The sequence below is a fragment of the Polypterus senegalus genome, chromosome 9 (genome assembly GCF_016835505.1).
Source record: "Polypterus senegalus isolate Bchr_013 chromosome 9, ASM1683550v1, whole genome shotgun sequence".
Lineage (NCBI taxonomy): Eukaryota > Metazoa > Chordata > Cladistia > Polypteriformes > Polypteridae > Polypterus > Polypterus senegalus.
Window position 1 is genome coordinate 143,399,168 of NC_053162.1, and position 144,179 is coordinate 143,543,346.

Below are 144,179 nucleotides of genomic sequence, written 5' to 3' on the forward strand. Positions count from 1 at the left end.
CAATAATTCTTACAATAAGGAAAACAAGATGTCATGATATAAATACTTTTCACTTGCTTAGATTTCATTTTTTGCAGTATTCTTTCTGTGATTTTGGTTTTCAAATGGAATGCTAAATTAAATCAGCTTTTAACAGAAGAAGATAACAATCCAATAATTCTTTAGGTTTTGTTAAGAAATATATTAGAACTTGGAGTTTGTTTTTTCCACTGGCTTTGGTGTTGGGACCACTTGTGAGATGGGAAATAATACATAAAACAACATGTAGCACACCCAAGTACATCTTGTTAGTATTCTTAGAACATAAAGTCTACTACTCTATGTAATGTATGCATGTTATATTCTATGCAATTGTGTGTGTGTGTTTTATTGGCATTGTGCCATTGACACTATTCACATGAGACATACCAGTAAGAATTTTATTGCCCAATCTTTCAGTGTTCCCAAGTATTAATGAGACTTTATTACTACAGTCAGAAGACATGCCTCTCAAGTTAGGTGCAGGTAAAATGTACTAGATCATGTGTATGCCCATGGTGAACAAGAACCACACCTAATGTACATTTCCTTATGGATCCACTGCTGCCAGGAAGGCCTTTGGCACATTCCCAGGAAGGATACTTGTGGGTACTTGGAATCTGTGCATGGAAAGAGCTGAGAATTCCCCAAGTGAAACTGAAGACAGTTGATTGGAATAAGGTTGTCTGGTCAGATATGTACAACCAGTTACCCCCTCATCTCTGAGTAGGACAAACTGACAGAAAATGAGATGAGGGAAAGAGTTCATTTTGTCTGGAGTCAGAAAAATTTAACATGAAAAACAGACATGGTAAAATACATTCAGCTAGTTCACAGTTAAAAGGGTTACATTTCTATTCCAGCCTTCTAACTTTTAACAGGAAATGAAATATCTGTTAGCATCATGGTTTATTGTAGGATCATTATATATTATATATAGAAGCAATTTGTTAACATACAACTGAATCTGTTACTGGCCATTACAGAATATCTGAATTGAAAAAGACAGTATCAGAAAATAGGAAACAGGAAAAAAACAAAATCAATGAAGTCTAAAAAAAAGATGCAAGGCAAAAAAGAGATCATGACAAACACAGGATAAAGAGAACAAAAGAAAGAATTCAGAGACAGAAGGTAAATCCAAGTGTAGTGGGATTCTTTTATTTGTACTATAAGATTGCAAGTACACCAAATGAGAGATGAAATGTCTATAGCAGTCTTGTTGATCAGGAGCATATTGTATTTTTGTGGTAAACAAAAGGTACTCAGCATGATACCAGAAAAAAATTAGAAAAAGTGAACAAAACATTTTATATTAAGCATAAAGAAAAATGGGAAACAGCTAAATAATTAGAAACTAATACTAGATTGTGGGAATGACAATAATCTTTTGTGACTACAGGGAAATATAGCATGTGTCTATCACATACAACCATTAACTATTGTTTTCCTTTTTTAGTCAGCTATTTATATCAAGGCTTGTGTTTGATGGCAGACAAATTAATGAAAAATAACTAAATGTGCACATGTGAGAAACATATATATATATATATATATATATATATATATATATATATATATTTATTTATATATTCAAGTGCAACAGCCATCAAAAGTGCCTCCTAAATATGATTGCATATGTCTACCTGGAGATGAATGACTATGTTGTCCTTCCATCTCAAACTAACTAGGACATATCTCAAACCTATACACCACATCTGTAAAGGAGAGGAGAAGAGAATGATTCAGTTAATGCACCTCCATATGAACACAGCAGATACACTGAATGGAAGCAGGAAACAAACTACATATTTTATTGTAGACTGAATGAGTAGGTAACATATTTCTTCAAAGGCTCTGCTTAAAAATATTGAAGATACTGAATATGAAATCAGAAATAAATTTGTCAATGAATAATTTGGCATTAGTTTTTAGCTCCAGAACAAAAATGTACACAAACAGTTGGTGATAACAAGTCAAAAGTTATTTCCTATTGTTTCCAAGAGTATCATCTTTGCAGTTCAACTGATGTTACCTTAAAGTATTCAGTACATTTAAATTGACATGAAATAAGAAAAGCAAACCATAGTTGCTCATACAGTTATACTTTGAGAAATACACTGTAGTGTTACATAGTTAATGTGGCTTACACTGTCCTGCTGAGAATAACCATTCCCACCATAAAATTAAGATCTTGTCTGTCTACCAGGAAGCACCACGGTGTTCCTGAAACTGCCACATGGTTAATATTTTCCTATTAAAAATCCAATCTTTCCAATCTTTCATTTTATATTATAGAGAAATGTAAACACAATTGCACAGTATGCCATAATTTTTAACAATCTGCTATTATTAATAAAATATTGTGTATAGCTGGAAAATCTCTGATTTCTATACTATTTTTCCCAAATAATATTTTTAATTATCCTTTATAGCTATTCAAGCAGCATGTATGTGTTGTTTATAATTCAATAAATACTGAGAGGCCATATAATGGTGGTATGAAATGACAAACACAGTATAAGAAAATTGCCATATGTCAAGTCAGGACTTAAAATTAACTCAGTTGAAGTTGATATTATGTAGTTAAGAGTATAAATTAAAGTTGATTTCAAGCTAAAATTTCACTAATCTTAATATGCTGTGTGTCACCTGATGGAGTATCACAGCTGAAATCAGTTAACTCTCCTTTATAGTTTTGAAAATCATTTAATTTTTACATTTGCATATATAATATAAGCTGACAACACTTTCTAGAAGTGTTTCAAATTATATTGTGTATGTAGTGTAATATTTTACAGCTATGGGGCTGCTTTAAAAACATAAAACACGTAACATTCTCTAAGAGACCATAAGGCTGAAAGTTCAGATTGTGCCATTAACCTAGAAAATTATTTTAGTAGATCAAGGTAGGCAATAGTCTGTCCTGACATAATTAAACCAATCTATCTATTCTTTGAACAGAAACACTGGTTAATTATTTTTTTTATTTCAGTGGTAAAAAAAAAAATTAAAAAACATGATGTGAAACAAGGACAAAGTAGTTTGATTGGATCAGAATTTGGAGTTAAAACAACTAAATTTGTCTTCAAACTGGAATGGGCAATGCAAAACGCAGAAAACAGAACGGTGAATGAAGAATTTTATGAAACTCTTTAGAATAGAATAAACTCTAGAAATTGACACTACTGATTTAAATAACCTTCCCTTTAACAAATGTCAGACAATATGTGAATGTGGGGCTTGTTCTTAAATATTCAATGTCACACTCAAATGCCTGTAATCACATGGTCAGCAATGGCACCCATATCCCAAATGAAAACCAAAATACACCAGGTGCAATGAAATGTCAAATCTGAACATTAAAAAATTACCGTCTAGATGAATTATGAGAGAAAATAAAAAATAAAAAAACAAGAAGAAATAATGTTAAACATGCACAGAACCAGAGAGGTCCAAGGTGAGAATAGAACATTAACCAGCACAGATCTTTAATACAAATAACGGGACTTTTATGAAATTAATTCAAATCAGGACTCTTTTTTTTTTTTTTTACTTTGTTCTTGATGCCAATACCTTGATACTAAAATTAATAAGATTTCCACACTACATTGGCGGTATAAAAAAAAAAATCACCTCAACACAAGATCACATATGTGAAATGATGTTGATGATGACCCGAACTGATGATTATAATTACCATCATTGACTTTTCCTAGTTGCTTATTCTCAGCAACTTTTTCCAGATTTTCCTGGGTAATTTCCAGACATTTCCAGGCTAATCAAGATACAGAATCCCCCTACTACTGTAGGTCCTGGAGTTTCCCTTGGGTCTTCTCCCTGTGAGTTGTGAATGGCACACATTCCATCTAGAAGATGCCAAGGGTAGCATCCTAACTACATGCCCAAAATATCGCAATTGGCTGTTGATATTATGTTAGGACAGGGTTGTCAGGATACCGTATATACAGTACACATTAACATGAGAAAATGATTTTGTTTTTGGAGTACCAAGATTATCTATTACAAGGTCAAACCTGTGTATTTTTTGTAATCAGTATGTTTACTTGCGGTATTCCTAAATAAGCTTCAATAATCTAACCTTATATTGCACATTATTATGAGCTGGGACATTTTTAGTTAATGACAAACTGTCCATTGCCTCTTTCATAGTTAACCAATGATAACAAAATAAATGTATTCTGTATTTTTAACATGTTGATAGCAAAGATTTCATGTATTGCACCCAGCAATCTGATTCTCACAAGCACCTTCTGACAACAGTTCTGTTGTACTTTTTAGTTGGGGCACAGATAGCATTTGAAATCACCTCCGGCAAACAAACTTTTCCACAGAGTACAAGCTCCTCAATTCAATACCAATGCCTTCATCTTCTGGCGGAATGTTGTTTGGCAATCAATATGGGGAAGGATGCAGTATTTCAATTTGTGCCTCACCATGTTGAGCCGTAGACTACACCACGGTGCCACAATACATCTATCCAATACCAGTTTTCAATGTGAACTAGTCTTATGTTAAAAAAAAAATCTCTAAACATACTTGGGACCTCATAATCCAAGGGGAAAAGTACAAATGTAAGGCAAACTGTGAATCAGTGAATATTGAATAACTGCCTTAAAATATTTTGTTCTTGCATTTGGAGACATTCAAACATCTAACCTGAACCCCCTGGATGAGCAACAGTTGTGGGTTTGGAGCTTGTGAAGTCTTATTTCACAGTCACTGGTGTTACTCCATGGATTGATTCCATTACTGCAGCAAATCGACTGCAAAGATCATGAGATGAATGTGGCCTTATCTTTGGAGGTTCCTTAAGTACAATGATTTCAGCAGAACAGTCCAATAGTCTTGGTAAAAATTCTCCTAATTTTTCTTGTAGAGCAGCTGTAACAAAGAGTAAAATAATACTGTTATTTTAAATAAGATCAAGTAAAAGCTTGTAAAATATTATATTAGAATAAGCTAGCATTTCTGTAATAATAGCAACCTAATAATATAAATAATGCAAAGCCATCTTGTGAACTTAATTCCATCCTCCACAGTTAAAAATAAAGACTCCTTAAATGTTGTTTCTTGTAAGATGGAAAAATAAAGAAAGAAAAGTGGAAGATAAGATGAGGGATAAATTTATGGTAGGTAGATAGATAGATAGATAGATAGATAACAGAGAAGGTCCAGCTTGTACATACTATACCATACACACAGGTAAATACAAACACAGCACTGAACTACAATATTCTGTTCATTTGATTTTTTCTAAAACTGATATTTTTCTGGACATAGTACACGTTGCCCTCTTCAAATTGGATTACAACAAATAGCAGGTGTTCCAGTAGCATATAAAATAAAGCTCCTTTCTGTACCTTAAGAGGTGTGCCATACGGGCTGACCAGCAATGCCACATGCATTAAGAAAACCAGACAATTTTTTAATTACATATCTCCTATACCTCCTTGCAGACTGCTGTTTTGTTCAAATAAACTGAATTCAAAAACAAAAAAATATTAGAGAGGCAAATAAAAGTGGATCTGTGATATTTCTTGACTTTTAATGGTTTTTATAAGTAAACATTGTAAGCATGGGAAGTTGCAAAATCTTTTAATACACTCATCATGTTTTACTATTATATCCTTATACATTAAAATTATTGCTCAGCTTCTGCATTTTGTTTAATATATGCATGTTAATTCTAAAATTACTAAAGTCGACTTAAAAATAACACTTTATAATAACTTTCATTACATCATGCATTTTAGTTAACGTGCTTGTTAAGATTCCCAACGGTTATTTGATTTTTGATTCCTTAACCAGCGTCCAATAATAATGCAATACAAATGACAAATCACCAGGCAGTTCACCATTTAACATGATCCCACTTACACTTACTTCATCATGAAGTACTTATTTTAATAAAATATTTGAAAATAAAAGCAAGAGAAAGAGCCGAAGGACTGAGAATTAGTGATCTGCTCTGGGCCACAAGTCATTTAGTTGCTATGCATAGAAACAAAATATCTACAATCTAAGAATGGCCTGATGTTACAGGTGATGATACAGAATGAAAGCAATAGTTATCCGGGAGGACTGGCTTTTCATTCGGAAACTCAGTTAAAACAAAAATCTGCAGCCAATGTGGCCCTCCTGGACTGAATTTGAGGTGCCCTATATTAAAGTGTAGGGATAGGATGTTTATGTAAACATAATTCCTTTTTGGCTTCTTAATATTTTTTTTAACATAAAACATTATCACTTAAAAAAACAACTCTGAAATTAAACAGCTCCCTCTTTATCCAGATTTCTTTTTTTTTATAATAGCTTGATGTTTTAATATAAATTATTTATCTTCTCTGTTTTTTCAAAGTAAGGCACATTTCATCTAACATGCCACTGAATTTTTTTTAAGTCGCCACAGCATCCGCATGCTCTGAGCTGCCTAGTGCTAGTTCTTTGTATTTGTTTGCTTTGCTACGATGTGCAAAGTGTGTAATCTTGGAAAATTACTCCACATATAGTAGGAAAAAATTAAAGAAATTGAAAATTTAGTGCAATTGTCATTTGAATATATCTCTTTGGTTTTGAAGAGACTTTACTTTGATGGGAGGAATTTAAACTATTTGTATTTAGCTTCCTCTGGTAAAAGGATCAGCAGATTTTACATATTTCACAGACTTTTAAATATTGAAGGTTAAAAAGCAAAAAAGGGAAAATAGCATATCTTCAGTTCTATTCCAGCTTTTTCTTTTCACTGCTACTTAGCACATCTGACAGAAAACTGTATGAATGAGAAACAAATATGCTAATCAGCTGCAGTGAAAATAAACCTAACAAATATCTGAAATGTTACAGATCTCTTCGGCGTTTGAGAGTGTGTTCTTGACACTGAAATACCTTAAAATCTTTCAAATATCCATTGTTTATGAATATGAATAGCTAGATTTTCAAAAGCAATGGCAAATAGCACTAGTGTAGCCCCGTCTGATTCCATGGCGGAACAGCAATATATTCAGAGTTTACAGTATATCACTCACACAAACATATGCTTGTTGTTTACAGTAGAACAGTTCAATCGATGCATGTAAGTCGTGCTCAACCCCAGATTTACGAAATATGGTAAATGTATATTCCTTTTGACTTTATTACAAGCTTTAACTGCTCAAGAGATAACATGACCATGCAGAATGTATTCTATTTAAGATTGATTAAAGCTTTGAAAGTATTTGCCTTTCTTTCACAAAACCTTACTTGATCTTGTAAAATTGTGGATACAATAACTTTTTTCATTATTTTTAATTGCCTTTGCCAAAATCTTAACATCCTTGTTCACTAATGACAGTGGCTGTTAAAATGTACAGGGTTTTTATTTATTTATTTTGAGAAAGTCTCTAATAATGCTCCACATGGATCTACCATTCTACCATCTGGGTATTCTGGGTGTGTGCCCAGGGTTCGATGACAGCAATGTACCTTTTCATCATAGCTCAATGGAACAATCCAAGGCCCCTCCCACCCGATGAAATGATTTAGTCTCTGTGTGTCAAACCGACCAAAGGGGAACTCAATGAAACAGCAGTCTACGCTGGCAGACATCAACAGTGGGAAATACCATGCTGTATTAAATAAGAGAATGTCCACGCGCTGCGTTGTAAAAAGTATTATCAACTCTCTGTTAAAGAGCTAAGTCACCCAGAGGTCTACTGGGGTCTTAATCCAGGCTAGCTAAAAAGATCCACCTTTGGCAGGAATTAATGCATAATTAAAATTTCTCACCATTATCAGTTTACAAAAATTCATATTAGGGACTTAATGATAGAACTTTTACTGTAAATTGTTTGTAATCCCAAGTTGATGCATATATCTTATCCAAAGTCAATTAACTTTCATTTATTCTTCCAGAAAAATAATGTAGAGAAAAGCCAAGCAAAATGACACCTTTTATTGGTTAACTAAAAAGATTACAATATGCAAGCTTTCGAGGCAACTCAGGCCCCTTCTTCAGGCAAGATGTAAGATGTAAGGGCCTGAGTTGCCTCGAAAGCTTGCATATTGTAATCTTTTTAGTTAGCCAATAAAAGGTGTCATTTTGCTTGGCTTTTCTCTACATTCATAATGGCTAACACGGTACAACAACCTAGTACTACAGAAAAATAATGTAAAAATTATCTTAAAAGCTAAAAATGGGGATAATTTTCCAATTCCTCTGGTCATCTTGCCATAGTTGGAGAGGAATATTTTGCAAGCCAGGGATCTTTGAAGCCTATTCTGTTTTTTTATTATTATGTTTAAGTGGATCTCCCTGCAGAAAGGCTATTTTGTACTTCAGTGTGCTTAGATGTAACACCACTTATTTCTTTTAAAAGTCATGATTGAGACTTTTAACATTTCAGCTTAAAAAACTTATCCATGTTTTAAGTCAGTACCTTAAAAGAAAAGAAAAGAAAAAAACAAACAAACAAACAAACAAAAAAAAAAAAAAAAAGAGGGTACTTTTTCAACTTACATAAATGAAATGCCAAACCCTGGAGCCTCTAATGCTTCCTGATATTAAATAAATTGAATGAGACTCTTCTACCCACCACTTCCCAATTTGCCCAATGAGGACAACTTCCATAAGTTCAAAGTAACTGTCTTCTGACATACAACCAAGCAGAGCATGCAATAAACACAAAATGTTTCCCGTGACAATGCTCAATTATTACTAAAATATCAAAGTACAAGTTCAAAATTCAATTTCATTTTCCATTGAGTAAGGAAAGAAGAGTTAGCAGAGGTACCATTAATATTATCACTGCTAATATTTCATAGGAAAGGAAAATAGATGTTTAAACCAAGATTAACTAAGTGTTCATTAAATATTGTATGAGATACATAAACAAGTTTCAATTATTTCTTGTAAATACTAAATTAATACTAATACTAGGTATGGAATTAAAAGAAGAGATTTCATTCAACTAGAATACTAACATTAATAAGACAATTTCAATGGCAGTTGATTTCTGTAAAAAGCATAGTCACTTACCATCTATGTCCTGTCCGAGATAAGAACACCAGCGGTTCCTCAGAGTCTCAATAGCATCTAGATCTTCCTTACAGATGTCATTGGTGATCATCAAATGCATGCAAGGAATCACTATATCATTCATAATTCTCATGCATTCTGCTACATCAGTCTCCTCTCCACTGTCAAAGAGTCTGGCAGCATTCTCATTAAGATCCTGTATAAAGAAAGCCTTTTATATACAAAAACTGACATCTTTAACCTACAGCTCAAACAAAAAACAAGTGCAGTTTTAATATTTGTAAAATGTGCTTCATGCTTGTAATGAATATAGTGCAGAATTGCCTTTGTACTATTTTTAAAGTTTGTTTTTCTCAATATTCTTTTTCACATGTAAATAGAAAAGGTCTAAGAGGTCATGAGGTTTAAGATAATACAATGTATCAATGTTTTAATATTCTTACTGATTTTAATGATGCTTTATTTGCCAAAATTTGCTCAATGTAATTTCTACAGCAGAAATCCCACACACATTTTTCACTATTATTCTTAACAATGCATACACACGTCAAATACAATTTCCTCAGCTATCCTTAAATAAACACAGATGATGTTATATTGTAGACTATAGCGCAATATTCAGATTTAGTTTATCTTATTTAAATTTAAAGTATAAATGAAATTGCAAAAAATTAAATTTTTGACAGACACACACATACATATATATATATATATATATATACATATATATATATATATATATATATATATATATATATATATATATATATATATATATATATATATATATATATACATACATATATATATATATATATATATATACTTAGCTGATTTTAATCCAGAAAATATTCATAAAGAAACTCATCTATGGTCTACCTTCAAACATCTCCTCCTATAAAGTGCAATCAGTTTTTCCTCCACTCCCCTAGTATTTCCATTCATCAGCAATGTTGTGTTGTTCTGGTAAGCATATACTAGGTAAGTGACAGCTTCTGAAATTCTTTAGAGTAAGAATAAAGATATTCAGTACTTGTGTGTATTTGTTCTGACAATATATTGCACTGAAAAATAAAAATCAAATATTCCTAAATTTGGGAACATACTTTCCATTCTGGTATTGCTCAAGTCCTGTTAGAAGATACACAAATACTTTACGAAAAAGACTGTAGTCTTCATGCCATTTCTGAAAAATGAACATAATACGGTAAAATACAGTTCGGAAACAATAAACTGAATACATCAGAATAGTACAACTACATTTAAAAAAATAAATACAGCAAAATGTCACTTCACCCTGTACTCATCCATATCCATGTCTTCTGGTCCAATCAAACGTAGTTTGGCACGAGCCTCTTTCATTATGCTAATAGACCTGTAAGTCAATAAAAAATGATACTTTACATGCAAGTTTAAAAAAACTGCACTGTTTTCATTTCAATTTTTAAAAGCACATTTTTCTATTCATATTTCTATATTTAGAACATAAACCTGTTTTGCACATTAAAACAGTAATGTTATGCACCACTGATATAAAATATAGAATTATTGTGCCAATACAGTATTTTAAAGTTGCAAAGTCAGGGTTATGCTAAAAACATCTTATAAATTAAGTAGTGCCTGACTGTGGAATTAACAATATAAAGCAAAATTCTTTAGAAATTATGTCCCCAGTCAAATCTGGTTTACTAAACTTGCTAAATATTCTGACAAATATTTTTTGTCTTGCTAGATGTTGGAGAAATAAGCAGAACTTTTCTTGTAATGCTTAAAAAGCAGACTTTACAAAAGACACATTTTTTCTTTTAGATGTTTTATTCTTTTCTAAACTGAAATACCGTGTAGTCAATGCTACTTGGCTAGTGAAATTGTACTTTGTCCGCTAATGCTTCGGTGTTGGTGTGAGACTTGCCTGATAATTAGTTCACATAGAAAGTGCAATGAACTTTTCCAAACTGTATTTCTTGGCTATGCATGGTTTTGTCGATAACTGCAACCATAATCCATGTGTGATTTCAAAAGCTTTTACTAAGCTACACAAACATTCTTTGCTGTTGGTTCTCCTTTATGATTTCAGAAACATGAACTAAAGCAGAATATTTTAGAAGTTTTATGAACTTTGGATGATGGCACAAGTAAAAAAAAATATATCTCACATAGCCTTCTGCGCATGAGCTCTGAAAAATTTTTTACAGACAAGATATTTAATTGTTAAAAAAACCCACAAAGATAGGATGACCACACTACACTTATTTTAGCTTTATAAACTCAGTTAAAAAGTTGATCAGAGGGTAGAAAGGAACAGGAAGAAGTCATGCCAAGAATCCTCTGACTTGTTGCTGAGACTTCAAGCAACACAAGGAAGGGCTATCTGGAGAATCTAAATATCTAGCAGTGCCACGTCATATTAATGTTTACTGCCATACTTAATTTTTCTCCTGGGCACTACCTATTTGAATAATATTTAAGGACTAAAATTTATTAAAGCTTGCTTTCCTGTCCACACATTTTGCATTATTATACCATCGAGGGCTGCTAACCAAGTTCCTTTCTCAGCCATGTGTCAATTAGGGTGAGGGAGAAAGCACACTCCCACCAGGAAGGCTTCAGTGACTGTGATAACTGTGTGAAGTCTGAAGGAACTACTGACAGAAGGTTGTGTACCACAGTCCTGGGAGCAAGTGCACTGCAATTGAGAACTACAGCATATATCCCAAAAGGTTGGTAAGTGTATAAATAGGCAAACGAGAGTAGCATCTACTTCTGGATCCAATGCAATATGCATTCAGTGATGTCTTTCTGCTTACTACTGTTGTAAAGAACTGTCACTTGACAGTTTGTAACCAGACTCTCCATTAGTGTAAACAGGTCTAGCCATTATAATTGGATCACTCTCATTAAGGTGCTCTTGCCCACAGAACTGCTACTCACTGGATGTCTCCTGTTTGTCAAAACCATTCTCTAGAAACTTTATAACCTGTAGAACATGATAATCTGAGAAGGTAATATAGCTGAGTGCTATCTTAGAAAGGTGCTTATAATTTTATAAATTAACATTAAACATGCTAGGAGAAATGTGATACATGGAGAAAACCAACAGTGACCCTGGTGCTTCATATTTGCCGTTGCAAACTTTTCTGCTTGTAGAAAATATTATTATTACAATGCATATTTTAAAATTATATTAATCGGTGTGTCTTAAAGCTAAAATGACTGAACCCAGATGAAAGGCTACCAAATTTCACAAAATCTTTATGGATATCACAGTTTACATCTTGGCTTTGTTGTTTTAAACTTACTGTAAATGTGTCTTGTCCCTTGTCTCTTTGTGTTAGTTTACAAAAATCTTAGGACTATTAACAAACAAATGTTTAATAGAATATTGTTATTTTCATTGCAAATAGAGCAACACTAATTTACTGCCCTCTGAAACTAATTTTATTTAGATTACAAATCATTTTTAAAACATAACTTTTAAAATAATTGTGTAAATATTATAAAAGAGAACTTGACTGAGACCCAACTTAGAATCAGCACAAGATACTGTAGGAGAGAGGCAGGATCAAAACAGGGCCTGACAATGTGTTGATGAATATCTAAGACTGCCATGGAAGTACAAGAAAAAAACACCCTAATGAGACATTAAGCCCTGCTTTTTTGCTGACAGCCCTGGAAATGTGTTAGGCAAGGGGTACTGGCAGAAGTGACAAAGTAAATATTAAAAGGTAGAAACACCTCTTAGCCACTACAGGAAAAACAGTCCAAGGAGGGAGCATGGGGGACCATATTGTTTCTAAAAAGAACACACTCAGCAGTGTGAAAAGTGGGTTGTTTTAGGTCGGCTGAGGACTTGGGGCACAGGGTCACTGGACGATTCTTGCTACAGAATCTATGCTATAAAAGTAGAGCTGCTTGGTATAGGTTTAAAGCAACCTTAAAAGGTTCAACAAGCCAACACTTAGGAGCAGAACCTGTGGCAAGGATTTGACTGGTTGAAGGAAGAGAGGCTAGAATTGTTAGAATGGTATTGGAGGTGAGGAGAAAGTGACACAGTATGTGTGGTACTTTAGTGGGAAACTGCCATCTTGTGAGAAAGGCAGGAAACAACAACTCTACAAGAAGGCCACAAGAAGCAGCAGGACTGCTTTTTCTCTCTACTTTGTCAACTTCATGCATTTGTCTTTCCCTGTGTATTTTTTAATAAAGACCTCCTTTTCATATTATTGTGTCATTTTCCCACATCATTCTATGTCTCAGGATGGCTCAAATGTATACCCTTCGTTCATTATCGTTCATAATATATGAATTTCAACGTTTTACAGTGTATGTCATCATACCTTTATTACTTCTTTATTACTTTTTTACTTTATTACTTCTAAGACTCAATGCACATAATCATGAAATATTATGTTTTATCATTACCATGTTTTCGTCAGCATAAAGATTTCACTTGAGGCTTTACACATTGAAATGATATTCAAAACCTCTTATTAATTAAAAACACAGCATGGAACTGACGCTGAAGCTTGGTGACAGTTGATAAAATTGACATAGGAAGATACAAAGATTGTTTGTTACAAAATAGTACAAAATACATTATCCATGTAAAATTGCTACAAGTGAATCTGGCCATTCATACCTTTCATCATAACTAAGATTTCTGTCAGCAAACTGTTCTAACAGCGTTCTCTCTATGATACGCTTGGGTGCATTGTTCTGAAAGAGGTAGACTAAAACATGCTGTAACCGAGGGTCATTCTGTGGTGTGGCTTGTTCCTGAGCCAGAAGATATAGCCGTGAATATTCTTCATGAAAAGCCTGAAGAAAAAAAATGAATAATTTGAAAACAGATTTGCAAATTATCCTACATGCACATGTTTAAAATTAAGCTGTTAATATTAAGGGGTAAATGTTATATCAGAAGTGAAATCCTTGCGTGTTCAACGAAATGAACAAGTATTTTCAGTGAACTTGTCCTGATAAGATTCAAGATCGGTTGAATTACAAGTGAATTTCATTTGCTCCCACCATCAAAGTAGAGTAATGGAACTTAGTGTGTGAAACATGAATCTCACAGTTTTAACATTTATTCTACCTGGTGACAAAAAGGTTAAATAACCCAGTGTAGTGTAATCATTATTACTTTAATGACATAAATCAGCAACTGCATGCTGTTTACTTGAGCATATCTTATAAACACAACCAGATCCTTCCTGAGGCTAAAATTGTCATTTTACAAGAAGTGATGGCACTACTTTTTTCATAAATATATTTCAACATTTCTAAATGTGGCCATATTTTTGTTTTTTATATTTTAAACTATAAGCAGTAGTGACATGAACATGCAACTTCAAGTGTGGCTCTGTGTTTTGTTGTGGAATCATACCATTATCTATTACAGGTTGCACATTTTGTGCAATGTCCAGATTACAAGGGCCATCAGAAGCAGTTCCTTTACAGTGAGAGTAATAAAAGAACTGTCTTGCTTGATCACATTGGGACTGCCTGCGAGGTCTGTAAGTGCAGCACTTCCTAATGATATCAGCTGAGCTCTCTCTCTCTCTTACTTTCCACCTACTGTGCAGCACTACCACTACACTTCACACTTCCACAGTGCAAATCCTGTCAACTACACCAATTTTTTTATTGTGGAATCACACTACTATCCATCTCAAGTAGCACATTTTACACTGTGGCAATTGATGCTGGTCAGCCCACAATCTTTGCATTACAAAGGCCCTCAAAGCATTTGCATTACAGCACTGTCACTGAACTATATTATGCAAAAATGATAATTAAACCAAGTTACTTTTATGTACCCTTTCACTTTTTCTGAATTCAGTTATAATATGTGACGTTAACATGATGAAAAGTAGGCAGTAATAAGTTAATAAGGTGTGCCCCTGTTAATTCTATGCGATTGTAAAATGAGCAATTTTGTTCTGGATCTTATGAATAGTAAAGAGGACAATATGGTAGATTTGTGATGGCAAGAGCTTAACATTTATTTTTTTTATAAAAGAAATAGTCAGATATGAAACTTTCGATTTAATTTCACTGGGAAACTGAGCACTTTGGGAGGAAAATACAAATTATCAAGAATCCAATGAACAGACTGATATAAATCCTGGTGTTATTATTAAGCTTTTAAAGTCTAAAAGGCAAATTTCCATTTAAGGTTTGAAACTATAAGCAAATTACTAGTGAAGGCTGTCTAAGCTTTTGGGGAACAAGTATAAGCTACAAATCCATTTTCTGACTTAATTTTTTAATACAGGGTTGCGGGGAGCCGATTAGAAGCTGGTACACTGCAAAGCACACTTACACACATACTGGGTACATTTTAGAAAAACCAATCAAACTAACATTCACATCTCAGGATTAAAAAACAAAACAAAAAAAACAAAAAACAAAGGGAGAGCATTCGGCCTTCATATAGGTAGACACTAAACATGACTTAGTCTCTGGAGTTATAAGGCAGCATCGCAAATGACTGTTTTAATTTTTCACCCTTTTACCCAGTTCCTGCAGTGAATTTTTTCTTACACAATGTATATAGTAACCACAATTTACTCATAAGATATCAATGTGCAATTTTTACATTACACATACTTTCAAGCAAATGCAATACCAACCCCTCTGAATATAATCACAAAATAAAAATATGTGAAGAACAATTCCTAGTTGCCAAAGCAACACATAATTAGAAGAAATTGTTCATACATTCTTCACATCTTTACTACCTACTGTTAACTGAAAAAAAATAAAATTAAATGTTCATTAAAATCACAAATAGAGTGAAAAGAAAGAAAAAAGTAAAAAATGTAGTGATTAAAGAGAAAAGGAAAAAATAAAGAAATATACCTTTATGAGTGCAGCTTCAGGTCCATCTTTGTCATAGACCTGTCTGGCTTTTGCTATGGCCAAGATGACTCCTTGCATAGCTGGTGTTAGCATCATCTGCCACAAGATGGCAAAAGAGAAAGAAAATTGAAAGGACAGGAAAGAGAAGAAAGACAGGGGCAAGCTAAATACAAACCGTAAAGTAGAGATGGGTTTATCCAACTAAGCTAAATATCATCAGGTTTATTGAGGAGTACTCCAAATACCAAGAGATTTGTAGTATGGAAAACTCTGAAGTAATGAACACATGGTGTTATGTCTACAAATATTTTATTAATCTAGCCCAGATGCCAGCAGGTTTGTCATAATTATGTTGATTATTACAATTTATGCAGCTATTGTCTTCACTACACAATGCATATTGTTACCTTAGTGCAAAGATTTTGTTTTCTGTATTTTTATAGATGGAAAGTAGCACTAATTAGTTAAGTAAAAATGAATGTGACTCAAATTTTTATATATACAATAAGACAAGTGTAGATAAAATGAAGATCCTGAATTCTAATAATGTGAATTTTCTTGTGCATAAAGTAATATACAAAATAACAGCAGTATGTTTTTTTTAATAATAGACTATTGATGTATATAGGTAATTTTACATTTTTTAATTACTAAATACAACACTTGAATGGATGTGACCATTCCATGACCAATACTTAAAGTCAAACTTATCATGATGCTTAAATCTCACTACATGTTATATAAAACATATCTGGAATGGAAAAGCACAAATCAGAGGAGATAATACTGAAGCTATATGTAGCTCTGATTAAAATCCAAACAACCATTATCTGAAGCAACTTAATCTAATATAGGGTTACAGGAAGTTTACAACTACACTGCTCTAGAAGTTTAGGGTAACAACTCTTTAAAAGTTAATTTATATACTATAATATAATATTATATAATATAATATAAAGAATTCCAAATGCTATCACCAAGGGAAAAAACAGATTTGTTAATTTTTCTGAAGTTGCTTATTCCAATACAGGATATTTATCTGGTATAGGATTTAAATGCAAAATTCTGAAGTCAACTTGGCAGTGGATCTCTGTGCTAAAAGCTTATTCAATCTTATTCCCTCTCAGACAACAATGAATTAATCTTAATGTAGTATGTTCCTGTATGTATTGTTCTCAGTTTCCACCACATCCTGATTCACCAGTCTAGTAAGTAAGGAGTAAGAATCAGGATTTATCAGGCTGTTTTTTTTTTCTCCAAATCATGCAATGTTGTTTAAGTGTCTTTCACACTGTAAGATTTTTCCAGCGATTTTCAGTCACGGGCCTTATTTACATAATCTTATTGAGTCTGAGGCATTCAAAGTGTGCTCCCATAAACGCAGCCGTGTAGTCTGACACACCCAGAGACTCAGTTTAACCAGTCTGCTACTCACCCCAACAAGATCAAACCTGTTTAGGGCCAGATCTGTGGGTGTACATGGGAACTGACAACCAATGAACGCACAACTGGAAGTATAATGCACACAAAGCACCTATGGTTAAAAAGGAAAACAGGTCTTTTCGACCTCACAAACAAAATAGAAATGTGTCTCATGTCTTACTTGCCACTTGAGAATGGAAAAAAAGCCTAAGATTGCGGCTGAACTCTCCACACCTGGAAAACATGCACATAACACCAGCTCTGTCAGCAGCACATAACTGATTATTAGAAAAGGGCAACCTTGCAATAATTTGGTGGTGATTACTAGTTGTGCATTCAAACATCCTCAGGTGACAAGATCAGCAACTGTAGTCATCATGTTTAATATCCCCTCAGACTGGAAATTGTGTAATGTGACACTGTCTTTGGTCTATTGCAAAAGGACTTTTGTGTAACTTTGCTGACAAGAGTGTAACACAGTTAGGATATTGGATTTCAAACACCAATATTCATAAGGCACAGCAACATGTGTTTTCTGTACCATGGTAGTATTAAAATGTGCTCCTTTGCTTCCATCAGTTCATTTTAGTATTGGCCTGTTTTTAACCTCTGACCTAATATTGGGGAGGTAGGAGATACTGGGGAGATTTATAGGTGGTGGACTATTGCAACAAACCTGTGACTATGTCACGTGATACATTTCCATATAGTTTACTGTTCTTTATACACATGTGCAAGGGCAACTTAGTGCCGACTACTGTACCTTGTTGTGTCTCTGAATTAAACATGTTTGTATTTCCCTACCTACTTTAAACAAAACATGCTCTCAGTAATTGAGATGTCAGGAGTAAGTTATAACGTGGCACTCATTATTACTGTTTTAAAGGCACTGAAATAGCAAAATTAAACTTCACTACTGCCCTTACCACACTGTAAGTGCCTGTTATGTATAGTATGTCTAAAAAAGGATCTTTATAGCAGCTTCCTGTGACTATGCTTCAAAATGTAAGGCATAGTCCCAAATACTGGTAGAGGAGCTAATTTTTTATTTTTTTTTTTTGTTGGAAATAGCGACTGGGTTGTTACCTCAGCCGGAAGATGTGTTCATGTTTTAATTTTTTTGTATACTAATCAAACTTTTCTTGTACTGACTGTACAAAAGGTGGCAAAAACTGCAATTATGTAACTCATTAATGAATTAGCAATGCGTTTTGTAGCAGATAATGCCACAAATTTATACCTCCTCATTATAACCATCTCCGTCAGAGCGAACTAGAATCTTGCCCACATTTGGAATCTCCACTTCCGAGACCTGGCTTTCAGCCGGTCTTTCATCTGTTTTGCTCGACTGCTCCTGAATCTCTGTGTTCTCGCTTACAGAGACAGATGTCATTCCTGCCTCCCCAGAGCTGTTGTTGGGTTCTGATTCTGACTGCTGGGAGACAATGAGGAAAAAGATGTAAAACATATAAGGGAAACGGCACAATGAAAAGATGAAGCCAAATGGAGTTTCTAAAGGACAGTAGACCAGATGCAGTAATAAAACACAGTTGGAAATCCAAAATATTCTGTCAGCTCTGGAGTAAGCTTTTTACTGAAATAATATTGTAAAACCCTTTAGTAATCTTATCTACATAACTGTACATTGCTAAGAGTACTGCTTTGAATATGAAAATATTAAAAACAAAACTAAAAGTAACAGCTGCTGCTATGTTAGACTGCTTTTTTAGCAAATAACTGGATGCAATCAATAAATAGAGCAAAGTGACCTGATAGTGCAGACCAGAGTCACTATTAAATAAAGGTGTGCAGATTGCTTTAAGCTGTAAAGAAAGAAACAATGTATTATTCTTTAAAAGCAATACTGGATATATTCTACAGGGGGAGCCAAAAAGAAGTACCACATGTCAAATGTTTATTCTACAAAAACAAAAAAAAATAAATTTCATTACAAAAACAAGAGAGGGTATACAAAATAGATTTTTTCACTGTGTTTTAAAAATTATGTATTCAAGGTGGTGGCCATCATTAGCGATACACGCTTCGAGATAATTTCACATGACTCATTTGGCCATTTCAAGGGGAATAGCAGCGATTTCATGGCAAACAACGTCCTTGAGGGCTTCAAAGGTTTTGAGGTCAATGTGTGTATACTTTCAACTTGAGATAGCCTCATACGAAGAAATCACATGGAGCGAGATCAGGCGAACATGAAGGGCACCAGACATTGCCGCACAGTGAGATCAGCTTCCCCGGAAATATCTCCCACAAAACTTGCATGGATCTCCGTGCTTTATGAGCTGTTGCTCCATCCTGTTGAAACCAAGCATCCACCACATCCATTTCTTCCAGTTGGGGCTGCAAAAAAGTTCTCTAGCTTTTCAATGTAACATTCTGAAGTGACGATCACTGCGCAGGGGTCTCTGATGAAGTTCACAAAGGTTTTTTTCAGCCCAAAAGCAATAAGTCTGTTTTTTTTTTGTTCTTTATTTCGCCTTATACAATTTCTCGTATTAGGAATTTGTTAGTTTTCACATACCCCTTGGGGTCAGAGCGCAGGGTCAGCCATTGCACAGTGCCCCTGGAGCAATTGAACATTAAGGGCCTTGCTCAAGGGCCCAGCAGAGAAGGATCTCTTTTGGCAGTGACAGGGATTCGAACTGGCAATCTTCTGGATATCAGTGCAGATCCTTAGCCTCAAAGCCACACAACCATTCAAATGGAAATGTGCCTCATTACTGCACATGACAGTGAGATCTCGATGAACAGTTTGCAGAATGTTTGTGCACAACTCTTTACGTCTCCCCCAGTCTCTCTCAGTGAGTTACTGCATTGCCATCATTTTGTGTGGATGGAAATTAAGGTCCTCATGCAAAATCCTCATCGAAGACATGTTGGAAATGCCTAAGGCAGAAGCATGTTTGCACACTAAATGTCTAGGTGACTGCAAAATTGATGCTCTTACAGCTTAGATGTTTTCAGGTGTTTGTAAAGTCCAAGGATGGCGTGGAGACTTTCTGTTCAATGTTCTGCCTGTCTATCTAAATTTAGCCACCCACTGAGAAATTGTTTTCTGATTTGGGATGTCACCATTAGGAGGAATGCTGAAGTGCGTTTGGAAGGTGTAGTGATGATGGATTCGTTGTTTTTGAAGAACACTACGATAGAGAAAGCATGGTGCGCACCAGACCAAGGCATGATGCCGACTGAAAACTAAAAGGGATTGCTTATCAAAGGACCCCCACCCTAACCGACTCGGCAATGACCTTGAGAAATGTGCTACTGCATTTTGGCTCACCCTGTACTTCATGTTGTGATCTAATTGAAAGTAGTTCAAATAGAGTACAGTGTGCTCTAGAATCATTGGCATTTTGGATGAAAATCAACAAATTAACTACAATGCATACTATATATAATGCAGCATGTAACTACAGACTTGAAAACACTACGTATTTGTATAAGATCTCCAAGATTCCTCCCAATATGCTGCAAAAACATATACATATTTTTGGACATGGCTTGTTTAAATAAATTACTACTCACTGGGTATCCATCATTTATACCTCTGTGTTTTTGAGAAAAAACATTACTAGTTTAAAAAAAAATGTTTTCAAATAATTAAATTACAACAAAGAGTAGTAGTCTACCCATTTATATATAAAACATTGCCATTTATATATAAAACATTGCCATTTTATTAGATTATTATTTTACATGACTTTTGTTGTTTGTCAAAAATGTTCAATAATTATTGAGCTTGCTGGAAAAATAACATCAGCAGGATAGTTATGATAGGATACAAGCACATAATTTTATACATGACTGGATAAGATTATTAATTACAGTATTTATACTATACATCTGAAATTTGAAATCCATGTTTTAAAATAATTTAGTATTATTACAATAATAATAATACATTAGCTTAAATATAAAAATATGTAAAACTAATGGTAATCTCATTATGTTATCATAGCATTCTAGAGTAATGAAAATGTAACATTATTGAAATTAATCCTGTGTACATTTTGAAGTGAATCAGACTTGCAGTTATACGTTTCTGAAAGTGAGTCTTTATGTTGCTTTACTCTATTTTGAACTCATATTCTCCCACCAGGTGTCAAGCTTTACATTTTTATAGGCATAATTTCTACTGTTCAACCACTTAGCTTAAAGCAAAAAGCTCAACAGAGGTTAACGCTAACTTGCAAAGTAATATGTACTAAAAACAGACACAGTATGTATTTAGTTTGGACAGAAAAAGCACAAAAGAAAATTATGGTATTGTTGCACCTTTGTAACAGTTACAGTTAAAACAACAGTTGTGCTTGGATAGGCGCTAACTGTCTAAAAGAGTCATAATATTATACTAAGCAATCACTTCCTAATGGGACTTTTATTTTGAATTAGATTAGATTACATAAACTATATTAAATCGTGGAGAAATTTGGATGTATATACAGCAGCAGAAACATAAAAAAGAATATATACTCACAGGAAATATAATACAGCCAATCCATCAATCAATAAATAAATAAATGAAAATCAATGTGTACTGTGCAGATATTTCAAAATGAACTTAACAAGTACACTGGAAGATAGCACTGAATTGCCTGATAGCAGTGAGCAGAAAAGTGAAATGTAATTATGATGTGAAAATTAATCTGAAGAAGTAAAAACTGGCAGAGTTGATGCAGATGCCAAAAGAAAAAAACAAATTGCCAGTGAAATATCAGTGTTCAAAACAATTACAACAGAACGCTTATTAGCATCAATTAAGAACACAATACTCATTCAATAAAAATCAATCACCCTAAAAAATCTTGAAAATTTTTCATTAACAAATGAAATTATTGCAAAAGTGTAAAGAAAAAAACTTAACTGTATGAATCTATAAAGTGTCTCTAACTATAACTGCTTGTATAATTAAAACATTCTGTATCATTTGTACCAGCACAACACTATAGAGAGGACTGCTATAACATTTTAACTTTTTATTTTGGTATATTTAAGTGTTTTCATATAAGAAGTAAACTACATATTTGTCAAAGGCTTTGCTGGAGCCAATCCCAGCCAACACAGGGCGCAAGGCAGGAAACACTGCAGGGCACACGCACACACAGAGCACACACTAGGGACTATCTAAATATTTAATGAGCTTCTGTAAAATCATATATTTAAATGCCAGACCAATAGCTCATGGTTTATCACAGACCAGACCAGTTAGTCTTATAAATATAATTTTACCAAACCACTCTAAGGGCATTCAATACATATGTATATGAGAACATGTTATATCATTATTATGAGATACCACAGTCATTAAATTTATAATGGGTAAATTTTACAAAATTACTGTCTGTTGACAGTAAGGTCATAATTCAATTGTAGCTTTCTTTTGCAAGTAGGTTAAATGACAAAGCGCTTTATTTTCAAATTATTTTTAATCTTTATGAATGGGGTCACCTAATTAATTTCTCGTGATTAGCGACATTACTTAAAGGTAAACACTTACCATGGGAAAGACCCTGTTGGTCCAGCTCTTTTCAGCATCTACTGTATATGCTAACATATAATCTTATGTTCCACTAATATATTGAGGATAGCATACTCAATGTGAAAATCACTCCCGGATGTGCAGACACACTAATACATTTACTTCCTGCATGAAGAGTCCAGTGCCTTAATATTTGTAAACATCCTTTAGCGCAATCAAAATGAAATTGAATCACTTTTCATGGGAACACCTGGATAACTTCACACCATCCTTCACAATGCAACACGCGACAAGTTAATACTGAATGTAGCGGTGCCACATAGTTAGTGTTTAAATGTCAGTTCTGTGCGTGTCTCGTTTCATTGTCCCATTGACTGTGTGTATGTGTATCAGTTAATGTTGTCCCCGTAAAGGAGGACGGATGATGGGAGGAGTTCACAACCGCTAATCTGGAAAGCACCTGTGTGTCAAATCAATCAATTACTGCCGTCACGGACTATTTAAGGAGAAGAGGAAACTAGCACGGGGGAGAGAGAGAGAAAGAGGAGAACCAATATCGCATTCACGACTACAACTTGCTTGCCGATTCATTTCATTGCGCTTTGATCCAGTTTGTTTTTCATTCATCCGGACTGCCTTTCAACCTGCTTGCTGCTGAAGACCCCGGGGTCGAATCATCATTCGCCACACGCCGAGGAATCACAGTGAGGTTGTTCCAAACGCCGGGAAATACAAACACTACGATTGCCGCTAATCAGTATCCGTATTCAGGACATTTATTCACGTTCGGACTCAAGTTCACGATCATTCTGTTTGCTAGTCATTTGTCGTTTGTGTGGTGTGTGTTATATGTTACGTGGACAAGGGAGGGGATTTGTATGTATATTTTCAGTTTTGCTTTGGGATTGTTGGGGTGGAGGAATATTCGGGTGTGCATTTGTCTTGTGGCGTGTCTTGTCTCATTTAATACATTTATTCCTGTTTAATTTTACATTCTGCCTATTGTGTCTTTGCATTTCAAACCGTCGATTGTGGGAAAAGTTTATCAGTGTAGGAGTACGGCTTGACAGGAAAGGCTTTTCAGTAAATTATCCAGGCCACAGGTCTTGGAGGTGTAGCTGCTGGCTGGGAATAAGGGGTTGGCCGTTACATGATGATTCCTAAAGAAAATGCCACACCAAAGTTCCATTCCAAGATCACAGATGCAAATAATCTCATGTCACATAAGGATTTAACTCCATAAATTATCTTTAAATATGAAAGCAACTATTGTACAGTAACTAGAATGGTATAAGATTAAAAGATGTGTACAAGCTACTCCACATTCAGAACTGAATCCGCACAACTGTAAAAATATAACCACACTTTCCATATATATGTAAAATTACCTGTCTTTACACAAAGTATAATAATCAGACAATACAAAGTAAATCAAACATAAATAAATTAAGTGACTTGTATAGAAAGTTATTTGGAATCAAATATTCTTAAGAAAACTCCTTTTTTCTTCATTAAATGTATTCTAATATACTAAACAAGAAATACAAATTAAAACCAGCTTTCTAAAAGAAAAAAATGTTGAAGTGATTACAGACATTTGAAAAACTAAAACATGCATTATTTATATGAAAAAATAAAAAGAAACAAAACAATAAGTAAATCAGTCACCATGCAAATATGTCCAAATTAATCAAAGAAGCTATATTTAACTCACAAACCCAAAGAATTTTTTCAGTAACAGTCTCATACTTTAAAATATGTCAACTTGACAAAACTTAAAGATTTCATAATGTATTCTACCCTGGTGAAGTAAGTAACAGGATGAAATCAATCCTGCATTTCATTTTTGTAAATAAGTGTTTTTTTCAGACAGGGAATCACATTTGGGGGAATGAAATGCCTAATGGTAGCTATTGCATGTTTAGTTTACATTAACAATTAGACCTTGCTTACAATTTATTGTATAATTTCATTCCTGGTAATAAACCAACGATTACTTGTAGCACATGCAGTGAAGAGGTTTTGAAAATGAGACAACAACAATGAGAGATTATTTTAAACTTTAGTTTTAGGTATATTTATAAATCATATCCTACATTAAATCTGCTAGCTGATTTATCTCTAGAGGCTACACAGGATATTTTTTGTGCCTGGGCTGAAGAAAGCAGAACAAAATCTGGTTGGGAGTGATAGCGTGTCAAAGGTTTCATAAACCCATCTGAAAATAGTTATTGGGTTGGATAAGAAAACATAACATTCCCACTTAATCCAATTCAGAGTCACTAGGGAACACAGGCTGTCCTGGCAGCAGTGGTCTCGATGCAGAAAGTAGCCCTGGATGCCAGACCATTACAGGGTCCACTCACACACAAAATCAGACTATTACTCACACAGGGACAATCTGGAATCATCAATTAACCTAATCTACATATGTTTAGGCATATGGGAGGAAACCTGGAGTACCCTGAGTGAAAACCCAAAACAAGGTAGTGAGAATTTGCAAACTTTACATGACCAATGACCAGTGTGGGATTCAAACCAATGTGCTACAACACCATGCCAACATGAATAAGCCTATTTAATACACATTTTTTAGATTAATTAAATAAACTGAAGCATGTTATTAAATAAAGCACTAGCTAAAAAAGCAATTTCATTAACCAGACAAACAGTAGCATATATATTATAGTTTCTTTTTTCCAAAACAGAAATGGTAGAAAACACTTTAATAATTTAAATCACTTGAAAATGTATCACCAGCATCCTTTCATAATCGCATACAACATTTGCATCTGATTTTTTAAACAATACTATTACAGGTTATATTACACCTGCGTAGTGCACTCTGCACTTTATAAATAACTCTTCAGTGTTAATCATGAAGTCATTAAAAAATTAAGCAAATCATAACCATTTAGTGTACCTCTGTAAGTGCAGCTTCAACACCATTTTTTTCATAGCACTCAGCAGTATTAGCAATGGCCTGGGCAGTCTGCTCCTTTGAAATACCAGCATGTTCTTCTGACAAAGACCGATGGGTTTGTTGAACAGTCAGATCTGAAGGAAACAAAAACAATCTCTTAAATCTGAAAGCAAAACTATTGCAAACAATAACAGGCACTGTGAAAACAACAAGGTGGAATTGACAGATAATAGCAGGTACTAATACTAATGTTTCACAAAAATGTTGTCAAACATTATTCAAACTTGCATATTCTGTCATTGACTTATTATGGCACAAACAGTACATAGTCAGTCCAGGAAGCATCAGGTGCAAGGCAGGAAAAAAACACAGCTTCTACCACTGACTCACAAATATTTTCTCACTCATAACAGGCCTGTAGCTGTAATGGTCATATTTGATGTTTGCCATTTTTGAGAATTCATTCAGGGTTTTAAAGGTCTCTGCTATCACATAAAGAATACACAGGCTCACAAATGTTACTAGCTTGCAAGTATTTTCAAAAGGATAAGGTAATGGCCATCAGTTACATATTTTCATTTAGCCAGTTCAATCACAACTCCAAACTAATTTTACATAGTTGTGGGGCTACAATTAACTGATGCAATACAGATTCTAGGTTTCTAAAAAATGTGTCCGATCATTATTTGTGTGGTGTTTGCAGATTGACCTTGTGTCTCAGGAGTTTTCTGAGAATATGCTGATTTTCCTCTGACACCTCAATTACATGCATGTTAGATTGACTAGCCCATGGGAGTGTGGATGTGCATGTGTGTGAATGGATCCTTTGATGGACTGCCACCCCCATCCTTGTGTGGTTTCTGTCTTTTGTTCAACAGCTATGCTGTTGGGACAGACTCCAACAAACTACAATCCTGATTTGGACTATGTTGGTTTGAGAATATTATGTTATTGAACTTTATAATACTAATAATAAATCTTTACTTTTATATAGTGCTTTTCTCACTACTCAAAGTGCTTTTCATAGTGAATGGTAAGGCAGTTCAACCACCATGAATGTGCAACATCCACAAGGATGATTAGATGGCAGCCATTTTTGCACCAGTTAACTCACCACACAAGCTATTAGGTGGTGTAGTGGTGAAAGAGATAACCAGTTAGAAACAGAGGATAATTAGGGGTTCAGAATGACTAGGCCATGGAGGGCAGTTTAGCCTGGACATGAGGATACAGCCTGCTCTTTACAAAGGATGCCTAGTGATTTAGGACCTTGGTTTTACGTCTCATCTGTAGGATGGCGGCATTTGTACAGTATAGTGTACCTATCACTACACTGGGGCAATGGGATCCACATTCAGACCAGAGGGTAAGCACCCCCTGCTGGTCTCACCAACACCTATCCAGCAGAAACCCAAGCTCTTCCTAGATGGTCTCCCATCCAAGAACTGGCTGGACCAGAACATGCTTAGCTTCCGGTGAATGACCTCTTCTGATGTGATATAAACATATTTTCCTCTAAAATGGAAAATATGTAAATTGGGCTATAAGCTTATAAACATAACTCAAGAGATTGTATCATGCATTGTTCGGAAGCCAGTTACAATAATTGAATTATTTTTTTTGTGGTCACACAAAAGGCAAAAAGTACAGTTACTCCCATCTTCTAGAAGACAGTTTTTTAAACCTAAAGTACATTTGTTAATTTGAGTTTGTCTAATTGCAATGAAGACTTTACCCACAGACTTGATAAAGCAAGTAAAAAGGGAAAGTGGGGCATTTGCTCAGCTAAATCCTGGATCTCCGTTCTATGCAGTCCTTGCTGAAAAACTGAAACAAGTCCATCTTTCAAACAAAAGACAACTCAACCACACAGCAGTTTGGTTTGGGTGCTGAAGAGATAACCATTATTATAGTTAGGTACTTTACAACTAATCATCCATTACCAAAAGAGAAATTCTTCTTTTGAAATATCTTCAATTGCAGGTTTCCAGGTTTAGTTTTATTTGCACTATTGTCACAAACGCAATGTAAATCTTACGTGTTATTTGCAATCATTTAATTACTGAGAAATACATACCTTGACTACTGCTGTATACAATACAGAACAAGAATACCATATATGACGAAGCAGTTAACAACAATGAGATTAAAGTGCACATTCAGAGATGTGATCTTTAACCCAAGAAAAAGCAGCAGCCAACCATTTCCACAGACTAGTAGTTAATGGCACTGTAACAACCGCCCTCATACTCAAAGGAGACAAGTTACACACTTCGGCTGTGCTGGAGTGAAGTCCAGACTCACTCATGTCAAACCATACATACCCCTTCGTTACCTTACCTGCCCTCCACTCAAGCTCCCCAGTTGATAGTAAAAACAAACAAGTTGAGATTCAGTACGTAAAAAAATATATATTTTGGAAAAAAGAATGAACAATAACACAGAGAAATCCACACATTTCCAGAACTTGTTGCAAGTGCAAATGTTGTATGTTCGAGAAAAGGAAAAAAAAAAAAAAACCTGACACGTCCTTGACCTCCCATCTCCTCCCCTTGTCTTAACCAGAAAACATATATAATTTACAAAACAACAAACGAACATTCAAATAATAAAAGAGTCCAATGATAACATGAAAACTGCGGAGATGAGAAGTGGATAATATTGCCAAATAATGAAAATGATAGAAAACCTGAAAAACAAACAAACTGCTATTTCAAAGTATGAATCAACACACTCTCACTGATGACTCCTGTTTAGCAGTCTGACGGCCCTGGGTAATGGATGATGAAAAAGTCTACCTTACTGCCTTGTGTAACCGGATAAGCACTTATGATCTGTGGATGCCTATGATGAAAGAACAGCAGTGCTTGATGTGGTGGATCACAGTCATCTTAAGCTTCCAACAAGGCTCAACTCTTTCTTTTGAGTTCCCCAAGTACATCCACCCTTTAATTATTCTGAGTTTTATGTTTCTAGAACAAGAATGCAAGCAAACTAAAGACAAGAATTCCATGTGTGATTAAAATGCACTTCTTGTTCATCGATCTAACACTGCAGCTGTTCACTCAACATCCGGTATAGGGACACAGGTGGCCAGACCCTCAAAAGTGCTAAGCACGAGGGAAAAATCAATATTTTTCTCACCTGGAACTTTGGGCCTATGTTTCATTTGTACCACTATGTCCTATAACATGCCTTCTCCATGAGGTCTAATAATGAGGTTTATAGTTGATTTTTCATGTTAAGCATTATTATATGTTTCTAACATGTCTTCATAATACGGTAGCCAAGGCTGCTTCAGACCATGCTTACACAGATCTGCAAGAATTCTTTTACAAATGTCTAACAATGTTAAGTAATAATCTGTGCTGGTTTAACCTCCATTTACAATTGTACAGAGAAACTCTCCTCAAAGGAACTTTTGAAATATTAGGCTTTGAAAATTGAATGGGAAGGTAATGTAAGATATTCCAAATTTATATTCCACTCAACCATAATGGCTGCCGTTATATTCTGTTTAATCTATACTAATAAAAGGCAAAACCCTCACTGACTGACTCACTCACTCACTCGCTCATCACTAATTCTCAAACTTCCCGTGTAGGTAGAAGGCTGAAATTTGGCAGGCTCATTCCTTACAGCTTACTTACAAAAGTTAAGCAGGTTTCATTTAGAAATTCTACATGTAACGGTCATAACTGAATCCTACTTACGTACATATATATGGCCATAGCCTGCAGCTCCGTCGCAGTGTGAGGCAGAGCTGCGTCTCCCATCACCTTGCCTCCCATGTAGTTGGCTGCCTGCCAATATTGCATCCCCAATACTGACGCCTCCCACATAATTGAGTGCCTGCACATATAAGGCCGTCCGTCAGCAGCAATCCAATAGACACGTTGCTGCTAAATATTCGCAGGCAAATCAAAAAGGTAATACCGGAAATGCCTGTTAAAGATCTTAGATTCATGAGTAGCAATTTTGGTGGTGAGATGTCTATCGAGGTGATCACTGTAATATTTATATGTCATTAAATGTATTATTATCTGGCATGGTTTAGGCACCTATGTCATCAGGAAGGCACCGGAAAAAGGGACCTCAAGGTTACTATTATGTAAGTTAATTTAGAGCACGGATGCTGTGAATGTAAAAGCTGTAATAAATAAAGTCCCCCTTAAAAAGAAAGTCTCGCCATCATTTCATTTTTCACAATTTGTGAAAACAAGACATGGTGTCAGAATAGAGGACAGTCATGGATTTTGTTGGAGTTCCCTCGCCACAAATTGACTGGGATTCTCTTAACCTGCCGGGAGAATGGAAAAAGTTGCGATAGCAAGTGGAGCTGATGTTTTCTGGCCCGCTAAAAGGCAAAGACGAGAGTGAGAAATGCAGCTACCTGCTCCTGTGGACTGGAGAAAAAGGAGGAGACATTTTTAACACATGGACTCTCACCCAGGAGGAAGCCAAGGTACTGAAAACTTATTATGACCGTTTGGAGGCGTTTGTCATGCCTAAGACGAATACGATATTCGTGAGACACAATTTTAATGAGAAGACGCAGGGTATAAACAAGACTTTTGATCACTTTGTAACGGAGTTAAAATTGCTGGTGAAGGACTGTGTTTATGCAAACGAAGATGAGATGGTCAGGGATAGACTAGTGTTTGGCACAAACTTAGCAAAAGTGCGAGAGAAACTTTTAAGTGCCGGGTCTTAGCTAACATTAAATAAAGCCATGGACATCGCAAGATCGCACGAGATAGCACAAGCACAGCTGAGAACCTTCGATGCATGTGCTCCTAGTGGCTCAAGTGAACTGACTGTGAACACAGTACGCAGACAATAAGCAAGAGCTCCAAAGAGCGCTGAACAAAAAATGCATTACACAATTGAGAAGGCAGCAAAAGAATATGAAGCGAGTGGCGCATACAAGCATATTCATAAGTGCAGCTACTGCGGAAACAAAGCACACGGTGGAAAAAGTCAATGTCCAGCTAAAGGAAGACAGTGTAAAAAATGTGGTAAATTGAACCACTTCGCTAAAGTTTGCAGGACTGGGAAAGGTAAACCCGTGCATGCAGTGTGTGATGTCTCAGATAAAGAGGAAAATGAGCTCTTTATTGATGCAGTAAGAAAGGAACAACCCTCTGAAGCTGAACAAGCCTTTATAGACATATCAATAGGAAAGCAAGGTGTAAAGCTTAAGTTTAAATTAAGTTCATAGACATGCTGCCACTAAATATTCGCAGGGAAATCCACAACTTAATAATGGGAATGCCTGATAAACATCTTAGATTCACGAGTACCGATTTGGGTAGTGAACACTTCGATGAATGAAACCTGTTATCTTTACAACGGTTGACAAACACAGAATGTAACTTGAACACAACACATCCTCCAAATACGAACCTGATTGAAAGAAATAATTATAATCAAATCCTTGATGACAGCAACACTCATAACAGACACAAAACAATTACATTGACAATCATGTTACGTTATTTTTAAAATGTTTCCATTTCTTTTTCATAACTTCTTTAACACACTACTTCTCCGCTGCAAAGCGCGGGTATTTTGCTAGTTATTAATACTTTAATTAAACATACAAAATTGTAGAAGGTAAAAGAGACAAGTTTGGGGATCAAAAATGCATCACAAAGAGAAAGTCAATTTGCCATTAAATATCTTTTAAGCACTGTCATGCACTTCCATTGTATTGGTGTGGATGAAATACTCACATGACAACAGCTTTAAATGCAAAAAGTTTATTCAGCAACTCCAATGCTTTCAGCAAACAGTAAGCTGTAAGGACGTACTGTAGGTAATTCTTCTGTTATAGCCATCAAGGCTATGGCACTTAAGTTCTAAGGATGAAGCATATTTGAATACATCCATACACAAAACGCCAGCAACTAACACTCATGTCATGTGCAGAGCTGTTCATTAACCTGACAAAATTCACATTGCACACTCCTTCCGACAAGTGTGAAACACACCCTGATCATTACTAAACTTAGTAAGTGATGTAGTATAAAAAAAAATATAAAAATTTGATTAAATGTTAATCATACAGGCACTGTATTTTACTACAAACAAAGTTTGATACACAAACTCAGCATACCTTCAGAGGTGTTTACTGACTGAGTAGTTTCCTGGCTTTCAGCGGTCATGCTCACAGGATGTTCTTTTTGTGGAACTTTCCGAAACTGTTCCTCATTCCACTCTTCCACTTCCTGCTGAAACCAACGGTTATCCTCCCACACATAACGCCGAAGAACAGCAGGCAAGGAGTCTAGTCCTTTTAGCACTTGCCCCGTCTCTACATCTGTCTCCTCTATATAAAAAAAAATAATACAAAGTTATGTTATTGACACATTCGCAGTTTCATGATCAATATTTAAATTATTATAGTAAAAACAAAATAATAAGAAACAATTATCGATGACACAATGGATAACATATTTATCATAAAATTAATTAAAAAATACAATGGCACTAAAACATATACAATAATTAATTAATAAATAAATAATAATACAAGAATAATCTCTGTATTTTGTGTATTCATAACTGTAAACCTATTTTTGCCCACCCCTGTAAATATACAGTGGTGTGAAAAACGATTTGCCCCCTTCCTGATTTCTTATTCTTTTGCATGTTTGTCACACAAAATGTTTCTGATCATCAAACACATTTAACCATTAGTCAAGTATAACACAAGTAAACACAAAATGTAGTTTTTAAATGATGGTTTTTATTATTTAGGGAGGAAAAAAATCCAAACCTACATGGCCCTGTGTGAAAAAGTAATTGCCCCCTGAACCTAATAACTGGTTGGGCCACCCTTAGCAGCAATAACTGCAATCAAGCGTTTGCGATAACTTGCAATGATTCTTTTACAGCGCTCTGGAGGAATTTTGGCCTACTCATCTTTGCAGAATTGTTGTAATTCAGCTTTATTTGAGGGTTTTCTAGCATGAACCGCCTTTTTAAGGTCATGCCATAGCATCTCAATTGGATTCAGGTCAGGACTTTGACTAGGCCACTCCAAAGTCTTCATTTTGTTTTTCTTCAGCCATTCAGAGGTGGATTTGCTGGTGTGTTTTGGGTCATTGTCCTGTTGCAGCACCCAAGATCGCTTCAGCTTGAGTTGACGAACAGATGGCCGGACATTCTCCTTCAGGATTTTTTGGTAGACAGTAGAATTCATGGTTCCATCTATCACAGCAAGCCTTCCAGGTCCTGAAGCAGCAAAACAACCCCAGACCATCACACTACCACCACCATATTTTACTGTTGGTATGATGTTCTTTTTCTGAAATGCTGTGTTCCTTTTACGCCAGATGTAACGGGACATTTGCCTTCCAAAAGTTCAACTTTTGTCTCATCAGTCCACAAGGTATTTTCCCAAATGTCTTGGCAATCATTGAGATGTTTCTTAGCAAAATTGAGACGAGTCCTAATGTTCTTTTTGTTTAACAGTGGTTTGTCTGTCTTGGAAATCTGCCATGCAGGCCGTTTTTGCCCAGTCTCTTTCTTATGGTGGAGTCGTGAACACTGACCTTAACTGAGGCAAGTGAGGCCTGCAGTTCTTTAGACGTTGTCCTGGGGTCTTTTGTGACCTCTCGGATGAGTCGCTCTGCGCTCTTGGGGTAATTTTGGTCGGCCGGCCCTCCTGGGAAGGTTCACCACTGTTCCATGTTTTGCCATTTGTGGATAATGGCTCTCACTGTGGTTCGCTGGAGTCCCAAAGCTTTAGAAATGGCTTTATAACCTTTACCAGAATGATAGATCTCAATTACTTCTGTTCTCATTTGTTCCTGAATTTCTTTGGATCTTGGCATGATGTCTAGCTTTTGAGGTGCTTTTGGTCTACTTCTCTGTGTCAGGCAGCTCCTATTTAAGTGATTTCTTGATTGAAACAGGTGTAGCAATAATCAGGCCTGGGGGTGGCTACGGAAATTGAACTCAGGTGTGATACACCACAGTTATGTTATTTTTTAACAAGGGGCAATTACTTTTTCACACAGGGCCATGTAGGTTTGGATTTTTTCTCCCTAAATAATAAAAACCATCATTTAAAAACTGCATTTTGTGTTTACTTGTGTTATATTTGACTAATGGTTAAATGTGTTTGACGATTAGAAACATTTTGTGTGACAAACATGCAAAAGAATAAGAAATCAGGAAGGGGGCAAATAGTTTTTCACACCACTGTATATATAAAAATCTTCCTGAGCAATTATACACTGTAAATGCAAAATATTTAGTGGATTATGTGTTAAGAAAAATCCTTCTTCATAAAGCATAGAGCTTCTCATTAAATTAGACATACAGTATTTCTCAAAGATTAATTATTACATTTAAAAGGTAAAAATGGAAATAGAACTTTAGAAAAGATGGTATAGAATGTATAATTTTTCTTGGTTCATGTTTTCTTCAAGCGACTGACATGCTATAAAATGACATTTTGTAAGAAATCATTTATAGACGTCCCAAATGTGTATCAGGTAGTTTCAGAATAATTGTATTTATAATCTGTAGCACAAAAAAAGTTAATTGCTACTGACCAAAGATTATATATTGGTAAATTACAAAATTACAAAAGTATTTTTTAAATATAATGGACAACCATTTGTGAAAAAAAATGCAATACCTGCTATGGGGTTTGGTAAGTTATCATCTATGTACATAAGGCAATATGCGAGCATTCTTCATTCCACCAAAGGAGTCTCTCTCTAGTTCGTCCCAAGACGACTCAGTAACAGAGATGTCATTATATTTTAGCCAGCGTTTGGCTTCGTGGTCAAAAATATATGCCCAGTAATGTCCTGCTGAAGCTTGACCCTCATGAACAAGGATAGCATGGAGTCTATATGGGACCTGAATACAACATACACAGATTATAAATAAAGGTTTCATTAGAAAGAAAATCAGTAAAATTAATTTTCAGGTAATACACAGTAACAAAATGAAAAAAAAAACACAGGTTGTAAATTTTTCCTACATTGGATATGTTAGATACATTTATTAGATTAAAAGAGGTGAGGCCTAAGAAAACCTAATAAACAGACATTGGAACATGAAAACCATTCCAATAGTGACAACCTGTAAACATACAAATGTTTAAATTCATCCTTATACTTTTAATAAAAAACTGCTTTCATAAGCCAAAAAAATACTCTTTTTTTCCCCTTAAAATGGGCGGCAATTCATCTAATATCAAAACAAAGCTTATAATTGAAAAGGGTTGAAATTTTAGGTGCTATCATTGACAGAGATAAACCTTTATTTATATTTCTACACATTCTAAATCTTGCTTTGTCCATCTTGGAAATTTTTAATTAGTTAGCATCAAGCAGAATTGTCTGCCTGTTATAATAATTTGTTGTCAGCCTTTTCAAATTGTTTCCTCAGTAATCTACAGTAATTTCAAAAGTAGTAGCAAAGATCAAAACTAGACCTAAGTGGTATGACCGTCTAATTCCAAGTCTTAAATTAATACAACAGTCTACAGTTAAACTTGAGGGTTGATTTTAAAATGCTAACACAAATTGTTAAAGACAGATTTAACCAATACCTATAAAATTTGCTGTCTTCTCACCTGGCAAAACTGGTCATCTGAATATATGTTTTCTAATGTATTTTTGATTGTTTCAATATTGTCTTTCAACTCTGTGAAAAGATTAAAATAGTTAACTTTCGATAATGAAAATGCTGCTGTAAGTTAGACTTTAAAAGTGTTACATTTTAAATAAAGAACACGTTTCTGGATGGACAAACAAACATTTTACATTATTTCAGGTATGTGCCAATTGCATGCTATATAATTTAAGAATACAAAGTATTATGAGTAAATTTAACATAATTTTACATCTGGAATGGGGTCCAGTAGACAAGCCACCTGCCCAGACAGATAGGGTCCAAAATCTATATAGTCAGGCCAGGTGTATCAACTAGGACTTTCAGTTTTATTTATCAGTTACTTTGTGTTCTGCAATTGTTATATTTCTCCAAAGGACTTTTTTGTTATTACTAAATATATTATTTTGGTAAAGATCTTGCTTTGTTACTATTGCTCCAGGTCAGGCTGGCACTTATTGCTGCTCCCATGATAGAAGTCTATTTTAAAACTGTAGATAGTAAGTGATGCTTATTGGAGAAATATAGTTGACTGGAGCTGAAAGAAATCCATTTTCTGAATAGTCCACCTGATTTTTATTCTGTGACTGCTTGTTGCAAAACAAATAATCTAACATTATGATCATACAACGATGGGCTTCATTAATCTATTGTGTAGCAAAACATCTTTATTAAGGCATAATATCAAGACTTAATATTCTCTTTTGAAAAACAAGTTATAAATAATCATGAGGACCTTGTATGTTCTGTTCCACCTCTCTTCGCCAGCGCTGCAAACAACTTTTGATGAAGATTAGTTCTTCCTCAGTCACACTATGGGGGGCTGGGTATGGAGGGGCATCCGTGGTTGTGTTGCAATGTGTAAAAGGCTTGAAACCTGGTATTCTCGGGCATGCTGGAGATGCCACCTCATTATCCACTTGTGGCGTCAAGGTCTCAGTTTCTGCAAGGCTAGTAAAACGGAAAATGTGATCAAAAAAAAAAAAAAAAAAAAAGCACATACATAATTTCTCTCTCTCCTAGTTTAGGTGACTATTCCACTTTTATCACTGATTGGCTATTTTTGTTTAATATCTCAGTAATAAAGTAACACACCCTACTGCAGTTTATGCCTGTATCAAGAATGTTATACAAAATCTTTGCTAAAGTGTTAGACCCTTTGTCCTTGTGGAACACAGTGATCTCTGCACTATGAAACGAAAAAAACCTCAAGATATCTTAAAGTAACAGCAAGTTTTACTTAGGGAAGGAGCTCAATCATTGTTTTTTTTGGGACAGTCATATTAAAGTACATCAGTACCAACTAAAGCATTCTAATTCATTTTAAAATGCTTTATATTTTAGGTGTGACTAAGTCCTTCTCACTGCTGTCACTTATGGAAACATTGCACTGTACACATTTGCACTTCTCTCCTTGCAACATTTAACAATATTCTGTATTTATTCATCAGTTGCATCAATTCTAGTTAAACACAAAAGACAGGAAAAGTTGGATTTCCTAAATTGCAAATCTAGTGCCTGTGTCAATGTGCTTTCTATCTGAATTGTTTGTTTTACCATGTATACACTCTGCAAAAGACTGCACCAGGTGAAAAATAAACTCCTCAAACAACAACCTATCTGGCACATACAGCTAAGAATGAACATTGCTACACTCAGCATTTAAAAACTGCATCACATCTGTCAGTAACACTGCTGACTGTTTCTGGTTATTATTCTATTAAGTGGTCTGCTTAAGTTTTTAAGTTGTCATTGTTAGCTTGAAGTGCATAACGCTTGGCTACACTGTACTAATAACATAGCCTATATGAGTTTGTGCAGAGGACCTTTTCATTTTGATGTAATTGTATGGGCATGCAGTGTCAGGATTGGGGAAGGATACAGGTACATTCATTAAGCAGAGAATTTTAAAATATTAAGTTAACAAAAATATCAGTCATTATAATCCATCTACCCAAGGACAGGGGTGGGCAATACAGCCTCAAAATTGTATCACAATACTTCAAGGAAATCTGCGATAATGATATTTATGACGATATAGAAAAAAAAATACTGAACAAAGTATTACTGCTGATTGAAAATGAAGGGCATTTTCCATCTTTCTTTTCCAATGAGCTACTGTCATTAAATTAGGTAGTCTGTCATCAAAGTATGCATCTTTTGGCACAAGGTGCTACCAGCCATAGCATTACAGTGCAACAGTAGGGACACAGCATTGTATACAACATGACATAGCATAAGTAAAATGTAAGCACAAAAGTGGCCTAGGTAGTGTTTTCCCTGGAAATCTTAAGTATAACATAACTGCTTAACACTTTAGTTTAACAATTATAATAACTAAAGTAACTTAACCTTGTAACTCTTCAGAAACCTGTATAATACTGTCACCTAATAAAATTGACCTCAAATTTTAAGAACACATGTAAACAAACAGCACAATCCAAACAAACCTTCAGTCAAAATGTAAACACTCACTGCTTATAAAAATATAACAAAAATACTGTCAAAACAAACAGCAGTTGCCTTTTTTGAATTATCATCAAATGAGGTAGAATATCAGTGGTGGAACTGTTCCAATGCCTCTAATTTCTTGTGTAAATTTAAAATGGATATGCCTTGAAATGAGGCAAGTTAGAATATCAGTGTTGGAACTGTACAAGTAAACACTTAAAAGAGTTAACTAGCCATCCTTATTGTTAATTTCACAATACACTAATTTACAATCTTACAGGCTTTAGTAACTCTCATTAAACCTTATGGGCCCACACATACACAAAGGTGATAAACAAGAAAAGGAGTATCCAATATTTATATTTGTATATTTATATGTGTAATTGCACAAAAATGAAACTGCTCATGTGAACCAAAATGTTTTATGTTCTGTTAATTTGAAGATATGTTAAATTATTTCGCATTAGTAGTTCAAGATTAGTTTATGCATTAAGAATGGGGTAGAGAATGTTTTATTGGGGTACTGGTTTTTTAAGAAGGGGTGCTGCATTTCAGGGGTTATTGAGAACTAGGAAGTCTTAAGTTTCTTTTCAAAAACTGTGGAAATATATACCATAGAAAATAAATGTTGCTTGGAGGAATCCCAGGGCTTTCTCTTTTATGACTCGCAGAGTGTTGTCTTGTTTCTCTCTCTCTCTCTTTTTTTATTTCAGATGGTAATTGACAGCATGCTAAGATCTCTCGCCAACAGTCACAGCTGCTACTCAACCGAGTATGAAACTAACAGTCACGCTGCTGCACTTTATCATTAAACTTCTTCCTGGGATTGGGGAGTAATATGGTGTTTTTCAAGAGTTCCCCATTTGCTCCTTTTGGCCACACCCATTGCATGAAGAGAATACAAACCCTCACTAAACCAATCACAATACAGATACTGTCAAGATGGACTATGCTCAGCATGTTAACCAGGCACTTCTCAAACAGTGATTCAAAAATTATAATTATTATTTTTTTTTCCTTTTTCTTTTTACAGTTTATTAAAATTAAGCTAAATTTTGTCGTGGCATGCTTCATGTATCTCAGGCAACAATGTCTTTGAATAAAAAAAAAGTATTTTCTAACCGGGATGTTGTATCTTGAGTTGAGCTTTATAACCAGTTGCTTAAAACCCTCCTTTTCCAAGTTTAGATTTGCATCATTTCCTTGGCCAAACAATCTGTAATCAGTCATTTACATCCATGCTCCATGTGATGCTTGGTTGAGTCATTTGTTCCCTTTTTGGACACACATCACCAGCTGCTAGTATCTCCTTACATGCCTTCACAGCCTGGTTACACTGGATGGTGTGTTTTTGCTTCAAGTGGTGAAACAAGTTTGTTGTACTGTATTTCCACCTTTAGTGGTAACAGTTTTCTTATATATTTTGCAAAGCACTGTGCTTTATTCAAGGTCTGATGTGTTATAGTCAAATCATTTCCATACTATTGAAGTAGCTGCCTTTTTAGGTACTAAATTGCCATCAGAAGCTCACATGGTGCTCTCGCTCTCAGACAGCTTGTGGCACTGTTGTGCAAGTTATGGAATTTATATCTCCAATATCACAACATGACACTTTTTTATCACATAAAAAATGTATACCAGTGTTATCATGGATGAGATGATATGGCACAGCCCTACCCAAGGACACTCCCCACCTCTCTCATCCCATATTAGTTTTTCAAGAATCTGGTCTCCCTATATTTATAACTGTTTTGAACCATTTAAGTTCATGTGAGAAAAAGGCAAATTACCTGTATACCAATCTAAAATGGGATTTGTTAAATCAGCACACTATTACAACCCCCACTCTAAAAGTATGTTCATGTACACAACTGAGACATTAAAAAAATGTTCTTTTTAATTTAACTCAATACAGTATTTGTTTTGTTTTAAAAAAAAAAAAAAAATAGCCTTAACCATCTTATATAACCTGACATGATTTCTCTTGATGTCAGAATTTACACAAACACTTATACAGTATATGCACAAAATTAAGTATGCCTTTTATTATTAAAGAAAATATGGGAAGCCTTATAACACACTAATGAGACAATGTATTATTATAATAGTTTGTTAACCAAACATTTACTATAATGTTTTAAGCAAAAACAAACGCACAGTATGTGTAAATTTGAATGAATGGATTTTATGCTTCATGTTTTTATTGTATACTGTACAGTAATACCTCGCTATATTGCGCTTCGACTTTCGCGGCTTCACTCTATCACGGATTTTATATGAAAGCATAACTAAATATATAACGCGGATTTTTCGCTGTTTCGCGAGTTCTGCGGACAATTTGTCTTTTTACTTCCAGTACATGCTTCCTCAGTTGGTTTGCCCAGTTGATTTCATACAAGGGACGCTATTGGCGGATGACTGAGAAGCTAACCAATCAGAGCATGCAGTTAAGTTCTTGCGTGCTGAATGCAGTGTTAACCAGGAAGTCTTGTCTCGCTCATTCAGCATCAACGTGTTTCACTGTGTAAAGAGTTGTGCTCTTTTGTGTTTATCTTTGTGCATAGTGAAGCCCTTCATTATGGCTCCAAAACGATCTGCTACTGCTTCAGGGGCCGTGCCCAAGCGCAAACGGAAGATATTAACGATTGCCGAAAAGGTAAACGTTTTGGATTTGTTGAAGGCTACGATTCTTTTTATTTAAAAAGTAGGAAAGGAATATAAAATCTACGGCCGCAGTGTCCTTTTAACCAGGGTGCAAAACGAGTTGTAAGTGGATGTAATAAGGCAGTAGTCTGGATGAAATCTGCTTTAGGGATTTGGATTGAAGACTGCCAGAAGAAGCACAATGGCAGTGCTACACAATCGCCTGAAGTTTGTTGTGCAGTAAAATTAAACTCATTGTTATCGGACAAGTCATCGTGTCATTGTTGGTGAGTAACCATAATTAATTTTCTACTTACAGTACTTAGTACATGTACGTAAGTTTAGTGTCACTGTACACACATTTACTGTATACTATTTTTCTTGCATTGTACGTATTTATTGCTGGTGGCCTGTCTATCGTAATGGCTGTAACATATGCGATATCGGAGACACTCAATATCTTTAAAATATTTAGGTTTTACTGTATATAAACAGTGTGTTTTTATACATAATTTCAATGAATCTTATCTAAAATCTAAGAGAATTCAAAGGGATTATACTGTATAACTCTGCGGGGAATATTTATAAACAGTGTGGGAGAGTTTATTAGGGCTTAAAATATATAAAAATAACCATACAAAAATATGGTTTCTACTTCGCGGATTTTCACCTATCGCGGGGGGGTCTGGAATGCAACCCCCGCGATCGAGGAGGGATTACTGTATTTGTAGTTCTTCATTTTCTAATTAGTGATGAGGAGAAGTATCTTATCCAGTACATTTTCTTCTAAAGTAAAAGTTGTACACCAAAGTAAAAAAATATTAAAGTCAAACGAATGTTTGAGTGTTATCTCAAGAGCGGACTGGTGGCTCTGTGGCTAAGGATCTGCGCTGGTATCTGGAAGGCTGCTGGTTCAAATCCCATTACTGACAGAAAGGATCTTAATCTGTTGAACAAGGCCCTTAACCTAAAAATTGCTGTAGGAGCGCTGTACAATGGTTGACCATGCACTCTGGCCCCCAAAGGAGATGTGAAAAGACAATTTCCTCTCAGGGATTAACAAAGTATATTAAAAAGGTCTTGAAAGCCATGTTATATTTTACCTGGTTAGCTCTAGCGGTGTTTCTGTAGCTAAGGTGATGGTTTCATTCTGTGGCAGGGCAGCAATTCTGATGTTTTGAGTGGGTGAGAAATTAGTGGGCTGTGTGGAAGCAAACTCCAAGACATACTGCAACATGTCAGCCAATGGATACTTTGTTGGTCCTGAGCCATAGCTTAGGTAGCTAAAATAAGAGAGCAAAAACACAGGAAGAATAATTAACAAAGTTAATCATTTCAAAATGTAAATGACTGTGAGAAAATCAAAATATGAACGCACAAAAAACCCTAATTCTATTATATCTTACTATGGCGTATTGGATAAATAGTTCTGTAAAAAATATTATGACTTATTTGAGAATTAATCAGAATACCTTCATTACATATTCTCATATATACACATATCAATCTACTGGGCAGCAATTATCTTATGTCAGGCTAGGGGAAAAACATTCTACAAAGATCTACCATGATCCTGGCTACGGTAAGAAGCATCCCTGTGTTGTGCCTTAATTGTGCTAGTCACACTAGTCAGAGCATATACCAAACCTCACCCTGTAAACATAAAAGTCAAAATCAGTAATAGTTTACAAACCTTTCTAATCTCTGTTGAAGAAAAATCATTTGTTCTTTCAACGTCTTAACTTCCTTTCTCTTGGTATGTGTCAGTTCCATGTTTTTATGAAGATACCTGATCACAAAGAACAACTATTTTACAATATGATACATCAGTGATAACCCTCATATAAAATAGAACAAATATTTAATGAAGAGCAAAAAGTTTTTCTTGAAAACTAATTAACAAAGGGAGTCACATTTATGTAGTTCTTAAAGAAGATAAGTTAGGAATTCTGAAGAACTGATTAAATAAGCAAACATTGTGTGTTCTGCACGTAAACACAATTTTAACATACCTGTCCATATAAATGACCGGCGGAAACTCCAGTTTTTTATGAATCTTTTCTGGTCGCCCAAGCGATTGGTTGAACTCAAACCGTGAAAGTTCAAATGTCAAAACAGGAGGCAATTTTGAAAACCAGCGCTGCAAAATAATTTTTTATATTCAGAAATATAAATACATTTACTCAAATTGTTTACAATCTAATTTAACATAAAATTAGTACTGATTAATTACTAACCTGTTTTTATTCCTCTCACACACATCTGAAAAGCCTTATGATTCATATTTCATAATAAATAAGACAGATTGAGCAGTCAGTTCAATAGATCAGGTCCTACTTCAAACCACATTATTTATCTTGTTTCCCTCTTTATTATTTCTAGCAGACCTAAACATTGTACTACTGACCTCTAAAATGAAGCCAAAATTCTATCCAGTAGATCAATTTCCAACCTCATTACCACTATCAGTTTAATCACAACTGGCCCTGGCCAGGTTTACTCAGGTTAGCTGGTTTTCCCCAAATCTTTTCTTCCACTATAGTCTTAGGCATACTTTGGGGTAACATCCCAATCATGCAATTGATTGCAAAAAATTTGTAGAACAAAACTACTTTAACTACAGGACGCACATTTAACATAATAGGCGGACTTTTCTTTCCCTGATGCTACCAAACTGACAAGATAAAATGCCAATAACAATACGAATATCATTTAAAACTGGAATAATCTAAAGAATTCAACACACTTTTCAACCAATTCAACTTTCAACCAGTTGTTTCTCATTATATAACCTTTCCTTTCACTGCCAAAGGGTCTGAATACTTGTGTCAATGGGATACTGAATTTTTTATTTTTAACAAACATGCAAAAATTGCTAAAACCCTGTTTTCACTTTGACTTTCTGGGGTACCGGGTGTTGGTTGATGAGTGGAAAAAATGAATTTAAATTATTTGATAAATTATAATAATAATATAATTATAATTATAATAAATAAATAAAGCTGCAATATGTGAAATGTGAAAAAGCTTAAGGATTCAGAATACTTTCTGAATGTACGGTATATATATATATTTATATATATCGGGAATCGATTAAAAAAAATTAACTAGTCGCATCATTGTATGTAATTAATCATGATTAACCACATCTAGCATTAAAACACGAAATAATAAAATAAGTACTTAAATCATGAAATAAATACACACTGAATCACAAAAATAATACAGAATCAAAACTACGGAATTAAAAAAGAATTAATGGCATAGCTTAAATAATGACCTTAAAGCTGAACTTTTGACCCTTTTTTGTTTTTAGTGAACAAGTTCTTTCATTCACCTCCTGGTCCATTCCACAATTTTCCTTTTGGCTTGCCACATTTTTATCTTGGCAAAACAAGATCCAGCAGTGACTTACAGAATCCAGTCTTGACTTACAACTACGAAGTGCAAAATATAACAATTCTGAAATGTTGTGAAGAAATACGTTGAGGATCATTGGCATAAAATATGACCTAAACCAAACACATTTGAATTACATGTATGTCTAATGGAAATCCCTCCACCTTTAGTTAACTGCTTTGTACCTGCTTGGTAAGAATAAATGGTCTGAGCTAATAAAATGAAAAAATGAAATGTGCACAAATTACAAGTGTTACTGTGTGTGTTGGCCCAACGCTACTGGGTACCCCAGGAATGAGTCAGTGGACAAGGACAAACACAAATACTGTACATAGCAAGGGGTAGGTGCAAAAAGGTTCCAAAGTGCTTTTATTAAAAATAAAACAACAGTGTCCAAAATTGAGCAGTGCTCCAAAAGTCAATACAGTAATCCCTCCTCGATAGCGGGGGTTGCGTTCCAGAACCCCCCGCGATAGATGAAAATCCGCGAAGTAGAAACCATATGTTTGTGTAGTTATTTTTATATATTTTAAGCCCTTATAAACTCTCCCACACTGTTAACATTATTAGAGCCCTCTAGACATGAAATAACACCCTTTAGTCAAAAGTTTAAACTGTGCTCCATGACAAGACAGAGATGACAGTTCTTTCTCACAATTACAAGAATGCAAATAGATCTTCTCTTCAGGAGCAGAGAATTTCAGAGAGAGAGAGCGCTCGCAAAGAAAAGCAAACAATCAAAAAATCAATACGTGTGCTTTTAAGTTTGCCGCGGCATTTTTTAGAGGAGCGTCAGTATCTTCTACGCAAACAGCCTCTGTGCAAACAGCCCCTTTGCTCACATCTCCTCCGTCAGGCGCAGAGAAAGTCAGAGAGAGTGAGAGAGAGCGAGATTAACGCAAACCATCAAAAATCAATAAGTGTGCTTTTGGAAGCACCGCGATAAAGCGGTGCGTCCGTCCGTATCCACTAGGCAAACAGCTTCTGTGCAAACAGCACCTCTGCTTACAGCCCCTCCGTCAGGCGCAGAGAATGTCAGAGAGGGTGAGATACAGGCAGAGACAAGCAAACAATCAAGCTCCGCGCGGGATGCATATCTTATAGCATTGAGGAGTTTTAGTTAATATGTAATACATGCTCTGATTGGGTAGCTTCTAAGCCATCCGCCAATAGCGTCCCTTGTATGAAATCAACAGGGCAAACAAACTGAGGAAGCGTGTAGCATAAATTAAAAGACCCATTGTCCACAGAAATCCGTGAACCAGCGAAAAATCTGTGATATATATTTAGATATGCTTACATTTAAAATCCACGATAGAGTGAAGCCGCGAAAGTCGAAGCGCGATATAGCGAGGGATTACTGTAAATAAATAATCCATAAAAACAGGGTAAAGATGTAGGTTAAAATCCAATAAATAGCCATTAAAATCAGAGGTTAAAGCCAGAGACAGTCCATGTAAAAAATAAGCCCCAATGCTTCCTTCTGAAAGTCTGCCAACAAGTACAGTCAACCTTCAAATTTTGGCTCAGGTTTCCATTGCCTGGCCTTTGGCAATCCTGGAGCGCCACACTGAGCCGCACATCTCTCCTGCCACCAGTCTCTCAGCATCTGTGGGAACACCGCATTTCAGGCTGCTCCTACTCCCAGTAAACACTCAGTAGGAGCGCCCCTTCCACAGCCTCTGGCTCCTATAGCCCCAAGACTCACACCCGACCACCTGCCTCACTAGTGTTTAGATATGTGCCCAAAAAAAGAAGTCTGACTGCAATCTCATACCATTGCTTGTGTATTGAAGTGTCAGCATAACACTGGCAGATCTAAACACTAGGGTGGAGAGTCATTTCGCATACTGAAGAGTCTATAGCTGCAGGTGGAAGCTGTCTCCACACTTTTCATGGCATTACACATATACTTTGTCAGCAGTACTTCTCTCACTGCTTCTACGCAGAGCATACCATTCTATGGCTGGCAGTGATGATGCAAATACATGAAAAACAAAAGGCATACAGCCTTTACAGCCTCTGGTGGCTGGTTTTGGTAATTTATAGAACATTATTACCCTATTGTCCTCCTGTGGCCCACGGCTTTAAGTATGAATGGTCTCAACTCGGTTGGCTGTAAATCAGCTCACGAATGTATTCTCAAACATGCTTAGTGAAATATAAGGTCTTGGGTTGGAGGCTACCCTAGCAGTACTGGTTAATGGAAGGAATATGCCAAGAACAGGGAATCAGTCCATCATCTTGAAATCACAGAATCTAAATACTTAATCTAATCAGTCCATATACTGTATAAACAAAATGAAGAAGACACAATATATGTTCACTGGAAGCTTGTGAAATGTATATGCTATAAATTGTACACAATTATTTTAGAACATAGACTGAAAAACCCAAAATAATAGAATTAACATGTGCAAATTTCCACAGGCATTATTAACATTAATTTCTAATCATTTATTCCAAAAGATGCACATTTCTTTTGAGTTAAACAAAATAAAATTCAGTAAAATACCAACCTCTTGGCTGGAATGGATGGTCTGATCTGAATGCAAGGCCTCAATCTCTCCTTCAACCATGGCACCTTCCAGGCATTCATGTAAGCTGTCAAAGCCATTTACCTGCAAAGGATACTGTCCGAAACGTTCAATATTGGATAGGGTTTTACCTGAAAGAGAAATCAAGCAAAACGTTTGTCAACAAATTTTCAATTAGAAAATTCTTTCAAACACCAGCTTTATTTCTATGACAGGCTTAGTAAAATGTTAATAAAAACAATTGTTTTTAAACCTTTCTCACAATTTATTTAAAGAAAATTGTTAACACCCATGACTCTGCAATTTAATATTTTAATGCAATTTCCATATTGCTACACTACTGAAATACACCTTAAAGCATTATGCTAAAAGAATATTTTTAAAGACATTCAAACTCGCTTAACAGTATTTATTGCTTATACAGTAATCCCTCCTCGATCGCAGGGGTTGCGTTCCAGACCCCCCCGCGATGGGTGAAAATCCGCGAAGTAGAAACCATATGTTTGTATGGTTATTTTTATATATTTTAAGCCCTTATAAACTCTCCCACCCTGTTAACATTATTAGAGCCCTCTAGACATGAAATAACACCCTTTAGTCAAACGTTTAAACTGTGCTCCATTACAAGGCAGAGATGACAGTTCTTTCTCACAATTAAAAGAATGCAAACATATCTTATCTTCAAAGGAGCGCCATCAGGAACAGAGAATGTCAGAGAGAGCGCTCGCTAAGAAAAGCAAACAATCAAAAAATCAATACGTGCTTTTAAGTATACAGAAGCACCGAGATAAAGCAGCATTTTGTAGAGGAGCGTCCGTGTCCTCTGTGCAAACAGCCGCTCTGCTCACACCCCCTCCGTCAGGCAGAGAGAGTGAGAAAGATAGAGAGAAGCAAACAATCTCAAGCACCGCGCGGGAAGCATATCTTATATCATTGAGCAGTTTTAGTTAATATGTAATTAATGCTCTGATTGGGTAGCTTCTAAGCCATCCGCCAATAGCTTCCCTTGTATGAAATCAACTGGGCAAACAAACTGAGCAAGCATGTACCATAAATTAAAAGACCCATTGTCCGTAGAAAGCGGCGAACCAGCAAAAAATCCGTGATATGGATGGTTTATAAAGCCTTAAATAATCTTGCCCCATCTTATATATCGGAATGTCTGACACCTTATATTCCAAATCGTAACCTCAGATCCTCAAATTAAGGTCTCCTTAGAATTCCAAGAACAAAGCTTAAAAGAAGTGGTGAGGCGGCCTTCTGCTGCTATGCACCTAAAATCTGGAATAGCCTGCCAATAGGAATTCGCCAGGCTAATACAGTAGAGCAGTTTAAAACACTGCTGAAAACATATTACTTTAACATGGCCTTTCTATAACTTCAATTTAATTTAATTTAACTTAATCCTGATACTCTGTATGTTCAATTTCCTTATAATAACTACTCATGGTGGCTCTAAAATCCGTACTGACCCCTACTCTCTTTTCTGCTTCTTTTTCCGGTTTCTTTGTGGTGGTGGCCTGCGCCACCTCCACCTACTCAAAGCTTCATGATGCTTTAACAACGATGGATGGATTTAAAGGCAGAAGTCTACGTGACCATCATCATCATCATCATCATCAAGCCCTTCCGTGAGAACCCTAAATCCATAGAGGACTGTTTCATTTATGTTAGGTAGAATGCCCAGAAGGGACTGGGCGGTCTCATTGTCTGGAATCCCTACAGATTTTATTTTTTCTCCAGCCGTCTGGAGTTTTTTTGTTTTTCTGTCCCCCCTGGCCATTGAACCTTACTCTTATTCGATGTTAATTAATGTTGATTTATTTTGTTTTCTTATTGTGTCTTTTATTTTTCTATTCTTTATTCTGTAAAGCACTTTGAGCTACTGTTTGTATGAAAATGTGCTATATAAATAAATGTTGTTGTTGTTGTATATATATTTAGATGTGCTTACATTTAAAATCCGCGATAGAGTGAAGCCGCGAAAGTCGAAGCGCGATATAGCGAGGGATTACTGTACTCTCTTCCCAGTATAAAAATACCAACTGTAGAGCCAGCTGGTTTGTTTCATTTTTAAACTTTAGATCACAAATTATTATCTACTATAAGTGTTCAAATGGAGTATTTCACAAAGCCATTTGCATATTTTTCATTGTCAGTTTCTTTTCAGTTAACAATTCTACTATTAGACAGTTGCCTCCTGCTGTTATTGATGAGAGTTGGATAGCAGAGCAAATCCTCATTCAGTTACTTTGCATAAGCATGTCATCCATCAATACCATTATGCGGTAATGAAATATTTTACACTTCTATTATTTTATAAAATATAGAACATCCAAGACATAAATAAAAATATGAAATTCACAAAGCACTTGTTTTCATTTTTTGTGATCTTTTGATTTGGGAAAAAATAAGTTTTCCCTAGTTTTTTTTTTTCTTTACTAAGCTCTTTCTTTAAATGTTACTTCTATCTTGAAAGCAATTCTATATAAAAAACAGCAGTACAGTATATAGTTATCCGATCCACTAAACATTTTAGTACCCAGCTGAATACGTTTGGTTAAAAGCAAATTGTAAATTTGTTGTGCTGATTTTCATGCTACTATGGGAGCAGGTTTATTTGTTGAGCTGATTGTTTTTACTTTGTGGGAGTTCATTTTCTTTAAGCTCTTTCATATCTGACTATTTTTCAGAGTTACACTGAAACATACACAGTATGATGCTTTAATTTCCTTATAGGATGCATTTTGGAAAACATTAATTCATTGTATAAGCATGTTTATTTCACCACAGGAATGCAGAGGGTCTGATCTTATTCTGGCAACGAAAAGAATAAGAAAAGAAGCAGACCTGGACAGCATAATAGTCCACTGCAAGCCACACTCTCACTATCATACAGTACAGTAATGATGGCTACCAAATGGTTTTATATTATTATGAAACCATCTCTAATACAATGCAGAATTCACGATGCATTCTGTGATGGTGAGCTGCTTAGCACCAGAGTCAGCAAATCAGCACCAAACCATAACATTTCAACCAACATGCTTTACAGTTGGTAGGTTCTTCTGGTAAAATGCTGTGATTGTTTTTGCCAAACCTGTTTACTGGTACTATGGCCAAATCACTCTCTCTTTGCCTCATTTGTCCAAAGCACTTTGTATTAGAAGTCCTGTTTTCTGCATAGGTGTTCAGTAAATATTTGTTTTGCCTTGATGTTCTTTCTGGACAGCAAAGATTTTCTCCTGACACATGTATATGTAATTTGTGGTCGCTTTCTAATGGCAGACACATGCACTTTGACATTAGCAGTGTCAAAGTGTTCTGGGGTTCTTAAAGACTTCTGCTCTGCCGTCTGTTCTTGGATTGCACTTGCTGATGTGGCCTGGCCTGGACAAGTTGGCAGTTTTTTTTTTTTTTAAATCTTCTTCACTTGTAGTTGATTTTGTGGACAGTGCGATACTTGATTTCCAATTCTTTGGAAATCTTTTTTTAATCTCTTCACAGACTCATAGGCAACCATAATCTTCTTTCTGGAAGTCTCAGACAGCTCCTTCAATCTAGGCATTGTGATAACACACAATTCAACAACAAAGACTGAACCAAACTAAATGTCTGTGGTTTAAATAAGACAGGTTCCTCGAAGATCCTCTCTGATGATTCTCTAATTATTTTCACCTTACATGGTGCATCTAATTCAAATTTTTGGACAGGGGTGTATTTACTTTTTTCACATGTGAAATTTGCATTTATTTTAATTTCAATTGAATGTTTAATTATACTGTTTAAATGAACTAGTTAAATGAACAAAACTTGCCCATATATGTTAAAAAAGGGAAAAAAAAACATCTCATAGGGAGAACTTATTTTCCCACAGTACTGTATCTCTGGTTTGAAAATTCCCTACTGCAATAGAGGGTTTCTGTTTAAACCTCATGTACTTTTTGTAATGTCCACTGGGTATTACAGTGCTCACACAAGGTATTAAGAACACACACACACACACATACCCACAAAGCAAAAAAAACAGATTAAACTTGGATATTTTTTCTTCAGTCTTTTAAATGCAACACGGCAAAATGTTGGTTGTGATTTCATAAAATTATGAACGCATCTAACTCTCGTGTTGTCATCAAAAACAGAACATTAATGGACAAACCCTGTACTTCTAATATGATCCAATAATTACAAGTAATCAAATATAAACCTAAAGACATTAAAAAAGTTTCAAATGGTTCAATGGAATCAGTGAAAACTGTTATTTTAAAACATATGCAAAATTATTCAAAACCTTAGCTAAACAAATCTTGAACATACCATTATGTGTTCGTTCTGCCAAGAAGGTGCCATAAAAAAGTTGGACCATTGGGTTTTCCTGTTTTCCAGCTGGGTTACTATAAAACATTGAACAGAGAACATTTAAGAAAGAAACAACATGGGGCACACCGAATTAAAGCCAAATACTCTTTGGAGCACATACAAAACATTTGAAAAAAATCTTTGGTATTAACAGAAAGTGCTGTAGGAATGTAACTATGCGAATAATCCTATTCCCATGTCAGGGTGGCAGTGAATTAAAGAGTTAAGTGGGCAAGCACAAATCACACCTATTTAGGGTGACCAGATTTAAGTTTGTGAAAAAGAGGACACTTGGAAGAGGGTCGGGGTAGGTGGGTGGGGGGGGGTTTGGGGGAGAAGGGCATGTGGCACAATGGCCATGTAAATGCATACAAATGTGTCTACAGTCATGGCTACTAGGTCATATTATGATAATTAACTTTATTGGCCTTTAACAAGACTAAAATGCAGAAACTAAAACACCAATACCACTTTCAGTGGTGTGGTGCTTTTAATGTACCTCCAGAAGATAACTGTTGGCCAAATGACAATTCTTTCTGTTCAATGTCTGACCCTAAATAAGGCAATAATAATAAAATAAAATAAATTAAATTAAAACATTTAGCATACCTCAAAATATTTCTTAAAAGGCCACAGAATAAAATAAGACAAAATAAAAAGTCAGCCATTTCAGTAGACTTTTAGTCCTCCTGATGTGGTTGAGCATACTTTTCAGCACACTGCATCTTTGCCAATAGTCTGTAATTACTCATCAGGTAGGCATGAAAGTCCTTGTATGTCGTGTGTTTAAAATTGTACTGGGTGCACAGAATCCCCTTCAGTGAATCAACAGACAGGTGATTCCTCTCCTTGATCCATTGGGTTTGCTCTTCTCAATAAATTTCCTTAGGCTGGTGACCTGATCAAAGCACTTTATATCATACATTTTCAACTCTTTTATAGCTAGGTGCTGGATACAGTCTTCTACATCATTCCAGTCTGGGATCTCAATCAGATCCATCCACATGAAAGAGGAAAACTCCTCAATGGGCGCCATCCATTTCTCTAGATAATCTAGACACGCACTGTACATGCCTAGACATGAGGAATGAAATGGTCACATCTTTGCCCAAATCCATACTTCTGCTTCTGTGCCAACATACTCTTAACTTCAAGAAGCTTGAAGTTCTTGATCTTGCATTCATGAAGCATGGTGTCAATGTTGTTCAAAATCTTCCTTACTTCCACATTTGAATTGTTCTCCCTCTCCATCTCCTGAATGTACGACTGAAACACACATGAGTGGATGCATTTGTCAGATGTAAATCTCACTGAACTCATCTTCAAAAAACTTCTTGATCAGTGTGGGTGATTTTTCCTGTGACAAAAAAAATTCTTTCAAAGCTGGATACATCTGGAGCAGTCTCTCAATTCCTGGGAATAATGACAGCCATCGTGTCTTGCTGTGAGAGAGGAGACTTCTATATTCTACATCAGCAAACTCACAGTACTCCTTCAGACTCGCCATGCACACAGTGTAGATGTAGAAGGACTGATAAATTTTGAAGATAATGTTCTCAATGTCAACATCTAGTGTGTCTGCCCTGTGGTAAACACAATTGTTCCAATATATGTGGTGGGCAGCCCACTCCAGTTAGACTTGTTCTACAAGGACTTTAAGTTCGCAAAAACATTCTTTCCCTCCACATGATGCCAGATTCCCCCATACACTGTATTGCAGTTGTCACCTGTAAATTCAATACATGTAGAAAATATCCCTTTCTTTTCCAGTGTTTCTTTGATGCATGACACAATAGTGTCAGCTGTGTCAGCAGCAATTTACTTTGCATGCCACCAATCTTAAAATAAAAATACTGAATGAGCAGAGGGATTATTTTCACAGCTCCGTGATTGCTGCCATCAGTGGACATGCCATAATAGGGAATGTCTTCAAGTGCTTCCAGAGCAACTTCGACAAAATGTGGGGCTATCAAGGCATTAACAATCATTTCTGTCTTAGTGTGAGCACTTGAGAATTTTAGAGCTGTCGCAGAATCTGTGAAAACCTTTCTTAAAAAGTCAGATGTGCAGTCCATTGCCCTGTAGCTATTGTGATGCTTTACCATATGGAAAGCAAAAGCACTCTCTGCAGCAGTTACAGCACTGTCTGTTTTAGTCACGAAGTACACCGTTAATTTACTCAGTGAGCTCTCTCCCCTCGATGCAGTTTTATGTTTTGCAGAACTCACATAGGCTTCCAGATCTTTGGCACCTTTATTTGACACTGACAGAAAAGTGCCTGCTTTGAATGTTACGCACTCAGCTTCCCATGCATCACAACCAAGACGAAAACATAGGTATTTTTTTCTTTAGTTTGTCCGTGAATTTACATTTAGGCATTTTCTAACTACAAATGCCAGGTGCCATTTGCTGTTGTAAACAAGGAAGCTTGTGGTGCTGAGGACAATCACTGGTGCTATCAAGGTGTACCAATGTTGGCATGAAGAGTGAGTGCGACCGACCAATGGCGATAATTCCCTTTCCAAAACTATTACTTCGCTCCTCCCTCTACTCACTTCCACTCATTTACGCAGCAAGGCTATAAAAAGCAAGTGGAAGTGAGTAGGGGGAGGGTGAAGTAACTCATTTGGGAAAGCCCCAGGGAAGCACAACCCAAATCCAATATAAGAATGTTTGAGGCTGAGGTAGAATGAAGTCCCAGACGATTTTAGAATCCCGGCCTGACGCATTTTTTAGGTCTTAAAAAGAGAACATGTCTGGAGAAAAGAGGACATTTGGTCACCCTACACCAGTATGTAGTGTGTTTCCTCTAAATTTTGAAAGAATACCAAAATTTTTAGTGCTTTTATTTTATCAAAATGTGCAACGGTTTCACATTTGAGGCAAGCATCAATGGCTAATTGAGTTTAAAGATTTAAAGAAAAAAATGGTGTGAATTGTAAATGTTTATAAAACTAATCTACTATAAAGTGAAATGAGTTAATATTGCCTTACCATGTTTTGTTTACATATTACATACGTTATCTTATGTCCGTGTTGACAATTTCAGGTTTTCTAAACACATTATAAGTTCAAAATATAAATTTATTGCAGAAAATAATTACAATGTACTGTATGTGTCCATATTTTATTTATGTTTGAAAAACTGATCTGAGCATCTGCTCTTAATTCAAACTTTCAATAAGAAGTATTTCTTTGGATTTGCTAAAAGCCAAATTTACTTAACAGTCTACTCTTAATTAACAAACTGCATTTACTCCTTGTACTGCATCTAGAACAAATAAATATAAATCACTCAAACCTACTTTCCATCAGCTGTCAACTGGAAGGCATCTTCTAGCCAGTCTAGGAGTTTGTGGGTGAACTCACTAACATCCTGTTGTACCAAAAATAGTTCACAATATTTGATTAGAACCAAGAGATACCACATATCATGAACACTATGATTAAAGACACTCTTCACAGAGTTATGCACATAAATATATTTTACCATTATTCATTTAAAAGTTATTTCAATTCAATAAATTTTTTTCAAATAACAAAACAAATCAGGTTTTCCTGCTTCAGGTAATAAATATTTCAATCAGCATCATGCTTACAGGCTGTTTTCCCTGCCTTGATTTACATATGTGTCATATTCATATTAGTGTGCACATCTTCACGGCATGTTTTCTTGGGGTGCCCTGTGAACACTTTCCACCTGCACTGAAACTGTGTAAGGAATATCCTTGTTGGTTCTACTTTCCTGTAAAGACACATCAGCCATCTATCTATCTCAACATTCTCATCTCAGTATGAGGAATTTTGCTTATTTTTCCAACTTTCACAGTCCATATCTCACTTGCATTCACTAGAGCAGGTCTAACACAGCAGCTGTACGCGTTACCCTTCATATGCAAGGAAACACCTTTGCTTAAAATTACAACAGAAAGATCCCTAAACTTATTCCATGTACTTCTTACTCTGGCAGCAACTGTACTGGAGCAATCTCCTTAAATATTTAATATATCTCCAAGATAGCAGGAACTGTCACATGTTTCAAGACTATGACTTTTGACCTCAAGAAACATGAAAGCTGTATTGGTACTTTAACTGTCCAAAAGAGCCTCTGACACCACTACATTGGCTATGGATCCACAAGTCACAACTGATGCATAAAGTAGAGTTCATCCCAACCACTCCTCGATACACTCCACAGGGATATTTGCAATTTACTAGAACAGTATCTTGCCTTTTGGAAACCTTGTCACACATTATTTTTGGTCTTAGCTTTGTTAACTTTGAGAGCTCTTTCTTCAAGGCAGTGCATCTACTGGATTAGCTTCTCCTTTAACACTAGAATCTCTGAAACCTACGAAAAGACTTGTAATCCTGGGCCACCTTAAATTCCTTTGAACCTCATCATCAGTTCCTTTGTTTTCCAAATGTGCCAAGCAGCACAGGCAGCAAGCAGCCTGCTATCACATCCCACCACAACTCCAGGCACCTCACACCCAGATAAACAGACTTGAGCTCTGACACATTTGGAAAACAGGGCTTCTAGCACAATAGTAAAGATAAGCACAATCAAGATGGACCCTTGATGAATTCCTACCCCGATGTCAAAATAATCGCTATAGCCCATATTGGTTCAGACTTTCGTTTTAGCTCCCACATACATGGTCATCACTGCTTGTACTAATCATTCCTTGATGCCAGATTCTCTTATGTCCTTGAGGCTACCTCATGAGGTACTTGATCAAAAGCCGTCATAAGGTTGACTAATGCCCACCAAAGTTCAATTCCTTTTTCTTGGTAATAAAAATAAATAAATAAATAAATACTCTCTTTCTGTTCTTTTATTTACTTCACCAATGCAGTTATAAGACCTTGATGGAGGAAACAACATACCATTGATATGCACCGAGCTAAAATGTGTGTGTACACATCTAAGAACTAAATAGTGAGCCCCGTGTGCAGTAGGATTACTTTTATAATTAATTAATCCTTGGATAAGTGTTTACCTGGGAAAAAATTTGTGTAGTCAATAAGCTTAGAAAAGTGCTAATTATGGTTTTTAGAACAAAGATAGCATTCCAAAAAGAAACATGGCTGTGGATATTCTACTTTGTAAAAATCCATTTACTGATTATATCAGCTTACTGAGCATAAAATTCTCATTAAAGAAGTAAATAAAGAGAAATACACCTTTCTATCGCATTTTACAAAAAAATGGCAATTGGAAATATTGAAACAAAATGCGGCGGCACGGTGGCGCAGTGGTAGAGCTGCTGCCTCGCAGTTAGGAGACCGCTTCCCGGGTCCTCCCTGCGTGGAGTTTGCATGTTCTCCCCGTGTCTACATGGGTTTCCTCCGGGCGCTCCGGTTTCCTCCCACAGTCCAAAGACATGCAGGTTAGGTGGACTGGCGATTCTAAATTGGCCCTAGTGTGTGCTTGGTGTTTGTGTGTGTCCTGCGGTGGGTTGGCACCCTGCCCAGGATTGGTTCCTGCCTTGTGCCCTGTGTTGGCTGGGATTAGCTCCAGCAGACCCTGTGGTGTAATGGGGTCCACAGCTCGTTGAGAAAAGGCCATTCATTTTAAATAAATAATCACCGCACCCGAGGCGGCCGTGAGGAGGCGATGTTGTAGCGAGCAGCGGGGCAGTGCGTCGATGTGGGCGTTTCTCACCGTGTGCACAGGTGAGGAACTGCCCACATTCGTGATTGCTCCCGTGGCTAATGCTACAGCTGTGATGGCCCCTGGTTATTTATAAAGAAGCGCGAGTCGGTTGTAGAGGTGAAAAAGAAACGATCGGAGAGAAAAAAGGAAAGGAAAGAGGACAGAGGTTACAGGGAGCGAGGAGGCATGCGGAGCAAGAGAGACGGACAGGCGGTGCGTGCGTGTGGTGAGCGCACGATCGAGGGCAGCTGTAGGGAAGCTGGGTGTTAGGCCAACACCCAGACGTTTGAGTTGATGTTGCTCCCGCTGAGTGACCAGGTAGCGGGAGTGCCTAGAGCAAAGCGACGAGCCGCAGAAGGCCGGGGAAAGGCAGCGGAAGTCGGGAGGCTTGGTGGTGGAGTCCCCAATGTGTGCGTCCTGGTCATTGGTGGACATCAAGTCTCGGGGACTGGGATGAGTGCCAGACCGAAGCCAGGGATCGGGAGGTCTCCAGTCTCGCGTGTGTTGTAAGAGGGCAGCTGCAGAGAGCGTCTTGCCTGCTGCTAAGCCCAAACGGGATAAGCAGGTGAGACGCTAACAGAAACGTTGCACCGGATTTATTATTGTTTTAAGATTGCTTCCTAAAGAAGATTTTACCTCTCGTTTTAAAGGATTGTTTTTTCTATTGATTTTTAACCTCCACGTTCTTTTTATGGATTATTTATTTAATGAAGAACTTTGAAACTGCACTATTTATGGAACACTGTTTTTGTTGACTGTTTTTAATAAAAGCACTGTTGCACCTTTTGTATACCTTCCCCTTGCTCAGTTATTTGCCTCCATTGACTAGCTCACTCGGTTTCATTATCGACGGTGTTGGGTTCAAGGGTTCCCAAACATCAAAGGGAGTGTGGAGCCAGAACCCACATCGTCACAGACCCCCGTGACCCTGTAGTTAGGATTCAGCGGGTTGGAAAATGGATGGATGGATGGATGAAATAAAATGCCAGGCTGTTGAAGGACTATTGGTATACACTTAATTATATGCTTTTGTATGACTCAAATCTACATAATGTACACTTATGTATATACTTGTCAAAGGCAAAAAAATACCTACTGTCTGGATACATAATAAAAATATAAATTGTTTAACACCCACCAACTATATGAAGATCACAACAAGACAAAAAGCCATACAAATATTAACCTGTTGGGCTTCAGTTGTGCGAAAAGCATCTTTCAGCAACTCAACAGCGGCAGAAGGATCTACAAACTTTCGATTAGTACCAACCATGAGGGCAAAGAGACACCGAAGCTCCTGCATGAAAGCAATGTTTCTCTTCACCTGCATAAACCAACAACAACCAAATTTCATATACTATGTTTAAAACTGTGCAATATAAGAATACACATTATAGTATTGACCCAATAATTTTATTCTAGATGACTTTGGAATAAGTACACCTAAAAAAAGTCACATATTCAGCTAAAATGACAGAGAATTGGCAAACATTATTTTAAACAATTCTGAATTTGTTGTCTTTACAGTTTTCCTAAATATTAAACTTTGCTACTTCAGAGTGGGCATTTTTGGTATGTTTTAAGGCTTTTATTTTTATATTTGGACCTAGCTCCCATCAGTTCCATTTTAAATATAACAACAGGCTAGGTATTTTTTTTAACTTATAAAAATGTTTCACGTTAGAACACAATTTCATGTGTTAAAACTAATATATACATACATATGTTCTGAAGAAATAAGTTACATTTGAAATATATCAAACACATCTTTTAACATAATCACTTTTAACAGATCCTGTCCAAACACCATTTATTGTAATATACTTTCTGGTTTTTATAATGTTATTAAACATTTATTATAACAATATATTAATGTTATCTGCTATGCTAAGAACAAATGTGAGGACTTTCATACCACTTTGAACCACATTAATTTCTCTGTTTACTTCCTTCATCTGAATTATATATATTTATTGTATTTTTTTCCATATTTTTTGAGCAACACTTGTGAACATTAAAACACAAAACCCATTAGATAAAGTCTAGTTAATAAATAATTGGTATATGCCAAGTAAATGGAACTGGCTACTTTAACATATATACATACACATACATATATTTTCAAACAGGGAATTAAGACACATTTGATTAAAATTCATTAAAATATAAATGTAATAATTTGTATGATTTTTAATGTTTTGATTTCTTTACTGGAAATGCTTAATGATTAAAAAAAAGAAACCACATTTTTAAAATTTAAATTTCCCCCTTTTATTTTCTTAAATAGCCTTACCCTCTGGTTTTTGCAGTTTTCCAAGATGCTTTGAGGAACACTATAATTCAAGACCAATTTTCGGAATTGTGGCAAGTGAAACAGGGACTAAAAAGAGTACATCAGAAGTAACAAAATTACTGCAAATACACCATTATTTAATTATGCAGATAGCAGGAATTAAATCAATAAAGTACTATCACTAGCTCCACAGAATCAGTAATGTGCATTTTCTAAACTATTACAGGGATGGCAGTAATTGTTGCTTCCACTTGTTTGTTTTTGTTATCTTTAATAAAAAAAAAAACATACAAGAGAAGATATTTTCCTTTGTTAAAACACTTTATTATCTCAAAAAAATATCAGTACATATAAGGAATATGGTATTAAGTTTTTGTTTCCCTATATTACAAATCTCTAAAAAATATGTGACCAGAATCATCAGAATCTACCAAATACAGTTTTTTTTGACGAATGGGGAATCTGCACACTGAACTATTAGCCATCTGATGGATTCAAAAGCAATTGCGACTTATTTATTTCTTTATTGAAATATTTCCTTAAAACCCAGGTAGAACATGTAATATTCAAAATTGAAAAGTTATATTTTCCAGTGATATGCTATTAAATCCATTACAAATAAAATTATATTTTTTCCCCTAATACTTGTACTTACTTGCTGTTCCCAGCTAGATTTTCCTTTAGGAGTAAACCTCAGTGTTCATTTCTGTTTACTGTTTGTAAGTATTCTAATAATTGTGCCACATTTTTGAGTCAGAAAACCATACGAGTTGAAGATTGTGCCTTAACTTTACTGTTGTGGCATAAGGCCGGCGGTTGTAGTTACTAAAAAAAACATTTTTTTTTTTTATGGCAAAATGGGCTATTTTTAAAAACAGTGACTTTTGACAAATATTAATTTCCAATAAACTCAAATGGTTTACTTACAATTACAAAAAGAATGTCTTTTTACCAGCAAAATGTTGAGAAGCATCAAGTATACAGCATATCAAGAAAAAGTATCTTTCTTGAAATATATATGGAAGGGTAGAATGCAAGAAAAGTTACAGTCATCCTAGTCACTAACTTCTTTTGATTACTGTAGGTTTTGAATGGGCTTTGCTCTCCAGTTGTCTTTGATAAACTCCATCACACATTACAGGGTGGTCCAGATCTAATTATGCAGATCCAGATCGTCTGGATGACTTTGATTTATGCAGAGACAATTCCAGTTCAGCACAAAGACGATTCTTCATGTCGTCAGTTCGTACATTTCTCGATGGTTTAGGATTTTTCAGGTGATTTTCTATGTAATAAACTTAAATGTAACTAAAAGTTATATATAATGAAAATTGCAAAATTAGATCTGGACCACCCTATATATTCTTGGAAAACATATTTCTATTTAAATTGTGTTAACAAACTTTAGATATATACTACAGTGCTCACAACTACAACTAAGTTACTGGTATGGTGTTTTGAAAAAAAATGGCTGTTTCTTAAGAGCTAAATTTCTGACCATATGAAACATATACAGGTCTTTTTAAGTGTTCAGCATGTAAATTAAGCCCTTATATCCTTTTTTCAATTTCTGTATTTTTATTGGGATCCATTATGGGGCAATATATTGCTTCATTTATTGCTGAAACAGAACTACATCACTGCCCACTGCTCTCCTGTTGTTGGCTTCCAACTGAAATCTTTCTATGAAAAATAATTATGAATTTGCAATAATGGTGATGTTTGTTTAAGTTTTTTCAGTTTTTACAATATGGATTTTATGAGATGGACAAACAATGTGTGCTGAGGGTGAGAAAACCCAATCAGGCATTCAGTTGTCAGTAAATTAACCAGTAAATGTATCCATAAAAAACAATGTTACACATTGCTCAGAAATAATGTACTAAGTGCACTGCAATCACATAGGAACTTGTAGTAAATCAATTTATTTTTCTGCTATAAATCCCTTTTTGAAACAATCATGTTAAGTCTACACAACAGTTTTTCATGAACTCTGCACATGTGTATACACACTGAGTGAAAGCATTAGTTTTTTTTCAAACAACAAGGCAACTCGTATTTCTAAATGATAAACTGCACAATAATGGTCAGCTAGTAGGAAAGATGACAAAGCAGAATAGGCAGTGTTCAAGTCACTGTCTTTAAGTGTACCATGAGCAGCAGGAAATATGTTTGTATTGTGGTTTTACATTTATTTAATCTGTAATTTTATAATTGCATATTTTGAAACATGGCCTTTTTATGGCATACAGAAAAAAAATATTTCATAAATCTACTAGATTATTTTACAAAAATAATTGCATCATTTCAAAAACTGTATTACATATTATTACATTTTTTTCTGCAAAAACGACTACTTTGTTTATATAGTTTTTTTTTTATGGATGCTTTGTTTAATGTTATTTTACAAATATGTAACATATTAACTGAATGCCACACTGCAAGTAGTGGGAAGAAAGACACATTATAATACATACTAGAGATGAATTTTTATATTTGTTGCTTTTGCACTTAACCAACTTACCCATCGCGTCCCTGTTCCAAGAGAATTAAGTTCAAAGTCAAAACTCACTTTACAAACATCATAAACAAACTCAAAATTGGTTATATACACATTTGGATATACAAATGGAAGTGACTGTCTATGATACAGTTTGCATATTTGTAGCTAGAGATCCACAAAGAGAGAAAATGAGTCACGTATCTTAAAACAGGTTTTATTCCTAAGCTTTCGACAACCTATCAGGTGTCATTATCAGAGGAAAATGATTAGGAAAAACAGGAATCAAAGTCAATATTTAGCAAGTGAACAATGGAGGTGGAGTTTGTAAGGTGGGGAGTGGATTAATAAGGTGGGGTTCAAAAAGTGTTGATAATAAAGTCTTTTTTATTATATGGATGTTCTGTTTAATCAACATTTGGCAAGTGGCTACATTATTTGTTATCAGTACTTGTGCTGAATACTTTATCCACTAGCATCCCATTAATTCTTGGCTAACATGCATTAAGCAAGGTTTTGGGAACATTCTTTGGGAATACTGTTAAATGCTGATCAACAGCATCATACAACATCACACAATTACTTCTGTGTTTTTCAGCACACATTAATGCTGCAAACCTACTGTTCCACTTTATTCCTAAGACTGGAATCTTCTAAGATTGGAAGACTCCTAAGATTCCTATTGGATTATTATCATTATTATTACTTAATATTTGGCTGATGCCTGTAATGTGATATAAGTAAAATATGCAGATCAGTAAAATCAAGGCTAGATTAAGACATAGGCCCCTGGGTGACTTAATGAATTGAGTTCCTTAATAAAGAGTTGAAATTACTTTCAACAATAAAGCATACAGACACACAGTTATTTCATGCAGCACAACAGTTTCCACTATTTATTTCAGTGCTTGCAGATACAAACTATTAAAACACCACCAGCACACAGACACCAGACCACTGAGTGATGGGGGGTGGGGTGGGTTTGGGTGGTCCTCCTTGGTGATTTTGGAATGCTCCATCATTTCCACTAGACAGTTTCCACAAGTAGGGTGTGGCAGAGGATACCCCTTGCAAATTTTAGCTTGTGCACACTTCGTTTCCACAAGCATGTGGTGGTTATCTGAATTTGAAAAGGTCTCTTTCCATCTGGGCACCCCAGAATGCCCTGATGGTCGATCTGCCTGTAAGTTTCTCGTATACGAAGTATAGGGAAAGTATTGTAATCGTCCAAAAAATGTGATTTCGAGATTTTTATGAATCTCAAACGTTTTAGACCTCTCTGAGTCTGAAAATATCATTTTTGTAATTATGTCTGTGTGTGTGTTTATATACATGATAACTTGAATACGCTTTCACTTAGGTCAACCAAATTTTGCATACAAGTATCAGATACAAAACGTATATTTCTATCACCTTTTAAGCTATTTCTGCTAACGAAGTGATATTTTTGTATTCATGCAGCTGCAGAGTCAGATTTATTCAATGTTACTTTTATAATAATTGTTCAATATATTATTTCTTTGATTTGTTGTTGATGGTTCTTTAATGTACATAATATAAAAATATTATCATTGTTTTGCGGTTTACTCCTCAAATATCCATCCCAATATCTGAGCATACGAGTACGAGTCACTATCCAGCTTGACATGATGAATAACCTGTTACAGGATATATTATCCAGTTAGAAGAATTAATTTGAAAAGGGGTAGACATTTATACAAATGTATGTTGTCAGGAACAATGCCTAGGTATTCTGAGGCAAAAGATGATCGGTTGGTATTAAGCAGCCTAATGAAATACTCCCTATACTAATACACTACTGTCACTAGCTTGAACTGTTCACAGAAGGCAGGATGGATTAATTGATTCATGCAGTTTATAGCAAGTTCTGGAACTACCATGTCACAGGAAGAAACTGAGATTTTTTCAAACCAGGGAACAATTTTCTAATGTGCTCATTAATGTTTTAAGTATGTTATGTTTAAACTGAAATTTGCTACACTTCTTTGGCATAAAATGCTACTAGAAAAACGTTCAGTACGTGTGTTCTTAATTCTTAGGCAGCTTGCAAGGTGCAACCTAATCACATAAAATGAAGAAATGTAGAATACAGACATTATTGACTGTATACTTGTGTGATTTTCCCCCTGGGCATTAGTAATGGCATGCTTTGGCTATAATTTATTAGTAAATGTCACTCTGCTGCCTAGAGTTAGTCAGTATCAAAGCATTACTACCTGTATAACAGCACTGAACCAGCATGTGTTTCCAACATTCTTCATCCCCACTGGCCAGTCATTTTGCCTAATCCAATCAGTAGGGTTCAAAGAATTATCTCCCCAAGCTTCGCACCTTTTCCGCTTTACACAAGCCTTGCTCTCAGCAACACTGGCTTCCAAAGCTCTGTTAAGACAATATACATTTTGTTTTCAATTTGCAAACTTATCATCGCATGACATTTAGGCCTGAAGGAAATATTTTAAAATTCAATATCTACTACTTATGTATTTTTAAATACTCTGCTGCTGTAAAGAATTTAAAATATGATTTTATAAGTAAAAGAAGAAGCTAACTAAAGTTATAGCGATTTTAGAAATGTAAAATTGAACTGCAATGCATGACTAAAGCAGTGAACAGTCATCATTGACGGTTAATCAAATGTCTGTGGAATAGCAAAATGCAGACTTTGTGCTAACAAAGCTTAATCAATTTTTTAATGATCCTGCTAATCCTCTGCACTATAACTTCTATTTCAGCACACTGAGAAGTGATAAAATCCTACAACACAGAATAAGAATATGATTAAAGAAATTACTAGTGCCTTCAGCAATTAGTCTGTTTCAAAGTAAAAAGTATCATAATGACAGCTACAATAAAACCATGTTTATGGAATATAGGTGAGCATTTATACTATGATTTTACTGTATATTTTCTCTCTTTTCTGTCTGATATTTTTGTTACTTAAGTTTATGGCAAATGACCAATGGAGTTTAGCATTAGGCATAGCAAAGTTTACCTTGACTTTGACCACATTGTACTTCAATTTATTGCCATACCCAGAACTGGGGCGAGTTTCTCAATAATGATGAATCACAGTGACCTTACAATGCACATACATAAAGTGCAAGCTAATTTTTTGTATGTTTCCTAAACCCCCTCTTAAGCAGCTACTTTATGACTGAGCATAAAGTACACTTAGTTACCTATACCCATAATGTCACAGGACAAAAAAGCATCAAGTTAATTGGTAATACTTCTTTTAGATAACAGCAGAGTGTTGTTTATTTAAGCACACAAAAAAACACAAAGTCACTATCATACACAGGGACTGGGATTCAAATCCCAAGTTTGCATGTTCTCCCCAAGTGTGCCTGGGTTTCCTTCGGGATTTCAGGTTGCATTCCAGAGTCCAAGGACATGCAGGTTAGGTAAACTGATCTTGCTAAATGGGCCTTGGTGCGTGTCTGAATGTGTTTTCACCCTGTAATGGTCTGGTATCCTGTCTGGGTATTGCTTCATGCCCAATGACTGCATAGACTCAAGATGTCCTGTGACCCTACCCTGGAGAAGCGGGTTAACAAGATGGATGGATGGAGATGATACTATGATGACAATGATCATGCACATCACTATCTATTTTGCTTCCTTTCAGATAGATAGATAACAACTACAAAGATAGCCTGGCAAAAATGTGTAAATTATTTGACAGGTATGTTTAATTCTCAAATATATATGTAATAACTTAAGTATACTGTAATGCAAAAAAATCTGCATTACTTTTTTAGGAAAAAAGTATTATTGCATTTTACACCTTCCACCGAACAGCTGGTTTGCTGATGTACTATATTTGCCCTTTGGCTGCCATCTGAGGGTTAGTTACAGTTGTCAATAGGTATGCATGAAAAGTATACTCGTGCACCAATTTTCTCATCATTTCTTCTCTTTTGAAACACCATCAAATTGGCTTAGATGAAGACAATCTGGAAACTCCTAGACTACTTTTTCACAATAACCCTAAAAAGTCCTTAGTGATTGCCAAATAAGCTGCATATTCAATGAAAATAACTTTTATGGCAAGTGTAACGATGATTCAAGATGCTGAGTAAATGAATGGGTAGGTGCCACAGCCTACTGGATTAAGTTAAATAACATGGAAGTGCTGCACTTGTAAGCTGGTGGTTAGAGACACAGAATGAAATGGATATTCTTCTGGGTTGGCTTTCTTTATTGCAGCCGTACCACCTCCATTAAAATATAATGTAAGGTTAAGTTGTTAAAGAAAAGAGTGTATGTCACAGTGACAACCTTTTGTTCCTATAATTTTCATTTTCTTCTCACTTCTAAACATTTGCAACACAAAAGACATCTCAGTGAAAATAAAGCAAACTTTAGCCTTGAAACAGTGTTCAAAAGAATTAATATCATCAGCTTATACATTTGTGATTAACAGTCTGAATTATTTAATTGAATTTAACAATGTATAAAATGTCATATTAAAATTATTAATTGCATTTCATCATGAAAATATTCTAACTGCAACAGAAATCTTATCATTCCAAATGCAAAATGAGCTGTCATAACGTGAATTTAATATATTCTATGACACAACACCTGCCTGTGGCTACAGTCGGCTCAAGAGAAAGCCCATTTAAGAAGAAGAATATAGTGATTAATGACTACGTGGGGTAGCATATAAAATACAAAAGATTTAACATGCTACTTTAGTTATGACGGAGTTTGAGATGGTGGTGAAGCGGTGAGAGAGATAGCCAATTAGAGACAGGAGATGAACTGCATAAACTCCAATAATCTAATTAAAATTACTATTTTAGAGGAACAATGTATTAAAACTATAAAAACAGATCACAGATTAAACAAAAAATACACACAGAGCGGCGCTAATAAAAATAATTTAGTTCCTATTCCAAATATCAATAACGCACATAGTATTCATCGGCACCTCCGAAACATTAAATATGGCACTATTGAATGTTAGAGCTTTAACTAACAAAACGTTTTTTATCAACGATCTTATTAGTGATAAAAAAATAGATTTTATTGCACTAAGTGAAACATGGCTTAGCTCAGACGGCGTGGCTGTTTTAATCGAATCTGCGCCTCCGGATTACAGTTTTACTCGTGCAGACCGCCAGAGGAAAAAGGGAGGCGGAATGGCTAACATTTACTCGAGCGATTAAAATGTAAAGATGTCAGTTTTGGTAAGTTCAAGTCCTTTGAGTATCTCGCCGTTGTTGTTCATGGAGATTCTCAAGTTCTAGTATTATCCGTGTATAGACCTCCTAAATATAACGCGTCTTTTTTTTTTTTTGAGGAATTCTATGGAGGAACTATGACACACTCCTAATCGTTGGCGACTTTAATTTTCATATAGATAATCAGTGTGATCTAAAAGTAAAAGAATTTATGAACCTCCTGGATTCTTTTGATTTGAGACAACTCATAAATCAGCCTACACATAAAGCAGGTCATACGTTAGACTTAGTGATTACTAAAGGACTGAAAGTTGATATAAAACAGATCATTGAATCAGACCATTTTCTTCTACTTTTTAATATAGAAATAATGATAAAAAACACTCATGAGAAGCATATTGTTAAAAACGCTTCTTTGACTCGCAGCAGCTTTAAAACTTACAAACATTTAAGCAATCAGTCCGTTTATAGTGCCAGCTATAATAGTGAGGATAATGTAAATAGTAAGGTGGAAAGATTTAATACTAAAGTGAGAGCTGCTGTTGACATAGTTGCACCTGAAAAGACAGTGAAAAAATCTTCTAGCATTGTTATACCATGGAAGACCCAAAGAGTGTCTGATTTAAAGAGAACATGCCGCAGAGCTGAGCGTCAATGGAGGAAGACTAAACTTACTATCCACCATGAAATATTAAAAGTCAAAATAACAGAATACAATAACACTGTCCGTCTTGAGAGACGCTGCTATTTCTCAAGATTATAAATAACAATGCTAGTAATCCCAGAGTCTTATTTTCTACAATTGATCGCCTACTAAACCCAGGTAACTCAAAGGAATGCCTCCTAAGTTCTTCCAGTAAAACCTGTGAGGCTATCGCTGTATTTTCAATCAAAAAATTAATGATATTAGAAATAACATAGTATATCCCTCCAACACTAAGGATCCTCCTAAACCCCAGCATCCTGTTATAAACAAATTAAACTCTTTCACTAGGATAGATTTACCTGATTTACAAAAATAATCTCTCAATTAAAACCTCCACCTGTCCTTGACCCAATACCAACAAGGTTTTTCAAAAAGTATCAGGCGTGCTAATTGATAATGTTCTGGACATAGTAAATTGTCATTAGATACGGGGTCTTCCCAGACTGTCTTAAGACTGCTGTAGTTAAACCCCTACTTAAGAAACATAATCTTGACCCTCGCTCTTGAAAATTTTAGACCCATCTCTAACCTGCCTTTCTTAAGTAAAGTTCTGAAGAAGGCAGTCATTATGCAGTTAAATGACCACCTCAATAAACATGCTATTCTTGATAAATTTCAGTCGGGTTTTAGAACAAATCACAGCACAGAAACGGCACTTGTTAAAGTAGTAAATGATTTGAGTGAATGCAGACAGAGGCCATTTATCTGTTCTCATCCTCTTAGATCTGAGTGCTGCATTTGACACCATTGATCACAATATTCTTAGAAATCGCCTTAGTCAATGGGTGGGCCTCTCTGGCACGGTCTTAAATTGGTTCGAATCCTACCTGACAGGGAGAAAATTTTTTGTTAGTTGTGGGAATTACAACTCGAAGACACATGATATCCAATATGGTGTTCCACAAGGCTCTATCCTGGGTCCGCTGTTATTCTCAATCTACATGCTTCCGTTAGGTCAGATTATCTCAGGGCACAACGTGAGCTACCACAGCTATGCTGATGACACACAGCTGTACTTATCAATAGCACCTGATGACCCGATTCTATTGATTCACTAACACAATGTCTGACTTGTATCTCAGAATGGATGAATAGTAACTTTCTCAAGTTAAATAAAGAGAAAACTGAGTGATTAGCAATAATGGATACAATGAGGCTATTATAAATAAACTGGATACATTAGGATTAAAAGTCAAGACGGAGGTAAAAAGCTTAGGGGTATTGTTGACTGTAATCTGAATTTTAAATCACATATTAATCAGATCATTAGGACAGCATTTTTTCACTTAACACTAGAATTACCAGAGCCTACGAAAAAACTCGTAATTCCGTCCCACCTTAAACTGCTTCTTAAATCCCTTCACACCTCTCCGCCAGCGCCCTTTGTCTTCTAAATGTGCTGATAAAGAGAAGCTCGGAGCAGCCGGCTATTCCATCCCCCACCAATTTAGAACGTGCACGAACTTCTCTCAGCTCATGCCTTGATTGAGTATCTGGGAGTGAAGTGGAGTTTTAGAGTGAAATAATAGATCGTTGTTTGGAACACACGCATTTCATGTCTGTTCCGTTTCTACAGTAATCTGTGTCAACACATTGTTAAAACAGAAACTTTTTTTATATTCTAGTAGTAGATGACAAAATGTAGGCATAAACTATATAATGTATGAAGCCTGAAGTCCAAATAGCAAAGAAACATTTTCACAAGAATAACACAATTGCACTTTTATTCAAACATATAACTGCAGAAAGAAAAAGCCGCCTTAACATGCGACATTGACACCAGTTTACTATAACTGACTCCGTGGTTCAATAGATACAGCCCCCGCTTGGGAATCAAGGGGTCACGGGTTCGATCCTGCGCCCCTCCGTTTTGAGAAGTAAACTGTTCTTAGTCTTACTGTTTTAGAATAAAAGCATACATTTGATTTCAGTCTGTAACAGCCGGTGCAATTTATGATCTTTGTAAAGGTTAGCTTTTTTTTTTTTTTTTATTCACTTTTCACTCTCTCAGTCGCGTTCAGAATCAATCCATACAACCCCATCTGACACGGCTGTTTTCACTAAAGGCGCTATAGCTCTGCAGTGTACCACGATGCATACTAACGCACCCCGGTTCTGACACACAAACGCTGGCGAAGCTGCCTTCTTCGTATCTCACCGTCACTTGATTTTCGTTTTATTGAGTGTTCCTGACAGTCCCCGCATGTTGCTGTATGCTTTTCTTTTGCACCCCAGGACATGCAGAAGAAAGAATGGTAAAGACCAGTAACTTCGGCGCTATATGCAATCATCAGACACTCCCCATCTGCCCGTGTCGTTCAAACACAGGAACATATATTGGTGTAAAAGTATAACAAAAGTGCACTTTTATTCAAGTGCACTTTTTCCATCGCCTTTTCCTGTAAGAAGCAGTGTACACACTTCTCTCTATGCTGTGGTTTCTATTACACACCTGAAAGAAAGACAATATATGTGAAAATATAATCGCACTAATGCAATATTATTTGAAAACGAACAGCGTCAGATCAGGTGTGAATTTATGCAGGAACTGGAAATTCTCTGATGCGGACCTTCCCCAGGGAAGAAAGTACAGTGTCAGGTGCTCATTCAGTGTAATAGAAACCATAGCACAGAGAGGTGTGTACACGGCAACAAGTACACGTGTCGTAAATGTAGGAAGGACGGTCCTTGGGTGTGTGGGAACTGTTAATATTTGAATGTGATGATTTTATATAGCACGGAATGAAAATCTGCACTTCTTAGCATTGCACCATGCAAGACGTCGTATCAATCGCCTACTGTATCTTGCTTTCTTTTTTCTTCGGTTATACAGGTAGTTTTGAATAAAAGTGCACTTGTTTTGTTTGCGAAATGAAGTGTCTGCGTGCACTTTTCGTGGCATTACACGTGTATTTTTTGAGCATGCCCGTTTGAGCAGTATAAAAAGTATTGAAAAGTATAACAAAACAACGGGCAGATGGAGAGTGTCTGATGATTGCATATAGCGCCGAACTTACTGCTCTTTACTATTCTCTCCTCTGCGTGCCCTGGAGTACAAAAGAAACAGAATACAGAGCGCTATAGCTCTGCAGTGTACCACGATGCATACTAACGCCCCCCCACCCGGTTCTGACACACAGACGCTGGCGAAGCTGCCTTCTTCGTATCTCACCGTCACTTGATTTTCTTTTTATTCAGTTTTATTGAGTGTTCCTGCCAGTCCCGCATGTTGCTGTATGCTTTTCTTTTGCACCCCAGGACATGAAGAAGAAAGAATGGTAAAGACCAACTTCGGCGCTATATGCAATCATCAGACACTCCCCATCTGCCCGTGTCGTTCAAACACAGGAACATATATTGGTGTAAAAGTATAACAAAAGTGCACTTTTATTCAAGTGCACTTTTTCCATCGCCTTTTCCTGTAAGAAGCAGTGTACACACTTCTCTCTATGCTGTGGTTTCTATTACACACCTGAAAGAAAGAGACAATACATATGAACATATCCAGCATACAGCAACATGCGGGACTGGCAGGAACACTCAATAAAACTGAATAAAAAGAAAAGCAAGTGACGGTGAGATACGAAGAAGGCAGCTTCGCCAGCGTTTGTGTGTCAGAACCGGGCGTAGTATGCATCGTGGTACACTGCAGAGCTATAGCGTCTTTAGTGAAAACAGCCGTGTCAGATGGGGTTGTATGGATTGATTCTGAACGCGACTGAGAGAATGAAAAGTGAATTTAAAAAAAAAAAAAAGCTAACCTTTACAAAGATCATACATTGCACCGGCTGTTACAGACTGAATCAAATGTATGTTTTTATTCTAAAACAGTAAGACTAAGAACAGTTTACTTCTCAAACGGACGGGCAGGATCGAACCCGTGACCCCTTGATTCCCAAGCAGGGGCTGTATCTATTGAACCACGGAGTCAGTTATAGTAAACTGGTGTCAATGTCGCATGTTAAGGCGGCTTTTTCTTTCTGCAGTTATATGTTTGAATAAAAGTGCAATTGTTTTATTCTTGTGAAAATGTTTCTTTGCTATTTGGACTTCAGGCTTCATACATTATATAGTTTATGCCTACATTTTGTCATCTACTACTGGAATATAAAAAAAGTTTCTGTTTTAACAATGTGTTGACACAGATTACTGTAGAAACGGAACAGACATGAAATGCGTGTGTTCCAAACAACGATCTATTATTTCCACTCTAAAACTCCACTTCACTCCCAGATACTCAATCAAGGCATGAGCTGAGAGAAGTTCGTGCACGTTCTAAATTGGTGGGGGATGGATTAGCCGGCTGCTCCTAGCTTCTCTTTATCAGCACATTTAGAGAACAAAGGACGCTGGCGGAGAGGTGTGAACGGATTTAAGAAGCAGTTTAAGGTGGGACGGAATTACGAGTTTTTTCGTAGGCTCTGGTAATTCTAGTGTTAAGAAACATAAGTAAAGTTAGACCTCTTATATCACTGAAAGATGCTGAGAAATTAGTTCACGCGTTTGTTTTCAGTCGACTAGATTACTGTAACGCACTCCTCTCAGGACTACCCAAAAAAGACATAAATCGTTTGCAACTAGTACAGAATGCAGCTGCTAGAATCCTAACTAGGAAAAGAAAATCCGAACACATTTCTCCAGTTTTAATGTCACTACACTGGTTACCTGTGTCATTCAGGATTGACTTTAAAATTCTGCTTATGGTTTATAAAGCCTTAAATAATCTCGCCCCATCGAATATATCGGAATGTCTGACACCTTATATTCCAAATCGTAACCTCAGATCCTCAAATGAGTGTCTCCTTAGAATTCCAAGAACAAAACTTAAAAGAAGTGGTGAGGCGGCCTTCTGCTGCTATGCACCTAAAATCTAGAATAGCCTGCCAATAGGAAATCGCCAGGCTGATACAGTAGAGCAATTTAAAACACTGCTGAAAACATATTACTTTAACATGGCCTTTCTATAACTTCAATTTAACTTAATTTAACTTAATCCTGATACTCTATATGTTCGATTCATAATAATAACTATTCATGGTGGCTCTAAAATCCGTACTGATCCCTACTCTCTTTTCTGTTTCTTTTTCCGGTTTCTTTGTGGTGGTGGCCTGCGCCACCTCCACCTACTCAACGCTTCATGATGCTCCAACAATGATGGATGGATTAAAAGGCAGAACTCTACGTGACCATCTTCATCAAGCCCTTCCGTGAGAACCCTAAATCCAAAGAGGACTGTTTCATTTATGTTAGGTAGAATGCCCAGAGGGGACTGGGCGGTCTCATGGTCTGGAATCCCTACAGATTTTATTTTTTCTCCAGCCGTCTGGAGTTTTTTGTTTTTTCTGCCCCCCTGGCCATTGAACCTTACTCTTATTCGATGTTAATTAATGTTGATTTATTTTGTTTTCTTTTTGTGCCTTTTATTTTTCTATTCTTTATTATGTAAAGCACTTTGAGCTACTGTTTGTACAAAAATGTGCTATATAAATAAATGTTGTTGTTGTTATTAGAGGACCAGAATGTCTACACGGTGGTGGGCAATTTTGCCTGGATATCAGGATACACCCTACTCTTTATGAAGAATGGCCAAGGATCTTTTATGACCACAGAGTCAGGACCTTGGTTTTCTCATTAGAAAAACAGTACCTTTTTTTTTTTTTTAAACACAGCACAGTGTCCCCATCACTGCACTGGGGCATTGGTATCCACAATTCAGACCACAGGGTAGGTGCCCCCTGCTGGGCTCACCAACACCTCTTCAAGCAGCAACCTAAGCTTTTCCCAGATGATCTCCCATCAAAGTATTCGTGGGGCACTGAACACATTTATCTTTGGTTGGATGATATGTGATGTGATATGCCTACTTAAATGTTCTTCTTAAACGTTGTCAAGATTTGTTTCAATTATGTGTCTTGGTAGTTTGTTCCAGAGTCCAACAACATTTTGCATAAAGAAGTGCCTCCTTGCTTCAGTATTTATATCTTGTTACTACAGACATACTATATAATACTGTGGTATTTTATACATGCTTTTGTACACCATTTCCACAATCAACCTTTTCGTAATGATGAATGGGACATACATTTTATGATTGTTTTTTTTCTCCTGACTGCTCTGCTTTTACAACTACACTGGTAAAAAAAGAGATTTTTATATACTTCTTTCCTGCTCCTAACGAATTATTGAGCTCCTGATCACGTTCTGGTTCACTCTAAAACCCGAGATCTTTTTCTACAGATGATATATATCAAGGCTCTACTAACAATCGTATTTTCTAATTTCTTGTTATATTTGTTATTACTATTATTTTAATATTTTAATAAATATCACATTGCTTTTAAATTTCTATACTTTGCCTTTATATCTAGAATAATTTAAATAATACATTGAAAATTAAGACACCTTTATTGTACCTCGAAAGATGAGACAACTGTGGTAAAAACCAGGCAAATGGTTTGGTTTGCAAGTGGCAACCAAAAGAGTTGCGCTTTTAATTGTGTCAGTGACACCCATATGTTTGTCCCTGCTGGTGATAAGTTCTTAAGCAGAGACTCCTACAGAATATTGTGAGATATCCTTAATTAGACAATGGAGCCATAATAAATCTATGTGTGAATATAAGGTGGTTCTAAGTAGAATTTTGCTGGGTGACAGACAATTAGGCTTTCGCCTGAGACTTTGTCTACAGGATCACTACGAGAGTAGAACAGCCTAGTAACTATGGCTGCGACTAATGATTATTTTGGTAGTCGACTAATCGTTCAATTTATTTTTCGATTAGTCACGATTATTTCATGCCTGACTATTTTGATGCCTGCGACCTGTGGTTGTACAACCTGTTCTGGGCTCCAGTGCATGTCTTACCTCATCTGCTCATGTCTGTCAACCTGTGAATGTCACCCTGATGTCTCTGCATTAACACGATTAAATAAATTAAAATAACAACCAGTGAAACATATGAATTTGAAAATAATCAGATGTTTTTATATTAGTGTGACCACTATTATATTAGTGAATTTCCCCTTGGGATTAATAAAGTATCTATCTATCTATCTATCTATCTATCTATCACAATAAAAAAGAAATACATTAAACAATACAAACTAAAGTGCTCATAGTCTTTAAACAAAAAAAGTGCATTTAACTTAAACAAAAAATACATTGTTAAAACTGAAACGTTTTTCATATTTTAGTAATAAATGTCAAAATGTAGACATAAACTATTGTGATATATGGTCGGCCGTTCATCCCGGCTAATACCCCCAGATGGAGACCTCCCTGCAGCATGGAGGTGCCCCAAAGGCCAGCAGGGAATCCTGAACAATGGAGTTTTTATCCACAGCCCTGCTGGATACCATGGGCATCGCTAGAAGACAGGGAGCTGCAGGGAGGAACAAGGAGTATTTTCGCTACAACCCGGAAGTGCGTCCTGATCACGTGGATAGAGGAAATGACGTACTGCCAGGTTGAAGAAAACGACTTTTTATCTGACCTGGAAGTGTTTTTAGTCACATGGACAGAGAGAGCAAAACACTTCCGGGTTGAGGACTATAAAGGATTGTGGGAAACCCAGAGGGTTGAGCTGAGCTGGGTGGAAGAGTGGCAATGTGTCTGGGAGTTGGAGGAATTGATTACTGTGGAGTATTGTTTATTTATATGAGAATAGTGGTGTAGGATGCTTTGTGGACTATTTATTAATAATAAAGTCAATATTTGGACTTTTACCTGGTGTCTGACGTATTGTCTGAGGGTTCAAGGGAGCGATGGTGCCAACTATCTGTCACTGTGGCATAGTCGGCAGGATTCTCTGGCCATCGATTTGGCAGAGGACCTGATAATAAAATTCTGTGGACAGAGAACCCCAAGTAGGCAGCATCAGGACACACAGCAAAATCACCTAAACCCCACATTCACCGTCCGTTATGGGGAAGAAGAGGGGTAAGAAGAGCGACAGCATCGGTGGAGGTTCCACGCTCGTCATGGAAGACGCTCGGGATGAGCTGAAGAGCGGCTGCACGAGTCGGGAAAGGCCTCCAGGGAAGGACGACTTCTCTGCAGCATGGAGGTGCCCCGAAGGCCAGCAGGGAATCCTGGACAATGGAGTTTTTATCCACAGCCCTGCTGGATACCATGGGGGCCGCTAGAGGATGCTGCAGGGAGGAACAAGGAGTATTTTCACTACAGCCCGGAAGTGAGTCCTGATCACGTGGATAGAGGAAATGACGTACTTCCGGGTTGAAAAAAAAACTGTCACACTATATATTGTGTAAAGCCTGAAGTGCAAAGATCAAATAAACACTTTCACAAAAGGTTCAAGGACAATACAATAGCTTCCGTGGTGCAGCGGTAGGAATTGCTGACTTATAATCAAGAGTCCCCCAGTTCGATCCTGACTGACTCGTATATTTACCTTTTTGAGTAGTGAGTTGATCTTATTGTTAATATTATACAATAAGCACATACATTTGATTTGCATCTGTAACAGACACTGTAAATGTATAGTACTTTTAAAACTTTTTTTTTTTTCACTTTTATTCTCTCAGTCATGATCACGATACATACTACCACCCCCCAAGGATCTGACGCGGTTACTTTTTGTCTGAAACTGGGAATAACTGTAAATGAGAGTGGTGTTTTGAGACAATCGAACTGGAAATTCTCTGATCTGGATGGATAAAAGCTGACACACAAACGCTGGCAAATCTGCCTTATTCGTATCTCATTGTCACTTGATTTTTTTATTCAATTTAATTGAGTGTCCCTGCTTACGCTGAATTTGTATGCGCCTTATGGCCGTGATCTCAAATCCGCACTGACAAAAAAACAGAGACATAGTTATATATGATACTTGGAATTATTCATTTTATGACCTTATAGTACATTTCGGAAAACATTGTGGAATGGATGCAACATTACTCATATTCATTCTTGCAGTTGTAATCAGTAACCGTGTCCCCTGATTTTGCCCAGTCTGCCCAGGACTCCAGGACATGCAGAGGAAAGAATGGGCCATGAACACTCTTCTTTTCTCAGTGGACCCCATACATGCCATGCACAGTACATGTGCTTTGATCGCCGCCAGGTCAAGCTTGTTATAGCACAAGCCACCAGCCACCTGTGTGATCTTGCTAGCACTGAATAAGCTCACGCCTTCTGGTGTCAGCGCGCGGCACCGGGGAAAAAAAAAGAAAGAGACAAATATATGTGACATTTTGATGAAATCATTGTATGACCTGAATAGTAACTATCAGAAAACATCATCGCACTATTGCAATATTATTTGAAAACGAACAGATCAGGTGTAAATTTGTTACTTGTAAAAGTTAGCTTTTTACACTTTTATTTTCTCAGTCTCCATCCCCTCCTGATCTGACCCTAACTAACTAACATCGCCAGCATAAATTCTCAAGAGACAACGGCATCACAGCTCCAGGATGCTTGCGTTTCAGATGCTCATGCATCGCGGTGGTGATGCCATGAAAAGAAAGCTCCTCTTTGCATAATCTGCATTCAACTTTTTTTTCAGTTTCGGTGAAGTGCTCCCTCACTTTAGAAAATTTCTGTCTCAATTTTTTTCCCATCTCCTTCCCCCTCCTCTAACCGACTCGCTATTGCAACCATGTTTATTTTCCTCTACATTCTTCTCCTCAGGCGTTGGTTGTTGGTAGAACTGTGCGCAGTCTTGACAAACAATAACAAACGATACTGCCCCCAGACATTCATGTAGTGCATTGCAGTTACAAAAATCAATGTGGTTCTTTGTGACTGAAGCCTCTATTGAAGCTTCTGTTTATGAAGCGTCGACAATAAAAAATCTGCGTCGATGTCGCCAATTAAGTCGACTAATCATTGCAGCCCTACATAGTAACAGACTTGGCAAGTTCTATAAAACCCAAGATAATACAATACTTTAAGATCATTACAATACAAAGTCAAGTACATTAAGTCATTTCTTTTTGTGAAACAAGTATAAACATCACAGTGCCTCCATTTTTATTTATGGTCTTCTGGACTCTAGGAACAAAAAAAAGTATTGCTGAAAAAAAGCAACATTAATGACAATTTGAGTAATCATGGCTTTGTTATGTACATTTCTAGCATTGTGAAATTTCCTTAGGTCTCTTCTTCTCTTTGATTACCATGCTTTGTAAATACAGGGAATCATGTTTATGTGAAGGGTTGTGATCTCAAGTGTTTTATTGCAACATTGAATGGGTCATAATAAAAAAAGTAAAATTACTCATAATAATTGGGGCTGGGAATCGATACAAAAAATGAACTAATTAATCACATAAATGTATGTAATTAATTAGGATTAATTGCATCTAACATGAAAACGTAATTATAAATTAATAAATAAATTCATGAAGTAAATAGACACAGAATCACAAATTTAATGTAGAATGTCAAAAAAAAAAAAATTAATTGAATAGCTCAAACTTAAACGACGACCTTAAACCAGAACTTTTAACAAAATATTACTTGAGCAAGTAGAACTTGAATTTGAATGCCTTCCTAAAAGGCAAGTTGAAAAGAAGGCAATAAGAAAATGAGGCCAAAGTATTAATTATCAAATTGGTAAAGAATATGAGACACGGACAGGTTGAAGTAAAACTTAAGCATATGTAATGACTGTTGACTTTGAATGCACTGTTACAGACCGATTTAATTGAAAGAATGAGCATCTCTTAAATGGGCTGTAGCGGACGGCTGGGTTCCTTACCCGGCAGGGACGCCTCCACGCTGGGAGGACCTAGGGAGCAAGTGTGGTTAGAACGTTACCTCCCCCGGAACGCTAGATGGCAGCACCCCTGGGATGCAGCAGTGCCTCTGACTCCCGCAGGGTCTCACGGGAGTTGGAGTTATCCACAGCCCTGTTGGGATCCAGGGGTGCCGCCAGGGGGTTCTGCGACAGCTGCTGAGTCCTCTTGGGCTGGTTTTCCGCCACACCCGGAAGTGCTGCCAGAAGTAGGTCAACGAGCACCTGGAGCACTTCCAGGGGTGTTATAAAAGGAGCCAGCAGTCACCACTCATGGCAGCCAGAGTCAGGAGGAGGAAGAAGCTTGCCGAAGAGGAGTGGAGAAGAAAAGGACTGAGAGATAAAAAGAAAATTGAGAGAGTAAAGAAAGGAAAGCATGTGATTGGAATGTTGGGAACAATTTATATAAATAAATTCAAGTGTGTTTTTGGACTTGTGCCTGTAGCGTCCGTCTGTTTGAGGTTAGCGCATTATAGCACCATCTATCTACCACAGGGCATACATTAAAACTTGTGGTAAAACTCTGCAAATACTGTGCTCAATTGTTCATCACCAACAACAACTTGATGATTATACTCTACACAAGTGTTTTTCAACTAGTGTGCCATGGAAATTAACAGTGTAGGGCCCCTGGGTCCAGACCTGAAAGAGACATGCTCCTCCTGTAGTCGAGACCTGTCTCAGGATCATGGTGTGCCTTGGGATTATTTTGGGTTACAAACAGAAAAAATGGTTGGAAAACACTTCTCTATCTACACTTTTGCTCCTGGCATCCTAAAGAAGGTCTCAATAGATAGATAGACAGATAGATAGATAGATAGCTGTTATCTTGCTTACAAAATGACACCATGCATTACTTGGATGGATATGTTGCGTTCTTTGCATAAATTATCAAAGATACTACAAACTTGAATCATGTGTAGACATAATTATTATACTTGTATTGAAAGAATTTTATCATTATATTAGGGCAGTTAGCACTGTTAGCTGGCTGGCAGACTAGAGAGTTAAATACAGAGGTACTAGAGACTTATTTTGGTTTTAGTGCCTCTAAAAGATTTATTTAGCACTTATTTAGCACTTATGTGATATGGCATTGATTCAGTCTTCTTACAGAGACATGAAATGAAAAAAGAGCTCAATTTTCACCTTCACAAATTTTCTCTAGCATTGCACCAGGACTACCATAACCCCCCCCCCAAATTCCTTCCATTCCATTCCTTCCATTCCCCTGCACTTATGTCAATATGTACAGGTCAAGAAAATAATCACCATTGCTACATACTGACATGTGGGGTATCACTGTGAACCCTGTAATACAAAATGTTAAACCTTTAAATGAAAATTTTGTATCATACAATTTTTAAAGGTAGTATATAAATATAGGATTACATACACAAGTATCATAGGTACACACTTATTTGTATTATTGTTTTGTAATGTTAAAAAAAAAAACATCAAATTGCCTTCCTGAGGTGTTTGCCTCATTGCCGACCCTGGATGTGACAGCATTTAACACCCTAAACAAGCCACATTAATCTCAAAAATGAATATGTTAACTTTCCAAAACCTAATAATAATATAAATATAAACATATGTACCACCTACAATTTTTAACATACTTTCAAAAATATTGCAAACTTAAAATCTGACTAATTTGCCAGCTTTAGAAGGTACACAGATTGGCATCTTTACAGTATGCTCAAACTATCTAAAATGTCTCTTTTTCAATTCAGAGAAACTGCTATCCTACTCCAAGTCACTCTGTTATTACTGAGTGCTACACCCTATCATGGAGAGTCAGCAACCCTGCCCTAAAACCTCATTTCAGTCATCTGTACTTGCGATATCTTTCATCCACTTTTTACCTAGACTTCACGACCATGGCTGTGGCCAAGAATATATACATGTACCTATTTTGTCTTCATAGCTGGGTATAAAACCTTCACAAAACCGTTGCCACTCCATAGATTCATTGGTAATTCATAATATATCTCCCTGTGAACAAGAAGAGACCAAAGGCAGATGCACTACTCTAATCTAAAAACATACATCGAGAGATTAATACTTTCATGGTCAATGTATAGACTGTATAATACTTTTATACTCAATTTGATACTTTTAATCTCAATTAAGATTTAGCTTTTGCTCAGTGCTATAACTGAAAACATCTAAAGTCATTTTTGAGGTCAACTAACGGTGCAGTCTAAATCAAACTAATTTAAAAACAAATAAAGCAAGGATACTGAATAAAGTAAAAAAGAAAAAGATACAAAATGAATGTGTATACTTTTTCCTAGGGATTTGTTTTTACAACAAAAAATCCCATATACAGAGTGAATACAACACAGGGCACAAATGTAAGCACAAGAGGTAAGAGTCTTCATTGTAGGCAAGTCATAAATAACTTCATTGTTTTTTCCAACTTATTTTTTATAAACTTTTTTTCTAGAACCATACCTGTTTAAGTCTCTTTCTTCCACTTGAGCACAGCAAGACTCTTGTAAACTCAGCTGTATGGCGGCCTGAAGATCATCATTATCGTTATGAGTAACATCAGTGCTGTCTAAGAAAAGAAAAAGCTGAGATTAAAATAAATAACACATAAAAATACACATCATAGTCTTTATACAAAGACTTGAATACTAATTAAAGGTTTGTACAAAATAAATTACTTTAATTGTTATAACAACTAAACATTGCCTTAAACATTTATTGTTGATCACCACTTAATTATAGACCGTTATATCCATGAGGCTTCATAAATGGTTTGTTAAATTGTACAATAATGAAAGCTTTTTTAAAATGAAAACAAATACTTTTATTAATAATAGCTAAATTTCTAAAAGGAGTGAGAATGAGGACTTGATTCCAAAAAGAGAAAAGTTAAGGTAATTTATTTATAATAGAGACACTGAAAACAATGTGATTATGTAGCGATTCAACTGTTCAAAATACATGCCTGTGACAGCAAAATCTTTTTTGAAAAATACTGTCTACAAGTGACGCCAATCTGTCAAGTATTTTCTTATAGATCTCCTTTAAAATAAGAACAAAAGGTAAAGGTTGTTAATTAAACAGTCTGCTTTGGCTTTTACTGGTTCATGAGTTGTTTTGACAATTACAAAAGTAAAATATAGCTATTAAAAGACAATCAACATGATAACTGAGCAGTTAACTTAAAAATGCACAATGGTTTAATTCATTCTTCTATGTAATGAAAGACCATTGGCAGTGCCGCAAGACAAGAGTAAAAATTTTAAAGTACTGATCGCCATCTAGTGGCTCAAGGTACAATTAAAAATACAAGTACATGTAAAAGTGAATTACTTGATCTTACCTTATAAAGGAATAAAATGAGAGACAAATATATAAACATTTTTAAAAATTTCTTTCATAAATATTGAACTTCCTCAAAAGCTAAATGGAGGCAAATAACTGAAATGTGATAAATGAAATGTCTTATCCAGGGCTGGTTCTTGACTTGCAGTCAATAATGTAAGAACAGGGTTTGAACCCTGAACCTGATAAAGACATTCAGAAAACTAAGTTATTGAAGTATAAAATGAGACGTTTACCATTATACATGGACTTTTTATGATATAAAAGTCTACATCACAGATTTTAAATTATAAAACATTAGTGCAAGCGGCATGTTGATGCAGTGGTTAGCACTTTTACGTTATGGATTCAACCTCCTATGATGTGGTTAAACTCTCTGACATTGTCAGCACAGAGCCTTCTATTAGCACAGAGCATTATGTGACAATTGAAATATAACAATGGGATTCAAAACCTATGGGATGAGACTCAAAACAGCCTTTAAAGTATCCATCCATCCATCCATTTTCTAACCTGCTGAATCCGAACACAGGGTCACAGGGGTCTGCTGGAGCCAATCCCTAGCCAACACAGGGCACAAGTCAGGAACCAACCCTGGGCAGGGTGCCAACCCACCGCAGGACACACACAAACACACCCACACACCAAGCACACACTAGGGCCAATTTAGAATCGCCAATCCACCTAACCTGCATGTCTTTGGATTGTGGGAGGAAACCGGGCGCCGGAGGAAACCCGCAGACACAGGGAGAACATGCAAACTCCACGCAGGGAGGACCCGAGAAGTGAACCCGGATCTCCTAACTGCGAGGCATTATTAAAATATATATTAAATATATATTTAATATATTAAAAACATATTTATCTAGATTACATGTTTTTTATTTTGTTTTTCTTTACATTTTGCAGTTATATCAAATTAATGTTTACTGTATATCATTATTTTATACCATTATGTTCTTGCTTTTAACTTTATGGTAATTGTCAGCATTGTTAAATTGAAACAGCAGGCGGTCACCTTTTCATTATGTTGTTGTTATTATTGTAACGATAGCTTATACCCTTTATATAATGGGTATGAAATATAGAAGAAAAATAAAAACATGAATCAGAAAGCATTTTAGTGTTTTGCACTCAGCAGTAATGAAACTCCCACACACTTCGTTTTAGCAAAGGATTAATTCAGCTTGTGCTATAGCTTTAATTGCTCATTGCTTGTAAATGGTGTGAAGAGATGTCTGCTACTACTCTTGTTTCTGACATTGTGTGCAACTAACTACCAATAAATCTTTGTGTGTTGCAGCAAACCAGCTTTGAGATGAAGAAAACAAGAATTTTGGCAATATATAGTTATAAAACTGTTTTCCACTTAGAAGGTCTTCCATGAATGTCATCTAGTTTATTAATTAATATTAATTAATGCTGGTAATTAACTGTTCATTAATCAGGAGTAGGGTTAACGCTTGTTGTGTGCTACTTTCACCTGGATGTCTCCCCTTTTGTCCTTATTTCCTAGCTTTCTTTGTCCGGTTATAATGGCAGCAGCTCTATGTTTAATAGGCTTAAATTTGAATTCTGAATATTTGCATCAATGTTTAAAATGGTCTGTTGATCGTAATTATTAATCATGAAGAAACATGCAACATTGCGCCACTCTACAGCACTAGGAGTCAGGCTTTACAAATGCTGGGTTTGCAGCGTGTCAATATATTGCTTTTTATTTTGTATACTGTATGATGTCCAGTGGATATAAGCTCAGCAAGGCCAGAAGAAGCTTCTATGAAGTCCTTCTGTACAGCTTAGGCTGAACCTCAATTCAACTGTATTTACTAAATAGGTCTTGTGTTGAGGGTTCATATTTTGTAGATGAGGACTGTTCCTAAAAAGCAGCTTATTTCATGCAAATTTTACAATTAGACATTTAGTCTCAATTATCACAGAGAATTACATCTGTTAGTCACAAGGACGTGTGATTTTAATTACTAGTTTACAAACCATCATCCTCTTGTGGCACAGTCTTCCCTTTAAATTCATACTGTAAAATAACATTATGTCTTTGGAGTTACATTGTGGTTTAAAATAATAGTACAGCAAAAATACAGTTTATCAAAAACAAACAGTTGTCCTACTTGCTATGCCAATTTAGCATGGTCAATGTAGCATGCAAAAGTTCTTCTCAGATAGCAAGTGTTTTTTTTCTGTGCCAAAGGTAGATAAAAGAATGAGATTGTAATACATTTGTGAAAGACAACTATTCTGTTAAATTTCTAACTTTGGACCATATCAACACACAATCGTATATCTCAAGTCTCATGTAAAAGGCAATTTACCTGTCCTTCATACAAATGTTGCATTCACAAGTACTGGGTACTGTACTGGGTGTCTATCCACTGCAGGGCATACACAAGCACTCGTACTGCAGTCAATGTTTACTCAACAGTAAAATAATAATTTTAGAAGTTAAGAGTTCACAACAATCAAATAAACAGTCAATTGAGGTTTGTAAAAGATTAGGTTACAGAAATCCTGCTAAGTGGTCTAATTCCTGAAGTCCAACCCAATATTCATTTGTGAATGCAATTGCTAATATTAAATATAAAACCCACAAAAATTTTAAGCCATTTTAGAAAAATCACCATGATATATCTTAAAATCTATGTTTCAGATTACAGCCGCACATTCAGCATCTAATGAATATGCAAGTGGTATCATTTAACTTTCTGAATACTAAATTAAGAAGTGCCCTGCCCATCAAAAGGCAAATTTTCACTGGCAACATTTAAGTGCAAGGAATTTCAGAAGCTTGAAGTATTTAATAAGTTATTATACGCAGGACTGAGGAAACCAAAAAGAGAGTAGCTGATCCATCCCGAAATGGAACTAGATGGTGACCTAAACAAACAATCTAACTGTATTTGTAAATGTCAATTGTTCTGAAACTTCATGTAATATACTGTAAGTTGTCATTCTTTGGCAAAATGTTGAAAGCTCTATTCTATTCTAGGTCTGATCAGATACCAATGGGCAATATGGCAGCGTTTGTGGGCAGGGTGAAGACAGGGCTTGAGGAAGGCTTGATTAAGTCACCAAAGTGAGAATGCGGATATTACTTTCTTCATGCATATCCTTCTATATTCCATTCTCTTCAATTACATTCTGGATGGTCACAGTAGCTGCAGGTTCTCACTGTAATCAATTTCTTTCTTAGAACCTACTTACTGTATGTACTACTGAAGCACTGTTTTTAGGGGCTTAGTTTTAGTTAACTAGCTTGTTAACATTTAATCGACTATTTTAAACAGTTGCATTTAGGTTTTAAATGTTGCCTGTTCTCTTAACCAGCTATCAGTTAATAATGAGGTAGAAATGAAAGAGGAACCATCAGCCCTCCAGTTAACATGCTTCCATTTAAACCTATGTAAATACATCATGAATATCTGTGCTAATAAAATATTTTAAAATAAATAAGATAGAAGGTTAAAGTTCAAGGAGTACAAATCTATTCCGTACCACAAAACATATGGATAAAGTTCTCAGAAAATGAAAAATGTACCATATAATTAAATACCAAGTTTTATTATCTGCAAGGCCTGGGTTCTTTTTTTTTTTTAAACTTTTTTTTTTTTTTTATTAATTTTATTACAATCCATACAAAGCAATCAAGTTTTTACAAAAAGAAAAATTGAGTTAAGAACAGATCGATTCCCACCCCTGAGAGAGAGCAAGCCAAACGGTGTAAAATTTAAGGCTTGTAAACATACCTAAATTAATAAATTCTCTGTGCTTTATAAACTTATTTTAAAATATTACTGATTAGATCCTGCCATGTTTTGAAAAAAGTCTGTACGAATCCTCTAACTGAGTATTTGATTTTTTTCTAATTTCAAATAATATAACACATCGGTTTCCCACTGACTTAAAAGAGGAGAGTTTGGGTTCTTCCAGTTTATCAGAATGAGTCTGTGTGCCAAGAGTGTAGTGAATGCCATCACAATTTGTTTGTCCTTCTCCGCTTTAAGCCCCTCTGGAAGAACCCCAAACACAGCTGTTAATGGGTTAGGAGGGATTGTGAGTCCAAGGCTGTCTGAAAGGTAATTAAAAATTTTTGTCCAGAATGATGTTAATTTGGTGCAGGCCCAGAACACGTGACCCAGTGAGGCTGGGGCTTGGTTGCAATGTTCGCAGGTTGGATCATGCCCTGGAAACATTTTGGAGAGTTTTAGTCGATACAGATGTGCTCGATATATAATTTTGAGTTGTATAATTGTATGCTTTGCACATATGGAGTTTGAGTGAATTCTCTGCATTGCTACTTTCCACTCCTTTTCTGATATATTAATTGAGAGATCTTTTTCCCAGTGTCCTCTTGGATCTTTGAAAGGAAGGGATTGTAAAATGATTTTATATATTGTCGAGATGGAGTCTAATTCCTTGAAATTGAGCAATATTTTTTCCAGCGTGGATGAGGGTGCAAGATGAGGAAAATCTGGAAGGTTCTGTTTAACAAAGTTCCTGATTTGAAGATAGTGAAAGAAATGTGTAGCTGGAATGTTAAATTTGGAATGTAATTGTTCATAGGATGCAAAGACGTTGTCTATATAAAGATCTCTAAGCAAGTTAAATCCAAAGTTTTTCCAGATATTAAAAACTGCATATGTTTGTGAAGGTTGAAAGAGGTGGTTCTCTTGCAGGGGTGCCACAGATAGAAGCTTCTCCATCTTAAAATGATTTCTACATTGGTTCCAGATTCTAAGTGAGTGGAGCACAATTGGGTTATTAGTGTATTGACGATAACGTGTGTCTATTGGAGCACAGAGCAAGGAATACAAAGAAGTATGTGACGATGTGGGTTCTGGCTCCACACTCCCTTTGCTATTGGAAGCACTCGAACCCAACACCGTCGATAATGTTGCCGAGTGAGCTAGTCAATGGAGGCAAATAAACAATTGAGCAAGGGGTGGTATACAAAAAGTGCAATAGTGCTTTTATTAAAAATCAACAAAACAAAAACAGTGTTCCATAAATAGTGCAGATCTTCAAGTTCTTCAATAAATAAATAAATAATCCATTAAAAGAACACGTGGGGGTTAAAACTCAATAGAAAAAAACAATCCTTAAAATCGAGAGGTTAAAATGATCAGGAAGCTGTCTTTAAAAACAACAACAAATAAGCTTGGTGCTTCTTTTCTGTATGCGTCTCACCTGCTTATCCCGTACGGGCTTAGCAGCAGGCAAGACGCTCTCTGCAGCTGCCCTCCTACATCACACGCTCGAGACTGGAGACCTCCGATCCCTGGCCGGTCTGGCACTCATCCCAGTCCCGAGACTTGATTACCCTCAACGGCCAGGTCGCCCGTTGGGGATTCCATCACCAAGTCTCCCGACTTCGCTGCCTTTTCCATGGCCTCTCTGCGGCCCGTCGCTTTCACCTTGTCACTCCGCTACCAGATCACTCAGCGGGGCGACATCTACTAAACACCTGGGTGTCGGCCCAACACCCAGCTTCCTGCAGCTGCCCACGGCGCTCGATCGTAGCGCTCACCACGCTCCGCGTGTCCGTCTCTCTCCTGCACCGCTTGCTTCCACGCTCCCTGTAACCTCCGTCCTCTCCTTTCCTTTCTCTCCGATCGATTCTCTCGCTTTCTCCCCAACCGACTTGCGCTTCTTTTAAAAAACGTGAGGGGCCATCACAGCTGCAGCATTAGCCACGGGAGCAATCACGAATGTGGGCAGTTCCTCACCTGTGCACACGGTGAGAAACGCCCACATCGACGACGCCAGCGGCTCGCTACAACAACGCCCCCCTCACGAAGCCGCCTCGGGTGCGGTGATTATTTATTTAAAATCAATGGCCTTTTCTCCACGAGCTGTGGACCCATAACACCACAAAGTACTGCAGGATTTTACTTCTATTGCGATTCAAACCTGTGTATGTTCTTCTATTTGTGCCCAGGTTCTTATCACCTGTACATTTGCCGCCCAGTAATAAAACTGGAAGTTAGGTAGAGCCATGCCGCCTTCTTCCTTTTGTCTTTGTAGGGTCGCTCTTTTGATGCGTGGATGTTTTGAATTCCAAATAAATGAAGTTATTGTTGAATCTAATTGCTTAAAGAATGATTTATTAATGTATATTGGGATGTTTTGAAATAAAAAGGAGCTTAGGAAGAATATTCATCTTAACAGTGTTAATTCTTCCAGCTAGTGTGAGATGAAGAGTTGACCATCTATGCAAGTCTTGTTTAATTTTTTCCATGCAGACGGCAAAATTTTGTTGATATAGAGCTTTATGTTTACTTGTGATGTTAACCCCTAGATATTTAAACTGTTCTGCAATGATAAAAGGTAGGGTGTCTAATCTAATATTATATGCTTGAGAATTCACTGGAAAGAGTACACTTTTATTCAGATTAATTCTGAGACCAGAGATCTTTTGAAATTCTGTGAGTGCTGCTAAGACTGCAGGCACAGAATTTTCTGGATCCGAAATATACAGTACCATATCATCTGCATATAATGAGATTTTCTCTTCCAGTCCTTCTCTGCTAATCCCTTTTATCTGATCAGTATTTCGACAATGTATTGCCAGTGGTTCAATGGCAATCGCAAACAGCAGCGGTGACAAGGGGCATCCTTGTCTAGTGCCACGTTCTAGTTTAAAGTAGTCTGAGCAAATGTTGTTGATGCAAACTGAAGCTTCTGGGTTAGTATACAGTAATTTAATCCATGCACAAATGTTGGGCCAAACCCAAACTTCCAATATAGTAAAAGGTATTTCCATTCAATCATGTTGAATGCTTTTTCTGCATCCAATGATAATAATATTTCTGGGGTGTTTGATTTAGTTGGTGAGTATATTACGTTAAACAGGCGTCGAAGATTTGAAGATAAGTGTCGGCCCCTAATAAATCCAGTTTGGTCTTGTGATATTACCAAGGGGAGCACTTTCTCCATCCTTCTGGCTATGATTTTAGAGAGTATTTTAACGTTGTTATTCAGAAGTGAAATTGGTCTCTATGATGCACATTGTAATAAGTCCTTATTTTGTTTTGGAAAGACAGTGATTAATGCTTGGCGAAAGGTTTGTGGAAGAAATTGGTTATCTCTGGCTTATGTAAATGTTGCTAATAGGAGGGGAGCTAGCTGAGCGGAGAATTTCTTGTAAAACTCTGCAGGGTAGCCGTCAGAGCCTGCTGCTTTTCCACCTTGGAGTAACTTTATAGCATCTAGTAATTCTGATAATGCCAGAGGTTTATCAAGTTCCTCCACACTAAAAGCGTCTATTTGTGGTATCTGTAATGTACCCAGAAATGCATTAGATTGTACATTGTCTTTTTAAACTCAATAGTTCTAATTATGGATGTGGTTGGAATGAAAACCTGCAGCCACTAAGGCCTTCCAGGACAGTAACTGAAAACCTCTGCTTTATTGTAAGAAGCATTAGTTGCATAGCCAAAAGATACAAATGTGAATGAAGGCTTAAAACACTTCTCAAAGTGGCCAAATCTGAATGGTAACAAATAACCGAGCTAACCTACTTGCATGCTCAGAATGCGTACACACACACACATCATGGCTACCACGTATTCCCAGCGTTCATTTGACCCGTCCTCAAAGCACATCCTCAGAAATTAACGGAACACGTGCATAAGTTGCTGTATTAGCAAAATATCAAGGGGAGCAGTGTGTTCAAGCTGGAATGTGACATCAGAGTCTTTGTTTACTATCAACATGTAATAGCAAGCCGCTTTGCAGATCCTACTGGATCAATGTGCGTGCTTCAATATTTGATGAATGGTTAAATGCGGTGAAGCAAATCATCAAACTTAAATGCAGTCTTACAAATGTATGTGTGTTTCTTTTCTTCATCTATTTCTCTTATAGCCAATAACAAGCGTTGCCATCTTTTTTTTTCTGAATATACAGAAACATATTTGAGGCACAGAGAAAAAAAATAGGTACTCAGAGAAGAAAAAAAGGTCTATTCCAGAATTAAAGTGTAAATTTCGACTTTAATCTCGTACAGAACATCGTAAACATAATCTTAAAACCGACCTAGTTGTTAATCGATATGTGCTTCTGGGTCTTCCTCCTGCCCGGACAGCAGTGGCAGGCAGTGATTGCCACAAAGAACCATTAAATTTATGATAGTCCAGCTCTCTTTAGAATCCTTAGATTTATACTTGATATGACTTTCATGACGAAATATGTTAAAGCATATATGTTATATTTTACAGATACAGTGGTACCTTGGTATACGTCCTTAATCCGTTCCAGATGCTTGGACTTATACCAAACAGGACTAATACCAAACAAATTTTTCCCATAAGAAATAATGGGAAAATGATAAATTCGTTCCCATGAAAAAAAAATCCTATTGTTATTGGCATATTATACATTGATGGGGTTGTATAAAATAATTTAAACACTGCTTAATACTAAAATACATAAATACAAAAACAATTAGATGAAATAAATGAAAATGACTTGTCCGATAACAATGAGTTTAATTTTACTGCACAACAAAGGAGAGTGTTACAGCTCTTCCAAAGGAGCCTCTTCAGGCGATTGTGAAGCACTGCCGTTGTTCTTCTTCTGGCAGTCTTCAATCTAAATCCCTAAAGCAGATTCCATCCAGACTACTGCCTTATTACATCCACTTACAACTCGTTTTGCACCCTGGTTAAAAGGACACTGCGGCCGTAGATCTTATATTCCTTTCCTACTTTTTAAATAAAAAGAATCGTAGCCTTCAACAAATCCAAAACGTTTACCTTTTCGGCAATCATTAACATCTTCCGTTTGCACTTGGGCACGGCCCCTGAAGCAGTAGCAGATCGTTTGGAGCCATAATGAAGGGCTTGACTATGCACAAAGATAAACACAAAAGAGCACAAAAGTTAACTCTTTACACAGCGAAACACGTTGATGCTGAATGAGCGAGACGAGACTTCCTGGTTAACACTGCATTCAGCACACAGGAACTTAACTGCGTGCTCTGATTGGTTAGCTTCTCAGTCATCCGCCAATAGCGTCCCTTGTATGAAATCAACTAGGCAAACCAACTGAGGAAGCATGTACAGGAAGTAAAAATGACACATTGTCCACAGAACCCGCGAAGCAGCGAAAAATCCGTGTTATATATTTAGTTATGCTTTCTTATAAAATCCACTATAGAGTGAAGCTGCGAAAGTCGAAGCGCGATATAGCGAGGGATTACTGTACAGGTTAAAACTTGGCCCTTTTTTTTTTTGAAGGCGCGCGCCCAGTATACCACACGCGTTGTTCTAGCACACGAGTCGTATTCCAAACAAAGGTCGTATACCAAGCAAAATATTTCGCCTCTAAACAGGACGTATACCAAGTTGGACTTATTCCAAAGCAGACGTATACCGAGGTACCACTGTATATCATTAACTTCATTTAAATAATTAATACTGTTAACAATTCTACATGTGGGGACGGCATGGTGTTCCCTGCCTGGAGATTGCATGTTTTCCTGGTGGGTTTCCACAGTGTGTCCTGATTTCCTTTCAAGCTGTGCAGGTTTTGCGGATTTGGTGATGCTAAAATGATCCTAGTTTATATGTGTGCTTGAATTCACCTTGTTATAAGCGGATGCTGGACTGATGGATGTAATCATTAAACATCGATCCTTTGCAGAGATATTGTGGTAAGTTGTCCTGGGAATTTAATGGATGTTTCTGGAAATTCACAACACAGCAAAGCCAAATGTTGTTTTCTCACTGTGATACTATCAATGCCACCCAGAGGAATTAGCCAGATTTACATAAAGTATGCACGCAATTATAAACAGTATACCGCTTGCATAGCAGGAACGTCCACAGATGCACACGTCGTGTCGCAAGAAGTATAAACCCAGTCTTAGTCTGCCCACTTAATTACAACTCAAAGACCAATCTTTAATCTGACTTTTTAACTGTACAGTGTAGTAGGTAAAAAACAGAAAGTTGCAAAATCTGCCTGACAATGAATGCAATGCTACTTTTTTAAGTATTCAAGTCTTCAACTAAATCAGCACTCAAGTTTGATCAGAAGAAGTCAGCAAAAACAGGGACCAAACAAGCAAGAATTTCTAGGCTCATATCACACAAGCTTTATTTCAGTAGTGGAACTGATGCTTATTTTAAACCATGTGTGAACAGGAGAAGAATATCACAATGAGAATTAATTTTGTCATGGTTTCAATCATTAGTTTTCTAATAAATTTTAAACAAATGTGCAATACTGAGTGTTAATCACGTATAAGAATTAAGATCTTAATTAAAGCTCTCAAGAAAATAAATTTATCATAAATCTTGACTTACTTTTCTCCACATCTCTACCAACTGCACTTCCTTCTGTGGCTGATGGTTCTACTGCAGTGACCTCTGTCTCTGGCTCCTGAGCAGTAAGAAGGCTGATGGCTTGACTTACATCCCAATTACTGGCCTGAAAAAACATCAAGTCACAAAAAATATATTGAAAATATCACACTACCATTCTACAATTTTTTAAACAAAGAAAAAAATTTCTTTTGTACACCTGTAATTCTTGTCAGAGTTCTAAATTACAATGTATAATGTAGTAAACAGGGCTATGGAGTCAGTAGATAAATCCTTTGACTCCGACTCCTTAGTTTCTGGTACTTCTGACTTCAACTCCTCTGTATTTAATATGCTAATGTATTTTCCATGTTGATTGAAGAAAGGCAACATACACATCCTTTAAACACAGAACTACTGGCTAGGAAACTGACTCTCTACTGTATTGGCCAGTTTAAACAAAAGACAAGAACCCCTGAACACACATCAGGCCATAGCACACACCTCCACCTACATCATTACACTTGTTTACACTCAAATTAACTTGTAAAACACATTACGTATATATCTAAAATAAAATGAAAACACTTTTTGTAATGTACCATAATCCAGATTACAATATGTGAATGTCAGGTTGTAGAATAGCTCAGCTGATCTTCACACTAGTAGTAACACAACTATGCACTGGGCTTTAATTTTACATCAGAAGTACTAGGGTGTTGTACCGTGTTAGCCATTATGAATGTAGAGAAAAGTCAAGCAAAATGACTTGCATATTATAATCTTTTTAGTTAACCAACAAAAGGTGTCATTTTGCTTGACTTTTCACTTCTTACATCAGAGAAGTACTTAATTATGACTATTGCTTGTGAAATATTTGAACAAATATTTACTAAACTACATCCACAGATATTTATTATGATAGATTAGAAGTAAAATTTCCTGAATAGCTATGTCTTTTGTAAACACTTGTTTAATTCAATTACATGTATTATTGTTGTACTTTGCCTCCAGGTGCCATGGTAGAAAGTCTATTATGTGTAAGGGCCGATTTATACTTCACGCTCAGAACACGTACGCGTCCGCATCATGGCTGCCACGCGTTCCCAGCGTTCATTTCACGCGTCCTCTGAGCAGGTCCTCAGAAATTAACGCGATGCGTGCGCAAGTTGCAGTACCAGCAAAAAGTCGGGGGGCACAGTGTGCTAAAAGTCGGAATGTGACGTCAGAGTCTCTGTTTACTATCTACATGTGACAGCAAGCCTCTATGGAGATCCTTCGGGGATCAATGTGCCCGCTTTGCTGTTTGATGAATGGTTCAAAGTGGTGAAGCAAAATGCCGACATACAGATGCATTCGTGGTGCTTTTATATTCAAGTGTCGCATTTTCCCGATCGTAATGACACGATACATTTTAAAAGTGTCACATACCATCTTTTGTGCTGTCTTTGTTTTTTATTTTTTTACTTTACCTGCTGTCAGGTCCAAGAAGCTCGTAGTGATTAAAAACTGGGGTGACGTTTACGATGGTCTGCTTTAATAATAAAGTAAACTACAAGGTTAAAGTGGACATTTCGAGATTAAAGCTGCAATTTCCACTTTAATCACAAAATAAACGTTTTCACCGTGTCTTTTATTTTTTTCTCAGTGGTTCAAATATAACACTATACATTATGTTGCCGATGTGAAGTTGCAAAAAAAAAAAAAAAAAAGACGGTATGTGAGGCTTTTAAAATGTATCGTGTCATTTATCTTTTTTATTTTTTAATTTTTGCAACTTAACAGCAGCAACATAATGTATAGTGCTGTATTTGAGCCACTGAGAAAAAATAAAAGACACAGTGAAAATGTTTATTTTGTGATTAAATCCACTTTAACCTCGTAGTTTATTATTAAAGCAGACCATCGTAAACGTCACCCCAGTTTTTAATCACTACGAGCTTCTGGGACCTGACAGCAGGTAAAGTAAAAAAATAAAAAACAGACGGCACAAAAGATGGTATGTGAGACTTTTAAAATGTATCGTGTCATTACGATCGGGAATATGTGACGCTTGAATATAAAAGTACCACGAATGCATCTGTATGTCGGCATTTTGCTTCAGCAGCGGAAAGCAGCAATAGATCGCCACACAGAACAAATTAAATGTATTATATTCCAACTCTCTGCACATTCAGAATCTTTAGATTTATACTTGATATCACTTTCATGATGAAATGCATTAAAATGTGTATGTTACATTTTACTTATAATTTCGTTTAAATAATGAATACTGTTAATAAATACACACATGGGGGTGTCACGGTGGCGGAGCGATAGCACTGCTGTCTCACAGGGAGTTATGTTGCTGGTATTTCCTGCTTGTATTCCACACTGGGCTCCGGTTTCCTTCCAAAGATATGCAGATTTGGGGATTTGGTGCCGCTAAAATGACGGCAGTGTATGCGAGTGCTTGTATTCACCTTGCGATGAGCTGAGGCCTCGTCAAGGGACTGTTTCTCACTCGTGCCCAATGCTTCCTGGAATGGACACATCCCTGGATTGATGGATTTAATCAATAAACATCCTTTTCAGAGATATTGCGGTAAGGTGTATTTAGAATTTAATAGGTGTTCTAGGCAATTCATAATACAGAGAAGCCGAACCTGTTCTCACCGTGATAATATCTCACACTGCCACCTGGTGGATTCCTCCAGATTTACGTAAAGTACGCGCGCAAGTATGAACACTACAACGCTTGCGTAGTAGGAGCGTCCGCTGCAGCATGCATCGCGTGAAGTATAACTCCGGCCTTAGGCTGCCATATTTAAACAGTTCTTCAGTCTACTTCTCTGATCCTGTAGTGAAATAAGGCTTAAACCACCAAACCTGAATACAACATACCCACTTTTATCTCTCTTAGTTACAGGACACGCTTTTTGAGTTTTTCACCTTCAAATGTATGCTATAATAAAGTATTTTACACAGAACATAATCCATAGGTGGTACATTTTGAGGTCTTGCCTTTAACCATCGAAGGATCTTCAAATGGCAAGATCAGATTCGGAGCTTAACTTGACAGCATCAAGTTAAAGGCAGGAAACACACCAGGATGGCATTCATGTTTATTGCGGAGCACACAAATGTACAAACCTGCACTCAAGCCCTGGCAGTAAATTAAAATAGCGGAATATGAAAATAAAAAAAATTAACAAAATAAAATGCAGACACTGGGGAGACAATGCAAAAGTATCATTGACTGTGGTCACTGCAATTTGATGCCAGCCACCACACCACTATACTGCCCATAAAAAATATAACTATGACTAATAATAATAATGTGTAGAATTGAACACTTACTTTCAAAAGCTATTGTGGTGTAAACACTGAAAGCTGTAGTATGTCAATGAAATACATGCTATACATGGTGGTGATTTAATAAATATTCAGTTTAATGAACCTAACTTTATTTTGTACACTGTATGCTAAATCAACAGGGCAAAACCATAGGATATCCTATTTCATCTTAGTTTTTTTATATGGTACAAAACAATACATAATAGAAAAAAAAACTAAAAATAAACATTAAATGTCTAAACTTAAATATGGTCAACAAATATTATTACAAATTGACCTTTACTGCTAAAAAAAATTATGTATAAGTGAAAATAAGTTTTGGTTGCTGTACATACCTTCAGTGTTTTTTGCAAAATTCGGATGTCTTGTGTTCCTGTGATTTCCCGCAGTTGGTTAACAAGGAACTGTTGCTGAAAAAACAGAATTTAATATATATAAGAAAATTTAAAAAAAAACAACAACACACCAAAACAGAAAATCCCAGGGCAAAGAACAGGACACGTTAAAGCATACATTAGGTGAAACACTGTAGGACAGACTGGCATTATCAATTTTGCCAACCTGGAACTCAAATCCTTGTTTAGCAAGCTGCTGCCAGACACTGTTATTGCCAGCTGAAAAGTCTCCATTTGCTTGACAGGGCTCGTTGCCTGCATGCAGCTTATCTGATAAAATAAGTTGGATACCCACAATTTGAACAAAGGACTATAGGATAAGCAACATAGATGGAAAGAACTTTGCACCAATGGATGAACAAGAGGATGGGCTTATGTGTACCCAAGAAGCCAATGACAAGACCTCTATTCCTTCCTTTAAAAACAACAACCACACCCCATCTAACTGCTCTTCTCATCGTGTTCCTGCTCAACCTGGCCAACTTTGGCTTACCATTGCCAGAACCCATAGTTTAAAAGTTGTGGTTACAACACGGGATGAAACAGTCCCTTTACTCCAGAGAGTAATTGTGCTGGACTAGATGAGTCAGGACAAGGTTGCCATTAGTACAAGTTGCTGCGGAGCAGCAAGTACACAGGCAATTGATAGAGAGACCTTCATATACCACGTGTCCATCTTGTATGGGTGCTGACTGATCACCAGCTGACCCAGCAGGGGTAATACTGCGAATTAGAAGAGAGCAGACAAAGAAAGAAACAAAGCATCAATCAGCTTAATCATAAGTATTATTTTGCTTCCAGGGACTATTAATTGTAAATTTAATAGACAGTAGAAAGCCTGCTAACATATAATGGTATTGGTGTAGCTGTAACTAAAAGATAATAACCCTGTGAAAGATAACTTCTAGCACCGTATTATACATTTCTTTCTAAATGCAGTCAGAAAGTGCAGAACTATATAATTTCCTGTTTTACTCATCCAAGTGCTGGCAGTGTTGCAAACATGGCATTGGCTTGTGCATGATGCTGCCTGTAGACATGGCTCATGTGGCAGCTACAGCGATTTGTGTGAACCTCTGTCACATCAGCCCACTTCTCCAGTTGCTTGAAATCATAGCAGGTACATTGCATGATCTTTAGGATCTGGGTGCTGACAGCAAGAGAGAACAGGGCCATGAGCACTGGAAGAGAAAGGCATTAAGATAAAGAAGGGATGTGATGAGTATAATAGATAGAAAAGATAAGATATGAAAAGTAGTCACTTACTTAAACAAATATACTGAAAATGGAAAACATGAAATAAAGTTTAGTAAAACAACAAAGTAGACAAAAATAAAAGGTGAAAATTAGAATCATTGAATTGAAACAAATGGTAAGTAAAGAAAAAGTATAGAAATTAGTAAAGATATTAACTAACAACAAAAAAGTAAAGTTCATAGTGTATATAAAATTAATGTGGCATAAACAGATCACAAAACAAAAAAGCATGATACATGAGGAAAAAGAAGACCAAATTATTGGGAATTATTGGAATTACATGGGAATCTAAGAAAGTAAAAGTAAAATGAAAGGCATAGATACTGGAATAACAGTGCCTATAAAAAGTGTTCACCCACTTCAAAATATTTTTTTACATTACATTGTTGCACAGCATACCACAAGGAACAATCATAACTCTTTTTCAATTTGCGCTGTGCACCTCAGACTAAAACATATGACACCAAGTCATGCCACTAGCAGACATTTTGTGATCCTGCATTAATGGGGCGTGTGTATTGGCAAGGAGGATGAGACAGAGTGTAGGAGTTAGGTGGGGAACTCTGTTTCTTGGTGAAAGGAAAACTGTGTGCAATTTAACATCAGCAAAACCAAGGTACTGGTTATTGACTTTGCCACACCAAAGTGTCTCTATGTCTGGTCACTATTCAAGGAGTGGATGTGAAGGTGCTGCGCTGTTACATATAAACAGAGTGCACATCAATGACTGGCTGGACTGGTCTTGTAACACAGAGGAAATATATAAGAAATGGCAAAGCAAGACTTTTTTCTTAGAAGACTGCACTCCTTTAACGTGGGTAGTGACATCTATTATACAGTAAGTTCTAAAACTTTGTGATGGCCAGAGCAATTTTTATGCTGTGGTGTGCTAGGCTGGTAAGATCAGGGGAGGCCCACCGAATCAACAAGCTAATATAAAAGAGGGCAGGCTCAGTTATGGGACACTCTATTGGACCCCTTGGAGGTAGTAGCCAAGGAGAGAATGAAACAAAAATGAGTGTCATTATAAATGATGCTGCACCTCCTCTCTCTCAGTCACTAACATTAAGTACTTCCAATTAACAAATTATTCAGCAGAAGTGTGTTAAACACTACTGGGTCTCCTTTAAACCAATGGCAATACACCTACTGTATATAATGATTGGAACTGCTTTATTATCTTTAGCCAAGTCAGACATTTTCTTCTTTTTAGTCATTCTGATGAGGTTTTGAGAGGGTTTTGTTATAATAATATTTATTTATTTAGCTGTAGGTGGCAGAGTTAAAGATGCTATTTGCATTGGGTGTGACAAGGATGGACAGGATTAGAAATGATTACATTAGAGGGTCGGCTCAGCTTGGGATATAAAGTCAGAGAGGCGAGATTGCGTTGGTTTGTGCAGAGGAGAGATGCTGAGTATATTGGGAAAAGGATGCTAAGAATACAGCTGCCAGGCAAGAGAAAAAGAGGAAGGCCTAAGGGAAGGTTTTGGGATGTGGTGAGAGAAGACAAGCAGGTGATGGGTGTGACAGAGCAAGATGTAAAGGACAGGAAGATATGGAACAAGATGATCTGCTGTGGCAACCCCTAACAGGAGCAATCAGAAGAAGAAGAAGATTTAGCTTCTGTAAAAAGGCAAATTTCCAGCTGTGGGCAAATAAATTACAGTGAATTTGATGTGGCTTTGTTTGACACTGATTAGAAAAACACTCTTCGATTTCAAATTGAAATCAGATGTCTTCATAATGGTCTAAATTAAATACAACCAAGAAAATAACTGAGTGCATTAGTACTTATCCCCTTTAACATGACACAAGTAAATCATCACTTGTGTAGACAATTGGTTTTAGAAGTCACATGATTAGTTAAAAGACAATCACCTGTCTGTAGTTAAGGAGTTTCAGTTAATTATAGTATAAATACATCTTATGTGGAAAGTCAAACCTGCGGTAAGTCAGTATCTTGGCCTAACCTAAACAATGAAGACAAATTGAACCCTCCAAGCAACTCCATCAAAAGGTGATTGAAAAACACAAGTCAAGGGATGGAGACAAGAAAATATCAAAGTCACTGAAAATCCCTCGAATTCCAATTAAATCAATCATTAAGGAATAGAAAGAGTATGGCTAAGGTGTAAATCTGCCAAGAGCAGGTCATCCATAAAAACTGAGTGATCATACAAGAAGACAACTACTGAGGGATGGCTACCAACATACCTTTGATAAGTGTAAAGGAGTTACAAGCTACAGTAGGTCAGATTTGAGAGACTGTGCATAGAACTTTTGCCTTGGTGCATTTCCAGTTGCAGGTTTATATAAGAATAGCAAAGAGAATGCCACTGTTAGAAAAAAAAAAAAAAAAAAGCACTGGCATCAGGAAGAACAAAACAGTCTTTTGGCTATCACACTGCACATTACCCAAAAACATACCATCCCTACTATGAAGCATGGTGGTGGCAACCTCAAACTGTAGGGATGCTTCTCAGCAGCAGGCTCCGGAAGGCAGGGGAGGGTAGAGGGTAACATAAAGAGACCAAAATAAGTGGAAATCTAAATGGAAAACCAAAAGTAGTCTGCAAAAATCATGCCAACTTGAGAGAAGATTGATTTGCCAGCAACACAATGACCCTAAACATAAAACCACAGGCAGGAGTGGCTGAGTCACAGTCCAGATCTCAAACCAATTAAAAAGTTTTGGCTGGACATGTCCACCTACCATATTATCCAAGTCTTGTACTTTCTTGAAGGCATATCTCTCTATTATAAAAAAAATCTTGGAAGGCTTGGAAAGAGATGATATGTGATTTTCTCCGAGACACTTTAAAGTCCCGAGAGACAAGGCAGTGATACAAAAGGACAGCTGCTGCACAGGCTTTTAAATGATCTATACGCTGTGCAACAAGCAGAACACGCAGCTAGGCAGCCGCAAGACAGCAGCTGACCCAACCGCATCTCCTTAGCGTGCGTTTAGCCATTTACTAGTGGGGTGTGGGCGAGCAAAGCGAGCAGGGGACAGTTCTATTAAAATTACAGTGAATAAAAGGTTTATCATAACATGTTACATGCTTTTACATGCTTTTAATAAATTCAATAAAATGTTTTTTTTTAAAAAAAAGGTACACTGTAATGCGTATGGTTGGCATCCAAAATTAAAAAGTTAATAGTCTGTTTTATATCACATTTTGCATCTCTTACAACTAGGACTACTGTGATTAATCAATATAATCGACTAAAGATGATAGTCAAAATGTATTTTTATTTGCTATGAGTGTACTGCAGCAGGCTGATCATGGGGTCAACTGCACCACATTCAGCATGATTGTTCCCCTAAATATCAGGCAAAATTCTCCTCTGTGTGGGAAAAAATCTGAGAAAGTGGCTGTTTGATTATTGTGTGGTATTCCACAACAGGACTGGCTTGATGCATGAACACCTGAAGAGTAAGCATGCTGGTAATAAAACACAGCCAACCCACTTACACTTACTTAGCCTTACAACAATAGTACTTTTAGTGCTGCGAAGCTGTTGAACTTATTGAGAAGTAACTAGTGTTGGGGTGAAAGCAAGAGCCATGATATTTCTTCAGACAGAACAGATAAATTGTCTGCTAAACGCACTTGTCAGTTGCCACTATTACAATTTTTCAGTACATATGCTAGCTAAATACAATTGACTAGTCTGTTAAACGCACTTGGCAGCTTTATTTCATGCAAGGTTGCATTTTCACCTTTTGACAGACATTTATGCCAGGGCTGGCAACTTGCAACTCTTTAATGGTCATCTTGTGGATCTGAAAGAAAACTACTTATCAGGAGAAGTCGAAATTAAGCAGCAATAATGTTCTATATAAATATACATTATCTTTAGAGTGTTATTTTTAGGTATTTTATCCAATTATCAAATAGATTGTAAATAAATCATTCAATAGGCAACACAGTAGGATGTATTTTTGTTGATCCCAGTTGTCCACATACAGGGAGGCTAATCCTACTTAGGAAGGTTACTTATTTGTAAAGAAACACAATTTATAAAATAGCTTAGATTACAAATATGCAGACAGTACAGCTTAGCAAAATCCTGGTTTTAAAATTAAAAAGGAATGAATATAATAAGCACATTTCAACTAAATGGCTCTGGGCTCTTTCACATTTTAAAGTCAGTGCAGACAGCATGATGAATGTCCAGCCACCGTCACGTCATCAGGAAGAATGGCCCTGGAGGTGCAATGTGTGAGTTATCCTGAATACTGCCTATGAAGTGTTCTGTGGTATAAAGATTTTCTCCCATTTCTTCTCTTTGCCTCCAATGTTTGAAAAAGTATTTTTTTAGCAGATGTCCAAGTGAATTCATCTGCAAGTTGCACAGAATCTTTTGCATAGTATTTTATTAAGTAAGGGCTCACTTGCACACTTAAGTGGTAACCAACTGATTAAGATGTCTGGTAGGTTACTTTTGAAAATGTGAAAAACATAATAATAATAGTACATTTTATGTACAGGCTTTTCTCATACTCAAAGCACATAACATCAAGGATTTAAAATGAATGAATGTACAGTATTTATGTGTGTACTTTCAGCTGTGCTCAATGCCTTTTTATAAACAATAAATGTTTAAATGTGATAATGGCAATAACAAGCAACCAGAACTAAAAAAAATGCTTGTTGCACAGTCATTAAGAACAAAATGTGAAGCTGTATCAAAGTTAAAAGTGCCAAAATGAACCTTTACTGAAAAGTTTAACTTACAATTATTCAATTACAGTTGCAAAATTACAGAATATTAGTTTTGACCTCAGTGTTCTCTTTAAGAGGTATGAGTTGCCCATTTCCTGCAAAATTATTTCAGTTGGTATTAATTTATACTTTACAATACCAGTTTTAGAACACCTCAGGTTTTTTCAGCTTTTATGGAAATGTGCACAGTTTAACGTCTTAATGTTTAATGTAATAAAGACATAGAAAAAATAAACAATGGCAAATAAAAAATAAGTCAAGGAATCATTAGGTGTACAAAATTGTATTCAAATTTTTGATTTATCAAAGTAGCCAAATTCTGCTGATATAACAGCCAAATTGTGGTAACTGTTTTGATTCAGAATGCCAGTCACTCTGTGCAAGTCACCAACTCTGCCTGCAGAACAAGAACCCCAGACCATCACACTTCCTCCTCCATGTCTGACAGTTGGTGTCACACACTGAGCAACCATGCTTTCACTAACTCAAAGGCATACAAACATCCTGCATGATGAACCGAAAATTTCAAATTTTGATTAATCAGTCCATAAGATATTCTTCCAGTCTGCAGTAGCCCAGAGCCGGTATTTCAAAGCCCTGTTTTGTCCTTTAAGGAACTGCTTTCTTACTGCCACTCACCCTGTCAAACCTGCAGCACAAAGTCTCTTCATCATAATAGATAACGAGACTTGCTTTTATTGACCACTGTTAAGCTACGCTTAAAGCTGTTGCACTGTGAGGCACCTATCACACAAGCTAATGACCCTCAGGAACTTGTCTTCTGATTGTGTTGTGACTTTGGGGCTGCCAGATCTCTTCCTATCAGTTTCTTCCAGTTGTCAATTGCCTTTGGATTGTGGAGGACACCGCTGAACTCAGTGACACTTAGTTTCTTTTGAATACTTATCTAAATGAAAGGCCTACGCTTTTAAGAGTATCACAGTACACCCCCTAAATTTGTGGGGGTTACGCTCCTAGAGCACCCGCAAATTGTGAAAAACCACACATTTTTGATGTGGTTAAAAAAATGCCTATTTTCATAGTTTAAACCCTAAATATGCCCCCAAAACACTTTAATTTCAAACTCAGATTAATACATTACCTAAAAAAAAGAATGTAAAGGTAAACCTGTATACTGTACTACTATGTCTCCTGCAGTGGTAGTATGTAAAATACAGATATTACCGCTATATGTACTGTAATTCATGCAAGCGTGTTTTCATTGCCAGAAGCCTTAGACGGTGCAGCTCGTTTCGGCGGCATCTTGGGGCTTTAACCCTTAAACTGCCACATACTTGGGGACTAACGCATCCCTGGACGCCAAATACTTTTTTGCTGCACTTTAAGTAAATATCATGATTAACAAAGAAAAAGGGAAATTTTAGAGCATCACAATTACTGCAACACTGATCATTTTACACACTGCTAAAGAACTGTAAAAACTATTTAAAAAAACTACTGGAACAATATGTACAAAGTGCAACTAACACCATGGACAAAACTCAGTAAATCACTGAGCCAACATGAACTAGCTGCAAGCAAGCACACAGAGGTAAGCGCTAATGCTTGCAGGCTAGTCTTGGGTGAGGCTGCAATGCTGCAGGGTGTCACGCTTGGGTCACAGAATTGCACAGAAACACAGGAGATTGTAGAGACAGGAACTTTACTCAAGCACTTCAAACAAACATGTCTCTTTCAGAAGTAAAAGGAGCTCAGTATTCAGTTAGTTATCGATTAAACAATAGACAAATATCATAGGGGAGCACAACCCCCAACAGAAGCAGAGAATGTCTGGGGGAGGAGAGAGAAACAAAGCAACAAAGCAATCAGCCAAAAAGGACAGGTACTGTTCATGCTTTTAAGTAAGCGTAGTGTCACGCGAGAAGCCGCAATCGAGAAGACGGTGATTTATTTATTTTTATGGTGGAGATTCCAGGGACACACCCAGCCTTGACCCGATACGCGCGCACTCACAAACAGAGACAAAAACAAAGCAAACCGGTAATCAAACAGCAAATAAAGAATGTAATGAAAACAAATGAAATAAGAAAACGATACCACCCCTGTTCCCCTTACAGAGATTACACATTAAATACAACAAAGCACAAACAAAACACACACAGAGTAAATCATGAAAAAGTTCATGAAAAATGGCAACAAATGAAATGTAATGATGAAAATAGATAGTCCACAGATTCGCATGTTGAATGGGAACGTACAGATAGTCCTACCGGTAGTTCCTGAAATGGTGAAGATGGGTGGACGGGTTCAGGAGCGCTCCTTTCTTTGCAGGATGGCCATGAATCCACTTACAGTCCTCATGTACACAGGCAGACGGCAAACAATCCAGGAGCACAAAATGATCCAGGACAAAATGAATAAGTACAGGTACCCCAACAGAAGGCAGACAGACAGGAACTTGAAACACAAATTACAAAAACTTTTTTTTTTTTGCTTTTGGTCACTGGCCCCCTTTTTAAAAGCCACTTTGACATCCTTTGACCTCAACAGCCCCAGCACCCTCAGACCGACCAATCAGAGCCACTGCAGGGACTGCTGGAAGATGCAGGTTCAAAGCCATAAAAATTGCGGAGAATATTTGCGGTTTCCGCTAACAATTGTTAGTTAGGTTGTAAGGAAAAATCCGCGAATGACTGAGGCTGTGAACGCTGAACCACGATTTCGAGGGGGTCTACTGTAATGCTCATTCTCATTTCATTTATTAATTGCTGTTTCTTGCCATTATCACTGGAATTTACAACTTTCAACAGTGTAATATTGTTCAAGTAGTACTTCTGTTCCAATTTGGCCTTAAGACAGGCAGAAAGAAAAAAGAAAAACAGGAAAAACTGAGGTGTTTATAAACTTTTGACCGATAGTGTATATTACACCACAATATGCAAAATATGACAGGCAGGCACAGTATATTCATGATCTCTATGAATAACTTCTAACTCAATTCAAGATGGATTTAAAAAAAAAAAAAAAGAGTGAAATGAGTCAAATTGGATCCATTGTAACTCTGAGGACTAAAAGAACCCAAAAGCTTGTTTATTTGGTCTTATTTCAAGCTGGACTGCCAATACCAGGTTATGTTAAAACGTCTAATATTGATCAAAAATAGATTTTTTTTTAATTTTTAAGCTTTTTTGATTTAAAATATTTTTTCAATAGTGTTTTCTTGTTTGTCTTCTTGTTGGAGTCATTTTAGTTGTATTTTTTCATATCCATGTGTTTTTAAATTATATACAGTATATCAAATTACTGTTTAAATTATTTGGACAAAATTAGTCATTAGATTGATAGAAAAATAGTCAGTAGATTAATTGCTTACAAAATAATAATCTGTGGCAGCCCTTCTTTCATAGGCCCTTATTTATTAGTTTTAAATAAAATCTTTAAGCTACAAAACATCTTATAAAACTTTTTAATATTGTTCCAGTTTGATTTGTGTGAACTTGATGATTAGTAAGAAACTTGTATGTTAATGGTTTTGACAAACACACTGGTTACTCACCACTCACGTTAAAGCTGGCACTTATTTTTCAAACCCTCTTTGGCTGTATATACCCTGTGATGCATCACACTTTAATGATAGGATTGCCTCATTTAATATCATTCCTATGAACATATAAATCCACTTGATATGGAATGTGACAACTACTCAGTTGCTTACTATGGTTATTTTGAAAAAGTTATGACATACTTGTTCTGACTATATTACGTTTATACTTTATAAAAGATTTAAAATGTTTTATACTTTTCTCTGAATATTTGCTCCTGCTATCATATTAAACACATTACTTATCAGAAACACTTAATAGGATATATAATATTAATTTGTTCCATAAGTATAAAGGATGTAAATAATGTACAGTGCAGGTTTATACAGTGTTATTACTTTAAAAATATACTATAAAATATGTAGACAATAACATCTGCGGTCCAGACCTGAGAGGGAAATGTTTCTCAAGTGACTGCAAACTATCAGAAAGGCAAGGCTAACTTTAGAAAATGGCCATAAAAGCAGCACTTCAGAGTGTAGAGAGGAGGGTGTACTATGGAGGTGCTCCTCCACCACTAAAGTTCCATGGCCTGGATGTGTGATCACTAGTAAGCCTCAGGTGAGATCTTGGTTTCTGATCAGCTTACAGAAGTGGGGAAAGTACAGCAGATGATATTACCACCATATGATGTGAGGGGGAGTGTGGAATAGTGGGTCTGCAGATAAGCAGCGACTGGTTGGTTTTTAATTAAATAAATAATTAAATAGCTGGCTTGATCTTCATGGGCATGTGTGCTTGCGCAGCTTCAGGAAGTTGGTGGAGTGATTGAGACGGAGCGCACCTGCACATGAGGGTGTGTTCTGTCTTGATTGCTCCATTGGCTTTCCGTGGATCGTGATTCAGGCAGTGTGCCCACAGAGGCATATGATGAGCCACTGCAGATGAGGAGAGAGATTAAACAAAGGAAAATGAAAAAGAAACAAAAATGAGAGAAACAGACATGGAGGTTAATGAATGGAGAGAAGGGCAAAAGCAAGCGAGTGAGCAAGTGCAAAAGGGATGGATGTAGGCTGACAGGAATGGAGCATGTGGCCAGCGCTCAAGATGGGGTTGAAGGTTGTTCCCGCTGATCAGCCAGGGAGCTGGAGCAATCACAGTACTCTGGAGGACTCCCCTGCAAAGCCATGGAATGGCTGCAGGAGTCGAAGGAGTGGAGGCTTGGCAGCACACCGTGAAACGTCATGGGATGGGTGATGAGGACACAAGCAGGAACTGAGGGTTGTCTGCACTTGTTGGATGACATCTCTCCATGCTGCAAGATCTGAATAGGATAAGCCAGAGAGACGTTGGTTTTAACGGGCTACACCAGGTCTCATGAATTTCAAAGGACAGCTTTCTGCATGGATTTTAATCTAATTTTTATGAACTATTTATTGGATATTTTTAAGCTCCAGAGTTCACTTTTTTATGGATTATTTAATTATAAGATGATTTGATGTGCTGTACTGTTTTGATTTTTGGATTTTTAAAAAAGCACCAATCACTTTATGCACCTACCCCTTGTCTATATGTATGTGTTTTCACTTGGTAGGCTCATCCTTGATTATGTTATCAATGGTGGTGGGTTCAAGAGACTTCCAAACAGGAGTGGGAGCATATAGCCAACCCGCTTTATCACAGAGAGCTGGTGGAGTATATGCGCAGGCAGGGGACAAGGCAGCTAGCAGCATGTGGAGCCACAAAGGTCCAGAGAACCAATGAAGAGCAGTTGAGGAAGGACACAGCAGGCTCTGTCGTTTTAACAATCCTTTTAAAGGCCAGCTACCATCAAGAATTTCAGAGCACTACCTCCATTTCTCAGTCAAGATGATATATTATTATTTTCTACACAATTTTTTATACTACAATTTGACTGGTTCATTTGTTGCTTTACATTCAAAGGTTTGACATAATGGCATAGCGGTAAACCAGGGGCTCTTTAGTACTAGAGATTGATGTTCAATCTAAGGTCAAGGCAAGAACATTTGTTTTAATTTCAGGTTTCTTTTTTAATAACAAAATGCTAACCAAATAGGAAATTTAAATAAATTTTACCAATAACCTTATTAATGCTGTCCTATTTAGTGCTCTTTGTGTATAGTGGGCATGCATGATGGCCGCCATCACAATATCATCATTAAGATTCATGGAATGGGCCACCTGCAGAATGCATAAGCACAGTCAGCTTTTCTGTACATTGTAGTTTATTTTCCAGCATGTTCCACTAATCGAATATTTAAAAAAAGCCTGTAAATGATGTCAGTTCATGTCAAGCTCTATTAGAGACCACCTAGCATTAATGTGAGGTTTCATGATCTGACTATGATTGAATAGCACTTGACCACATTAAAAATCAAGAGTAAATACATTGGTAATTAGACTGTAATCCATGTGAGGATGGCCAGCTCTGAAAGGTGGGCACATAATGTGGACTATGTCTTAGAAAGTGAATCAATTGGCAGCATGTGTGGTGTTGGGCTACCATTCTCCTTCACACGTCTGTCACATCTTTGGCATTATGGTAAAATGCTAAAGTTCCAGCAAAATTATACATGAATACAATTCAAATATGAAAATACCTTATTAATTAATTACAGAGTTATTTGCCATTTTGCTGTCATGCTAATTTGAATGCTCATTATTTAAATAAAAATCATGGGTAGCAAAGGAGTGTTTACCAACAGTCAGGACATTTTGATATCTCTAATAGCAACAGTATTCAAACTCCTCTGTATATCTAGAAGAACATCCAAATTTTTAAATACAAAACCCTTTCTGCATTTCACTATGTACATTACTCAACTGGTTTATGAGATTTGTGCTCCTTAGGCTTATAAACCCTTGTATTGGATTTGGCATATGTCTTTGTTTAGTTTGTGACTTTTGCCTGTTTTCCTGACCACACACTTTTTACGTCCTTTTCCTGGTGCTGTCCCTTTCTTTACAACCTTGCTAACGGTACATGTGTTAATTTCAAGAGGAAATCAACAAGAAACTGATGTTCATGAAAGACCTAATGATTAGGCCAGGACATCGCAAGTCAGGATGGTTTAAGCTCTGACAAATGGTAGAGTTCACTGGAAACAGTGGCACTTCTAAGCAGAAGCCTGCATGTATGCAAATATAAGCTGCTCAGAGAACTACAAAGGGGGTAGGCACAGACGAGTCTGTGGATATATAAAATAGTGCAGTTTCATTACTGAAGCCCAGCATTCTCATGCATTCTACTATAGCCCAAGCACTGCAGAATTCCTCATGCCATTTTGAATGGCTGTGTCTCTACCTTCCGATACGCTCTAGAATATCTGCTAGACTAACAGACAAACAGACAACCAGGTTTATATGTCTGCAACATAGTTTCAATGTAAATTCACAGTAATTTTCACGAAAATCAAGTTTCAACTGCTGACCAGACTGTGACAAAATATTGAAAGAAACTAAAATATTGGGAGTAGTGTAATATCTTTAAAAAATAAAAAGCTGGAAGCAAAAATCAGATCCAATAGGACAGTGGTTAGAAAAAGAGACCAGGAAGGATTACCAGGTGGTGATGATGTGGTGCTATGTTTGTCAAAAGAATATTGAACAGCTTAAATTTTGCTGAAATGTTTTTCAGTACACATGTTATGGGCAAGAAGCTAGACTTAAAAAAAAAGAAAATATTGTAATTTATTTGCAAAATAAAGCAAAGCTTAGTCTACTTTTAGGATTTTTTATTTCGGGCTATGAAACAGAATAATTTCACACACCCTGAAATTCAACAGATTGAGCGGGTGTTACTTGAAATCTGCATTAGGACTGAACAGCTTTATAGATTATATAGAGACGGCAAACATAAAAGTGCTTGCCCATGAACTTACATTAACGCCAAACACTTTCCTTACTCTATAGCATTATAACTGAGATGTGTATCTTGCAATTGCACAGAAATGCAAAACAACATTTCTGCAACACAATTTTGCTATGCAAGCCACATAATGTACCTCAGGTGACTGCTAAGCAGATTCAACAGCTTCTTTTTCTCACTAGTTGTATAAATTGTTGCCCATATTGCCCAGCCCTAAATGCAATATTATGTTTTCTATTTAAGCTGCCTTTCATTTTTCATATTTGTAATTACCATATAGTCCAAAAGGCTCATAAATAGAAGCACACTTTATAAGAATAATTTAAACTGAACAAAGTACAATTAGTGTAAAAAAGCTATAGAGGAGGCACATCAATTTTTAAACAAAAGCAATGGGAGACTTGTATAGTACCAGTTCTGTTTTCTATAACTACCAGAAAGCCCTGCCTACAGTGTTCCCTTAGACTGGCACGATGATTCTAGTTATAATGATGAAGGGAAGACATGCTTGGCAATATGATTTGTACTTTAAACATAGGTTATTACTCATGAGCTGCATGAGATCAGGGTTAAAAGAAAAGCAATCTGTTGAACTGTCTCAGGCATTTGTAGAACAAGTCTAACTCCAGAAATGGCCTCAGAAGTAAAGCCAATGACAAAATTTAAATGGATTCTTCCTACTAGGGTTCCTTAAATCTGGAACAGCGGCAGAGCTCCCATGCTAGGATGAAGTAGCACCAGATTATAAAATAGAACAGGACATGAGATGGCGTATTTGGCATGCCGTATGTAAGCAGACAATCCATACGATAAGCTCCATTAAGGTTAAACATGTGCTTACAAAGTAGATAAAAATATACTGTAACATGAAAAGAAAATTTAAAAACAATAATTTATCCATAGATTAAGAGCCTTGTAATGGTCTTCTTTTTGCTGGATCCCGGTTAACAAATTGAGGGTAGAACAGGAAACAGTTAAATTCCCGTATATGACACAGTATACCATATGATACAGCAAAGATGTTAGCATGAAGAGTAAGTAGAACATCTCATTTTAAAAACTGAGCAGTGATCAAGATAAAAAAAGTGCTGACTAAATGTTTAAAGAGACCAATAGGAGATGAGCAGCTTTTACAGGGCTTGAATTTAAGTGCAGGATTGTAGAAATCATGTCTATTATTTAAAAATTAAGTGTGCTTTAACTTAATAAAGCAGGAAAATCCCACTGCTCTTTCAAAGTAATAAACAACTAAATAAATGAATAAGGCTTCCTTTATTGGCACATTCATTGCATTGTTCAGTTAAATTAGCTATAAAAAATACTTGATTTATGCATGTTTGAGAGCAACTTATGCCACACATTTGAAACAGGGAATGAAGGAACAGAAATGATGTTGAGATTTAGTTCTTTTAAATACAACACCATACAATAAAGGTTAAAGTAAAGAAACAAAGGCTTCATATTTATCCTCACATTGTGATGAACATGGCTACAACTGTCCATCCAAACTTTTCAGAGGCCTAAGAGAAAAGTCAAGCAAAATGACACCTTTTATTGGCTAACTAAAAAAATGACAATATGCAAGCCTTTGGGCCTGAGTTGCCTCGAAAGCTTGCATATTGTAATCTTTTTATTTAGCCAATAAAGTGTGCCTTTGCTCAAATTTTTTCTACATTCATAATGGCTAACACGGTACAACACCCTAGTACTGAAGAGTCCTTAGAGAGGGATGGTGTGAGTTGGTCAAACATGGCATACACTAGCCTTGAATAGGGCACCACACTCTTGCAGGCACGTTTAAGGGGTTAATTTAGAGTCATCAGATAATATTTTTTTCCCCAACCCAGCCTCCATTTTGTAGCTAAGTACAAACCCGGATAAATGGGGAAGGCTGATGCCAGCAAAGGATCCATTCATAAAAATCACGCCAAAACCTATAAAACATCAACCTCACTTAACTGGGAAAAGATGAAGAGAAAGAAGAAGATATTTTTCTTTTACAACCAATTTCACACTCATTTTACTTTGAATTAATTTAAATGTTTAATTAGGTGGACTCTTTTCATCTTCTCTTATTCTGTACTCAGAAAAGCATATTGGTATACGCTTTGTGTTTATAAGCAATTCAGAAATAAAGTATGTATTTTTGTCCTAGTTTTAAATGCTAAAATCTCTTTTGTCCTTTTATCTTTTTCTTCTGAATTTTGCCTCCTGATTTTTATCCTAATAATTGCAACTAATTACAAGCAGAGAAGACACCTAGCCAAACAACACTAAAAACAAAAAAGCTGCAGCCACCTTAGTTATTATCTATTATACAATAAAATTCTACAGTCTGTGTGTGTGTGTGTCTGGTGCCTCGGATCAAGCTGATTGGTCAGTCTGACTTGATGATGTGATTGAAAGAGGAGGTATGAGTGTGAGACACACAGAGGGGGTAAGGCTTAGGAGGCCTGCTGAGAGTCACCTTCAAAGACTGTAAGTATAAAAGCAGAAGGGAGGAGAGCAAGCTACCTCGAAATGACAGAAGCAAGCTTTGCAGGAAAATGCTCAAGAGGCAAAAAAGGCTTAGACACACAAGGATAATGAGTAAAGGTGCTGAAGGTACATGTAGGGCAAGAGATATTAAATATTTTTACATTTATTTAATTTCCTTTGACAGGTAACATAGCTAGTTAGTAAATAATACTTACAGCACTCCAATAAAAATGTAGCAAATAGTTTTGTAATTTCTGGGTTGACACAAAAACGCTGATATTGGAAAATAATAGCTTGCTTTATTAAGTTAGCAGCCCAATTAAAAGCAGAAACTGTGACAACTATTGCTGTAGCAAGTAAAATTTAAGGCAAGTTTCAGTCCGAGTGGCAAGTCAACAAAGGTTATCAAATGAACCGGTCCATATATTGATTCCAAAATAAAATTTAGTTGGTGTTTCATAATTTCCACATTGGCCAGACATTTGAGTAGCTCAGATCATAATACTTTGAAGAACAAAACAAATCTCTCTGCATTCATAGCTGAATTAAAGGGCCTAAGAGAATGATGGTGTGGGGGTACATGGCATGTCATTTAAAAAAAAAATGCAATTTAAGCTTTGAAAGTATTTCCAACTGTTTGAAATAAGAAAAAAAAAACGTCTAAGTGGGTGCTTCTTAAAAACAGGGCACAAGGGAAATTCTAGATGGCACCTGAAGTAGCATGGCTCACCTCTTCTGTAAAAACTTATGTAGTAATGGTGTATAACAGCACACAGTGCTTCAGTAGCACCATGTCGCTTTAAACAGTATTATTCTAACAGCTTGTAGACAGTGGTATTAACTTCATTATAGATGTCAGTTTTTAGACATTTACATGCTCGCTTACTGAAAGCGAGTCCTCATTCACTGTGTGTTTTATGCTTTAGAATTCCTGTTAAACCTCACGGACATTTAGAAACAATGCAATGCACACACACTAAAAAAAATGCAATTCTCTCATCATAAAGACAATGAGTTACATAGAAAAGAATTCAAAACTAAACATTTCTGATCAAACGCAAAATGCATATGTAAAAGCCAAACGCAAAAAGTCTTACAAAAGTGTCAACAGCACTTGTTCATCCAGCTGCCACTGCAATAAGTCAAGTTCAGTATGGTGTTAAGTTTGCTCACAAGTACTAAATAAAAAAAGAAAAACTACCAACTATTGCTGTGTTCCACTTACTTCGGAAGTCAGAGCTGGAAATGACATCACACACGTTTTGACTATGTTCCAATAAAACATTCAGAAAACCAATACGGGCACCTCCAAGAAAACATTTGCTGTGCTTGCTCTATCAGACTACAGACAACTACTGAACAACACATTACAGATTATTTTGCACATCCAAACTCTGTAGCAAGATGTCCATAGATAGAGGTTGGAAAGTACGGTGTATGACAGATTTAATGAGACACAAAGAGACCGAAGTGCTAATGAACAGTATAATACTACAGCATTTACTTAAGTTTTCAGCGTATGTCGTCATTTTGGATTGACGTCATAATCTGACAAACTCAGACTTGACAGAACACCCCCAAGTTTCCGAGTAGGAAGTCTGACTTGTGAGGGCATCCCAGGTGAAACCTCCAATTGGAAACATAGAAATTCTTTCTCCCCAGTTCAAATGGAATACAGATTATGATACAGTTGTGCAACGTATTGATGATCTAGCCCAAGACAGATTTAACAAATCCTGCAGAATGAAGAACTTCAACTCCAGTTAGATGAATCAATTTACAGATGGTAGTCTGCTCCACTGCTTGCATTTGTGAAATGCTGCTATGATGAATTCTGAATTTACATAGTTATGAAAAGATTAACATATAATGGGGAGGACTGCTCATGTTAACAAGGGGGCAAACGAGAAAAAAAAAAATTGAGAAGGGCAGGTCTAACTGGCCAATTTAAAACAAGTTAGTTATAAAATTAATGTTTATTTGTCCTCCACGTCAAGCTGTTATGTTCAACCTCCTTTGAATGTCTTGAAATTGTGTGGCCATTTATATTTTACAAAGTGAAAAATGGTTTGGCTTTTCATGTTTTTAGCTCAACAATTTACATTTTTTCAACTTCATTTGTGATATTGTCATTGCTTGAATTGTTTCTATCCCATTACATTATTTTTCTCCACCTTTCATGTTATTTCACCAAACTGGGCAGAGGTAGAGAGCAAAGTGTGTTGCAGCCTATGGGCACCTGAATATGTAACTCCAACTCTGTCTGCATTAATGGTAGAGCATAACGACAGACACACAACAAGGCAGATACATTGCATACATATTTCATTGTTGAAAACACATCAGCAAATCTTAAATTTGCATAGTTTATAATGGGGATTAGTATATTGCCTAAAATGTGAGAGATGTAATGATGACACATACGACACATCATATCTGAATGCTAATCACAAGTAATTACTGGTGTCTGTCCAATTCAGTGGTTCATTCTGGATTAACACACAGGTAAAAGCAATAACAAAGTCTACCACTTATATAAGTCACCTTGAATATAACACAACAAAGGTAGTTCTACAGAGGTCCTGAAGTAATAGATTAAACTCAAGAGTTTGTGAAACTTGAATAGCTGAATGAATTTGACATGTCCATTAAGTTTTACTAGGCTGATAATATATCCCCCTTCATACACTGGGGCAAATGTCACAAATATGACAACCTAATCTGAAAACTCAGTGTTAAAAAAAACAGCACTAAAGAATCTCTGTAAACAAAAATATCCAGAATTATCTTGGTATTCGTGAATGCATGTGGCACAACTGAATTTTTATTTTTAATATTGATTCTAAGTAGTATTTAGTTTTCAGCTACTGAACAAAAATGTGCTGTGTGTGAATAAACTTAGTACAAGCACATTGTAAGCTAAATCAGGTAGTCCATGAAGATCATATCATTCTTTATAAACCCTGAAACCCAAATGTGAGAAATCTTCACCCTCCACCACAAATTCAGTTTAATCCTGGATTTATTTTACTGCACTTACAGTTAACTATTGGGTGTAGTTATGGGAGGTGTATGTGATATGTTAAATTAGCATTTTAGTGAACTAGCAGATATCAAAATGATCCCAAAACATAAATTTCAATATGACTTATGTACATTTCTAAAGACTAAGTCATTCACTGAAAAATTCCTTGTTTTAAACTGTGTTCATCAAAACAGTTATACCTGAAATGCAGTATTACAGTAGCATTCTGAATACTTTACTAAAATAAACTTCACATAACCCATTTCCAATAAAAAAAACAAAACAAGAAACTCACACCAAGCAATAAACTAAGGGGGCTATAAAAAGCAAGTGATCCCATGCAGCTGAAAAGTTGTTTTACCAGCTGACCTCCCAGATGAAATCTTACAGCCTGCAGCAGAAGACATATAAGGAGAGCTAGGGGCCTGGAGCTCCTGCTAAGGGTTTATTTTAAGCTACTGCACAAATAGCATTAGTGCTTTTCATTCCAATCCTGCCTGCAAGGTGTAGACTGAACAAACCAAATAACTATATTAGAAAGATCCCCAGCCACTACACTTCACCCAATTTCTTGCTTACCCCTAGTTATTTTAAACATTACTATTGCAAGAATGGGAATGCCATGGAACAAACGCCTCCAACTGTTCAGTCTTATAAAGACCATCTAGCCCATAATCACCTATTTTTACTTGACTTGTACTGCATACATTATATACAGTACACCATAATATAGGCCATGTATCCTTAGGAGTGCAAATAAGAATGACACAGCAACCCTGGCTCTCTAAAAGATAAAAATGACTCAGTAAAAGATAGTTCTCATACTTAGCTGGGTGTGAAGAGGGTATGCTGAGATTTGGACTTGAGCTGGGAAACTGACTAAGACCTACTGACTGTGTGTCCATGCATCTGACTCAAAAATGTTTCTCTATAATTTAATAAGCTGTGACATGGAAGATGAGCTATGCCGTGAGATTTGGAGGTACGATGTGGAAAGATTTGTGAACAATTTTCTTTCTTTTACAAAACAAATAAAGAAAAACAAAACAGTTACAAGTATGAAAAAACTTCCATGAAATGAAACCTATGATTTCTAAAAAAAAATACTATCAGTAATAAAGTTATACATCCATTTCAGGACAGACGCTATTAGGCAAATGCCTTCCCAACATTGTGGCTGTAGCTCGGGGCAATACATAAATGTGCTCCCTACAAAGCATATCCCTGATCTCGTCCCATCAGAACTACATGTCAAGATGTACATATTAGAGTGAAATATAACTCAACAGCTGCATCATCTGATAGCAAGTGCTGGTTTCTCTAAGTGAATAACAAATGCAAAAAACACCCCTGAATAATAGTACCAGCTGATTAATGCTTTATACTTAGGTAAAATGCAATTTACCTTTCCAGAGCACAAACCAGAAATTACAGAAGAGATCTAATATGCGTACTTCTCTTGAGTTGATATTCCAGATGTGTACATGATAAGCAAGGAAATTTCCACATAGAGTACTCAGAGCAATAAGTGGTTTGGTGAGAAGAGCCTACATAATAGTGTTGGTAATCAAGGAAGTAGAAGTAGAACATCTAGTTATATATGCATGAAAAATGTTAAACAAACATTAATCCACCCGTAAGAAAAAGCTACAGACGTCTGGCTATGTTATGATGGATTTCAAGTTTGAGCAAATGATTCACTAACACACTATTTTTCCATAAGACAGTGATCATTAATACAAAAAGTCAAATTAATTGTTTTAGTTTGAAATATATGAGTCTTGATTCAGTGATAGCGATATGGAAAAACTTTATATTTGTTTTGCTAATAAATGAAAACAAAAATAATGAAACACTTGCTAACTATCAACAAATTAATAATACCATGCATGATATAATTCACAAAAGCCCATATAAGAATCACTATTTCCATGAGACTGAGCACAATTAAAATATGCATACTACCTTATGAGATAAAGGTAAACATTTAGTATTTTCAGAACTTCAAAACAGGATTAACAAAAGTTCATTCAGATGCTTACACATCCCAGTCATTAGAATATATGAAAATAATACACTCTTTCAGGTCTGTTGCAGTGTGCTCCTCATTTTTTTGTCAACACATCATGTATTAAGGGCAAAGCCATGGACTCTGCAAACAATGTGTACCATTCCTGTTAATATGTTATTTTTTAGGATAGTTGCAGATAGCACCTCGTAGATGGAATAGTGGAAGTGCTGCTGCCTTGCAGTAAGGAGATAATGGGTTTGCTTGCAAGGTCCTACCTGCATGGAAAAGCTTTGAGTAGTGAGAAAGGCATTATAAAAATGTAAAAAATCATTATTACCTTCCATAGTAACCTTGAAAGAAACACACAAAGTCTTCTATACCTAGATATAGGTAATGAAGAAGTAACACTATACTCTTAAATATACATCATGATTTTTTTTTTGTACTTTGCTTGCCAAGTGTTAGATGTTTGATATTTAAAAGATCCTAGATCTGTAAGTTTATAGCTGTACGCAAGCGAAAACTGTGAAACATGAAATTCATATTTCTACCTGACAAATGATTTAATGACTCCAGAACAACATTAAGGCTTTACAAGATATTGCATTAAAACAGAGAATAAAAATAGGTACGGTAAAATGGATTAATTGACACCAACTGCCAACACCAGATGTTTTCAATAATTAAAAAATTAGTTCTTTAGCATGTAAGTCTGCAATACATTTATCAGATATGCAGGGACCTAAATCTTTGGTAATTCATTTCACTTCAATTCAATTCAACTCTTAGTGCAAGCCTCCAGTATAATAATCCCAGTGATAAAAAAACACAAAATTTTATGAAATAAAAAAATGCAAATAGACACAACACAATATGAGATAAACATGCCTATATATCAAAATGTATCAATTATTTATACACAAATTTGGTTCTTAAATGATTCTAATGTCAATAAGTAAATCCTTTTATAAAAAAAATAACTGATCATACTTGGAAAAATGCAAAAGAGAATGCCTCACATTTTGTTAAAAATAGATATTAAATAAAAACAGAAATAATAAGTATAATTTAACATATTTACACTGTACAAATAACTATTAAATATAAATGTTTCAAATCTGAAATATAAAATATTTTTGTACCTTTATAATTCTGTGTATGACAAGTTACATATGACCACTGCCTCGGGCTTGGATTCAAATGCCACACTGCTCATTGGTTAGGGGGAGTTTGCATGTTTTCCCTGTGTTTTTCCTGATTATTCTTGAAGTATAATTCCCTCTTAATTAAATTACCCATAATGTACAAATAAGAAAGTATTTATTTGTAAAAACTGTTATAGAAATGTAGAATAAACTAATGAATCAGTTAATTGCAGTGACCACCCATCAGTTTTTAAAATTAAAACCCATCCCCAAATTCACTAAATCCAGGACAGAAGCAAAAAAATATATATATATAAAAATATAACATCTATTAAAGACAAAGACTGCAATTGATGTTGAGAAAATTCACCAGTAAATAATCTGGACAACATGAATGATCTCCACTCCTCTGTAAAACCTCTACCGTATACATAGTATAACACTGCATCTAAGTCCACTTCTAAGGACGCCTGTAGATAAAGAAACTCTTACAATTCTTACATTTCATTGTTTAATTGACTAACCCTTTACCTGCTCTTATTTACCTGTATTCGGAAAGCTCTGAATTTCTAAGAAATTTATAAAGATGGACATTTTTGCCATTGCTTTAGATATTTAAAAGTCTCAATTGTAACTTTCTACTATTTAGGTGACTTTTTTCTTTTAAATGTGCTCAAATACTGCACTGAAAAAAATATAATATAAATACTGATGGTTAGCAAAGAGCAGACGAGACACTGGTGCAAGCATGATTGAGTGGCATAGGGGACCAACTACTTCAGGGTCATAGTCACCTGTTTACCTGTCAGCAGGCAAAGGCTTGAATCAATACAGCAAAGAACAAAAACAAAATTTTTTTTAAATCAAAAAAGAGGACAACTCTATTAGTGAGTAACACATAGTGATCTTCAGCACTTCTATATATATTTAACAAACTGAGCTGCTAATCACTGGTCTGATACAAAAAAACTATGAAATAACAGCATCAACCATTATATTGCCAAACCTTTTTTAACCCAACTCAGAGTCCAACGAGCATTGTGTATAAAGAAGAAAGAGGCCCCAAGACTGGAGACCAGTCAGTCATGGGGAATTCTTATTGATATAACCTCAAGACCAATTTAGAATCACTAGTTAATCTAACATGCTCATCTGTGGGAATGTAGGGGAAAACTACCCAATGCAGAACCGACGCAGACAGAAGGGGAGTGTGCAGATTCGACACAGACAATGTTCTGGATCAAAATTCAATCCAAGGATGATGGATCCTTGAGGCAGCAATTCTAACCACCGTGCCAACATGCTGCTTACCTAGGAAATAAAACCGTGTTTAGTTAAAAAAGAATTCCACTTATAAGAAAATCTGTGACCATTGGTTTTAACCACTACAGAATATAAAGGTATCTCATTTTTAAAGAATTATACACCTATTTATCTAACCTATTAAGCTAATTCATGGGTATAACAAAAAGCGCACAACCATACGCTCATTCTCTCTGGGCCATCAGCTCAGAGAGTCTTTGGAGAAAATCACAAGAACACTGGGATAAGATGCAAAACCATCAAAATGCTAACTCAGAATTCATCCAACTGCTATGTAAAAGTAATTGGAAATAAATTATTAATTTGATATTTGAAAATAATAAAGGCTAAAATGATATTTGTACCCTTTGAGTCATACATAAATAAGATACAAACAAAGGGCATACTTCATATAACAATGTTTGTTGCTTTTGTGAAGAGTATTTTACTTGACAAGATTCAGGACTAATCAGTTACACTAATGGAAAAACCAAATTGTAGAGGCATTACATGTAATAAAGATTGGCATATTAGCTTGCTTCTGGATTTAAGACCAAAGGACTAACCATACAACTCATTTCTAACAAGTACTCATTGGTGCGCTAGCTGTTCACATACACTTGTATTTATGATATGACAGAAAGAATGTAGCACTTCTTCAGTCCATCCAGCATCCTAACCAGCTTAGCCAGGGCAGTACCGCCAGGCAGCTGAAGCCATAGGGCACAAAGCAGGAACAACACCTTGGCAGGGCATCAGTTGTAGACAGATTTAACTTTTTTTTGTTCAGCTCCAAGTTACCTAAGTATTACTGCAAACATAAATAGGCAATAAAAGCCTTTAGGTCATATTTTTTGTAATAAGTAACACATTATCCATTTCCGGTATTCTTCAACAATATTGTACTTCACCACATTCAATATTAATATTTCACATGTGATGAATTAAGTTACTGCCATTGCAGCCAACTGGGATGAATTAAGTTACTGTCGCTGCAGCCAACAAAGCTCTATTTAAAATCCAGAATAAAATGGCCAATGTCCTGAAGTAAACAAACATCTCAGTTATATACCCCCTAAATTGAAATATGTCAATTTCATAAATGCATGTAGAGAAAAAAAAAACTGATAACCTTTTGAAATTCCTATCTGAAGTGGTATGGTTTCCCTACCAGCAATCACAATTTTGCTGGTCCAAAACTCCAGGCATTCAAGTGGGTTAAAACACAAGATAAGCAATATATCCCACTCATCCACCTCAGGGTTAAAAAGCAAAAGACTTCAGAAATGGGAATGGGGGATATAAAGAAAGTTCAACAAAATTGATAAAACTGCGTTATAGCCCAGGGATTTAAAAACTGGTAAACATCCTATACTACATTTAGGTAGTGCGGTTGTCCATCCACTCACTCAAATGATTAGTGTATACATCTTGTCCTTCTTTTTAATTATAATTTACACTAACTATATGTAAAACTTCTACATAAACTCATTTTGGTTATATGTAACGAACACGTACCAAGTTATAAAAGAAACTTAGAATGCAACTAAAAAACACTGTGTCAGAGAGTTATCAGTGACACGCAATCCAGCAAATCTGAGCTCCCAAGAAAATTGCTTAAAATACCAGAAGCCCTGAACAAACAGTTCAAGATGATAGAGCTTATTAACTAACCTCGCAGGACCCTGAAAAGTGCAAACCTTTAAACTACAATTCTACTTCCGGAGACTCTCAGGCTAGACACACGAAATATGCTCGTCATTCATAGTTGTAGGTCTCGATTCCTGTAAAGCCCAACAGAGAGTGTCACGATCTGTCTGGCTGGTAGTCCGAGAGAGGTGACAAACTGGGGCACTAGGTCCCAATCTTCATGTGCAAGAATAGCGAAAGAAAATATGCTTTCTCCGTACACGTGCTTCACAATAACAAGCACAAGCCTAGAAGGCAATTCTTCTAAACAGGCATGCACCCACTACTGTCATATGAAAAGTGACATAGCGACCAATGACAACACAAAAGAAAAAAAAAAAACTTTTGTCATACGTATGACAAGACATGGAGCAGTTTTATAATACATCGGTGTTTTATGGTACAAAAGAGGTTAACAACACTTTGCCAACTTACGTCACCCCACCCGAGGTGCTGGCTTTAATGCCACATGCTGATGTTGTTGTTTATGTCTACCTTTTATTAAGTAAAACCGCATTTGCTCACCGTCTTTTCCGCGCTCTCTTCGTTTTCACACTGTAGTTCGGCGGTCATTTCTCCTACGCCCAATAACCCTTTTTTTCTTGTCTCTTGTTAAATTACTGCTAAAACTTCAACCCACAATCTCGCCGCCGCCTACCACCTCCGCCACCCCCAAGAGCAAGCCCGCACCCACCCGGTCGTGCCTACTCTCGCCTGCTGCACATGAACGCGCCTTTGGCGTGAACGAGTCTACGTTGGGGGTGGAGCAATTATAAACATCCGGGCTGCATGAAGCTAGATGAAATGCTTTCTTTTCTTGTCTTTTCTTTAAGAAATACTGCCGTTAATGCTGATCATGGGAACTCACCCACGTAGTTGGACGATCTCAAAGCAACGCACTGCATATATTTCATTGCTCGGAGTTATTTCAGTACTCAGTATGTAATGCATGTTAGTGATTGTTACATTGTTTCTAAAGGAGTTTTGTAAGGAGCTGTACAATACAGAACTATCTGACGCATGGACAGATATGACAAGTTTGGAGAATTCAAAGTATTAGATTCAAAAACTGTGAAAAAGAGAGAATTTTGCCAAGAGGGGGCTGCCTTTTTAGATAAAGTTTTAGCTCGATTTTCATAACGACACGCCTCTTCTGGACCACTGCCACAAAAGCTTCGCGCAGACCGCAGTACCTATGAGGTTGGTCACGTAACGGCCTTCATCGCGAAACGCCCATCGCATGCGCCGTTACACTTTAGTTAGGTTTAGGTTTGTGGGAGGGTGCAAAAATATATTTCAAGGAGACCCTTACCAGCAACACTGTTGACCGCATGTTGGCTATTTGGATTATATCTCTCTGCATTGTTATTTTTGACTGCCTGGAAAATGTTTAACATTAAGACACTGGCTTTATTTATTTATTGGCTATATTGTGGCCGATACAGTCTTAGCCTTTTAAACTTTAACAATTGACAAAGCCATTCACAATGGACAAGAAATTTAACTGCATAAGATTGGAAAAATAAGTATGAAACTGTTACAAGAGAGTGGTGTAATGGCATCCCCAGGATGTGTGTGTACAGTATGTGATATGTATGCATTCCTACTACATATATTTATATTTTGTACATATATGACTTTTTTTCCCTCTGTTTCTACACCTTGTTATCCAATTAGAGGTAACAGGAAGACAGACCATTTCTCAGGAACATCAGGCACAGAGCAGAAAGCAGTCTATCAGGGGACACGCTCACAAATCCACACTTATTTAGACCAAATCAGTGTAGGCCTTCTAATTAACCTAACATGCCTTTCTTCATGAGGCAAAAGAGAAACCAGAGTACCTGGAATAACTTGCAGATACACATAGGAGGCACAAGTAAAATCCACACAATGACTGAGGAAGAGTCTAAACCCAGGTTCCTGAAACACAAATGTATCCATCCATCAATCCATCCATTTTCTTAATCCACTTATACAGGGCAGGGTCATGGAGCAGCTGGAGCCTGTCCCAACAATCATTGGGCACAAGGCAGGTGTTGGAAAAACTTATTAATTTGCTGCCTTGTAACTCTACTGTATGTATTGGCTGAAATGGTCACCCAGTCCATGGCTGGTTTTTGTGGACTGGTGGCTCTGAGGTAGGGATCTGCACTGGTAATCGGAAGGTTGCCAGTTCAAATCCCGTAAATGGAAGAAGTGACTCTACTCTGTTGGGCCCCTGAGCAATGCCCTTAACCTGCAATTGCTTCATCCTGGGTATGATGTTAATCTGCATCCAACTCTGAAGTATGCCCTCCAAACTACAGGGGGAATCCTGGGGGTTGGTAGCAGAATTGGCACTCCAGCCACCATAAGAAACCTCACACTGTTCCATTCCACCTGAACTAGCGTGGTGCTGAGGTGTCACCCGTTGCATGGCTGCACTCGGGTCTTAATCAGGGATCTTGAGTTGATTTGTCATGTGGTGGGTGCAGCAATGCGCTGTACCTCTAATGCCACCTGGAAAACTCCTGCCCCTCGTAAAACTACAATACAGGTGATACTGGTCTGAATATATACTGTATTTCTGTACTTAGTGTGTGAACATTTATTCACCGGAAATCCCTTTGTCATATTCATTCCTGTAATACCTGCTTCTTATTTTTGTAGTGCCTTTCTCATCTAGTCTTTAATCACCACTTTATCACTGTTTGGAAAAATAACAGACTCAGAAAGGATTCATCGATAGGCCACATCTTCACCCCAAAGATTTTAATATCCACATCAATCAATCAACATTTATTTATATAGCACATATTCATACAAAAAAATGTAGCTCAAAGTGCTTTACAAAATGAATAGAAAAATAGAAGACACAATAAAAAATAAACATAAGTCAACATTAATTAACATAGAATAAGTAAGGTCCGATGGCCAGGGTGGACAGAAAAAACAAAAAAAAACTCCAAAGGCTGGAGAAAAAAAATAAAATCTGTAGGGGTTCCAGACCACAAGATCACCCAGTCCCCTCTGGGCAATCTACCTAACATCTGTTATTCTACTCATATTTCATACTTCGTGATATGGTGACATTACTGTAGATGCTAACCAGATCTAGCTTTCCTAGTGTCCATGTTATCACTTCTCATTGCACTCTGTCAAATGCCTTCTCCAGATCTATAAATGCATAATGCAGCTTCTTCCCCTTGGCCTGATACATTTCCTGCATTAAATGTATATCAAATCATATCAAATAAAAAATAACACCTGTTGTTCCCTTTCTAGGCATGAAACCAAACAAGGTTTTATTAACTTTTACCTGATTATTCCTTTTAGCACTCAACTGCTTTTATGACCTCGTCCGGAAACTGCATTGTTCGATATGACTAGCACTCCAATGGATCACCCTTTACTTTGTATGCTAGAATGTGTAAATTTCTTTTCCAATCTTTATCAATCTTCCTTCACATACATTGTAAGCAGCCAACTCAAAGACATTCTCATGCCTTCAACATTTTGTGCACCACTTCAGTTTGCCCTAGTGCTTTATTGTCATCATACTTTACGAACTTTTACAGCTTCCTCTTCTCAGAAAATTACATCTCAGTTCTTCCATTTTCTCAGACATCACTGTCCGATTCATTCTCTTTATTCATCAGCTTCCCCATGTATAGTAGTTCTTCCAGGTTTGCTTAATCCCATTACTACGAATCGCAATGTTTAAGTCAGCATTTTTCAAGCAATTCACACCTACTAAATCCTCTTTCTTTTGTCATCTGCTTTACGATCCTGAAGACGTTTCTTGTTCTTTCTTCTTTCTGCAGCTAATTTGGAAACTCCCAACTTTTAAATTCTTGAGAGAGAATCAGCAAACTTGAGTTTTGTTTTTTTTTTTTAATCCACGCAGTTTTTACTTGCCTATTGCCATTTTATTGCTGAGAGTGAGAAACAGCTCTTGCACTACTTGGCATTTAATAAAGAAAGGAGACAAACACTTTCAAAAAGATTTATAAACAAACAATTCACTTAATCCAATTATCCAGTTTAGGCTTGAGGTCATAGGTGTAAAGACCTCATCTAAGCAGGATCGGGCATAAAGCAGCAACCAACCCTAGATGGGGTGTGTACCATTACACAGAACAAATAAAAATAAAAAACAAAATTGTAAAGGGAATTTTGTATCTTTCATTGAATTTATTTTGAAATAATACATTTTAGGTGATTGTTATTACATATTTCTGAACACCTAAACAAATAAACAGAACTTGGATCCTATTTTAGTAAACATTATCGAAGCTGGTGTTATTTACAGGAGTTCACTGCTTTCAAAGTGTTATCAATCTATTTATTGTCCCCCTGGAGATGTGCCTTTCCTCCATTATCCACTTAGCCTCATTGAGTTGAAGTAATGAAAATTCAATGCAAGAATAAACCAAAGTTTAAGCCTGCAACCCTTTAGAAACGCCCTCAAAGAAAAAAAGTCTTATGCATTAATGGTTGGCAATTGCAAGATCAGATATGAACAGCTAATGTCAAGTCAATTGGGGAAAAAAAAAGTAAAGCGTAGCTCGCCAGCAGATACACATTGTCAGTAGCAAGGATCGAAACTGAGACCTCAGCTGCACTTCTTTAGTGGATTTGCAGGCAGGCAAGTTGATTTTGAGAAAGCCATGTCTCCTGTGATTTTGCTAATGCTGTTTCTTTCAGGTAAGGCTTTATTATTTCTGTTTAAATGCAAAGTTTAGATTCTAATGTTTTAAATAATTTTATCTTTATTTTGCTTTTTTTGTATATATATCAAAATAAATGTGTTGCCTATAGAAAGAAGTCACAAGGCTTGAGACCAGTTTTCTAGTGTATAGAGTAAATAAATAGACCTTGATTCACATTAAGGTAAAATGATATATGCATACATGAATGAAGAGTGTACTGTATACAGTATAATACATTGTATTTCACAGGGTATATAATGGTATATATATATTGTGGGTATGAATATACATATATACATTATTAAAAATTACATAGTTATACACATTTAATATCAATTGCATAAAATTATGTAATTTTTTTCTTAATTTAAAAATATGAAATTCAGAAGAGATTACTTTCTGATAATTAATATTCTTAGCTATTAATAGCAAAATATATTAAAGCGGCACTACCTGGAAGTTCCTTTCTTCTGTATTTTAGAAACTGTTGTACTTAATAAGAACAGTAAACACAATATAATAAAGTGAATATGGTCAGCTAATAAATTTTAAATCAAATGAAAAATTTATTGAGGTCTGTTTGGAGTTTGATCTTCCCATGTTGGTGTGGATTTTCCTCTTATATCCCCAAAGACATGCAGGTTACGTTAACTGGAGATTCTAAAATGGCCCAGTATGAGTGAGTGTGAGTGTTTGCATATGTGTTATTTTCCACTTCTCATTCAGTACTGCCAGGTTAGTGTTTTGCTCCCAGTGAATCTGAATTTTAAAGTACCTATGTGTTTTCTTATAACATTTTCTATTCAGGTTCAGGATTGTGGGACCTTTTGATTTATCTCTAAACTTTCATATGTATTCATGGTAGTACAGTGGATATCGCTAATATGTTACAGCTCCAGAAACATGGGTTTGAATCGTGACCTGTTCAGTATCTATCTCCCATTGTGATCATGGATGTTTCACTGGATACTTGAATTTTCCTTTCACATCACAAATGAATTGGTTACCATAAATTTGCCTGGTATGACTAAATGGTTACCCTCTCTGGGACTGAATCATGCTTTATACTTCATGGCGTTAAGACTCTATGACCTTGAAATGGATTAAGCACTTTTAAAAATAAATGTTTTGATGATTCAATATTTTACATTATGAAACTATGCAATACATTTTTCACAGTAGTATTATTCTATGATGGATTTTTAGTGTGGAAATGTATGATTCTTTTGTATACATTTTCTTTAGTATTCCATATAATGTAACCTGTATAAATTATTATAAATATGCACACACAGATACACACACATAGTTTTTATGTAATAGCAATTCTTCAATGTCACTTTTTAAAATATTTTTATATGTATCTGTCTTTCTGATTCACTTCCAGAATAAGAAAAAAAGCCTGAAGATAAAATATGCTCTTCACACTAAATTGCATTGAAGAAAATCTTGTACTCACTGCTGGGAAGTTCAAAATTGAATATGATGAATTATATTGAAAAATCATGTTCTATTTATATGGCTAAAATAAAATTTAATAGCCATGCACACTTGAAGGAGGAGTCAGGAATTAGATATAATGACATTAATGCCTACTGAACATTCGTCCCCAAGTTCAAATCTCTGCCTGAACATCTGCCTACATCCATCTCTGCTGTATTTTGTTGAATGACAATGGAATGTTTGATGCAATCATGCAAAAACTGATAACACATTATTTCATCATTTGTTCTTGTTCTTGGTAAAACCCTGTTTGTATGAAGAATCAGTTGACTAAATTAGCTTGCTTATTTGTAGGGGCTGCAGTACATTTGAGATTAAATTTGGCCATCTTTCTATTCAAATGTATCATCATTTTTGACCTGTACCATTGTACAGTATATCCCCTGATTATATCCATGTATTATTCAGTTTATGTCTTTAAAATAACATATATCCTATACTGATTTATAGACATAAATGCATACCTTTTAGTTTACAATAATAGCACTTTAATAACACTATATATTAGACAGTCCTAAGGACCCAGAATTGTACTAGACAGATTTGGGAAATCTGTGGTATGCTATACTTAACTGCGTTAGGCCTTAGGCATTTGAAAAACAATGATATAATTGATATATACATTTTTTTCTGGATGTCTGCTCTCATAACTGGACCAAACAGACAAATGATTATATTACTGGCTAAAGCACTTAGGAGGCAAGACTATTGTCTGATTGATAACCCAGGGAATTACAAAAAAAACTCTTAGACTTCAGTAGTTTTATGAAACTACAGTGTATGACCATTAGATTAATACATATATTTAAAGAATCTTATTTTTCTGCCATTCTGAATCTTTCTTTTCACTACTTATTCCGCTATTTCTAGTGTGCCTGCTAGTTTTGTGAAAGTAAACTCTTATGGATGACTTTATTTACCAATGCAAACTAGCTCCTTTACAAGAGAGTTCCTGCACTGCCCACAGGGTAGAGAAGAATGAACCTTAGGCTGAAAAGATTTATCCAATCCACTGTTATCTAGAAATGTATCTTCCTCTGATTTTTCCTTTTCATAAAACAACCACCTTCTAATGGCTATAAAAGAATAACATAAGAGTGGCAGGCAAATATACAAGCTTTTGTTAAAACCCTAACAAAGTCAATAGAGCCTCCCAGCCCTACGATTCCATTATGGTTCACTTTTGGAAAACTTTCCAGTCAAACTCACAACTGAGTTTGCTTCCACACAACAGGTGAGTCCAGGAAATGAAACTAGTAGATGGCACTCCAAGGTTTATTTGCCAAAGTACAGTGTAGCTATGTGTACTAATAATGGATAATTATTAAGTTTAACTTTAGTGGGGCAAATTTCGAGCAGCTGTGGCAATGTGATAAGCTTTTCTGTGTACAACCAGTTGAGCAGTGGTGCAGGTTTATACAAAAAAAATGTACATACAGTTCTGGACTAGCTCACCACAAACTTTGGAAGCAGTAAGAAATTAAAGAAAATGGCACATTGCATAAATAAGGAGATCCAAAAAAGCTGTTAAGAAAAAAAAAAAAAAACGCTGTGTAAGGCCAAACCAGGTAGAATACCAGATAATCCAGAATGAGAAGAGTCATTGCAGAGGACTTCAGCAGATTAAAGGCTTGGGCAAACTTGTGGCAGATGAAATCTAATGTAAGTAAATGTAGGGTATTCCATATAGGAAGTAAAAATGTTAAATTTGGGAGGTCTGAAACTTGAAAATACCCCTTGAAGAACCAATTTCTGGATTATTCTGGACTAGTCACAAACTACATAGAGACAGTGTACAGAAGCAATTAAGAAGGCTAACAGAATGTTAGGTTAGGTTATATAGCACAATATGTAGAGTACAATTCAAGGGAGTCTGTGCTCTATCTTTATAACACACTAGTGAGGCCTCACCTAGTGTACTGTGTACAGTTTTGATCTTCTGGCTATGAAAAGACATAGCAGCTTTAGAAAAGTCCAGAGAAGAACAACAAGGCTGATTTCAGGATTGAGAGTTATAAGCTATGAGGAATGATCAAACTGTTGAACTTTATCAGTTTAAGCAAATGGAGACTAAGAGGTGACATGAATGATGTTTTTAAAATTATGAAAGGAATTAGTACAATCAATCTAGGCTGTTACGTTAAAATGAGTCCAACAAGAACATGGGGAAATTCTTTAGGGTAAATTTGGTGCAAACTCTACAAACATTTTCATCACACAGAGAACCAGAGGCATACAGAAATGCTGTTTTTTTTGTTTTTAACAATCATGTGATATGATGGTTATGTGATCCCTACTTAACGACTTTCAACATCACACTCCACAGACTCTTTAAAGCTGAAGGTGCAATATTTCCATTGTACTTATTTCTTGATTCTTTACTAAAAACAGTCTTTTAATGTGTGTAATTATTTAGTGAAGGGATTACTATATAAGCTAGTAGCGACATTAGCTTTGAATTCTCGTTTATAATTTCTGTTTCACATGTGTGACTTTGACCATCAGCTTTTTTGACTTCCTGGTTTAGACCTGTGCCCTTTTGACTACTCTTTTCTTGCCCCTTTTTGGTATATTAAGTACTTGTATAAATAGTACTACTTTCTGAACGAGCATTTTCATCTGTTCACAACATAAACTCGGGTCATTTTAAACCTTTGACCCTGAAAAGGAGGAATTATTTGATAAGATTCAGACTCTTGTGATTCTGATACAGACCAAGCAGGAGAATCTTTGAAAGCAAATTAATGAGGGGAGTCGAATCATTGTTGTGCAACCTGCCCTGAGCTGTCTCCTTTAAGAGCTGGGAAGCAGAACATAATAGTCAAATCTTTGCAAACAAGTCTTTATAAATCTCTTTTAAAATTGTTTTCCAGGTTATTTTCACTCTATTTGACTCAAAGTCAGCTGAAAACTTTATTTGCTCTGAATTATGAAAACAACTAATATGACTCAGATTCGCCTTATGCACAAAGCTTGGATTCTGTATAATGATGGCAGTCCTATTGGTTATTTCTAAGAGTATTTGACTTGTTACATTATGCTACACACTGGCAATCTGCACTTTGAACAAATAACCTTTGTGTTTAAAAGCTCTTCACATCACCTTATTTTGGGTTATTCATTGTTTAAAAAGCACAACCCAAAGCTAAACAGGTATATCAGTTGGAACCTTTTAGGTCATTTTGTTTTGAGGATTGTCTTGGAGGATCAAATACAAGGGTGGCACAGAGGCGCAGTGGGCCAAGTGGGCAGTTTGCTTCTTGGATCCTCCCTGCGTGGAGTTTGCATGTTCTCCCCGTGTCTGCATGGGTTTCCTCCCACAGTCCAAAGACATGCAGGTTAGGTGCATTGGCGATTTTAAATTGTCCCTAGTGTGTGCTTGGTGTGTGGGTGTGTGTGTGTGCCCTGCAGTGGGCTGGCACCCTGCCCGGGGTTTGTTTCCTGCCTTATGCCCTGTGTTGGCTGGGATTGGCTCCAGCAGACCCCAGTGGCCCTGTAGTTAGGATATAGCAGGTTGGATAATGGATGGATGGATCAAATACAAAACTGATTTAATGTTTTGTCTTCAGTATCAGGATTTGATCATTTTTTTTAGTAAACAAAAATCATTAGCACTCTCTCAATATGATTATAACTGTGCTATATGTTGAAAGGTAAACATATACAATTTATCTCATCCTGAGGCTAGGGTAATAGTAGATTATATAAACAAAAATTAAGAAAATAATTTTATAAAACCATCTAACAGTCCTGTTAGTGTTTGCTATTTTTTGTACAAAAAAAAAAAAGAATTCCCCTAATTTTGTCCTTGCCAAGGACCAAAGTAAATTTAAGGAGTGCCTATAATTGCATCAGGAAAGAGAAGGAAGATAACCATAAAATATTATTCTATACAAATACAGCTTTTTACAAGAAGCTGGTCATGCCACATCTTTGACAACAACATTTTTACAAATATTCTGGGAATATATGCTCAGGTCTATCAAAGATTTACTCATTTTTTGTTAAAGTATGGTACAATACAATTTACATGAAAGGTCCTTTGATGTCTTCTGAAAAATAATGTCTTCATATAATTGGAGAAGACATTAACCACCCTCACTAAAATATTGAAACAATAGATTGACACATTTAGCTTCTGAGTAAGTGACATTGGTTCTCAATGATTTCCAAATATAGAGAAACTCTCCACATGTCTTTGCTGCTCTAATAAATTTATACAGACTGAACAATGAGTTCACCGGTGACCTTGTTCACTGAATTTTTCCATGAAAAATCACTGTGTGGGCTGGCTTAGGCAAACTTTGGTTTTTTTTCCCAGTGCCCCATGATACTTTGCAAGGGCAATGTGATATCACAGAGCTATAGCATTGTCATTATCTGTCTGTGCTACTGCCTGATTTGCATCACACTAGCACAGAACGTTCACTCACACATTCTGTAAGCGTACTCCACCTCACACTTTAAACACTTTACAGCACTAATCAATCTGCTTTGCACGTGTGTGAATAGTTTAATGCATATGCATGTTCCGTACTGTAGACCATTAAATTGCCTCTTAGCTGGCTGGGATTAGCAGAACATCCATGTATATGTTATATGCTTCATAAACATTTAGTGTATTTGAAATTAGTGCCAGATGGGTCACCCTATAAAGCTCAGGAGATAAAAACAAGCAAAAATATTCATTAGCTGGACAGTTTGATAACAATGAATCTTCTGGAGAACCAGAAAAAATGTTGCCTGCAGAGAATTGTTTCTTGTCACCATAATCATAAATAGTTCAGAAATCTTTTTTCCCCAATGTTTGCTCACTGGGTTAGTTCAAAGATATCTTGCTTGGGAGTATATGAACAAAGACATGAATGATTTTGTGCAAGTTTGTAATTACTATAGTAGTGCCCTTGGCTCAATAATGTCCTCTTTTTGGTTTGTTAACCAATTCCCCATTCTAGTCAGCCTAATCAATTTATTAGGAATCTCCTACCTTCACAGTGTTATACCATGATTTTAGTAGTATTAAATCTCTTTTCTTGAAGTGTACATTATGTTCAGTTGAAAAAAGTACCAAAGGATCTAGCTCATGTATTTATTAAAGGTTTACTCAACCCAGAAAAGATATATTTTATATGTTACCCATGTCATGTGGTTTGTAGTGATAGATGAGGAAAAATTTTATTTTTATGTCAGACATAACAAAGTTTATGATATAATGAACATCTATGAAGACCAATGCTCTGTGAGGAGTCTTATCTTTAATTCAAATCCTCATTCCCATGTCACCACGTTTCCCTGTATGCACTATTCTGATTTTCTAGAGGTATTCATTTAACATGAATTTAGCAAAAAATGCATTTGTTTTCCTAGTTTGAGCATTCAATAGGAAGACACGATATGTGTCTCCATAGATGCCCAGTCTATCAAGAAAGTTTGCTCTCCATTCTCAATGAAACCTTGGAATTAAATTTTTCTCCTTGGCCATCACTACAAACTACGCAGTGTAACTACTAAAAATGCCATTATGGAATTAGCATTCTTTTAAAGAATTTTTTGTCTCTATGTTTTTCCTAAATCTATCATGTCTGATACTCTGACTCAGTTTGTTTCTGATTTCTGCCAATATTTTTACTCCAAGATCAGATGTAAGGTTAATTTGACCTTAGGTTATCACAATAACACCAATGATCAAACTGAGAGTTAATCAAGAAATAGAAAAAAAATCTTACATTGCACAATCGGTTCATTTACCATTTATGTTGTTTAATTCTTCATTAAAGACATCAACATTTGAATGTTTATATGGTTATAAACCACCTCCTTGGAAATTCCATTTGTGATGCCAACTATCTCTACCCTGACTGATTATTTTACTAATTTAAGCACCATGTGGAGGTTAGCTCAGGATAACCTGACATCAGTGGAAACCTCAGCTAAGAGGTCTGTGGGCTGCAAAAGAAAGCCACCCTCAGAATAACAGATTGCATAGATGATGTGGCTTGCTACATGAGATATTCACCAGAAGGTGAAATCTTGGTAATCAGCTACAAAATGTATTGGTCTGGAGACATATCAACTGTCTTTACCAGCTCTTTTAAAGATCAATCCTACATTTCGTGTTTTGTGGTTAAAACCTTTTCTCATGAGCGCTATTTTTTGAATTCATTCTCCTTCACCTGTGGAACTGTAGGGTTAACAAGAATATGAGGTACCAAAAATTTTAGACACCTGTCATTGAAGGTCAACTGTATCCTGTTTGAATTATTAGCATGAATATGTCTAGTGGATTACTCCTGGGTTCCTTTTTGTGATAAACAAGAAGAGAAATTATTGTCATTTTTCATTCTTGCAATTCTTGAAAAGAAAGATAACCATGCACAGAATCTGTGCCTGTCTATACTGTGTAATCTGTACTCTGTCATGGATTTGGGGCTTGAGTAAAGGTGAATTATATTCTTCTTATTCCAAAGCAATGCCCAGCATTTATATTTAAGATGCACATATAATAAAGTGCATAAGCCCCCTTAAAATAAACACCCTTTACACACTATTTTTCAGGTTTAAATCTTGCTTTGTGCCTGAACCTCCTGGGCACCACATAACTCAGTAGTGGAATAAGCAGCTCTGGAAATGTATGATTAAATAACAGGTATGACATTAGTACAGTAACTAAGACTGCTGCCTTACAGAGTCTCTCATCATGCTTTAGGATCTTGTATCTGTGCATTATCTATGTGGCATATGCACAAATATCCTGGTGTCTACTTGGGTTTTCCAATTAATATTTCAGTTTTCCTCCCTCATCCCTAAATGTGCTTAGACTAGCTGAGTTTGTAAATTTCAAACTGGCCCCTGTTTGGGTGTATGCATGAATGGATCCTGTGATGGACTAGCACCCTATGCAGAGCTATTTCCTGCCTTGTGTCCAGTGTTCCACATGGCTTTGAATTGAATTAAGTGGCTTATGTTATTTAATTTAGTGGGTTCACTTCAGTTTCTGAACTAAACAGGAGATGCCACTGACGCAATGCATGCAGTGGGTTCAGAAAATATTCAGTCCTCTTCACTTACTGCACACTTTATTGTATTGTAGATTTATGTTAAAATTGATAAATGTGCTATTTTTGTTCATCAAAAAAGTTTACAGATTTATGAAAAATCAAAAAAAATGATTGCAAATTGTGTTCAGGTGCATCCTCTTTGATTTAGTTATCCTTGAGATGTGGCTAGAACTTGATTGGAGTCCACTTGTGGCAAAATGAATTGATTGGACATCATTTAGAAAGTCACCCACCTCTCTGTATATGGTCCCATAATTCACACTATATGCCAGGACAAAAACCAAGGCATGAAGTCTAGGAATCTCTCTGTGGACCTCCACGATCAAATTATGGTGAGGCATATATCAGAACAAGGTGATAAATTCCATTTATAAAGCTTTTCAGCATTCCCAGGAGCACCATGGCCTCAATACTTGTGAAAAGGAAGATGTCTAGCACCACCAGGCACTTCCTAGAGCTGGCTGTCCAGCCACACTGATTAACTGGGCAAGAAGGTGACAAAGAACCCAGCGGTCACAGTAACTGTGCTTCTGCTAAGGTGGGAGGACCTTGGATAAATATCTTAGCAGCATGATGGAAGCATGGTGGTGACAGCATCATACTGTGGGAGTACGTTTTAGTGGCAAGGACAGGAAGACTGGACAGAATTGAGAAAAGGATGAAAATAGCCAAATACAAAGCAGTCCTTGAAGAAAACCTGTTCTACAGTGTGACCTCGCCCCTTAGCATATAGCCAAGAAGATGTTAGAGTGGCTTCAGGACAAGTCTCAGACTGTCCTTAATTGGCAAAGACTATCCTCAGAATTAAACCCCATAGAACATTTGTGAATAACCTGAAGATAGCAGTTTGCAGATGTTTCCCATCCAATGTAATAGAACTTGAAAGGATCTGTCAGGAAGAATGGGATAAACTGCTCAAATCCAGGTGTTCAAAGCTTGTAGAGACACACCCCAGAAGCCTCGAAGCTGTAACTGCTGCCAAAGAGGCTTCTACAAATCACTGAAATAACAGTCTTAATGCTTATATGAATGAAGTTTAGAACCACAAGGACTTTTTCTAGACCAAACTAGGGAAATTGGACAAGGCGGGCCTTGGTCAGGGGGGCGACCAGGAACACATTGGTCACTCTCTGCTGACATGGCATAACCAGTCAGAAGGATGGCCAACTCAGCAGCACTGCATTAATCAGGTGCATGTGACACCTCACTTGGAGTTTGCCACATAGCATTTAGAGGACTCTGAGAGTATGAGTAAAAATATCTTGTCTGATAAAGCAAAAACTGAACTGTCTGAGCAGAACTACAACTTTCCTGCCAATTACCATTTCTATGGTGAAGTACGGTGGTAGCAGCATCGTGCCATGGGGGTGCTTCTCATTGGCAAGGACAAGGAGACAGGTCAGAATTGAGGGAAAGATGAATGTAGCCAAATACAAAAAGGTCCTTAAAGGAAACCTGCTCTAGAGTGCACACATCCTCAGACTAGGGTGACATGATAGTGACCTGAAGCATCTAGCCAAAGTAATGCTGGAGTGGCTTCTGGACTAGTCTTTAACTGCTTATGAGTGGCTTTGGAAAAGATGGCAGTTTACAGACATTGTCCATACAATGTAATGGAGCTTGAGAGGATCTGCCAGAAAGAATGGGATAAATCCAAGTGTGCAAAGCTTGTAGAGACTTATCCCAAGAAGACTTGAAACTATAATTTTTGCCAAACGGGCCTCTTCATAGTACTGGAGTAGGGGACTGAACACTTATATGAATGAGAGATTTCAGTTTTTGATTTTTAATCAATTTGCAAATCTTTCTGTAAACATGTTTTCCCTTTAACAGTATGTATTACTAAGTGTAGGTTGATGGGCAAAAATGGCAAATTTATCCATTTAAATTAAATCTACAACACAAGTGTGCAGAAAGTGAAGGTGTCTGAGTACTTTCTGAATCAACTGTTACTCAATATATATTTGCTTCAAAGACTTTCTAAAGCTTTCAGGTGGAATAAGTTTAACAAACAATAACTGCTCTTAAGAAACACTATTACATAGGAGAAAAGACAATGCAAATTATTAGTTAGGCACTGCTATTACAATAAGTGAAGCATAGTGATTTTAAATTAGTATAGTTGAGAGTTTGGTAACTTTAAGGTACAGTATGCCAATTCTGCATGTGCTGTATATCTGTACTGCCATAGCTGTTCAGCCCACATTATTTTCAGTAACCATAAGCCAACACACTGTTTTCACATACAATTTTTAAATTAGTTATGTAACGCTAACTCCAAAACTTATTCAAGCAAGTAAGGCCAAGTAAGGCCATGAACTGTAATGAACAACAACAGCAAAGAGAAAAAAACCCTCAGAAAGTATTTTTGAAAATAGCCAAGAAGAAGAGGGCTTTTCACTTTGGATCTATCTATCTATCTATCTATCTATCTATCTATCTATCTATCTATCTATCTATCTATCTATCTATCTATCTATCTATCTATCTATCTATCTAATACAGAAACCAAAGGATAAATATTTATGTAAGTGGCTTGACTCAATAACAAATTATGAAAATTTGGAGAAACAGTACTTCTCTCATCATTTTCTTATCCAAAAATGTATATTGTATATTTCTGCACAATATTTGTGTAAATATTAAATAAAAATATTTATTTGTATGCCAGTCTAACTCAACAGAGAGAAAGATGTCAAGAAATGTTCAGTTAATATTACATCTACAGTATTCAGTGAACAGATATACTAATCACTTACAGAGTCTAAGTGCAAATATTAGGGCAGCAAGATTCACATTCAGGGTATTTAGATATATCTAGTTAAGTGTAGACTATATGAAGAATGAAAAGTGCATAAATATTACAATAATGTGTACAAAAATACAGACACAGATGAAAAAAATCCAAATTAGAGATATAAAGCATCATGTGTTTTTTTTTGGGAGTTAAAATATCTTAATAGAGAGAGGTTATCCTGAAAATGTAGTGCAAGGCCCAACCATCAATGAGTAGGAAATTTGCTGTGTTTCACTTGGTATTTAGGATGTGATTAAAGGTTGTAATTTCAAAGCAGGGACTTGGCTACAGGTGGGCAGTGCCCATCCAAAAGGGTTGTCAGCCCACCTACTGAAAAATCAGTAAAAAATAAATTTGACCTTATTTGGCATTTAGTTGTCCTCCCTGCATAGGCAAGTGCCCATGCCATAATTACATCATAGTAACACCCTTAGAATAGACATGGAAAGCCAATGCAATTCGTTCATCCATAAATCTTGAACTTGTTTAATCTATCTCAGTCTGAAATTATCCAGACAGTATGAGACACAAGGCATGCTAATCCATCAGAGGGCTGAACTAACTTATATGGGGCCAATTTAGAGTCACCAGTTCACCATGTCGTTTCTTCACTCCCATCATGAAGGCGTTTAAAGTGATAAGAGCTAAAACTAATAGTTGTTAGCAAAAGGTCAGAAAAACAGAAAATGTTATGTATATATAAGCAGTGTAGAAAAAGTAATTAGCAGTCAAAATTAAAGTAAAGAAATTAAGAGTCATAAAAGAAGATAAACACTATATATTACATTTTGAAGTATTAAGAGTATTTTGAGTATAAAGAAGATGATAAATCAGATTGGTCTGACTGGAGTGAATTGTTCAAAGTTACTGCTGTTTTCACAGTTTACCTACAGTATGATCATCCTATTCATCAGTCTCTTTGTGTTAGGGATGAGTTCAATGTGCGCCCACCAGAGGGCAGCAACATGCAAATGAGGCAGGCTTTAAATGGACTCCCGTCACTGCACTCCCAAACCAACTGCACCCTATAAATTCAGTGATTTAGGAAAGTGGAATGAAGCAAGTATGACCAACACTTATTACACACTTAACCAATTGTTACTCAATTTTTTCTCATTATTCAAATGTGAATTTAAACCTGACACTTTTAAAAATTTTGTCAATTGATCAATTGTCATGTGGTAACTGATTCATTTGACTAATGTAATAAATATTGTTATATAAAATATAAAAATTATATTTGTCAAACCCACTATGTCTAATTAAGGGTCACGGGAGGCCAGAGCCACAGGACTCACACAACTTTGGATGGAGCAATTGCAAGATCCACTAGTACAAAAATACGCACACCCTGGACCAATGTAGAAATACCAAATTAATGTAACATATGACTCTTTAAGACATGAGTGTAAAACTGATAATCCATAGATAGATCCACTGACAACATGCAGAGAGTATACAAATTCAGCACAGAGACTGACCATCCATAAGATTTAAAACCATGCCAACATTAAATATTCATCCGTCTGTTTTTTAAACTCATTTATCCAGAGTTGTTTCATGGGGAAGTTGGAGTCTATTCCAGTAAGAATCTGGTGCAAGACAGGTGCACACACCAGGGGACCAGTTTAGCATCACCAGTCCACCTAACCTGCATGTCTTTGGATTGGGAATATTGCAGTAGAACACGCATGCGCCACGCAGTGAGGACCAAGAATATAAACTCTGGTGTCCTTGTTGCAAGGCAGCTGTACTACCATTGCCCTAAATATTAATAGACCACAAGGAAGAACTGCAGAGAGTTCATAAGCTGTTTGGATAATGTAATGTATTCTTTTTTAAACCTCTTTTTCAACAGGAAGTTTTTCTCTTACTGCCAAGCCCAAAAAATCGGCTTTACATCAACTTACTAAAAAGCTTTTGAAAAATTACAGCAAAGGAGTGCGACCAGTCAACAACTGGACAGAGGCCACAGTAGTTTACATTGATTTCATCCTTCAATCAGTATTAGATGTGGTAAGAATAATGCAGAGTCTTTATTGACCACTAGAGGGCATGCATAGCCTAGGAAAATCACTACAGAAGACAAAAGTAGCCTCTCATAAGAATTAACCAATGTTTAAGAATGCTTAATTAATTGAATTAATTCTATCTATCTATCTATCTATCTATCTATCTATCTATCTATCTATCTATCTATCTATCTATCTAAAGATTTATGTAAATGGCTTGACTCAATAACAAATTGTGAAAATTTGGAGAAACGGTACTTCTCTCGTCATTTTCTTAGCCAAAAATGTACATGGTATCTTTCTGCACAATAGTTGAATTGTGTAAATATTAAATAAAAATATTTTTTGTATGCCATGCTTAAACTCAACAGAGAGAATGATGTCTAGAAATGTTCAGATGATATTACATCTATTCAGTGAACAGACAAATTTGAAAAAAGTGATCAAAGTTATTAAATACACATTTACATCTTCCTTAAGTTTGAAATTACAGAACAATTCTAAAAGCAACATCATCTAACTACAAAAGAAAAAGGTAAATATTAATTTACTAATTCATCATGTTGTTGATCAAACACATCAAAATGGTAAATAAACAAGTGTGTGAAGCATTTATAGGACGTACAATTGCATTAATTACAGCAGTGCTGGTGTGGCAGGCAGCTTCATAGCATTTTCAGTACTTCGTGTCCTGGAGGATGTGGCCATTTCTTGCCCAGCCTGAAGGTGACGACAGTCTGACAGTTTAATAAGCAGTAAAGATTATTCCAAATTCCTTTGTTATCTTTTCTCCCTATTCAGTTGACATTGGCTTTTCAGCTCTTTGTACAAATAGTGCCAGTGGTCATGTTTCAAAGTAAACCCCTTGTTGAAATGCTTCCTTTACTCGGGTATTGATCATATTCTTATTCCCAGATCATTTAACCGTTATTTGTTGTTATTGGGGTCATCCTCTTCCACCTTGTGAGCAGCCTCTAACTCAAATATTGATGAAAAGATCTCCCCATCTTTCATTTTGAGTGCTTCCTTTCTTCAGGGTTTAATATGCCATGCATTATTTTTTTGTCTTTTAGCAAAGAAATATGTTTCCATGTTTACAACAGGCCATATAACTCCAAATCATAGAGAGAGTCATTTCTGGTCTCAAGCTGCAGTTGTCCAGTTTGTTAAAAACTTCAGTTTTGTCTTGCTCCTTAGTGACGACTCAGAATAAACTCATGTCTGTGTCCTAAGTTCAGTGTGACAGAGGACACCCGGTGTTAAGTGTCACCTCTTGAAGAGGGTTTTCATGTTTGGTACACAAACATAACATTCCTTCAGTGTTAGGCAGCTTGCACAAAGCATTCAGTGAAAATGTATATTTTCTACAGGTCATTGAATTAGTTAATCAATATGTCAACTTATCAGTCAGTCAAGCAATAAATCAATCTAATAAGGTGCCATTCACAGCAAACACAGTTACAAGGTACTTTATGAAGCATCAAAGAGTACATTTCAAAGTAAATAAAATCATTTAAGACAAGAATATATAATAAAAGCAAATTAAAAAGAAAGCAAGATAAATTAATACAATATATTGACAATAGAGTACTACCACAATCAGTGGTGCATGTCCCGAAAACTATCAATCTTAGTGACGTAGGTAAAAAATGAATGAGTTTTCCGAGTGTTTCCTGAAAGCCCTTTGTCACTTATCATTTAACGAATGAGTTTAAAGTATTTCTTGGGCTCTTTACCAGCATCCATGTCAAAAAAGCAGACTGTCGAAAACAAAAACATTGATCCCACATTTATTTCAGTTGTTAAATATGCATTATATTGTCACACCAGATGTGTAAATGTAAAAGAAAGGTGACAAAAGAATCAATTACTATGCAAAAAAACCACAAGGTAAAGAAATTAACATTTCCACTAATAGGTAAAATTAATTTAACCCATTAGTCAAAAATCTACAAATGGACTCAAACTGTGACGTGTTTCCCTTGCAAGAAAGAACAATGGCGAGCAGTGATAGGTTAAAAAAACAACACTCCTACAAAAGAGGAGTTTTAAAAAAAAACTTATATACCAGGTGACAAACAAAATTAAGAAGTGTTGTTTTTCAAAGCTCATGGAAGTCCCTGTGGACAGAATTGCATCTTCCACATACAAAGATTGTAGAGCCTGCTCTGCAATGATGTGTGTGTTTTGGTGTGAAGTGTTCTTCCTTTTCTCTGCCATGGTTTGGGGACACTGGAGTTAGCAGGTATTGGAAAAAAGGATACCCACTGTCTCCCAGTATCCAGACACCAGTCAATGCACCATCCCTTGTTGTCTGATTCACTTCAAAGTTGGACAAGATACAAACATCATGTATACTCCCAGGCCACGGCCATAAGGTCTGTAAAAAGTCCCTGATGGTTGCATATCATTTATACATTTAGCATCAAGAACCCTTTTCAACTGGTATGGATATGATTAACAAGGCTGGGAGTATGAATAGGGATGGGCATTCTATCCCATGCGCCTACAATGCCTGCAGTGGCATGAAAACCAATTTTACTGTCATGCAAGTCAATGTATTATTATTATTATTATTATTATTATTATTATTATTATTACCAGTAATGGCGCACTGCAGTGAATACACTTGACTTGAGCATTCCTGGTTTTTATGCTCTTTCTCTGTACGTTTATCATTCATTTGCTCAGAGGTTGATGCGCTTGCTGATTCCTGAGTAGCTCTTCTTTTCGCCACCCTAGCGGCCTGCTTCTTTTCTTCTTTCGTCGGCATGTTTTCGCATTAGAAATTGATTACGTCAGTGTTTGTATTGCAATTACTTAGGAAGTTTTCTTTAATTTTTCACTTAAGCTGACACTTAAGTCTTCAATCTGCATCAAGAATGATTTGAGATATGAAGAGGTAGGGGAAGTGATGGTAAAGGTGGTAGGGATGAGAACGGTGCCCATACGCATACGCCACACTGCTGCCCTGCTGGCCACTACTGAGAGATGATTTTACAATAAAATAAAATAAAATAAAAGTAAAAAGAGGAATAACTTTGGAGGTTAATCATCACCCTAAAAGCAGATAGTAGACGTCACCTAGTATATGTGTACCAAATTTCAGGTCAATAGGTCAAACAGTTTGCAAGCTACAGGTGATTTAAAATCCTGGACAGACAAATGGACAGCCACAGTAGCGTATTATATAAAAAGATAATTATTTACTTATTTGGCTAACATCTTTATCCAAGGCAATTTACAACATCTGAGATACAATTAATTGCATTTCATTTGTTTTTAAAATCGGAGCAAAGGCAGGTGAATGGTCACACTTGCATGCATAGATTTTAACACAGCAACCTTGCTAAAGCAATGTACATCACCAACAGTTGGCAGGAATCCGCTGGTGATATATAAACTGAGAGCTGTCAGCAGTTGCACAGTGGGAGAAAGGGCAAAATTTCACTTTTGTCTGCACTAGACCAAATAGGGTTATTATTTCACCTCTGCGCAGCCTGCATTTCTCTGTTAGTTGTTGATTCCGGAGACGACTCAAAGGGTTCATGTCCTCCCACAAAAGAGCATTTAAACCTGTGACTTAGCTTCTTGGATGGATCTTCATTTGAGTTGCACAATTCTCTTCACAGCTGCCCATTGTCATTGTCATAACCCTTGTGATTTTATAGGATGTAACCGATGACCTAGTTAAATCACTATATATGCAAATTGTCTATAGGTGTATTAATGCTACAAAGAGCTAATCTATAGCTTACATTATAATTTTATATTACTATTGCAACATCGACCTTTTATTTTTATTATTATTATTATTATTTCATTGCCAAGTAAAACCATCAGTGTGTTTTTATGATCAACTTAGGGTGACCTCTTTTTCTCTGTGACAGAAAGTCCAAATAAAGTACATGAAAAACAGTGGGATAGTTCACCCGTTAAATTACAAACAAGATTAAGTACTATTTTAGTTACAAAGTGTTTTCGGGAAACAGTCGGTAATCAGTGGATGATCTTAAGTACAAGATAATGATGTACTTAGTGTTATGAAGCTCTCGGAAAACACACCCCAGTACAGTTGGCACAAAAGAATCAAATAATAGCCAATTAAGTTATATGGATAACCAAATAAAGTGAGTTTTCAAGCAAGACTTCCATAAGATGTCTGATGCGGCTATGTTGAAAGACCTGCTCAGAAAATTCTAGAAAGTTGGAGCAAACAGACCTGAAGGAGCAATCACTAAGGTATATAAATATAAAAATCTTTGGATAAGAAAGACACCATCAGAGATTTCTGTCATCAATTAATTTGAGATGAATCATCCAGCACTTCAGCTATGACTGTAACACCATATTGCCTACCCAAGCACTAACCTGGCAAAGATAAGCCGCTTCACCGTGTGTTTTAAGAAAATGAGTTAACCCTGCAAACACCTTTATGCTGTGTTTGTATTTTATTTTTTATTGCCAAGGGATCATATTAGCATGTTTTGTTGCTTTTTATTAGACATTGTCAGTTATGGCCAATAGCGCAAAAGGGGAAAACTTGTGTTGAACACAATCCTATACAATGGTAGCCCCCCAAACTCCCCAAGTATGTAGTCAGAAATAGCAAGTTGAACTTTGTCTGTCTGAAAGGCCAAAACATGAGAGCAAAAGAATATGCCACTAGTCCTTTATAGTCTCTTTCATCAGATTCACGGCATGTTCTAGGGGTTACAGTTTAGCTCCTGAAAATTATCAGGAATATTGATAATCAGGAGATGTTTCTATCAGTGAATACTAAGCACTGTTGCAAATGTAAATGTTTTTAATGTCTTTAATAATTACACTATCCATCCGTGAATATAAGAACCTGTTTATTCTAACTCAGGGTTTTAGGAAAAATCCAGTACTAAAAAATAATTTCTGAACTTGTGTATGCTAATTCAGGATCACATGAATTAATGTTTATACAAACAAGAATGGAGATGTCTTGCACTTTGGCAAGACATTCAAATAAGATTTCTCTATAGTCTGTATACATGACATTGTTAATACTATAACTACTACTACATACTTGTATTCTGATGCCCACTTAATCCAGAGGATATTCCAGTAGCACAAAGCAAGAAACAGCCCTGTATTGGGTGTCAGTCCATAGCAGGGCACAATAAAACAAACAGCCACAATAGGACAATTTAAAATCACCAAATAGTCTGAGTTGCATGTTTTTGGGAATGTGAAAAAAAAAGCAAGTGTTCCCAAGTTAAAAGATGCAGAAAGGATGTGCAAAGTCCACCGAGATAACGAATAAGCGTGGTAGCTGACCCCAGGATGATGGACCTCTGAGACAATAGTGCCTCACAGCTCCAGACAGCTGTATTTAAATTCAACAGCAAGCTCTATATGTGTGGAAGTTGCATGTTTCTTTCTGGCGTCTCTCACATCCCAAAATCGTAGTTTGATTTGATCTGTGAATATAAATTCACTCCATATTAATAATTGTGTATGTATGTATGAATGTGCCTTGTGATGGAAAGACCCCAATCCCAATTTAGTTCTCTTAAAATAAGCAGTTTTGAGAAATAAATGATTGAATGAATCAATAAAAAATAATAGTTTTTCTACAGTATCAGTGATGCACTGTTGTAAAGGTGCAACCATTTTTTTAATATAGCAAATTGCTTAATTTTATATTCAGGATGTTTGTTTTAGGGATTTTTCATTTCCGTTTATATATATCCTTTTATATATATTATTCCAAATTTATTTTGAAACAACTTATACATA

At 36.3% G+C, this 144,179-nt stretch overlaps 2 protein-coding genes across 2 annotated transcripts in view; one reads left to right on the forward strand and one right to left on the reverse strand.

Annotated features, from left to right (window-relative positions):
• Window positions 1-1,152: 1,152 nt before the first annotated feature.
• usp28 (ubiquitin specific peptidase 28) lies at window positions 1,153-121,056 on the reverse strand. Its single transcript, XM_039764004.1, is given in 27 exon segments — window positions 1,153-4,923; window positions 9,056-9,251; window positions 9,935-10,058; window positions 10,162-10,241; window positions 10,352-10,430; window positions 13,695-13,873; window positions 15,920-16,015; window positions 18,582-18,776; window positions 25,762-25,895; window positions 31,880-32,092; window positions 34,415-34,464; window positions 34,466-34,641; window positions 35,363-35,433; window positions 36,137-36,351; window positions 41,598-41,777; window positions 42,188-42,283; window positions 42,507-42,634; window positions 46,413-46,561; window positions 50,748-50,824; window positions 54,095-54,165; window positions 57,635-57,772; window positions 58,742-58,828; window positions 63,479-63,644; window positions 80,380-80,485; window positions 91,587-91,710; window positions 95,255-95,329; window positions 120,872-121,056. Coding segments are annotated over 27 exon segments (3,429 nt in total). The 5' UTR covers window positions 120,920-121,056; the 3' UTR covers window positions 1,153-4,747.
• A 13,906-nt stretch (window positions 121,057-134,962) lies between these two features.
• The window catches only part of htr3b (5-hydroxytryptamine (serotonin) receptor 3B), a 74,458-nt gene continuing 65,241 nt past the window's right edge, over window positions 134,963-144,179 (forward strand). The window contains exons 1-2 of the mRNA XM_039762422.1: window positions 134,963-134,999; window positions 138,257-138,414. Coding sequence (XP_039618356.1) covers window positions 134,963-134,999; window positions 138,257-138,414 — 195 coding nt within the window. The remainder of the gene's footprint in view (window positions 135,000-138,256; window positions 138,415-144,179) is intronic.